Source organism: Meriones unguiculatus, chromosome 1 (assembly GCF_030254825.1).
Source record: "Meriones unguiculatus strain TT.TT164.6M chromosome 1, Bangor_MerUng_6.1, whole genome shotgun sequence".
NCBI lineage: Eukaryota > Metazoa > Chordata > Mammalia > Rodentia > Muridae > Meriones > Meriones unguiculatus.
The window spans coordinates 159,966,037-160,087,735 of record NC_083349.1 but is presented as its reverse complement, the minus strand read 5'-3'; the positions used below and the strand labels follow the sequence as shown (position 1 = coordinate 160,087,735).

Sequence of the window (121,699 nt, the reverse complement as noted above, 5' to 3'; positions counted from 1 at the left end):
GTGTGTGTGTATGTGTGTGTGTGTGCGCCCAGAGTTGATAGGTGTCCTCAGTTGCTATCCACCTAATTAAAAATGATCTTATTATTGTATTCTGTGCGTGCACACACGTGCGCCTGCAATGGTGGAGGTCGGCTGAGGTCACTTCGCTCCTAGTCGCTCTCAGGACCAGCCTGTCACACCTGGCGGTTCCCGATCTGGGCAACAGCAGACCCACCGTGAATAACCAACTCGTGGGCTTAGGGAGGGCCTCAGCCTCCCGAGGAGCCGGACTGCAGCCTGTAGCTCGTTGGGATCCTCTGGCTCCTCCCCTCTGGGCCGATGGCAGTCACCGGGAAGGAATCTCTGCTGAGCCGTCTTGTCTGGAGGGTCCCAGATCTGCAGGGCTCTGGCCAGCGGTTCCCGCCAGGCCAGTTTTCCCAGATCGTCACCTGCCTGCAACATCTCCAAGCCTCAGCCTGTCCCTGCTGTTGGGCAATGGCCTGAGGTCATGAGGAATTGAGGCAGGCTGTATCAGGAGATAGCCCCTGGCCATAAAGAGTGGCTTACCCCAGCCTGACCGGTCACCTACAGAGACAATAGATTATGCCCAGATACTGGAAACAAGCCATGCTGCTTCTAACCTAAGTAGCTGTAACTCCCTGATTCGTGTGTGGTGTGTGAGGTGTGTTCCACCCCATCCTGATGCGCTCACTGATTGGATAGAGCAGTCTCGGGCTGTTGGGATCGGGTCTGTGTGCCCTTCTGCCTCATTTTTCTTCACCTGCCACCTGTGGTGTCTCCTGAGCTGCCCCAGGCAGCAGAGTTTGCTCCTGAGAGGTTCTGCTTCTGTTTCTCATCCTTCCATTTGCTTTCCCATCACTAGCTTGAGAGAATTATTGAGCTCGCTCAGAAGAGTGTTTGGTGCCGCTGTCCACCCAGAAGCTACACCAGGAATGGATCTGGCAGCTAGTCTCTGATTTCTCTCTTTTTCCTTCCGCCCTCCTCCCCTTCCATCTCATCCCTCCTTCCTCCTCCCTGTTTCTCTCCTCTTCCACTTCCTGCCTTACTCCTCCTCCCTCCTTTTCAACTCTAGAAAACATCTTCCCCACACACACGGGAAGAAATGAACATAATTTGGATTTAAATTATTTGGTTTTAAATTAGTGTGTTTGGGGATGTGTGCGCTCAGGTCAGCCAGAATTCTACACCGAGTGCCTTCCTTGTCGTCTGTCCGCCTTATCTTTACAGCTGGCTGAAGCCAGCCGCTCCGACTGGATAAACTAACTGGCCCGCGGCTCTTAAGCCTGGGAATGCCCTGCTCTCTCAGCAGATGTGCACGCACACCTGACTTTTCTTCCTGGGGGCTGTGGGTCAGCTCCGGTCCTTGTGCTGCAACAGCAGACACTTTGCCAACCAAGCAAGCCGTCTTAAGTCATCTGAGAGGAGGGAACATTGAGAAAGGTCCCTAAGGCCCAGCTGTACGGCATTTTCTTAGTGACTGATGAGGGTCCAGCCCACTGTGGCGGGGGGCCATCCCTGGGCTGGTGCCCTCCCTGGGCTGGTGGTCCTGGGTTCTGTAAGGAAGCAGCTGAGCAAGCCCTTCAGCAGCTCCCCTCCACGGCTTTCGCATCATCCTGCCTGGGTTCCCAGCGAGCTTGAGTCCCTGCTTGGCTTCCGTCAGTGGCTTGAGGTTGGGTCTACGTGAGCCAGATAAACTCTTTCCTCCCGTTGTTTTTGTTCATGATGTTTCCTCACAGAAACAGTAATTCCAATTAAGACACATCTGGCTAGTCCCAGGATTTTGATTTTTTTGTTTTGTTTTGATTTTTGTTTTTTGTTTCCTTGTTTGTTGAAACAGAGTCTGTATGTAACCAGGCTAGCCTGTAACTCACAGAAATTCACCTGCTTCTGCCCCACCCCCACCCCCACCCCCACCCCCAGGTGCTGGGAATAAAGGCTTTCACCACCAGGATTTTGATTTAAAGGAAATTACAATTTACAATGTAACCTGGTCTAGCCTCAAACTGTGTATCTATCTAGCCTTAACCTGAGGCTCAGCCTTCACCTCCAGAGAGCTGGAGTTCCAGGCTTGCACCAACAACCCCAGTTTCTGCAGGGTTATGGATGGAACCCAGGGCTTCCGGCTAGACAAGCCTGTAGCCAGGGAGGCCCAGCCCTCTGCTCTTTCCTGTTTTGTTTTTGAATTTATTTTTATTTTACGCGCATTGTCGTTTTGCCTGCATGTATGTCTGTATGAAGGTGTCAGATACTGGAGTAACAGTTGTGAGCTGCCATGTGGGTGGGTGCTGGGAACTGAACTCTGGTCCTCTAGAAAAGCAGCGCTTAACCACCGAGCCATCTCTCCAGACCCCTCTGTTTTATTTTTGTCTCTTGTTTTTGAGACAAATTTTCCTCAGGCTGCAGAAAACGTGCCTTTGTGCCTGAGGTCACAGACATCACCAAGCCCCACTCTTCCTGGGCACGACCTACTTGAAAGAATTATCAATATTGAAACGGTATTTTTTTAGCTTTTCCTTGGGAAAAAAAGAGAGAGTACAGTAAGTACCCACATCTTGGGCGTCACCAACATAGACTTGGTTCACGTGATGGGGAAAGACTGTTCAGAATTTAACATAGTAACAAAAGGGCAGGCAAGGTGGGTCTCTGGGCAAACGTGCTTAAAGTTGACCCTGGGACCTCCATAATGGAAGGAGAGCACCAGCTCTTGAAGGCTGTCCTCTGAGCTCCACACACACTGTGGCAGGAACCCTACCCCTACCTTCTCAATTAAATAAATTAATTTTGAAAACGTGCAGAGGTAGGGATTGGTGGCGTACACATTTAATCCCAACGATTGGAAGGTAGAGGGAGGCAGATCTCTGAGTTTGAGGCCATCCAGGTCTACATAGAGAGTTCTAGACCAACCAGGGCTACCCAGAGAAACCCTGTCTCAAATAAAAAAGAAAAACAAAAATGCCAGGCTCGCTGGTGCATGCCTGTGATCCCAGCACTCGGGGAGGCAGAGGCAGGCAGATCTCTGTGAGTTCGAGGCCAGCCTGGTCTACAAAGCAAGTCCAGGACAGCCAAGGCTCCACTGAGAAACCCTGACTTGGAAACAAACAACCAACAAGAAGCTGGGCTGGAGAGGTGGCTCAGTGAGCACTGGCTGCTCTTCCAGAGGGATCCTGGGTCAGTTTCCGGCACCCACAGGGCAGCTCCCAACTGTCTGTAGCTCTAGTTCCCGGGGACCTGGTCTCCATGGGCACTGCTCAGACATACATGCTGGCCCTCCACACGTGAAACAAATCTAAAGTGGGTGAGAGCACCACATGCCTGTAATCCCAGTGCTCTGGAGGCAGAGGCTGAGGCAGGTGGATCTCTGCGAGTTTGAGGCCAGCCTGGCCTACAGAGTGAGTTCCAGGACAGCCAAGACTACACAGTGAAACCCTGTCTTGAAAACAAACACACAGACAAATAAATAAAATTTGAAAATAATAAATGAAATAAAATCAAATTGCAAGCCAGGCGCTGTGGTACATACACACCTGTAATCCTAGCACTCAGGGAAGCAGAGGCAGGTGGATTTCTCTGAGTTCAAGGCCAACCTGGCCTACAGAATCTTGAAAAACCATAATTGATATTTAGTCCCCTCCCTCTGACAGACAGTGTTAGGCCGCTGAGCTCCGGGAGGCTGCTGAGAGATGGCGTCTCCGACCAGAGGGGCAGCCACAAGTCGGGCTATCGGAGCCCGCCCGTGGAGTCAGGGGCCCTCCTGGGCTGGGGAACAGTGGAACAGCTGGGCCTCATGGGGCAGGCACTCCCTCGGCTGCTAGGAGCTCGCTCTTCCAAGTAGGGCTGCAGACAGCATGGTTTTTAAGGGTATCAGCCGGGGGCCACGCATGTGGACATCCTGTCCATCTGCCGGGGGCCACGGGAAGTCCTCGATGACCCATGTCTTCTCTGTGTTTCGCGTGGCGGCTTCTCTTGTGTGCACAAGGACGAGAACGCGCAGCCTGGAGAGCTGTGAGCCAGGACAGCATCCCACACTGGTGTTCAGGATGAAGGCTCCGGCTGAGGCAGGAGGGAGGCAAGGGCGGCTGCGCGACCTCAAAACTACCCCCCTGGGCGCTGTTCCTTCTGCACACGGTCTTCTCCTGGAGTGGTCTGACGCCGGAGGTGTGTCCCGGATGTCCCGGTTCAGCTCCGGGGCGCTGTACTTCCTGCGCTCCTGGAAGATGCCACCGGGTAGACCTCGAGCACAGCCACTTCCAGGGACTCGGGAGCACGTCGGCCGCCGCTTGGCCAGAGCTGAGGCCTTGGCACGTGAGCGCGGTCGTTCTTGGCCGTCCCGGGGAGGGCGTCTGCAGGGACCCACCGCCCGGGGCCCAGAAGGTGGAAAACGCAGCCCTGTCCCACCCCTGAGCCAAGATTTAGATTTTTGATGTTTTTTTTAAACATTATTATTTTTTTTATACATTTTCTTTTTTTGTTAACTTATTTATTATTTATTCAGTGTTCTGCCTGCATGCGTGCCTCAGGACAGCAGAGGGCACCAGATTTTACTACAGATGGTTGTGAGCCACCATGTGGGTGCTGGGTATTGAACTCAGGACCTCTGAAAAAGCAGACAGCGCTCTTAACAGCTGAGCCATCTCTCCAGCGCCCCCCCCCCCCGTCTTTTGTTTTTTCAGGTTTTGTTGTTTGTTTTCTGTATTTTGTATTTTGAGACAGAGGCAGATGGATCTGAGTTTGAGGTCAGCCTGGTCTACATAATGAGTTCCAGGACTAAAACAAAACTGTAAATAAAAATTAAAAGCTGGCTGGAGAGATGGCTCACAGGTTATGAGCACTGTTTGCTCTTCCAGAGGTCATGAGTTCAATTCCCACCAACCACTTGGTGGCTCACAGCCATCTATAATGAAATCTAGTGCCCTCTTCTGGTGTTCAGATGTACATGCAGGCAGAACATTGTATACATAATGAAATAAATAAATAAATAATCTTAAAAAAATTAAAAGCTAAGAGTAAATACAAATTTAAATTCAGATTAAAGGCATGCACCACCACACCCAGCTACAATTCTTTTTTTCTTTTTTTAAGAAAATGTATGAGGGCTAGAGAGATGGCTCAGCAGTTAAGAGCACTGGCTGCTCTTCCAGAGAACCCCAGGTCCAATTCCCAACATTCACACGGCAACTCACAACTCCAGTTCCAGAGAATCCAACACCTTCACACAGACACACATGCAGGCAAAACACCAATGCACATAAAATAAAATTTAAAAATGTTTTATGTGTGTAATTGTCTTGGCTGAATGTAGGCATGTGTGCCGCGGGTGCCTGGTTCCCTCAGAGGTCCGAAGAGGGCCTGGGGTCTTCTGGAAGTGGAGTTTGACTATTGTGAGCCACCGTGTGGGTGCCGAGAATGAGTCTGGGTCTCCAGGAAGAGCAGCCAGTGTTCTTCACTGTTGAGCCCACTCTGCAGCCCTTTTCGGTGGGCTTTTGCTCTGTAACCCAGCCTGGCTGGGTCTCCTAGGCTGAGGCAGCCTCCGGAGCAGCTGAACTAGTTGCACAGCACCATTCCTACCAATGATGAAAATATAGAGTTGTTGATGGTTATGATAGTCTGTGAGTAAACAGACACCATAGCTGTGTGTGTGTGTGTGTGTGTGTGGTGGTCAGGGGGCAACTTTTTACAGTTGGTTCTGTCCTTCTGCCTTGATGTGGATTCCAGGGATCAAACTCAGAGCCCGAGGCTTCTGCGGCTGCACCTCAAACCCCTGTGGAACCCACACACATGCAGCAGGCTGTGGGTTGATGAGGGCCTGGCCTCACAGAGCCGAGATCAAAGGGGATGAGTCAGAGTTGTGCAAGGCCTGAGAGCCCTGGCTTTCTTCTGCATTCCTGCCTCTGTGAAGATAAGGACATTTTTCCCTCTGGATATCGGGGAGGGGGGCCCACTAACTCCTCCTGTGACCCGTGAGGTCTGGGAGCTTTTGCTCAGCAGCACTGGAGGGAGAGCTAAGTGGACCCTTTCTGCCTGAATGCAGACAAAGGCCACCAAGGGGCGGAGGGCAGAGTTCATGCTGGTCACCACCGAGGGCATACAGGCCATCGTGGCAGGACACCATGACGGCGGGAGCATGAGGTAAATGCTTCTCAGCTGCCTTCTGCCTTCTCTTCAGTCTGGGATGCCAGCCTATGGAATGGCGCCACCACATTAGAGTGGCATGTCTTACCTCAGTGAAACTCATCCAGAAACTCTCTCATAGGCACGCCCAGAGATTTGTCTCTAGGGTGAAGTTTAGACAGGTTGTCTGCTTCAATGGAGAAGGCTGAAGGGAAAAAGACAAATCCTCCAGCTTCTCCCCTGTCCTAACATGCCATATCCAGAGTCCTTAAGCCCTAACACACACCTTGCTGGGATGAGGTGAACAAATGTCTATCCCCAAAGCACTGACATGGATCAAAAAAATGATACTGCCCTAGCCCATCCTAGTGACCCACAGGGTGGCTGTTGGCTTCAATCCTGGCTAAGGTGGGGAGCCATAGTTCCTGAGCAGAAGAGAAACCTGCTCTGCCTCAGGTACCTCCTGGGGTCTCTGGGGACACAGGAGTGGGAGTCTCAGAAAGGAGGGAGATGCGGGGGTAGGAGTCTGAATAGGGTAAGAAGAGGAAGGGGTAAGAACTCTCAGACACCAGCATGGGTAAACCAACTGAGGTCAGGTACTGTTTTACTGACTGTAAACATGGCCAATGAGTGCCCTGGGCCGGGAGGCTTCAATGCCTTGCAGATGGACATCCATCTGCCACAGGCTACCAGGAAAGGGCATGTTTGCCTGTGAGCCATGTTGGCTAGAGAGCCAGGAGGATGAGAGCTTGCATAGGTTTGTTGTTATTTTGTTTTTTGAGACAGTGTTTCTCTGTGTAGTCTTGGCTGTCATTTTGTAGACCAGATTGGCCTTGAACTCAGAGCTCTGCTTCCTGGAGTGCTGGAATCACAGGCGTGTGCCACTGCGCTCGGCTTGCCTATGCAGTTCTATACAGGGCTGTAATGGTCTCATGTAGCTACTGTGATTGAGAAGGTGGATTTATGGATATCTCCAAGGCACGTGGATACCCTCGGCGTTGCATTTCCCCTTCATCAACTATGAAGAACCTGGGGGCTCAGGATCAAAGGGGACACAGCCTGAGCCATCTGGTCAACCCTGCTAAGCCTGACAACAACAGGAAACCAAAGAGAATAAGCATCAGTTGCCAGCTTGGCAGGACATCGTCTCTCAATGTGCACAGAGAGCCTAGGTGGCCCAGACTGCCAAGGGCTCGGCCCCCAGTTCTCCTGGAGCTGTTGTGTGGAGTCACGAAGGGTTGGTGGTCACTGCTCTGCTCAGGGTGCCTGCTGCCACAGACCAACCGCTGCTCCTTTTTAAGAAAATATACTTTGGCATTTCTTTAATCTTCCCACCCTTCTCTGCTCACATCAGAGGACTTTTGGGAATCTGTTGTTTTTTTCACCTGTGGGTCCTGGAGATTGACCTCAGGTGGTCAAAGTTGGCGGCAAGCTCCTTCACCTGTCTGAGGCATCTTGCCAGCCCTATTTTTGTCTTTGTGACATGGTCTCAGTATGTAATCTAGCTGGCTTGGAAGTCATTCTGTATAGAAGATTGGCCTTTAACTCACAGGGACCTGCCTGCCTTTGCCTCCTGAGTGCTGGGACTAAAGGCGTGTTCTATCAGAGTCTAGAAAACAACTCAACTCTGCTTGAGAACATTGCTTTGAGCAGAGCTTTTGTTGGGAGCCTGTGATGGTGCCGGTGGATATCAGAGGACAAGTTTATGTGACACTGGAGCAGAGCCCAGGTCTTCGTGCTCCGCACACTAGGTGGCCCGGGCCTGCTGACCTGCCTTTAGCAGTCTGTGCCACTTCTGACCTCGGTGCTGAAACGTGCCTGGACTCAGGAAGGAGGAGAAACTGGAGACTTCACTGTGGTTTGGAGTGAGTTTCAGCGGAACACCTGGGGTGGGAAGTGACCTGCTAATGCCGTCTCTGCCCTAGCAACCGAGCTAGAGAAATCAATCAGCACCTGGTGGGCCTCCCTGTGTCAACAGGGTTTTCCGGATCTCTTCCCCAACCCAGAGGCAGCGCCAACTCCCGAGCACCCCTGAAACCCAGGCTTGGATCCCACAGTCTTGGAGAAGGGCCCCACCTGTACCACCCCTGAAATGAACAGAATCCCTTAGACTCTGGGATCCAATCCAGAAGGCTCAGGCACCAAGTGGGGCCAGCAGGGGAGGGGCCGGAAGGGGCTGTCACCAGCCTCAGTCAAAGGGCAGTTAGGGACTAGGCGGTCCTGCTGCCCTGTCATCACATGGCCCGTGTCCCCATGACAGTTGCCTGTGCATGTGAGCCGAATCGTGTATGTGTGCCTGGAGCCTGTGTTGGGTCATTTTACTTTCTTCTAAAACCAAGACTAGCTTCTCGCCTCTCACAAAATGGCCACTCAGTTGTGTAGTTGACAGCACAGAGGGGTAATGTGTGCAGGTCAGTGAAAGGGAAGGGACCCCGAATCACAGAGCAGCCGGGCCAACGGCAGCTATCTGGGGCCACTAAGTGCTGGATGTATGGGTGCTGTGCAGCGAAACAGACACGGGAGCTGGGTTCTGACACTGAAGCAATAGCTCCAGCCTTCTGAATTTTATTTTTTGGTTTTCTCTTTATGGCCTTGGCTGTCCTGGACTTGCTTTGTAGACCAGGCTGGCCTTGAACTCACAGAAGTTTGCCTGTCTCTGCCTCCTGAGTGCTGGGATTAAGGGCGTGTGCCACCAGTCCACCAGCTCCAGATTTCTGACCGGAGAGATGAAAGGTCACATAGAAGCTGTTGGGGTCATTTTGGACTTTGCTGTTTATAATGAACAATATTATTATAACTTCTCTTTGGTCTGTTTTACTTTCCCTAGAAAGGACTCACTTTTACATGTATGCATACATGTATGGATATATGTATTTAATGTGTGTAGGAGGCTCACATGTGAAGGTCAGAACTTGTGGGAGGGAGTTGGTATTCCCGTCACCATGTGGGCCCTGGAGGGGCCAAACTCTGGTTGTCAGGTGAGGCTGTGCCGTTACCCTTGACACCAGCTTGGTAGACCACAATTCAAAAACATTTATTCATTTTTATTTTATGTACATGAGTTAGCCTGCATGTGTACCATGTGCCTGCCTGGTGCCAGAGGCCAGAAGGTGTCAGCTCCCACAAAATTCAAAGTTATAGGTAGTTGTGAGCTGCCTGTCATGTGTGTGAGGGAAACTGACCCTGGGCCCTCCTCAGAACAGCAAAACAAAACAAACAAACAAAATTGTTATTTGCAGTGCAAGGGCACAACTTGAGGGCTGTTGGACCTCTCCTTCCACCACCGAGGCTCTTCAGATCAAACTCTGAATGTTAGGCTTGGAAGTAAGCACCTTCGAGTGCTAGGTCATCTCTCTGCTCCCCGGGAATTCTCTGTGTAGATCAGGCTGGCCTCGAACTCACAGACGTCTGCCTGCCTCTGACTCCCTGAATGCTGGGATTATAGGCCTGTGCCACCAAGCCTTGCTTAGGATATTTTACTTATTTTTGAGACAGGTTCTTATGAATCCCAGGCTCTCCTTGAATGCAAAGATATCTTCTTGTCTGCAGGGCTGGAAGCATGCACCACCAAGCCTGCACGTGTGTGTGTGTGTGTGTGTGTGTGTGTGTGTGTGTGTGTGTGCCATATGCATGCAGTACCTAGAGCCAGAAAAGGGCACTGGATCCCCTGGGACCGGAGTAACTGATGGCTGTGAGCCTTTATGTGGGTGCTGGAAACGGAACTTGGATTCTCTGGAAGAGCAGCAAGTCCTCCTAATTGCTGAGTCTTCTCTCCAGTCCTTAGAACTTTTTTTTCTTCCTTTCTTTTCCGGAGACAGGGTTTCTCTGTGTAGCCTGGCTATCCTGGAACTCAGTCTGTAGGTCAGGCTGGCCTCAGACCCAGAGTTTTATACCTGCCTGCCTCTGCCTCCCAAGTACTAGGATTAAAGCCTACAACAATTCAAACTGGCGCCTCATTCCAGAATACCAGGAAACTGAACTAGCCAGGTTTGATAATCTCAGCATTTGGGATCATCAGTTCAGAGCAAGATGGAGCTACATAGTGAGTTCAAGGCCAGCCTGGAGTACAGGGTATACCTTTAATCCAGAACTTGGGAGAAAGGGGCAGGTGTATCTCTGTGAGTCTGAGGTCAGCAGGGTCTACACAGAGTTCCAGGACAGCCAAGGCTATTACACAGAGAGACCCTGTCTCATAAAACAAAAACAAATAAGCCCAGCTGCCTTTGTCTCCTGAGTGCTGGGATTAAAGGTGTGTACTATGATGCCTGGCCCCAGAACAAAAAAAAAAAAAAAACAAAAAAAATCAGGGCCTATGACCTCTTGGCTATGCAGGCCCTGAAATCATAAAGATCTTCCTGCCTCTGTAGCCATCCCCTTCTTTTTCCCCTCCCAACAAATGTCTTGTGCCTTTGTGATATTCCTTGGCTCCCGAATGCCAGGATACCTTTCCCCCACTGGAGTAGAGCCGTAACACTGTGGGAAAGCCTTCCCCTCAGCACTGTAACACAGCCGTAGCTCCAGAGGAGCTACGGGTGGAACAGCAGAGGCTGGGCAGGAAAGGGGAAGTGGAGACAAAGGAATGGCTGCAGCCAGAACTGTGGCTTAACGGCCCAGGGCCAAGCCAAGGCCTAGTTTTTCCTTTCTTATTTTAAAATATTTGTTTTGTGGACTGCAGAAAGTTAGAGGTCAAGAGTTCCTACCACTGTTGCAAAGGACCAGGGTTGGGTTCCCAACACCCACATTATGTAACTGCAATTCCAGGAGACAATGCCCTCCTCCTCTGACCTCCACAGGCTCTAGAAATGTACATGGTACAGGTCCACATGCTTACATGCAGGCAAAACACATAAAGTATGTCTAATAATTTAAACAAATTTTGTATATGGTACGTACAGTTCGTAAGTGAAGATTTGTGTGTAGAGGTCAGAGAGCAGTGTGGGCTCCGGCTCATTTGAGGCAAGGTCTCGTTTGTCGATGCCCTGGCATGCTGGTCGGAGAGCCTGCAGCTCCTCTCTCCTCTACCTTAGCGCACAGGACGGCTGTGCTGTGCTGGAGTCTGCGCTGCAGACACCCCCAGCCCAAATCATGGACCTCCCCCTTGGGGATGTGTGTACAGCAGTGTGTGTATGCGTGTTCAGTTTGTACACATGCACGCGGAGGCCAGAGGGGGATGCTGGGCGTCATCTTGGACTGCTTTCCACCATATACTGAGATGGAGGCTTTCCCCTGACTCCACAGAGTGCTGATTTGGCTTGCCTGGCATGTGGCAGTGGTGGGGATGCAGACCCAACCTGTACTTCTCCCATGGCAGCACTTGGCCCACGGGCTAGGCCCAGCTCCTAAAGGTCTTTCTTCTCTTTGGCTCCAGATCCTACCGACAGCAAGGAGTACAGGGAGGCCAGCGGTGGTTTGTCCTTGGTTTAATTTATTACTGTCTGACTCCAGTGACACTGACATACCCGCGGGGCCTGTGAGCCTCTGGAGAGTCGGCCCTGTCCAGTAAGATACAGTACAAGGAGTGGACGGCACGCGCATGCATCCACGCTGAGCTACAGTGACTGGGGCCCGGGAGGTGGATGGTGCTCCCAAGAGGTCCCTTCGCTAGACAGTTAATGCTGGTAGAGACTCGAGCCGGGCCAGGCCAGGGCCCAGACAGGCCTATTTTTCTCTGCCTAAAAATGTGGAAGATTGCATGTGTACAGTTCTCCAGGTCCGAAACTACATTTGGTGCTACCCATCACGGCTAAGGGCTACTCCATCTCGGCTGGGACGCGCGCCTCGGGGTCAGAACTCAGGAATGTCTGGTTCAGTCTTCCTCGCTGCCACTTCCTGAGCGGTCCTAGAGGAACAGGGAGACAGGCTGTGAGTAGGCTGCTGCTTAGGCAGGGTCCTGAGTTCGTGGTGTTTCCAGTGTCGTGGAAGGGCCTATGGATCTTGGATCCGAAGGAATAAATTATCTTGATACAGAAAAAACAGCACCACAACTTGGACCCTGCCCTGCACCACGGCAGCCCTGCTACCCCTGTGCCTGTTGTATGGGAAAGGAACAGGGTTGAAGGACAAGTCACCACGGAACCCTCCAAGAGGCAGCTGGCTCATTATAGCCATTCTGAGTATGAACATGTGTTCTGTCTTCTGACTGCCATTTTGGTAGTTGTCTAATAAAGCCCAGACTGGCCTCAAACTTGCTTTGCAACCAAGGATGGTAATTAACTCCTGATCTTCCTGCTGCTACACCTCTAAGTCCTGGGATCACAGGTATGCACCACCATGCCTGCAGTCATTATTGAGATATATTTTTAGGGCAAAAGAAATGGCTCAGTGGTTAAGAGAACTGGCTGCTCTTACAGAAGACCTGAGTTCAGTTCCCAGAACCCAAATGGTAGCTCACAACGTCCTTTAACTCCTGTTCCAGAAGATCCAATGCTCTCTTCTAGCCTTCATGATCACCAGGTAAACATGTGCACACAAACATACATGGAGGCAAAATATCTATATCTAAAAACAACAGATAAATCTGAAATAAGCAAACAAGAAAATTTTGGGGGTTTTGTTTGTTTTTGTTTTTCTCCCATTAGGGTCTCTACATAGCCCTGGCCGGCCTGGAACTTGTTATACCATCAAGCTGGCCCAGAGTCAGACAGCTGCCTGCTCTTGATTACTGTCAATAAAGGCGCACAGCACCACACTTGGCTAATTTTGTTTTTCATTATCTAGTGGAGAGGTGTGTGTCTGTGTAGGCATACGTATGTATGCCCATGCAATGCCCCTGGAGGCAAGAGGCCTGAAATATGCTGCTGCTGGAGTTGTACGTAGTTGTGAGCCACCATTTTATTTTATTATTATTATTATTTTTTTTGAGACAGGGTTTCTCTGTGCAGTTCTGGACTCACTTTGTTGACCAGGCTAGCCTTGAACTCATAGCAATCCACCAGCCTCTGCCTCCTTGACTGCTGGGGTTAAAGATGTGTGTCACAGCAGCTGTCCTCTTCATTTTTAACTCACAGGTCTTATGCAGACACTGTCCCATATAAGCCAGAGAAGAAGCCCGAGGGCCCTGCCTGTGTCCCATGGCAACACATGTCCCGGTAATCACAGTGCTCTTTGTTGTCCTCTCCTGTCCTGCCGAGCTGCTTTGCGGGCTGCACCAGAAGCCCAAAGACCACTGCTCGGAAGCCTGGGTGCTACCAGAACTAGGCACACCACTGCGGCCTAGGTCACAGATTGGTCTGGACTGTGTGTGAACTGACTAGGGTGAGGTATGGCCTAGCTAAAGGCTACAATGACCTTACCTCTTCCTGTTCCTCCTCACTGTCATCATCACTCACGACTGGCTTGGCCCTGGATCCCCGGCTTGGCCGCCGCCGGCCCCCCTTGAGTCGGTCTTGGGCCTTCTCCTTGCGGCCCAGTTTGATCTTGACCTTGACAGAGCGGGCTGTGGGCAGTAAGAAAGGACACTGTTAGGTGAGGCAACAGCTGGCTGGGAGCTTCTTGCAGGGTCTCTGTCTCCCATCTGTACTCACACTCAGACTCAGAGCCTTCCTCCTCGCCCTCTTCCTCCTCCTCACTCTCCTCGCCTTCACTGTCGTCTTCTTTCTCAATTTTCTGCCGCACACTGGTGAAGACAGACTGCAGGACGATGGAGTCCTCATAGATCTGCAAGGACACAGGGCTCGTGTGGCTCTCTATCGGAGCCCTGCTGCTCAGCAAGGCCACCCACAACCCTTCCCTGGATGACGAGGGCTGGGAGGTTTGTGTGCTGGCCAGTTTCTCCCTCACTGAGCACTTTTCAAGGCCATGACGTTTACAAAGACGAATGGTGCTAGAAACACGCAATCCTGTTGGCATGGTGTTTCCTTGACCTAACAAAGGAAAATCCCTGTCCTGGAAGCCACCCCCTCAAGAGGTGAGAGGACTCTGCCAGAGGCAGGATGGGCTCTACTGCTGGGCATTTAGTCACAGAAAAGGACACCTGGTGTAGAAAGTCGTTTAAGAGTCTGTACAGAACTAAAGACAAACTTGGAAGAGAGCTGGCTCAGAGCTAAGAGCACTGCTGCTCTTGTAGAGGACCAGGCTCGGTTCCCAGCATCCGAACTGTGGTGCTCACAGTGACTTGTAATGCTCCAGGAGATCCGATTCCTTCTGCCTCTGCAGACACCCTTTCAGGCAAAGCAGCCATGCACATAAAAATCAAGTGCAAGACAGTCACCCTGGCTGGCAGGCAGTTGCGTGTGGGACCTTATACTACTAGGGAAGAGGACACTGCTCTCAGCAATAGCGCAGCAGCCCAAATTATCCAAGTCAAACAAACACAACACATTAGTTGCAGAGGGGTGAAGGGCAGGTGGCATGATGGGGGCACGTGGGTACTCACCAAGGAACCCTCAAGGTTGAATGTCTGTGCATTCTGGCACAGCAGCATCACATCCTTCTCCAGGTCATTGAGGCTGCGGTACTTGTGGTTGCGGATGCGTTCCTGTAAGGAGGGGGGAAGGGAGGTCTAACTCTGGGCACCCATGATCTCCTGCGTGCCCATGCTGTCACTGCTGGGCTCACGGGGCTGTCCTCCCACAGCCCCAGACTCTTGGCACCCACGCACCTTGATCTTCTTGAAGTCCACAGGTTTCCGGATGAGTTCATAGTACTCAGGAAGCTCCTTGCGCGAGGGAAGCTGGATGAACACCTCGCTGAGCTGACGTCCACTACTGCTGCAAGGCGACATGGTGTGTGTCACTCCCAGGGGTTAGTCCATCACCCCAGAGAGACATTGCACCGCCACACAAGAGCAGAGGATGACAATTTAAAGACCTGGTGGTTCTTTAATCTTTCTGCGACAAGTGTCTCACTGTGCAGACCAGGCCAGGCTCACACTGCATTGGCAGTGTGTGAAGTCTGGTGACATCTCTCAGCCTAGCCCTGGAAGGAGCGTCATGCCGCCACTCCTAGGGCACATACATCTATCTAGGCCACCCTCCTTCCCGTCAATAGTCTCACTCTGTAGAACAGGCTGGGCTCAAATTCAGAGATCTGCCTGCCTCTGCCTTCCAAGCACTGGGATTAAAGATGTGTGCCACCACACTGATCTCATCCTACTTTTTATAAAGAGCAAGACAGGTTCCTTCTTGAGGCCACAACACTTAGCACAAACCCCAGAATGACAAGGATGAGCACAGCTGTGTCCTAGGTTCTGCTTCCTCCAAGGATGGAATGTGGTGTGGGACCACCCTGGCAGCCATCTCGACTCCTGATCCTGAAGTGCTCACCTGAGTGGCCCCTGTGGCAAGTAGTGGAAGCAGGCTTTGCACCCAAGAGGAGCAGGTGGGGCCACAACCACCAGCAGAGGGAGGGAACCAGGATGCACCTGTCCCCTGGCCAACTACCTGACCCACAGTTTCTCAGCCCCTCAGGTTCCCAAATGGCAGGACAAGCCAATGAGTGGGGAGAGGAAGCCAGGCCAAGTGGAGCCAAGAAGCTGGAGGGGGTCCTTGTGACACTGAGCTCTGGTACCACTTCACCAGCACATTTGCATTCCTAACTACCTTTCTTCCTTCTCACACAGCTCAGGCTGGCTTCCAACTTGCTGTGTAGCCAAGAAGGACCTTCAACTTCACTCTTCTTAAAAAACCCTAACTCCAGCCAGGCACGGTGGCACATGCCTTTAATTCCAGCACTTGGGAGGCAGAGGCAGCTGGAATTCTGAGTTTGATGCCAGCCTGGTCTAGAGAGAGTTCCAGGGCAGCTTGGTTTACAGAGAGAAACCCTCAAAACCAACCAAACCAACCACATGCACACACACAAACGCAGACAGACAGACACACAAAACCAGAACAAATAACTCCCCAAACCCTAAATTCAAAATAGGCTGGGGTAGCTGGGCGTGGTGGTGCATACCTTTAATCCCAGCACTCGGGGAGGCAGAGACAGGTAGATCACTGTGAGTTCAAGGCCAGCCTGGCTTACAAAGGGAGTCCAGGACAGCCAACCTATCTTGAAAAACCAAAATGTCAAATAGGCTGGGGTGCTGGTATATACCTTTAATTCCAGTGCTTAAGAGACAAAGGCAGGAGGATTTCTATGAGTTTTGAGGCTAGCCTGGCCTACGTAGCGACTTTCAAGCCAGCCAATGCTATGCAGTGAGACCTTCTCTCAAAAAGCCAACAAACTGAATGCCATGTTCCAGTGGAGGTCTCATAAATATGAGTCCACGGTCAGCACAAATTGGTCTTGGTAGGTTATAAGAAAAAAAAAAAAAGTTAGGAGGTAGAGGTAGATAATGAGTTAGGGTGAAAAATAGGCAGTGAATATCATCAAAATACAGAAAAGCAAACATGTATTTTAAGGAGCATTCCAAAGGCTGGGCGTGGAACTCAGAGGTAGAGTTTGCTTAGCACGCACCAGACCAGAGCTCCATCCCAGCATCACATAAAGGAAAAGACACCTAAGTGACTAAGCAGGCCACTAATCAGGGCTCATCCTGGTATGGTGGACACAGCTGGTCCTCATTTCTGGAGATAGTGACACGGAAGTTTGAAGACCTGTCCTGGAGGCTGACTCCTGAAGCCCTTTCTCCCAGAGGCCCCTCCCCGGCCTGTGCTCGGCTCAGTGCATGAAGGTCACCACACCCTGATGTATGCACGAGTCCCTTGGACACAGATCCAGACAGGAGATGCTTTCTCCCTGCCTGGCACGCGCCCTGCAGAGCAGCTGCCACTGCACCACAGCATCTGCCTGTATGTTGCTCCTTTTACTCTGCTGAGAAAGCAAACATTCTTAAAAAGTTCCAGCCTTGTCCCCACTTGCTTCCTCCATCCAGTATGGGAACGTGGACATGCCTGACCTGTGTCTAGGAACTAAGTAGCCTTCATCTCCTTGAGGGCTACATATCCAGCACTAGCCCTGTGTTCGGGCCTCAAGGAGGCCATGGCACAGCTCCTTCAGCCAAGACAGACCTCCTTCTGCTCCTTCTGTCTCCAGGCAACCGATGTGGCTTAGCCTAGCTTCCTGTACTTGCAAATGCCTGCTGTGGGAACTTCTTTTTATTACTGAAGAGCACTGGCCAGGTCTCCCTAATCTAGGCACGCCCCAGTTCCCACTGTGGACTTTTCTAAGTAGAGTTCTCCTCCTGATTGCAGCAGTGATCCCTTCAACCCTGACCAAGAAGCGTTTCCCATTGATTGAAGACAGCTGGCACAGGCACGACTAAACTTCCCAAGTTGGTAGGGCCCAGGAGTTCAAGGATAGCCTGGACAGCTCAGCATGTCCCCAGTGTACAGGCTTGCTTGAGAGCTATCCCACCCCTTTTCAATTCAGGTAACTCAAATGCAGAAGGAAGAGTCTGGAGTGTTTTGAAATAGTTCCTTCCTCCTCAGCTCTGCTCAGTGCACTTTCTTGTCTCAAGTTTCCCATGGTGTTCAGGCAGTTTGGACACTGACGCATGGGCATGCCTGCCGGAGATTACCTTCATTGTGTTAACTCAGACAGATAGGCCCAGCCTAAAAGTGGGCAGCACTGTTCCCTGGGATGAGTCCTGAATTGACAGGAATGGAGAAGGCCAGCTGAGCAGAGGGCATGCATGCATTCATTTCTCTCTGCTGTTGACTGTGGATGTGATGGGGCTAGTTCCTATCCTGACTATCTTCCCTACAAAAACAGACTGTCCCTGAACTGTGAAGTAAGGGAAATCCTTTCTCCCTCAGCTGCTTCCTGTCAGGACATTTACTCACAGTAACAGAAATGAAAACTAGGTCAGGTGGTGACAAAAGCTGCTGTAGCCATTCTCCTGTGGTGCGGAGATTATTCCCAGGGAGTGGCTGTCCATCTAGACCAGTGGTTCTCCACCTTCCTAGTGATGCAACCCTTTAATACAGTTCCTTGTGTTGTGGCCATAAAATTATTTCATTGCTACTGTAATTTTTGCCACCGTTATGAACTGTATTGTAAATATGTGATCTGTGACCTTCACAAAGGGACTGCGACCCACAGGTTTTGAACCACTGACCTAGAGAAAACTGCCAGTCTCTTGGGTTGTTTAATATGCCCAGCCCCAGCCCGGCACCCGGCCACACCTTCTCTCATGGTTAAGTTGTGTTGTCCACCTGACATTTACTGTTCTTTGTCTCCAATCCTGAGGTGTCCTGGGCTATAAACAGGAGCAATGTTGTCTGAATTCTGGGTCCCTCCCTCTACATATCCCTGGCTGGCCTGCAACTCACTATGTAGCCCAGACTGGCCTCAAAGTCACAGAGCTCTGCCCATCATACCCACCTCTTCTAGAAGTCTTCAAAGCAGCAGTTACAGTTCTCAGCTCTGCAGTGCATTTCATGCCATTCTGGTCCGGGCTATAACACGGCACCTGGCACCAGAGCTCAGAGCCCTGTCATCCTGTGATGAGCAGTGAAGCTGCTGGATGACAGCTACATTTGAATAGAAAATTCTGCTTTGAGCAAGTGAGGCCACACAGCTCACCAGGCAAGCATCCATTTGCCTTTGTGCAGCAAGTCCACATGGTGATAACACCCCCTGGTGCTACCTGCCCCTCTGCACACAGGCAGGTAGTTCCTGCGGGGATCTTGGCCCTCCGTTATAATTCAGTTTGGAAGCTGATAGTTGTAATCAGACAGACCATGGATGGTATGAGAGTCTCTTCCAGGGAAAGGAAACAGGTGCATGTCCCGAGGGCCTGAGGAACAGCACCACTGAGGAATAAAGGCTTGTACACTGCCCTTCCCCTTTCACAAATGTGGGTGGGACCCTAGGACTGCACAGGCAAGGCACTCAGGCTGTAAGGACCTCTGGGCCAGTCAACAGCATCATACTTTGGGGGCTCAAACTTCACAACTGTGATGCACTATCATGTTGGCTCCCTCCCAATCTCCAAGTCCATTTGCCAAGTTTCCTAGCCAGTGAGAGGTGAATACATCATAGCTTGTCACACACTTAAAACAGCCTCCTAAGCTCTTCAGGACTGTCCACTGACATCAGCACTGAGTGCCACCTCCAAGAAAACCTACCACACACCTTACCTTGACGCAAATGTCGCAGCCCTGAGATTTCTGGCCTAGAGTACTCCTCCTAACTCCACCCACATTTTGCTTGTGATGCTGGTGTTGAACCAGCCTTGCAAACACTGACCAATGCTTAGCCACAGAGCAGAGGCCTATGATCCCGCCACCTCTGCATCCTGGAGTTGCTCTGGGTGATGGGATTGGCTGAGCTTGGTCTCAAGGGCTCTCAGGCCTGGCCACATCTGTTCTCCTTACACTGATGTAGGCCGAGTGTCACAGGTAGCACGTCTTGCTCCTGCTAACAGGTACTGGAGCTGTGTCTACCAGCACATATCTTTAATTCTACTAATCCTAGTGCTTGGGAAGATCTCTGTGAATTCTAGGCCAGCTTGGTCTACATCATAGTGAGACCCTGTCTTAGAAAGAAAGAGGAAGAAAAAAAGTTAGACAGTGGTGGTGCACATCTTTAATCCCAGCACTTGTGGAGCAGAGGCAGGCAAATCTCTGAGTTCTGAGTTCGAAGCTAGCCTGGTCTATAGAGAGAGTTCCAGGACAACCAGGGCCATGTAGAGAAACCCTGTCTCGAAAAATGAAAAAGAAAAGCCAACCAACCAAACAAACAAAAAAAGCTCCCTGGAACAACGTGTTGGCTGATTTTAATTGTCACCTTGGACAATGAGTCCCACATCAGCTGGCAAGAATCTAAGTGAGGAGCTATGTGGAGCGGGTGAGCTGGTGGGCATGACTATGGAGGATTGTTTTGATTCTGTTTACTGAGTGGCTGGGCCTTTCCACTGTGGTCAGTCCCCTGGTGTGGGTTCTAGACTGAGTAAGAGCGGAGAGGGTGAGCTGAGTAGAGAGCACGCGTGCATTCGGAGCTCTGCTTTTGACTGTGGATGTGATGTGAATAGCTGTTGGAAATTCTTGTCTCCTTGACTTCCCTGCTCTGATGAACTGGAATTGTGAGCTAAAAAGCCCTTTTCTCCCTAAAGTTGTATCTTACCACAGCCACAGAAATAAAGCCAGGACAGACACATTGGGAGAAGAAGCACTTGGTTACAGGAAACCCTGCCAGGCACCAAGCTGGCAGCAGGTGGATGGCCCCAGGCTGTGGCACCCACTACAGCTCTTTTCCTTTCTTGACCATCGTGCACTGAGGCTACAACCTGGCATCTCTGCTATGATCTGTGTTTCGGGATGCACAGGGAAGCTGAACAGCACCTTAAAGGCTGCTACCACCCTGCAGCCTTTTCCAGTCACTGTCAGAACCTGGCTTTGCTCATGCACCGGGAAGGGGGCTTGCTTGACACACTTGCTGCAAACAAACTTGTATGGTGTTGTGATTCCTTTCTTTCTCTTCATGATGTTCTGGGCTGAACAGATCTTAAGTCATTTACATGGCCTTACTGATCTGTTGAAGAAGCATCTACCTAGTGTCAATCACATTAGACAGAGACATGTGTACTTTGAATATGTCCCGACAACGCCTCAGATCACTAGATCCGAACTGGTCACCCTGACAAGATGCTCTCTGCAGTTGTTCTCAGTGTTCCCACCCTCCCTGCCTGCCTGCTATCTCCCCACCACAGTAAGCCCTGAGTCACCAACTATACACTACTGTTCACAACTTATTGGCATGAGAACAAAGCATGACGAGATGGGCACAAAGGAAGAAAGATGTGCAGAGGTGGCAGAGGAGCCCCGCTACAGAAACAGACACAATCTAGAGCCCAGGAGTCAGTTACTGAGGCCCTACCCGGGAGGACGATGATTTGGTTTATGGGCCTCTTGGGAGCCTGAAGCCTGGGTGGGGCTCTTGACAATGCGGTCACCATATAGACAGGGCCTTCCTCCACACCAGCTCAGCTATTCAAAAACAGCTACTGTCTAAGTCTTTTCTTTCCTTTTGGTTTTTCAAGGATAAGGTTTCTCTGTGTGGTCCTGGCTGTCTTGGAACTTGTTCTTGGAACTGTCTTGGCCCCAAACTCAGAGATCTAGCTACCTCTACCTCCTGAGTGTTGAGATTAAAGGCATGTACCACCACTGCCAACAAATTACCAAGTCTTTTTTTTTTTAAATATTTATCTTTATAAGTGTTCTTTATATCTTTATAAGTATGTAAGTGCTCTATCCGCATGTACACCTGCACAGCAGAAGAGTACAGTATAGATTCCAGTATAGATGGTTGTGAGGCACCATGTGGTTGCTGGAAATTGAACTCGGGACCTCTGGAGGAGCAGACAGTGCTCTTAACCAGTATGTCTTTTAAAGACAGAGTCTCACGTGTACCAGACTAGCCTTGAATTCACTTCTGATCCTTCTGACTCCACTTCTTGAATGCTAGGGTTTACGGGTATGCAACTCCTCAGTGCTGTGATGGAATCTTCCCAGGATCTTGTATACGTTAGGCAAACACTGTGACACCGGATGCACAGCCCTTCCTAGAAACAAAGTTCTTACTATGGTCTCTTGCTGGCCAACAGTGGAATCTGCAGGCTGGAGAGATGGCTCAGCGGTTAAGAGCACTGTCTGCTCTTCCAGAGGTCCTGAGTTCAATTCCCAGTAACCACGTGGTGGCTCACAACCATCTATACTGGAATCTGATGCCTTCTTCTGGTATGCAGGTGTACATGCGGATAGAGCACTTATCTACACATAAATAAATTAACAACAACAACAAAAAAAAAACCATTGAAATCTAAGCCTAAGGTTGAAGAAGCCTGGAAGACTTTCTGTGGAGCTCAGTGCTGTAAAGGACACAACCTTGAACTCCTTCATTTGGTAAAGAAATCCTGACTCTGGCTCTGGTGGAAGTCAGGCTGAGAATGGAACAGGTGACTCCAGGTCCACAATAATGCCAAGCAGTCACCTGGGGACTAGGAAGCAGATGCAAAGGGAAGCAAGGTGACTGAGGCTAGAGGCAAGATGAGCGAGGCCCAAAGTCTATCTGCAGTACTGAGGGGATGATGGCCCACACTGAATTTGTCAGCATTCCATTTGTAACTATGGTAGCAATCTCAGTGAAGAAGGACTCCTCAATCCTCTTTTTGAGGCATCAGGAACCTGGGAGCCTTGTCCTGATCTAGTACAACATGGGGAGTTTGTGGTAACTGGGCTTGGGGATTATGCCACAGAGGGGTGGCCTACATACCACATGCAGAGGTTTAGCAAGTGCGACCTGGGGACCTTCTGTTGAATGAAAGGTCTTCCCAGGGACACAGGCTACTGCTGACTCCAGGGAAACAGAGAGTAGGGGGGCAAAGGATCCAGCCACTCCAGAATCCATACAGCACCCCTATCAGTCCTGCCTGTTTGCCTGTGAGCTATAGACTAATCATTGGTCTCATCATCACTGCCTGCTTTCCCAGGCATGAAGCATAAGATGAAATCTGCCTTGTAACCAGAACAGGTGGAGCGTTTTCAAGTAGATTATAAGGTGAGCTCACAGGCCTTAGGCGGCCAGACAAGGAAGTAGACCAAGTCTTCCACAACTGAGTTGCAGAGTAAGCTGTGCCTGTGGCCTGGCCAAAGCCTGCTGCAGCTTCTAGGCCGGGTACTAAACACACGGTGCTGGCCTCAGACCTGGAACCAGCAGGTAGCATGCCCAGACGGAATGTGTCCAGACCTTCTGGCTATGGCAAGGCCAGATACCATTCAGAGGTCGAGAGGCTGGAAAACCCTGGGGCTAATTTGCCCCATCTGAAGATAGATTTAATTCAGAAGTACCTCAAGCAATGTCTGCCACAGCTGTTGTCAACCGCCCCCCCTTCTCCCAGCACGGCCTCTCTCTTCTGAAGAACATCTGCCCTCTGCCTCTGTGCACTGAGAATGGGCTGGGAGAAGACAGTACGGCCCACTAAGACGTCACAGGCTATGTCGATAATTCCTGGTTTATTTCTGGCCCTGAAACCTCACCCCACTCAGCTTCAGTTTCCCATAGGCCTGACCTCTCAGTCTTGTTTCTCCATATGGAAACTGAGGCATAGGGATAGAGTAGAATTCTAAGATCTGCATCTTTCAACCTTCCGGCATGAGAAGACAGGGCCAGATATGTTCATCCTGGCAGAGTTGGTATGTGCCCACCACCCCACCACCTTGGAGTGTCCAGTGAAGACAGCACCGCCCCTTTGTCCTATCACCAAAAGTGTACAACTTGTGAGACAAACATGTCACCATGACCTCAGCACCAGTGTTAGTGTGAATACAGTCTACACATCAGCAAGGGTCCTGGGAGGTCTGCAGCCTGGGGTCAGCTGAGGGGTCCAAGGTTTCCCTGGGCCAGTTGGCCAAGGTGGCACCCTCGAGTGCTCCGAAAGCTGCCCCTCTGCACTTCGAGGGATCTGCTCAATGCGGATCCCTTTTCATGGGCCAGGACAAGGCCCACTCCAACTCCTGAGTCCATTCTTAATTTTCACGCATGTTTTGATTTCAAAGTGAAAACCTCTATTTCCCACTTCATTTCTGCAGTATGCTGTGTGGAGTCAACATACTGTGCTGGAGAGGGTGCTCGGCCCTGCACGTGCCAAGGCACAGCCTTACTCTTCGAGGTCTGGCAGTGCTCTAACACGGACAGAGGACTGAGACTACAGGAGAGCAGCTCTCTACAGCAGCTGGTTAGCCCTGACCCTTATGGATCTATGTCCTGATATACTAGCACTTAGCAGGCAGAGGAAGGCGGACCTCTGAGTTCAAGGCCAGCCTGGGCTACAGATTGAGTTCCAGGACAGCTAGGGCTACACAGACAAACCCTGTCTTAGGAAAAAAATCAAAACAAAACAAAAAAAGAAAGAAAGAAAAGAAAGCGAGCAGCACTGCGGTAACTCCATGTGTACCTCAGCTTGCTGCACATATGAGCAGAGGCTTTTGGAAGCAATCTGAAAAGATCCCAGGTGTAACACAACACTTAGAAGGCTGAAGTTGACTGCCTTAAACTTGAGGCTAGCTTAGGCTACAAAGCAAGTGCTTGCCTCAAAACAAAAGGGGACTGGAAAGATGGCTTAGTGGTTAAGAGCACTGGCTTCTCCTGAGTTCAATTCCCAGCAACCATAGGATGGCTCACAACCATCTACACTGGGATCTGATAGCCTCTTTTGGCATGCAAGTGTACATGCAAATATAACACTCACAAAATACATAAGTAAATCTTTTTTTAAAAAAATAATAATAATAAACCCAAAAGGTTCAAATGTTTTCTTTCTTGAATGTTCTATTTGATGGTTCAGACTGCTGGCTGCTTTTTCAGAGGACTCAGGTTCAAAACTTCCAGCATCCACATGGTGACTCACAATCACCTATAAACTCCAGTTCTAGGGGTTTCCCATACACTCTTCTGGTCTGCCATCAGGCACAAACACGGTACACAGACATACATGCAGGCAAGCACTCCCATACATTAAAAGAAAAAAAATGTGTGATGCTTGCCAAGGCTCCACAGCGAGCTTCTGTCTAAAACGGAAAACAAAAACGAAGTCCAATGCTGCTTTCCCCATGGTCTCTCTAGCACAGCCTGTAATGAGGTAAGAGAGACTGAGCTTGACTTCTGAATACGGCCTGCCACGCTGTAAGCCAGTGCTGGCTCACAACCTTCTGGATGACAGCTATGTCATAAAAAACCTGTGGCTTCTGCCCTCGGGTGCTGCAAGGTGACCTCTGAGCCCTTGAAATGCCATTCTGGGCCGGGGGTAGGGCTTTGATTCAGGCTGGTAACTCCAGGTCAGGCCGACCAGCAGAGGTGATGGAGACAGAGGTCAGCCACGTGAGTAGTCAGTCATGAGTACATGAGCAAGTCCCAACAAAACTCCTGGGTGCCCAGGCGCCCCTGGCTGTCTCAACATTTGCAGTGAAACTGGCCATGCCTGTGATGCCATCAGAAGGGAGGGACAGTGGGGAGATGCCTCTTCAGAAACTGCCAAGTATGACTCTCCTCGAAGCTGCTGCTACTTAGGACAAGGTACAGTTGCTCCCTGACCTTCCATCAATTACCAGAATTGTGGGTGTCCTGTTAGCTACTTTCCTTGGCCGTTTTCACCTCTATCCTTCTACCATGATGAAGTCAGACTTTCTCTTAACTCACAATGTGCTTGCTATCTGTCTTACGGCTTTGCTTACCTTCTTAGTAGCAAATTTAGTTAAGTGTCTGCACAAAATGAATCAATGTTGTACCTAAACACCATTCTTTAAATTCTCTAACAAAGGAGGTAGGTATCTGACCAGAAAAATGAGACAAGGCTATTTTTCCCTAGGTAACATGTGACTGGCCATCAGCAACCCATGCTACAGTGAACAGACCTGCTTCCAAAGCAACCAGCACTTAGCACTACCCCCAGAGGCATCCTGTGTCCTCTTCACCTCTGGAGTCTGGGCTCCGTAATACTGTCCACTCTAGGTGTGAGGTCACCCAGAAACCAGGCATCAAGCCCCATGACATCTTGTCCCCCAGGATCAGGTGTAAGTATAGTCACTGTCTCATTAGGTGCGCAGCATCAGGTCACACTTTTACTACATACAAGGAAGGAGTCTGGACTCTCAAACAGAGCCATCTTGACAAAGCAACTCTGAGAGTCTCCACCTTACTAACCAGACTATAATCACATCTTCTGTGCCCTGGAAACTGTTCTGTTCTACTGCTGGATGAGTCATCTGTTATGTCATGGATAATAACATGAGGAAGGGAGCATTTTCAGTAGGGCACGGAATCCATGAATGGCAAACTGGTTCCTCTGAAAGTAACCAAGGCCTTGGCACTTGGCTTTACTTGGTAAAAGTAACAAGTCTTTCATACATGCTGCTCTAGATATACTAAAATCCAGGGAAGTATACACACCATCAATGACCTTACTATTGTCATATACACATCTAGAAATAAAGGCACAACATTCTTAGCTACCCAGAGTCCCTCTGGGGCAGCTCTCCAGTCAGGCCCCACTTGGATGGACCTGCTACTCACTGTCTAGCACCATGGATCAGGTTTGAACTGAAGCACACGGGGCTCTACAGGTAAAGGCCCTCCTGGTGGCAGCAGTACCTGCGTCCAGAGCTCTTAAGTTACAGCTGCCAAAGGTTCATTCTCTGTTGATGGGTTCCTGTCTAGAAGACTGAAGCCCTGCTGCTATGGGCACGGGTTGGGCTTTTGGGACAGAACAACTAGCACAGAGAGGAAAATGCAGCTGAGTTCAGCTGAAAGGATGGTGTTTAGTTGCTTCCTGACCTTGTCATCAACTGTCAAATTTTTGGATATCTTGGAGGGGGCTGTCTCTTAGTTTCAAAAATTTTAATTTAATTTTAGGATTTTTGTTTGCTTGTTTTTGTTTGTATTTCGGCCTCAAACTTGTAATCGCCGCCTAGCCCCACCCCAGGGCTAGGTACACAGAAGTCACTCTGGTTTTAGTGTGTACTTCCTGATGTTCTGAAATATGCAGGAATCTTGGCACTCCTTCCCACGGTGACTGGGTCACCAAGGAAGCGTTTCAGAGGCATGTTTTCACACCTCTTGTCCAAGTTTGTACCAGCTCATCTTCTCAGTCTGGCAAGAATCTGCATTAGTAATCCTATAACAGTAAGGGAACATTCTGTGGTGAACTGACTTTCTGAGCTCTAGTATCTCAGCTGTTAATGATGAATGGCTCCCATGTCCCACTGAAGGTATGGCCATCCAAGGATGGTGGTTTCTTCTAGAACACTGTTTTAGCTTTCAGTTTTACAACCATAATCTATTTCAAAGGACAAGATATTCATGATGTAAGAGGGGCCAAGGGGTGTCTTTTCAAGTGGCATCCAAAACCCCAGGAGCCTGTCTTGTTTTCCCATCGACCTTCAACAAGCTTCTCCACTCTAGTTTAAGTTTCCTCAAAAGAGCATTGCTAGAAACCGCAAGCATGTCAAAGCACAGTATCATACACACACAGAATTAAAAGGACAAATACTTAAACAAGTTATTCTCTCTACACAGTAGTCCTCCATTTACTTTCTGTGTGGAACCTACCTGAGAGATAAAGGCAGCACTGGAACTGATACTCATTCTTAAACCACCCCCACTGTCTTTTCAGACCTAGCTGGGGAATCTGTGCCAGGATGGGCATGTGGAGTCAAAGGACAGCATGTAGGAGTTGGTTCTCTCCTTCCACGAAGTGGGTCCTGGGCATCAAACTCAGGCCATCAGACTTGGTAGCAGGTAACTTTGCCCACTGAGCCATTTCACCATCCAATTTGCGCTCACTGATTTAGGTACCATAACCATCCCTAAACTTTTTCACTCGCTGACTCTTCCCAAATGGGGTGTGAAGATTCATAACTTGCTAACTTTTTTTCTGGATGACAAAATCCTTTCATAATTTGCTTCCTGGGTCACAGAGCACTGTCTGTGTTCCATTAAGGGGCAAGCAATGGCCAGTGTGTGTTGGAAACACAAATTAAGACACCAAGCAATGAAAAGGTGAGCAAATCCCAAGCGTCATGCTTCCCACCTCCTGCTAGTCAAGGGCTGCATGGGAAGCAACAGCACCACCCACAGAGGAACAGCACAGACTGATGTTGGCCTTGGCCATAGCAGAAAACATTCACTGCCTCATGTGTGGCCAAATCTCATCAGACACTCCACTCCAAGAGTGGAACCTAGCAAGAAACAAGACAAGGTCCACAAACTCTCAACATATAAATGACCCTTGACACAGGGAGAGGAAAAAATACCATGACGCCAGACAGACAGCAGGAAAAACAGAGGCTGTAGACATGGTCACCCAGACACCACCTGAGAACCCATCATCATACCAACAGTTGCATCTGCCGCTGCTACTGCTGGGCGTGCTCCTCCAGACCAGCCCTTTCTCAGACACAGCAACTATCATAACATGCTACTTTGCTGACCACAACATGCCTGCTTCTCTATCCTGCCACCTGTTCTCCTGTCATGGTGGGAGACACTTACATGCATCCCTGCTTCAGATCACAAACCCTCTGAGGGCAGGTACCAAAACATAGCCCTCAGTGTTGCTCTGCTCTCCATGCTTCACAGACATGGCCCAGGAACCCTCCACCACTGCCTCAGCTTACCTGTCCTTGTACTTGATCACTGCATCCACGATCTTCTTCATCTTCTTGGTGAGGTTGGGTGGGTTTGGGGACAGCTTCTCAGCAGGTGGTCTCCCACGCTTCTTCTGCTTCTTGCTCTCCTCGTCCTTGTCACGGCTGCGGGTGCTGGTGGTCGGGGTGGAGGAGCCGGCCTCGCTGTCTCGCTTGCGCTTACGTGAGGATTTCTTCTGCCGGACTTCCTCTTCGATCTCCTCCAGCGTGCCCTCCTCGATGGCCTTCAGGGTCAATAGTGGTAAAATAGGACAGCCAGCACCCAGGTCGACAAAGAGAGGCCGCGATGCACGCTCCTGGGGCCCGGCTAGGGAGGGAGGAGGCCCCCACACTGACATCCTTCCAGCATGGCTGGCTCAGGGCACAACATCTACTGGGAACCCCAACTTGTTTCCTGAAAGTAGGACAGGCCAGTGCTCCTCCACTTTGATGCTTCACCCAGCACCCATTCAAAAACAGACCACACAGGAACACAAGATCATACATGGGCCAGGCAATAGCCCAACCATATGGATACAGACACCTGGAAGACCTTGTGAGGCTCTGTCACCAGCTACTGACATTAAAAAAAAAGTCACTATTGGTTGATTGTGTGCATGTTGTATACACATGTGTATGGCAATGACAGCGGGGGTGGAGGTCAGAGGACAAGCTGTAGGAGTTGGTTCTCTCTTTCTATCATCTGGCCCCAGGGACTGAATTCACAGGTCATCAGGCATGGTGACAGTCGCCTTTACCTGCTGAGCGACCTCACTAGTGGCCCATTTACTTCCTGAAACAGTGGTAAGCTGTTTTAGTGTTGATTGGTACAGAGTACAGTGGCATCAAGTGCCCACAGTGCCTAGCAGCCATCACTCTCAGAACCCTTACTCAGGCCAATATGTGAGCCTCAGTGTAACTGCGGGGCTGCAGCTCGCACAGCTCAGGCCTACCTACACTGTTGTAGGCCTGTCTCCCGTCACCTTTACTACTAATACTACTGTTGCCTATTTACTTTAAGATTTATTTAATTGCTAGGTCCCCTTAATTACTCGTTTCAATGTAGCCAACGCAGGCCTTGAATAGCTAATCCCCCTGCCTCAAAATCCGCAGTTCTGAGTAAGGCATGTGCCATCATGTGCAGGTTTCCTGTCCATTTCTTCCTCTTCTCACTCTTACTCTTTGGTGCTGAGGATAGGGTTCTCAGGTATCAGCTAAGCAGGTCCTAATGTACAGTCTCCCTGTCTGCTCAATCTTTCGGTGCACTAGCTATACTCATTTAATTCCAATCAGTTCTTGGACAACTTAAAGTCTCCCTCTTTCTTCTTTTCTTAAGATTTATTTTATGAGTGCTGGAGAAATGGCTCAGTAGTTAAGAGAACTGGCTGCTCTTTGAGAGACCTGAAATCTCACACGGATGTACATGAAGGCAAAACACCAATGCAAATAAAATAAAATTAAATTAAAAAAAATAAAAAAACATAAAAAAAATATTTATTTTACTTTTTCTGTGTGTGTGTGTGTGTGAGAGAGAGAGAGAGATCCCATGAAGCCCAAAACAGGGAATCAGATTCCCTGGAGCTGGAAATTAATGGTAGTTGTGATTTGTGTGCTGGGAACAGTACTTGGATCCTCTGAAAGAGTCATAAGTGCCCTTGACACTGAGCAGCATCTCCAGCCTCACCCTGCTGTAGTGCTGTGGCTGAGACCCAAGACCTCACAGGCTTGCCAAGGCCCTGGCCCCTGAGCTCCGTGGGTCACACCTTTCCATTGCTACTTGATCCAGGGGAGACTGCCAGCAGACTCTCCTTAAATCAGCTTCCTCATGGTGAAGCTACTCAGATGAATGACACACTAAATAACAACAAGAATCTTTGTTAACTTTCAAAGAATCTTCTAGCAGAGCTTGGGATCAAGGGAGGAGCCTGGATCCAAAAGACCTAGCAGGTCACTGTTTCACACCTAAGGCTCTCAATCATATAACACAGTAGAGTCGGGCTAAATGTCACAAGAGAATGACAACTGCGCTTCAAGCAGAAGCAGGGTAGAAAGGCATCTAGACCAAGAAAGCAAAATTAAGGGCATGTAGCAGCAGGTGAGACATAATTGTGGGCTCTGCTGCACAAGCAGAAAGGAGTAACTGTTCCCAAGTTCATGTCTACCCAGAACTTCAGAAACCTTATATAGAAACGAGGTCCTTGCAATCAGCTAATGATTTTGTTTTGGCAGGATGCAGCAGTGACTGAGTCCTGGGCCTCAAGCATGCTAGCCTAGCAAGGAGAAGTAGCCCCAGTTCTCTTTCTATTACTTGTAAATACATGCATGCATGGGCATCAGCATTCCTGGAGCTGGAAATATAGGTGGCTGCTGGGAAGTAAACTTGGGTCCTCTGTAAGAGCAGTACTGTTATTAACCACTGAGCCATTTCTTACATACCCTCTGTCCTCTTGTGTGATTCGGGTGGTGTGGAGTGGTGTGTGTGCATGTGTGTTGGGGTAGGGGTAAGGGTAGAGACCAGAGAGAGGTGGCCACAAGCCAAGAGCTGGAGCCTCAGAAGCTGGGAGAGCCAAGGGTATTCCCCAGTGTCCCCGAGAGAACATGATCCTGCCAGCAATTTGCCTTTAGTGTCCTGGTTCTCCAACAGTGGGAGAATATTTCAGAATTACATTGAGTGGCACAATTATGGTATTTTATTTGAGCAGCTCTAGGAAGAGAATACAGAGGTCAAGCCTGGGTAGTGGCCAGATGAACTGGGAGATCTGGGCACACAGAGTGACTGGCCTGAACAGTGGCTGCCCATTAGCAGCATGGAGGAGAGCTGGTTTTAGAGGTTTCACTAATATAACCTAAATTTTGTGACACAGGGGCTTCAGTAATCCAGGGCAGCCTTGAATTTCTGATCTTCTTCTTTCTCAATCCCCCCAAGTGCTAGGGTGACAGGCATGTGCTACCATACCTGACTTTGTAACTGTAAATTTATTATAACATAAGATTTGTTCACTGTGAAAATTATTCTCTTCAGCAAATGCTGTTAGGACAGTTAGATATGCATACACAGTATTTAAATTGGATCTCAGTTTTTACACTATATAAAAACTCAAAATGAATCACAAAACTTAATGTATGAAATAAAAGTATGAGGGCTGGGAGATAGCTCAATGAAAAGTGTCTGTTGTGCAAACTGAGTTTAGATTCTTAGTACTCTACATAAAAGCCAGGAATGGTGGCATGCATCTTGAGCCCTGGTACCTGTGAGGTATGTGGAGACAGGCTGTCCCTGAGTTTAATGTCCAGCCAGTTTAGTGTCAATAGAAAACACTAAAAGGAGCCAGAAATGATGGCTCAGTGGTTGAGAAACACTTGCTGCTCTTCCAAAGGAAGAGGTACACAACCTTATCTAACTCTAGTTTCAAGAGATCTGATGCCCTCTTCTGGCCTCTGTAAGCATAGACATGCATGCAGCAAAACACCTATATACATAAAAGTCAATAAATCTCTGGGGAAGAAATACCCGAGACACTTAAATCCATGAAGTGTTCTTTTCTTTTTTTAAAGATGTATTTTTATTACTTTATGTGTATGAGTGTTTTGCCTACATACACATCTGTGCACCACATGTATGCCTGGTGCTGTGGTTGCGCCTCCATCTGGGTGCTAGGAATTGAACCCAGGTCCTTTGCAACAATAAATGCTCTTAACCAATGAGCCAACTCTCCAGCACCAGAAGTCTTCTATTTTTAAAAGAAGTGAAACTTCAAAACTCTCAAAACAAAAGGCAAAAGCCAAGCTTGGTGGTTCATACCTATAATCCCAGCACTTGGGAGACTGAGGCAAGAGGATCACCATGAGTTTGAAGACAGCTTAGAGTACCAGCTAGGGATGAAAAGCAGATTCTATCCCACAAAGCATAAGGAAAACCGAAACAAAATAGAAAACAGGAATTAATCTTTGTGACCTTAAATTTGGCAAGTTTTAAATATATATATATTAAAGCATAAACAATAAGGATAAATAGTACTGTCAAGATGGCTCACAAAAACTTGCCACTAAGCCCCAGATCACATAATGGAAGAGAACAGACTCCTGCAAGTCCTCTGACTTATACAAGTGCCATGGCATGTGTCTGTGCCTGCACTCACACAAAAATGTCATATACATATACAATAATAATAAATAACTTAAGAACACTCGTGATTCCAAGCATATCAAGGAGGTAAAAGGGGAGGGTCAGGAGAGATGGCTCAGGGGTTAAGAGCTCATACTTCAATTCCTAGCACCAATGTCAAGTGGCTCACAACCTCTACCTCATCCTGTGCAACACCATCTTCAGGGAACAGATGTCCTCTTATAGACTCAATGGCTTGTAAGTACACACAAATTAAAAACAAAATGAAAGAGATGAAAAAGAAACAGAGAAGAGGGATCTACTGCTAAGTGCACCTATGATAAGAAACTTAGAAAGATCTACTGGGCTGGAAGATGGCCCAGTGAGTAAAGGTGCTCGTTGCCAAGCCGAGGACCTGAGTTAGGTCCCCAGGATCCACATGGTAAACCGTCAGACTTGCCTCCCATCAAGCTGTCCTTTAAGCTCCACACATGCCATGGCTTGTCACCACTGCACATACAAATACAAATACATACAATTCAAATAAAAAGAACAATTTAAATTTTTTTTTTTTTTAAAAAGAGAAAGAGTAGGTACTGCTATGTCTATAATTTCAGCTACTCATGAAGCTGAGGCAGGAAGACTGTTTGAGCCCATAAGCTGGAAACCAGAATGGGCAACATAGTAAGAATATTTTCTCAAAGGGATAGGGGTGGGTGGAAAGGGACACGAACAAATAGATAAACTTCTCTAGAAGATACAGGATTGGGAAAGAAGCACACAAAACACACAGTCAAGGTAAGAGATGACAGGTGTTAGTGAGAACGCGGCAAGGCCAAGGAATGGCCCACAGAGCATGCAGGAGCTGATTCTACCGATGCCATTCCCAGGTACACACCAGCGGCTCCACGACGACACACCATGCCATCCAGAACAGCCCCTCAAAGGAAGCAACCCAAACATTCACCAACTGGTGTATGGATAACACGAGGGACACCAGCCAGCCTGCAGGTGCCAGCTCGTAACAGGCAAACAATTTAAAGGGCAACACGGTGCTTGCCTGTAATGAGAGCCTCTGGTAGGGTGGAGAGGACACAGGATAAGAATGCAAGGCCAACCTGGGCTACACATAATTCATCAATTAAGATTTTGCTCAGTAGTGCTCATTAGCAGCACATAAACTAAAACTGGAATAGAGAAGGTTAGCATGGCCCCCCGTCAAGGAAAACACACAAAGCTGTGAAGTGTTCCATGTTTAAAAACAAAACCCAACAAGTGCACTAGTGGCTGACAGGGTAAGGCAAGTGAAGGAGTTGAAAGAAGCAAGGAGAAGAGTGGGGCTTTTGGGGGATGATGCAGCTGCTCTAATGCTGCCAGGAATGCCCCGTGACTCTAGCGATGGACCTTCAAAAGATGCTACACGTGGCACGTAAATCCCACCTCAAAATCAATGCACAAAACGTAGCAGATGTGCTAACTTGAATTTAAAGTCTCCTACTGCTTTGCAAATGTAGAACGGATGACAGATCCTCTAGGAGTGACGGCATTACTACAGAAGGACCGTCTCCCTGGGAGCTCCTGCCCTAGTTCTGGAGTACTCTGAGGACTGGGTAAGCCTCCCAAGGTTTGTTGAGTATTCTGAGGACTGGGTAAGCCTTCCAAGGTTTGTTGAGTATTCTGAGGACTGGGTAAGCCTCCCAAGGTTTGTCCAACTCCTCTGGCAGCTTCTCTTTGCCAGGGTCTTGATATGTAACCCAGGCTGCACTTGAACTCTCGATAATCCTCTTGCCGCAAGCTCAGGATTAAAGGCCCGAGCTGCACTCTGCCTTCCCTGGCATGCTCTCTAGATGAGGCTCTTCTGAGCTCCCAGGAGGAATCACAGCTGTCTGGCCACCCAGCAGGGCAGCATGGGTCACCTCTAGACTACCACCTGCCTTCTCCTAATAGCTGCTTCTGGGCTGTGCTCATAACATGACTTCAGGGCTAGACTGCGAATCACTAACACAATGCTAGCCTTGAGGCCAGACACTTGGTACTACTCACCCATGCCCTCACTCACCACCTGCAGCTACTGCTGGCTGGACAGCTGCTATGGACTCAAATAAAGCTGTCCTCCCCTCTACGTGCCTAGGGGCATCAGCTCAGCAGGAGGCAGGGATTGAAACCTCAGTGTTCTCCAAAGCTAGACTGGGAGCCCAGCTCCTGGCCACCTCCAGGGGAACTTGCTGACCACTATTCGGGTCTCTCATCAGCCAGCCTCATAAAGAAGCAAGCACCCATACAGAGAGCCCACAGAGGCTGATAGCGTGCTAGGTGCTGCACAGTGACAGCAGGTCTTTTCCTTGCAGCACTTACAGAGGGAAGAACTAAAGGTCCCTAGGTCCTACTGGAAGCCATGCGTGGTCAATGCAGCCAACGATGTGGGAAGGTATCAGCTTGAGATGACCCAAGAAGGTCGGCCTTTGCTCCCAGCCCTGCCTGGCATGGTCTACTGCGCACAGCCCTCTCAGGCATGTACCTTGAGCCACTGTTTCTCTGTCAGTGAATCGCTGTAGTCCACCTCCTTGCGGTGGCGGGAACCACGGCCAAACATTTTCTCCTCTTCCTCTTCACATGTCAGCCGCTCCACCTCAGCATCGTCCTTGATGATCCAGGATGGGAGCTCATCCTCTTCCATCAGGCGTGGCTTCCGCTTGGGGTTTCGGGCCTCTTCACGCCGACGGTCCAAGTCCATGCGCTGTGATGCGGGATGGTGGGCAGAGAGTAGAGAGGAGTCAGTACAAGGAATAACACCCCCAGAAGTGGGCCTCGCAGGGGCCAGCCCACTACCTGCAGAAACATTAGGTGCTCAGAAGTTATGCAACAGTGCTTCATTTTGGGGCTGACCCGACCTGGCTCCTATAACAGACCTTGGTAAGAGGGTCGATCTTGGAGTACAGGTATGTGCACAGCACAGCCTTGGAGGAAGACACCAGGGCTACTGAATTCAGATGGCACTGAAAGAGCTTCATCTCAACTTCATACTAGCACCTAGCGGCACTTGGGGGATCTGTGGCATTCTGCAGACAGCATTCCGGCCTGCTGTGTCCACTCAACTCCTTTATAAAAAGCAGGGAGCCTTTGGACAAGCCGCCCACAAAGTCTAAGAGTCACATACAGATGGGGGTGTCCCTCCTGACTCCCAAAACACGAGGGCCAGCTCGAGGCGTAAGGAAGCTATATGAGGAGCAGCAGTAGTTCCAGCAGCTCCAGAGATAACACTATCACCACTGAGTCTGTGTGGCCCCAGTCCAGGTGCTCACCATAAAGAGGTCAAACTCTTCTTCGTGCCGGGCAATCATCTGGTTGACGGTCTCATCATCAGGCACCTCGTCTTCTTCCTACAAGATTGCAAAAGATTTAGTATGACTGTGGTGCGGCTATGCTGGGTGGTGGCCAGGCTCGGAGGCGAGCGGTGGCATCCGTCCGTCCGTAGAAGATGAGCTGATGAGCTGGAGGTCCCAGGCTGGCTGCGGTGGAGGATCCCACACGTCAGCAAGAGGCACACATACGCACACGCACGCTCCGTGGGGTCAGGCCCTTGCTGGCCAGTCTCAGCAAGAAGCCGAGAATTGAGTGGGCGTGGAGACTGAACTACCCCTCTCACCTTTAGAGGTGGCTCCTCCAAGTCGGGGTTGACGCCCGCTGGCGGAGGGGCAGTGTGGGCGAAGCTGGCACTGCCGCTGCCCGTGCTGCAGTGTCTGCTCTGTGGATAAATACAGGACTTCAGTCTCCAGAGCTGTCAATGCGGCGTCTGTCACCAGCAGTTTCGAAAAAACCCACTTCAAAGGGAAAGCAAGTGCGCATCCTCTTTCTGCTCAGCCCACACTCCCTTTACTCCAAAGGGACGCAAAAAATCAAAATAAAAACCAAAAAACCAAAAACAAAAAAACAAGAGTGCAAAAAAGGTACAAAACCGAAAACAAAAGCCTCATGCATCCACCACTCACGCTGGGCCAGGCTGGCATGGTGCTCACCTCATCCTGCTCCTCATGCTCCAGGATGGCCTGCAGGAAGGCACGCCGCTCATGGCTGGATGACTTCTGGTCGAACATGCCTGCCTGGATCACCTTCTGGTCCACATTGAGTTTGTATTTGGCAGCGGCCAGAATCTTCTCCTCCACGCTGTTGACGGTGCACAGGCGGAGCACACGCACCTCATTCTGCTGCCCAATTCGATGGGCACGGTCCTGTGCTTGCAGGTCCTTGGGAAAGTAGGCGGGTCAGTCTGCTGAATTCTAGACAACATGCTTAACCCTGGCCTGCAGCCTCAATAGCCAGGAACCCAAGAATGGGACCTGTGACTTGTCCCTAGGAGCCTGGAGGCGCCTTGTTGAGCCCATAACTACTACTTTCCTGGGACCCAACAAATACTGCTCCCCCCCCATCCAACATTCTATTTTAACTGTAAGTTTAAGAGTGTGTGAGCACAAAGGAGGGTGTCAGAGAACCTGGAGTTAGAGACGCTGTGAGTCACCCAACACAGGCACCGGGAACGAAACTCAGGTGCTCTGCAAGTGTATGTTTTAACTGCTGAGCCACCGCTCCAGGTCCTGGATACTTCTTTTTTTGAGGGTAACCATAAGCCCTTGTCACAGCTCCACAGCATAGCCATGGACTCCGACACTTCTGTGTAACATGGACCTAAACCAAACATTTAAGAGCCTCAAATCCTCTATGCTGATTTGATACAGAGGGGCTCTCTCATCTTCAGTATAGACTGAGCAGATGGGTATTGGGACTAGGGTAGTTAGCTCCATGGTGTGGCACTCAAAGCTGCCAATATTTTTTCTGTCATTCCTAACAAAGTGAGACTGAATTTCTCTTTGGGCCAGCTGTGTGGACAGGCTGAGTGTCAACAATGTTCCTCAATTTAAGACTCATACTTGTTCATAAAAACAGAAAGGACTTGTCTAACAGTTGGGCCCAAGTATATCAGTATGCTTGCTGGTAAGACTGACATTGATGACGTGCCCCTGGCTGGCCCTGCAGTGGCCTCTGCCTGGCTACCGTTATTACCTGACCATCTCTTAGGAAATGGCCCAGCAGTAGCAACTGAGCAGAAACTACATTGGCACTCATCACAGGAATGACAGAGTGGCTGCCTCGGCCATTTACCCATCAAATAGATAATTTCTACTAGGTCTGGGGCAAGGACATGCCAGAGATTATCAGTGTTGAGTGGCTAGCCGCACATAAGTGGCCAGCATGTGAGGACAACAATCTCACTACTGTGGCAATCACTTATTTTCAAGGCTGATCTGATTAGAGCACTGGTTCTCAACCTTCCTAATGCTGCGACTCTTTAACATAGTTCCTCATGTTGTGGTGACCCTAACCATAAAATTATTTCCGTTGCTACTCCGTAATTGTAATTTTTCTACTATTAAGAACTGTAATGTAGATATCTGCATTTCCAATGGTCTTAGGTGATCCCAAAGAAGTTGTGACCTAGAGGTTGAGAACCGCTGGACTATAGGGTCCTGTAAAAGTTTGCCAAGACAGATAAAGTTCCCTTGGGATACTAATGGCCACTGAATAAACAGAAAAAATAGACACCTGCCCATTTGGCTAGCAGGAAAATGTCCTGGAGCTGCCCGGTTCTGGGACACCTTGCAGCAGAGGCAGCAGTCAAACAGCTTTCTTTACATGTGTCCTCAGGAGAGGTGACAGGCAATGAATGATGGCTAAATGAAATGGGAAAAGACCAGCACATGTCAAATGCATTACCAGTGTGTGTACCTGGCAGATGCGGAATGATGATGGGAATGGGGGCACCAGTTCACCTTGTATACTGGCATGAGCATTGCAAACTAAACCAATATTGTATACCTGTATGAGGAGAGAGGACAAATTTGCTACTTGTCTTCCAACTGTTACATGTGCAAATACGCACACCCTGCACATTCCGGCAGGGGTCCTCAGGGCAAATGTGCTAAGGAGCAAAAAGAGGTAATGAACAGAGCACACTGCTTGCCCAGGTCTGGTTTCACTGAGTGGGACTGTGGGGGGATACAGGACAGGTCTGGAAGGCTTGCACGCTCACAAGTACTCATCATTACAGTAAACTAGCCTGCTCCCTACTTTTGTCTCAGCTACGTAATCCAAAAACTGAATGGTTGCTGTAATGTGAGGGATAGAGCCTGGAGCCATGTAGGCCAGACAAGGGCTCCATCCCTGAGCTGGCTCCTACCCATATGTACCTAGAAATAACTATATGATTGTTGGAAAGAGTGCCCTCCCCAAGTCAGGATGCAAAGTCACTTCCACTTTGGAAAGCAAGAAGGAAACCAACCCTGACCACAGTGGTCCAGCAAATGTATTTTCACAGCTCCCAGGCTAGGGAGGGCATCCAGAAGGCAGTGGACACTAAAGCAGGAGATATCCCTTCTCTGCCGGTGCCTTTACCTGGTGGGGATTCCAGTCACTGTCAAAGATGATCACAGTGTCAGCTGACTGCAAGTTGAGGCCCAAGCCCCCGGCACGGGTACTAAGCAGGAAAATGAAGTACTCAGAGCCAGGCTCATTAAAGGTTTTCAGCAGCATGCCCCGGTCTTCTGCTTTTGTGGTTCCTGATAGACACAGGAGAAGAGGGTCAGGAGGGTGACCTAGGGTGGGAGAGCCAAAGGAGCTTGTGCCCTGGCATCAGAGATAGTGTTGCAGGGTATGAGAGACACAGCTGTGGCCCTTCTACAGTGTGTAAGTGCCAATCAGACAGGAACTGAAGATGCAGCAAGTTGTTGTTGAATGCCACTATGCCTATCTCAGGAGATTAAAAAAAAAAGGGGGGCCCACAGACCAGCTGTGTTCTGTATGACACAAACCACTGAAGAGGAAGATGGTAGACTCCTGGGCTGCCATCTGCAGGTACAATGCCCCCTGATTCTTGTTCACTCTGTCCTGAATGAGGATGGATACCAAGTCGCTGACAAGGCCAATGCTGTACTATGCCAAGGTACAAAGTACCTCAGCATTAGTGGCCTAGTGTGGTAAGATAAGCCACTGGCCACAGGGCTGGCACTCACTGTCGACTTTCTTGCAGCAGGTTTGGCTGGCATAAAAGCTGCACCCACCGCTGGCAGCCTTCCTTTGGCTCTCAGTTCACAGAAGACTATTAACAGGCCTGCATCTCATACTTGCCCCTCAAGGCTGAAAGTAGCCCTACCTGTGATATTTTACCGTGTCCCTGACCTTCTCCTGCTCCTTGAATAGCTATGCTCCCACCAAACAAATAAAAGTCGTCAGGGACCCTTCTTCTGGGGACAAGACCTGCATAAAGACGGACCCATTGCTCACAAGGACAAGAGGTGGCAGCTGAAGAGGCCCAGCAATCTGGACATCAGCAGTGTTTGGCCAGGACTGACATGTGTGAACACACAGAACAGGATGCTGGTTTAGTAAAGGTGGTCCTGGAGCAAGCACTGTAAGAGCTGGAGCCAGAAGTGCGTCTGGAAGTTCTGGGCAGCATGGCATGGATGAAGCTCCACAGGAACAGACAAAAACATGAAGCAACCTAACCCAGGTTGGTAGTCCCTGAAACCACATCTCTATAAGAACAGTATAAAAGGTCCAGGAGATAGGTAGAGTGGGCATGAGAAGGCAGAGATCTAGAGTGAGGCAACCCAGCTCCTAAGCCCAATAAAGGCTCTGCAAAGCAAACAAAAAGCTGCTAAGCCTTGTTGGTCCTGAGCTCCCCAAGTCTATCTTCCAAGAATGACAGTGTAAGAAACTAACTACAAGGCCTCCCAGACTCCATGTTCTCTTAACAATGTGAGCCTCTTCCTCCCCAAAGTGTCTCAAGGAGGGAAGGAAAGGTGGAAAGACATATTGTGGCAGCTGGTACACAGAGCCTCCTGAGCAGTGCCTGACCTTGCCTGCAAGAAGGCCATGGTTCCACTACAACTAAGCCTCATTCAGCTCTGGGCCAGGCCTGTGAGAGGCCATGGCAAAACAGTTCAGGGGAAGGCAGCTGGCCCGCGGCTGGGCGAAAGCTGGTGTCTCTGATGCCAACACTGGGCAGCAGTACAGCCTATCTAAGGATGAGGGCGAGATGGAGAAGAGCATGCACCTGGGTAGAGCTCTCCGGGAGCCAGAGAACTCTCAAGGCTCCATTTCAGAAATGCTCTTATGTTCACACACGTGTGACAAAGGTCTGTGTAACTTCAGCTGAAATGGCACTGCCAAAACCCAGGGCACCAAACCCAGCACTGTAGTGAAGACTCCAGCAAACAGGAAATAAACACCTTCAGGTCCTCCTCCCTGTTCCAAGCAGCTAGGATGTTGCTGGATTCCATGTCTATACTAGACTTCAAGGCAGGAGTGAATCTCTCAAGCAAACCATCTTCCACTTACCATCAAGCCTGAGGTATTTGAAGCCACGGTATGCAAAGTAGTCTTCCATGATGGTCATGAGGGAGGTCATTTGACAGAAGAGTAGTACTTTGTGATTGGTTGCACGGAGTTTGGGTAGAATTCTATCAAGAAGTTCAAATTTCCCTGAGGCACGGTACAGGTCCAGTCTAGTGCATGGAGTTCAGAAGAGGGAGAATGTTCAGATGATTATTCACTCACGTGTGCCTTATGGAGATGTGTGCTACTGCTTCCAGGCCGCTTGGCAGACTCAAGGGGAAAAAAGTGGCTTTCCCAGCAGACACACCCACAGCTACAGCTAAACTCAGGTCACTCTTAGTCAAGGCACATTACCAGTAACCACACAGGTCCATATCATTTTACCATGTCAAAGGAGAATAAAATAAGTGCCATTACACATGGTGCCCAGTGGGCTGGGGAGTCAGCTCAGGGTAAAGCATTTGTCTGAACATCTGCTGACCTGAGTTCAGTCCCCAGAACCTATGTAAAGGTAGAAAGAGAGAAATGGCTCCCCAATAAAACAATGCCGAGAGGGTAGGTGTGAGCTGGAACTGTTCCTAGGATGGTCTACCACTATTTGGTTAGAACAGCTCACACTAGGGAGTGGACTCTAGACTTGAGAATCCCAGCACTGTCTTACGCCCTCTAGCTTTAAACATGCGGAAACAAGCTGAGCGGCAGGGAGAGCAGGACAGAGCAGGAATCCGAGATGGACTAAAAGCCACGTGACAAGTATATACAGGCCCACAGGACTTTCTGAAGCTAAGCTGGTGGTGCACACCTGTGATCCCAGCTGTAGCAGAACATGAGAGCAAACACAGTGTAGAGACCCTACCTCAAAATCAAGGGGCTGGGCATGCACGTGACAGTGAAGCACTTGCCTAATATGGTGACACCCTGGCCCGATCCCCAACACAGGAAAACAAACAAACAAACAAACAAACACCCCCCCCCCTCAGTGCCTTCTAATCACATAAAAGGCTGACAATGTGGTGCAACCTCATCTGCAAAAAGGCTTTTGTGATGTTCTGGAGCTGGCATGTAAACACCACGGACTACACAAGTGTGGACTTACAGGAGCATGCTTATCACACACCTATGGCTCTAGCACTTAGAAGGCCGAGGCAGAGGACTTCAACTCTTTCAGGAAGGAGATGATTAGCCATCCTGGGCTACACAGTTACACAAAAGCGTAGTCCACACTTTGAGACCATGTCCCAACAGTAACAACAACAAAAAAGCGGAGCCTGCGCTTGAAGCAGCAGGAAATGCTCTCACTTTACATGGCTGTACAGAATATCAAGTGTATTTCTGCAGAGTGGGTGAATGCAGGTTCAGGTATCACAGAAGCTGCCTCAGTTATACTGTGGGCAGCGAAGGCATGGTCTGAAGGCCAGTCTGCCTCAGTTACCAGCTGAATGCTAACCACACCGACAAAGCCACTGAACAAGACTAGAAACCCCTCCTGGCAGACTCCTGCCCACCCTCAGAGCTGGGAAGCTTCTCACCCTTGCACGATGCCGCCGGTGAACCCCAAGTGCTCAGAAAAGGACTCCTGCAATAGGACAAGAGATGGATTAGCGCCAAGGCAGGAGGGGGATGCCCAGTCAAGCCCACAGTGCAGACTGCTACAGAAGAGGGCCGAGTTCACACTGGTGGTCAGCTGTGACCTGCAGTGGCCTCAATGTACCAATGCCAACCCTGATGTTTTCCCTGTCAAGGACGAGAAAAGTATGGCACCAAAGTGAACACCTTAGACCACCCTGAAATTACACTCCAAGGCAGCAAGAAATCTAGAGTGTCTAGAATGACATTGAAACTATACCAGAATACAGACATAGGCATGCTTTTCAGGAGTAAGAGTCCAAATTCTCCAAAAGCACAGCTACTCATGATGACTATGGGCTGTGGCCATAGACTTGACTGATGTCCATGGCAGCTCTTCATAAATCCCCCTGAGGGGGGGGTTGGGGGGGAGCCCTGCCAGGGAACACAGTTCACGAGTGGAAACACTTCCCAAGGTAACAATCCCCAAACCCACAGAAAGCACCTAACAGTGAGTCTTAAACAATGAGCTTTATAGACTTTTATTTTCAGTTCCATGATAGGTTTGTTAAGCACCTATTGGACTGGGCACATCCAATGTCAGAGTATGTTCTTGCATGTCATGACCCTGAGTATACCTCCAATTAGCACAGATGCTCACACACACACACACACAAGCTAAGTACCAGCAAAAGAAAAATTCAACAGATACAGATGCACAGACAGTGGCTAGTGAGAATATATCTTATGCCTTTTTTGTTTGCTTGTCTGTCTCAAAACAGGGTTTCTCTGTCTAACTTCTGGTTGTCCTGAACTTGCTTTGTAGACTAGGCTGGCCTCAAACTCCCTGAGCACTGGGATTAAAGGTGTGCACTGCCACGCCCAGCTGAGACAGGGTTTCTGTGTAGCCTATTTCTGCACTGTAGACAAGGCTGGTCTTGAATTCAGAGATCATCTGCCTCTTGCCTCATGAGTGTACTATGGCCGGCTGCCTTTTCTATTGTTCTGAGACAAGGTCTCTCTACATAGCCCTGGCTGCCCTGGGAAAAAGGGTCCACCTTAGTCTGCCGTCTGAGTGCTGGGATGAAAGAAGTGCACTACAATACCCAGCTCCATAAGCTATCCTTAAGAACAGCCCAAGGACTGAGGAAACAGATGCCTTTGTCCCTAAAGGCCCTACTGTACAATCAGGAAGACCTGGCATCTAGACAGAAGCCAGGCTTGGTGGCTGATGTGAGCAACCCCAGAGCTATGGAGGTGGAGAAAACAGATCTATGGAGCTCATCAGCCATCCTGCTTAGCCAATTAATGACTCCAAGTTCAATGAAAGATACTATCTCAAAAACCTAAGCAGAGATTAGTAGAGAGAGACATTTGACATCACCTCTGGCCTCTACCTACATGCACACATAAGCCCATTGGCATCAGGGAGAAGCAGCCCAGTTTCAAGAGCCAGGTCACTGGGCTGTGGCCTTACCTCAATGTGCTGGAACATGTAGGGGTGGTTGCAGATCTTGCGAAGCTGCATGATAGTGTTCATCAGCGTCTTGGTACCACCTTTGCCCTGCAAATGTACATGAAATGGTCCAAAACGAAGTCCTGTCTTTGGGCCAATATGGAGGTGGGCAGGGAATTGGGCAGGGTGGTAGGAAAAAGGCCCAGAGCAAGATGATGGTTATCTTTGTGATAGGGCCACTGGGTAGGAGAAGGTAGTGTCGTGTGAGGTCCCTCTGAGAAGTCCTAACAGTCTACCTGGTACGAAAGATGAATGGAAGCAAATGTGGCCAACAACTACAATAAGAAGGGAGTGGTGACCTGTGCCAGAAAGGAAAACAAGGAGCACTATCCCTAAATCCACAGGTAAGAAAGGGACTGAAAAACAGCCTGAGAGAACAACAAAGACACACTTAAGGCTGTGGCTGGGCGCTGGGTTGGAAAGAGTGGTACTTCTCTAGGAGTCAAGCCCAGGCCTGCTTAGAAGAACGGAAGGAAGAGCGCTCCCAAGACAGGGTCGGCATGCCCTCAGTAATACCAAGAGGAAGGGCACAGAGGCCACGAAGGCTGAGGCAGCTCTTCACCTGCTGGCTATCCCAGCTCTGGGTCAGTTAGCCCTGTTTCCTGTTGTCCTGAGGAAGGTAGTATCTCAAACAAGGGGAGCGTCAGAAAGCAGCTCAGGAAACACACTCGAAAGACACCCAGCATCACAGCTGTGGCTGTGTGAATGCCTGAGGGATCAGGTGAGGCCTCCCGGGCACGGTGCTCAGTGCTCTGAGTCCCACAGTGTTCTTCACCCACCCTCCCCTCCTCAAGGCAATCAGGAGGGAACAGAGACTTGGAACAAACCTTCTTGTCCTTCTCCGAGCCGTCAGTCAACAGCACACCTTTGGCCTGCATGTGGCGGTAGAGCACACGCTGTAGGGCTGACATGTCGCATTTGATGACATATTCTACCTGTGGAGCAAAGAGTACTCTCAGGCCATACAATCTCAGAGTGAGGTGCTTGTGCCACCAATTGGAGCCTTGTGACCAGCACTGTGATTAGAACCTGGGGTATGAGGGAAGAACCCTGAAACTGGGGAGATCTGAAATAAGAGGAGATTCTGGGCCAAAATGGGCAAGTTGCTCATACTCTGGAAGCCGCCCCATAGCTTGCCAGAAAATAATGGGTGAGGCAAGCTAAGTATGGCCACATGGGGCAAAGAGCCCGTACCACTGGCAATGTTCTGTAGATCCAACCTGAGCCATGGCCTCTATCTGTAGATAAGGGTCTGGGCAGGGAAACTCAAGCATGAGTGTGACAGGGCTCAGTTCTGACACCTTGGCCCTGGTTTTGCTGCACAGTCCAAGCCCAGTGGAGCGGGGCCAGGGAAGGATCACCTGACTGCACTCACCCTGGGAACAGCCCTGCAAATGACACCTGTGGATTCTGCCAACACCTACCTTCTCAGGTAGCTGGGCTTCAACTTCTTTCTTGAGACGCCGCAGCAGGAAGGGTCGTAGTACCTTGTGTAGGCGACGGATAATGAGGATGGTCTCTTCTTCATTCAGGTCCACCTAGGAGCCAGACAGTAAATTAACACACTGCCTTCAAAAGAGGGAGGCAAGGCGTGGAAAGAGGCAGCTGTGCCATGGACAGCAGCTGGCACTTGGTACCTGTGTGTCCTTTGGGAGAAAAGGAACACCCTTTTCCTTGGGAAATCAAGAAATCTGCTACCTTCCATGTATTTTATGCAATGCCTAAGGGCTAGGTACCATCTCTCCTAACGCCTCCATGCCACAAGAACACATGGATGACAGCTGGCTGCTGGGTCTCCCTAAGGTGTTAGCAACTTGGTGTTTACAACCACAGCATCAGCCAGCCAACTTGGAGGGTGCTATAAGTGAGTCTGACACCAGGGATCACACCTTCCTCTCTCAGCCTGACAGACAGTACTGAGTAAGCAACACTGCTCCTCCAGACTGCCACTCTTCAACTAAGATGCTACATTGTTTAACATTTTTAATGTTTTTTATTTACTTATTTCTCACAATTGGTTCTGATTCCACTTTGTTGTCCTGGGACTCAAACTCAAATCATCAGGATTGGTGGTAAGTGCTTTTAGTTGCTGAGCTATCTTGTTAGCCAAGGCTCCATTTCTTTCTTTCATTTATTCACTCATTCACTTATTCATCCATCCATTCATTTATTTATGGTTTTTCCATTCAGGCTTTCTCTGTTTGTGTAACTCTGCTGTCCAGGAACTTGCTCTGTAGACTAGGCTACAACTTAGAGATCTGGCTGCTTCTATGCCAACAAGTCAGGCTCCTAGGGTTCCATTTTAAATGAAAACTGGGAAGGAGAGGCAACTAAGAAGGTATAGGCCTGAGCTTTTCTGTTGCTCTCTGGCCATCCCTTTAGAGCTTCAGCGCCGTGGCAGAGAAGCATGACTATTGCTTTTGGCCTTGGCTTTGGGAATGGGGCCTCAGAGAAGAGTTTCTTTCATTACACAGACTGAAGAAACCATCAAATTCCTTTCTCAAGGACTGCCGCCTCAGCATGCCTCCAGGGAGAATGGGGAACTTGTGGGTGAGAGCAACTTCTAAGACCTGAGGCGGGATGAAGAGGAACAATGGCAGCTGTCATCAGCCTCTGGTTCTGCCCAGGCTCTCTGGCTAGTTGTTTAACCCCTTCACAATGCATATGGCTTGTTTCAAAACCCATCAATACCAGTGTTGGGGGTTCAAGGCTCAGATAAAGATGGGGCTGTACCAGGAAGACCTCTCCTCCCACAATATGGAAACTGTGGTCTCTGGACTCAGTCACCCACAGCACCCCAAGTACAAGATGCTAACTGTTGTGTTCTTTGTAAACATTGTCAAAGCCTGGCCCCTGTCTTTCTTTTTCTTTTATATTTCATGTGCACTCATGTTTTGTCTGCATGCATGTCTGTGTGAGGGTGTTAGAGCCTCTGGAACTGGAGTAACAGAGAGTTGTGAGTTGCCATGTGGGTGCTGAGAATTGAAGCCGGGTCCCCTGGAAGAGCAGTCAGTGCTCTTAACCACAGCCATCTCTCCAGCCTCTGCCCAGAGATGTCTTAACTTTTTGAGCTCTCCACTTTCACAGCAAGACCTGATCCTTGTGGAGGGTCCGCAGTTCCCACTGGGACATCTGGTTTCTGCCGTGCTAGAGTCCTGGTAGCTGCTTGCTATCACAGCATGGACTCTGCTGCTATGTGGCCAGTGGGTCACTCAGCCGCCACCTCATATCCCAGGCAAGCTCACCTTCTCTCCGGTCATGGCAAAGGGTGCGTTGAACCACTGTTCAAAGGTGCTGCAGCTCTTGAAGATGGTGGGCAGCAGGAAGTTAAGCAGTGCCCAGAGCTCAGGTAACTTGTTCTGCAGTGGTGTGCCTGTGAGAAGCAGGCGACGAGGGGCCACATAGTGTGTGTTAAGGACCTGCGTCAGCTTGCAGTGGTGGTTCTTCATGCGGTGGCCTTCATCCACAATCATGTACTTCCAGCGGATCTGCAACGCGGAAAGGAGGTGGTGAGAGAAGGCAGCAGGGCTCCCAAGTGCGCAGCATGTCCAGCGGGAAAAAGCACGCAGAGACTCTCTAACACAAGGAATGGACACATGCATGAGAAGCTGAGCCTAGGCTGTGGGGACAGGTACAGAGGAAAAAGTACTCTCGCATTACAATGATAGGAAGTAGTGCTTAGTACCCCATCCCACAATGGGGAGGCGCCAGGAACATTGGCCACAAGCAGTCATGCCCCTGCAGCAGGCAGTATACAAGCCAATCTGAATGTGGCTTCCAGGTAGGGGCAGTGCCAGGGCCGGTCTACCCAAGTCTGCCAGTAACTCCACACCCCAAGCACAGAGCTAGACGAGGTGAGACTGCTTGTGAAGTGTCAATCTGAAAATTCCCAACTAGAGACCACTTCTATCTCTCACAACAGGCCTGCCTGAGGTTCAATGTGAAGATACAGAAGCTCAGCATTTATGTCACTGCCAGCAAGTAAGAGTGTTTTCAGGGCCTCCTGTGTGCCTTCGGGTGGACTTGCTCTTGTACTGCACTGAAGGTGGTGGCCTGTGGATGGCCTATATGTAAAGGCTGCACTGGGGCCAACTCCTGGGATCTTGGTATACTCACCTGTCACCCAGGGACCTGCAGTAAGTGCACACATTACTAGAAGTATGGAGGAAAGTGTGGCTATGGGGAGATGGGCCCATCCCCAAGTGAGCTCTTAAACTAATACTCTGCTGGAACAGCAGCCATGGGGGCCCAGTCCTGCCCCTAAGCTTATATCAAAGTTTACAGCAGGAAAACAAGCTTGGGCAGATAGACACTGGGTAACTCCATACCACTTACAGCTCTAATAATATCAGGCAAAGCCACAGCCTCCCTGGATAGGGGACCCATTCCAGCCCAGCACCCTAAGATACCTTCACCACAGTGCTCACCCTCAATCATTTCTCCAAGAGTCCATTAGAACCCATAGTCAATGTTATAGAAGGCCCAACCAAGAGGAGGCCTGCTAGGATCACGAGAATGGCCTGTCTTAACCTGACAGGTCACTCAAGAAGGTCAGGAGACACTGTGAAGAAGAGTCTTTCTGCACAAACGTCCTAAGGAGATAGGTGAAGGGCACTTGTACAGGTCCTGTGGGGGATCCTGGCCCGAACTAGGGCCCACTCAGGATGCTGAGAGAACCAGGCCATGGCCTCCCTACACAACTGCACAGCAGCTGTGTTTTGGTATACATGCAGATAGAGTACCAAGGGATCACTTGCAAGGAGCTGTGACATAGATATGACATTAGACATCAAGATCGTGACAGCCTGAGCCCTAGGCTTGCTTGTTCTGTATGAGGACACACTACCTTGGCCAGGATATGTTTGTCTTTGATGATATACTCATAGGTGGTCAGCAAGACATTGAACTTCCCACTGCGAAGTTGGGGGACGAAAGCTCGTCTTGCTGCTGGAGAGCCCTGTAGAGACAGAATACGAAGGTTTTACTCCTGATTAGTGTTCTTGAAGAAGCAAGCTGGTTTTTGCCAGAGGCATCCTGGGATGATGCTAGGCAAGGTTGCAGCCTGCTCTGACCCTGCCTCATAGAACACCACCTTCATGGAAGGAGTGGACAGAGGGCACTCTGGGAAACCATGCTGCCTCTACTACCATCAGCCACATTCCTACTGACTGATCAATTCCCCTCTTCAGTGGTCCCAAACTTAGGCCCCTCCTTTACCTGGCAATAGCCACCAGTCACTTCGGTCAGCCTCCTCCCCACTGCCCTTCCTAGTCCCCAGTCTCCTCCATGACTACCTTCTAGACACAGCAAGCTCTTGTACACAGCAACATCCTTACACCACAGCCTGAGGCAGAAGTAACTGCTGCTGGGTACTGGTGGTGCTCTTTCTATGTCAGCTCTGACACCCACTGAGGGCTGCAGGCTCCTCCCAGCGGGCTGAGCATTTATCAGTTTGACACGGCACTTGACACAAGCCTGGCTAGGTACCCAGGACACCCAGCACCGCGCCATGCCAAAGATCTGTGTTCATTCTATTCTCTATTCTATTCTCTGGAAATGGGTTTAAATCAGAGATCAGCTGAAGACAACTTCAGTGAACTCACCCATGTCTTTATGTATTCTAATGAATTGTTGAAACCATGTTCCACAAACGGAGCATTTGATTTTCACTTTAAGAAAAAGAAAAAAAGTATGGGGGGGGGGTGGAGATGGTTCAGATGTTAAAGAGCACTGTCTGCTCTTCCAGAGGTCCTGATTTCAATTCCCAGCAACCACTTGGTGGCTTACAAATCTACAATGAGAGCTGGTGCCCTTTTCTGGCATTCAGGTGTACATGCAAGCAGAATATAATCAATAAACAAACAAACAAATAAATGGTATGCCTCAAAATAAGACACTACCCATTCTGCATTACCACTGTGACCACATGTGTATCAAATGAGCACCAGGCCTGGGACCCTTGTGCCTCTGACACATACTAGCTCCTCTCTTTGTGCGCCTTCACCCTCCTTGCTCAAGCTCATGTCTCCTAACTAGTTGGAGGAAGCCTCTTCAGCCTCTGACGTACCTTGTAGGAAACCTTCACCACCGAGGGGGCCCACTTGTCAAATTCATATGCCCAGTTTGACAGCGTCCTGAAGGGAAAGGAAAGGACAGTCAAGTTCTACTATGCTAGGCAAGAGTGAAGCCAACTGGGCTGGTCTTTAAAACTGCCACAGTAAACTCCACGTGTCCTATGGAGCTTTGTGCACAGGAACAGGGGTGGGTAGTGGTGGCAGCAGCGAGAGGGGACATCCTAGTCCAGGACATGGCGCTGGTACAGCCAGCCCACAGCAGAGCCAGGAGCAGGTCTTAGGCAGTCAGCCTCAGTGGGGTCATGTCCCTTGGTGAATGAATATGTGAGATGCTGGAGAGCTGCTGCAGCTGCAGCGGCTGTGGCTGGCCTCCCAATGCCAGTAATGCTAGTTTAACACAAGGGAATACTAGAGACATGGTGTGACCACCTGAGACTGAAAACGGAGGCTACAGATGATCCTGTGGCAGAAGGGGAAAGCAGGGGCTAAGCACAGGGGAGGGAACAGAACCAAGCCTTTCCTCAGGACAGTCCTCAGAGCCTTCCCTCTTAAGAGAATCCTAGGAGGCTGAGCAGGGGAAAGTAGCAGCTGAGGAGTTTAAGACAGAGCCTGCTTCCCACATTTGATTTTCCTCCCAGAAACTCCACTGCTAGGCTTTCTGGCTACTGCTTAAGAGAGTCCCATCTAATGGCACTTCAAGCTGCTAGCATCACACTGGCAAAGCGTCTACTGAAATATGCTACTCAGGGCCCTTTGCCATTCTCCTAGCAGTCCAGGTGAGATGATACAAACAGTGTAGTCACTTTGCAGCCATCAGGCAAGTAGTCAACACAGCTGTCACCAAGTAAGAGTGAGTAAGAAGAACACGAAGAGGTGGTGCGGCATGTCTTTAATCCCAGCACTCAAGAGGCAGAGGCAGGTGGATCTCTGAGTTTGAGGCCAGCCTGGTCTACAGAGTGAGTTATAGAACAGCCAGGGCTACACAGAGGAAACCCTGTCTTGAAAAACCGAAAAAGAAAACACTTCGGGAGCCTGGATGCCTGGCAGCCCTGGGAGGCCCTGCGCATACCCTGTGCCCAGGCAGGAGGCTGTCTCTTAGGAAGGTCCAGCCAGAGGCCCCTGGCTGAGCTACTATGGTCTTATTGTTATTGCAGAGCACGCTGGAACAAGAGAGGCATAAAGAGAGGAAAGACTTGAGGGATAAGAAGACCTGCAATAAAGCATGTCATGGGCAAAGAGATCAGGGACAGACTCAAGAGTACAAGGCAGGCAAGGAACTCACATGGGGGCAGCAATGCAGCAGGTGGGACGGACAGCTGGATATTGAACACTAAGACACAGCAGGGCACAGGGAGTGCTTTCAGCCAGAAGGAGGTGGGATGGACAGCATGAACGTATGCCTGGACAGGAATCATGTGGAAAGGCTGCAGGTCAGTCCAGGTCGCAACCACTGAGGAGGCAGCAAGGAGCTTCTTCACCACAGAGAGGAGTGCTATGGTGATTTGAATGAGAATGGCTCCAAAGGCTCATATATATGAATATTTGGACTCAGTAGCTGGAACTGTTTGGGAAGGACTAGGAGGTGTGATCTATTGTAAGAGGTATATTCCTCTCACACACCTTACACACTCTTACACACCTAGAGATGTGAAGCTTTGAGGTTTCAAAAACCCACATTATTTCCAGTGTCTTTCTCTGTCTTGTGCTTGTGGGTTAGTATGTGAGTTCTCAAGTGTTCCTGCCACCATGCTGTTGCTCTACCACTGTGGACTCTAACTCTCTGAAATGGTAAGCCAAATTACATGCTTTCTTTTAAAAGTTGCCTTGGTCATAGTGTTTTGTCACAGCAACAGTAAAGTAACTAAGACAGGCTCTCACCACAAAGCTTATGTCTGTAAGCTTCAGACATAGCAGGCAGCCTGCAGCGCCGCCCTGAATCAGTTGCTTACTGGGACTGGCAGAGGCTGCTGCTGAGGACACCACCTGGAGACAAACAGCAAGACAGGAGGAGACCAGGAAAGTGCCCTGATCTCCTATACCTATAGGTATAGGCAGTTGTAGCTTTACTTAGGTGTTGGGAGAAAGATGGCAGAGCTGCAATGGATTAGCATGGAGAGGAGCACATGGCCAAAACGGCATGGATGGAGGAAAGCAGCCCATATGAGAAGAATAAGCAGTTATCAATGGAATTATGGATGGAAAGTAGCCCAGGTAGAAGTTATTAAAACAGATGGCATGGAATGGGAGCTGGTTGACAGAGGTGGCTTAGTGGGTACTATCTGCCCAGCACCAGGTAACATAAAGCTATTCTAAAATGGAACAGGTATCTCTGTCTTTACTGATTCAGTAGCAAGTTAGAAAATACTACCATAATAATTACAGGCTTTAATAATAAACATTACTAAGTTATATTTCTATAACAATCCTCATTTTTTGTGTTTCTTGAAACAGGGTCCCATTCTATATCCAGATAAGCTTGGAACATCTTACAGCCCAGGCTGGCCTCAAACTAGTAAAAATCCTCCTGCCTTAGCCTCATGAATACAAAGCACGGTTTCTAATAGGGGCTCCTTAGGGAAGGAGCTGATCCAGAATTGGGGCAGGAAATGGAAAAAGGAACCAGGGGAAATCAGCTGGTACAAAAAGCAATAAGTGATCTAACTTCAGGCAGGGCCTGCTACAGCAACAGGAATGGCAGTTAGAGAGGCTAAATCAGAACAGCTGGAAAAACAAAAGAAATGAACCAGTGTAAATGGATAGGCTAAGGCATAAACATACCTGTCCGCAGTGATAACTAATGGAACATGGAAGGAAGAACTCCAGGTGCTGCTTGCAGCATCTACCTAGAAAACAGCTCCATATCCATAGGCCTGAGCACCCGATAGAACAAAGCAGTAGGAAAAAAACACAAGCACCCAGCAATAATTCTGCCTGAGTGGCATGGTCAGGGTTGTTGTGGGCATGATGTGGGCAACATACAGAGAAAAAAGGTGGTATTTCACTTCCACAGCCACAGGCACAATCTCACCATAAGGAAATCCCAAGGAAGCCAAAGTGAGGATAGACAGAGCAGGAGCCTGGGAAACACATGTCCACACATGGCCTAGGGTATGGTGCCGAGGGAGACCACTTGACAAGCATCCTAAAATGTTGGCTCCATACCCACCACCTCGAACAAAAAGCAGTGCAGGAGCGCTCAGAAAGCTAGGGCAGAATCTTGAGCTCACGGGCAGCCTGGGATACATAGTGAGAGCATATATGACATAAATGACAATACAAATTTATCAATGTCAAAATTATGGAAATTTGGAGCACCATGACAGGCTAGAGGCCATAAAGGAGCCCTAACAACTAATGAGCCTGGAGAGAATAACGGACACAAGAATGAAACGAACAGAAGTGAGTGAGATGAGAATGCACTCTTGTAGCATCATGGCAGTGTTGGCCCCTCAACTGGGACTGGATCTTAAATTAATAACAAAAGTTATATCAAAGAAAAACTGACAGATAAGTGCACGGGCCTCTCACTGAGTCTATGGCTGTTGTCACCTACCAACAGAACAAAGATGAGAGCTCATGTAAGGAATTAAGCAAATGGGAAAAAGAGGCAGCTCTTTCTAGTGGTAGAACTATAATGAGCACATGAAGACAGAACCGTGGAGAAGCATGGTCATGTTCGGAACAGCCCTGGAATGATCACTGCAGGCAGGACTCCTACTGTGTGGTGGCTGTGATGTCTGTAGTACAGAAGAAATGGGGCATCAACTAGAATCTGGTTATCACTACTAAACATTCAACTAATAATAAAAAAAAATCAGAGAGTGGCCATTTCTTCCACCTTCCTTCTCTGCATTCTTCCCTAAGCTTCCAGTAGCACCATGATGGGCCAGAGAATACAGAGATTCACCACCTCCATGGTCTGCCGCAGCCACTATGAGGAGGGTCTGGGGAAGAACTTGCCATTTTTCCATGGAAAACAAGTGGAGGTTACTGGCGATGATGATTGTGTACTTTGAATGTGAATTTGCCGTTTCTTTCTTTATAGTAAGGCACCAGCTACTTAAAAAATAAGGATATTGGGGCTGGAGAGATGGCTCAGCAGTTACGAGCACTTTCTGTTCTTCCAGAGATCCTGAGTTCAGTTCCCAACAACCACGTGGTGGCTCATAACCATCTATATTGAAATCTGGTGCCCTCTTCTGGCCTGCAGGTGTAAATACATATAAAGTACTCATAAATAATACACTTTTTAGAAGGATATTTAATTTATCTTTTAACAGAATGAAGAATGTTTAAGAGATATAATCTGAAAATTGGATTAAACTCTTGAATTCTTATACTACATGCAATTGTAAATAAACTAATAAATATTTAATGTCTCTTCTCTGAAAAACAAACAAAACCCCAAAACAACTGAAATCCAAGCCAGGCATTACCGGGGCATTACCAGCATTTGGGAGGCAGAGGTATATGGATCTCTGTGAGTTTGAGGCCAGCCTGGTCTACAAAGTGAGTTCCAAGGCAGCCATGGTTACACAGAGAAACCATCCCCCACATCCCCCACCCCACAAAAAAGGGAAATCCTCAGTTCACAGATTTTTGTTGACACATAAAGTGGGTGGAACACAGCCCCCGAGACTTCAAACAAACCCTGACCCAGGGACAAACTTCCTGCCCCAAGCCTCAAATGTGACAAGTTTGTAAGGACTAAGATTTGAGACTAGTGGCCCTGAATGAACATATAGGGAGCTCAGGGAGCGCTCTAGGATGAAACCTAGTCATACACACACAGAGACAATAGGAATAGACCATCCCCTAGGCCAGGGACTGATTCAGGGCCAGAAGCGTAACCTAGGCTAGGTCAGAGGGAGCTGGTCCTAGGGAGGATGAGGCAGATGAACTATTTTTTGAAGCCAACAGATTTCCAGAACTGCTGAAACCAAGAAGTGGTGAGTCGGAGACTCTCTGGGATGGCTGATACATGCAAGCTTGGGCACCTGTGCTATGAATACCAAGCTGAGACACAATACAAAAGGACATTGGGCCCCATGAAGGGCACAATGCATACAAAACAGTACAGCAGTTTTTGCTTAACAGAGCCAAAGGTAGCACCTACCAATTCCCCCGAAAGGAGCAAGGGGACAGCCACTACAAAAATCGCTAGGAGCTGACCCATGGAATATGGGTGGGCTCCACACACCTGCCTCTCACAAACTAGAGGCAGTTAGCAACAGATTGATGTGTGTCTCCTAAACAAATGCATTGCAGTCCTCATACTCAGAAACTCAGACACTACTAAAGCAGTCTATCATCCTATTCTGTAGAGCCACGTAAAGAGAGGCAGAAGGTAGCCACAACTGTAAAGACTGTGGACACACAGATGGAAGGTGGCCACAGAGAAGCTCCAACCCTGTGCCATGCTCTTGGACACCCATTTCTGCCCTGCAGGAAAAAGAAACCCGTGCTGCAACCAGGCTAAATGGAGTCAGGCTCATACATACGAGAGAGGCACGATGATGAGGAAGGGCCCATTGATGCGCTTGTGCTCCATGAGGTATGTGATGAGTGCGATGGTTTGGATAGTCTTCCCCAGCCCCATCTCATCAGCCAGGATGCCATTCAGGTTGTTGTTATAAAGGGACACCAGCCACTCCAAGCCCTTGATCTGAAAGGGCAGAAATGCAAGGACCAAGTTCATACAACAAATATGCTGTCTGTGGCTACCCTACAAGGAACTCTGCCCTGTAAGAAATATTCATAACTAACTGTAGCAGAGTCCCAGGCTCTCCTGTCAACATGATACAATCCAGCTGTTTGCTTTCTTGCCTTTGTTGTACACTGAATCTCTTCTGCACCCTGTACTGGACTCATCCAAACCACTAACCCCACCCTCACTGCATCTCCAATTGCTCACAGAGCTTGCCTGAACTCCAGACCTCTTTTACAAGTATCTGCAGATGAGGCTGGTGGCCTCACTACAAAATTCTGGCCCTGACCAAAGGATAACAGAGTGGAAGTCACAGAGACCACACAAATGACATGCCACCGCAGAAATAAACCTATTTATGACTGAATATATTTTGTTTTCAATTTATTTGTTTAATAATTGTATGTGTATGAGTATTTCGCCTGCACGTATGTGAACATATGTGCTTGGTGCCTGTGGAGGACAGAAGAGGGCATTAGATCCCCTGAGACTGTACTTACATATTTGAGCCACCATATCGGTGCTGAAAAATCAAACGAAGGTCCTCTGTAAGAGCAACAACTGCTCTTAACCAAATGAGTCATCTCTCTACCTCTAAGATAAAGACGATCTCAGAAGACATGCTCAAGAGTGAGCAAGGGTCACTAAGGCTCAAGAGTGAGCAAGAGACCTCTAAGGCTCTCAAGAGTGGGCATGGGTCACCTACATGCAGGTCATGTATGCATGCATGTATGTATGTGGAGGCCAGATGTTGGTTAGCAGTGCTGCTTGATCACTACCAACATGCTCAATACCTACTGAGGCAGGCCTTCCCGCTGAACCCAGAACTCTATAATCTGGAAGTCTAGCCAGTTTGCCCTGCAGATGACATCTCTTCCTCTCTAGTGCTAAAATTACAGTGGCCACACTACTTGCCTGGCTTTCATGTCCGTTCCAGAGATCTGAATCCTGATCCTCATTTGAGACAGAGTTTCTCTGTGTAGCCCTGGCTGTCCAGGAACTCGCTATGAAGACCAGGCTGACTTTGAACTCAGAGATCCTCCTGCCTCTGCATCTTGAGTGCTGGGCTTAAAGGCATGCACCACCCCTGGCCAGCTCAAGATTTCTCTCCTCTCTCTCTCTTTTAAGATTTATTTACTTAGTATATACACGTACACTTGCTTTGCACACCAGAAGCATGAGATTCCATGGAGTATAGTTACAGACAGTAGTGAGCTGCCATGTGGGTGCTGGGAATTGAACTCAGGACCTCTGGAAGAACAGCCAGTGCTCTTAACCACTAAGCCATCTCTCCAGCCCCAGATTTCTTTTTTTTTTTTTTTTAATTGAAGATTTTCCAAAGCATTTGAGCTGAATATAGCACAAGAAGAGAAAGTTTGGACATTTTCTTTACATACTAAGTAGGAAGGGGCAACATGTAAGCTTATCATTACATGGCCTGTAGAAATTTCTAGTGAATGCTCATTTGCCTCTGGAATCTACATTGGCACATAATCTCACAGTTCTCCTAGGGAGAGTGGCAAGAACAGAGGCCACAACCAAATAAAAACAGGAATACATAATCTCTGGATTGAGTGAGGCTGGCTCCCTTTTGGAACCTTAGAGATGAGACAGGACTACCAGACACAGAAAAAAAAGAATTTCCTAGCGAGGCTGAAAACAGTTAAGAACCATGGTCTTTTCACCCCCATAGAAAACCCTCTCACAAGAAAGATCATTCCTCTGCTCCCAGAAAAAAGTCCTGTTCAAAGTTCCAGGTAACCTTGGGTCTGGGTCATGTGGCAGAACATCCCTGTGAGGCCCACACCTGCTCCCTGGGGGGTGCACACAATGCCCCCCTGCCTGGTACCTGGTAGCTCCCTGAAGTTTTAATGCCTTCTGGCAGCTAACCTACTTGACCATAGATGCTTTAGATAACTATCTGGCTGTAGTGTTATACACCATTATTAGACAGAGACAGGTGATCTCTGTTGAGTTTGAGGCCAGTTTGAGCTACATACTGAGTTCTAAGCCATTCTGGAATACACAGTGAGACCCTATCTCAGAGGAAACAAAACCAAACCAAAACCAGATGGGAAAATTATGGCTCTTCAGGAAAAGTGAGTGTTGCCTAAGCCCAAGCACCAATCACCCAGCCTCCCTGCTGCCTCTGGCCTTACCTGGTACTGTTTGAGGACACCGTTGACCATGAGGGCTGACTGCTTATCTACTCTCTCTGTGACTGCATGGGCCACTGCATAGTAGGACTGCAGGCCACGAGCAAGGGCCTGGGACACACCGTACTCATCGTCCACATCTTGCTTGGCGTTCCTGGAGGGAGTACATGCTGTGTGAGGACACGGGCTCGTCTGTGACAGTGTACTGCCACTAGCTTCAGCAGCTGCCTCTGCCTGTGACTTACGGACTAAACTGCAAGGTCCAGAGGTGGGAACCACAGTGTAGCTAGCAGCTGAGCCCACACCCAAGAAGGACAGGTGATCAACCCTGAGATGACACAGGTCCCAAGCCAATCAACAAGGGCTAGACTGGATCCTATCACTCCCCATGACAGAATGCACTTCTGTTAAATATGCAGCTACTCACCTAGCACACTGAGCTGCACACAAACCAGCACTGCCTGTAACAGGATGCTTCTGAGACCCAATCTAAGCTCAACTTTGCTGCTGCTATTTAAGATTATCTTTATCTTCTTGAGACATTGTCTCAATAATATATAGCCCTGGCTCTGGCTGGCCTTGAATTTACATTCTCCTGCCTCAGCCTCCTATTTCAGGACCTGGTTCAAGAACTTTTCCTTTGTTTTAATATTTTGAATTTAAAACAAACAAACAAACAAACAAAAAAAATCAACTTTTTTTTTTTTTTGGTCTGCATGCAGGAGTATGCATGTCCATCACAGATATGAGGAAGTCAAAATCATTCTCTCCTTGTTCCAAACTCAGGTTATCAGGCTTGGCATCATTACCAAGAGCCATCTCACTGATACTTCTCTCTCTCTTTCCTCGATCCCCTCTCCCCCCTTTTGACAGGCTCTCCCGATTCTAACCATGGCTGGGCTGAAATAGGCTATACAGACCATGCTGGCCTTTGAATCCTGCCTCTAATTCCCAAGTGTTGGCATTACAGGCATCCACTTCATTCCTTGCTTAATAATTCTTTTTCTTTTTTTTAAAGATTTAATTTTTAATTATATACATGTGGCAGAGGGGTACTGTATTCATGAGTAAAGGTACCCTTGAAGGCCAAAAAATGTGGTACTGGATCCACAGGAGCTTAAGTTACAGTTGTGAACTACTCAATGCTGATACTCAGAACAAAACTCGGGCCCTCTACAAGAAAGTATGTGCTCTTAATTGCCAATTGCCAAGTCATCTCCCTAGTCCCTCTTCCTTTTCCTTCCTTCTTTCTTTTTTTTTTGAAACAGGATTTCTCAGTGTAGCCCTGGCTGTCCTGAAACTCACTCTAGACCAGGCTATCCTTGAACTCAGAAAATCGCCTGTCTTGGGCTGGAGAGATGGCACAGCAGTTAAAAGGACTGGCTGCTCACCAATTCCTATAGCACCCACATGGTAGCTCACAACTGTCTGTAGCTCCAGTTTCAGAGGATCCAACACTCTCACTCAGACATACATGCAGGCAAAATACCAATACACATGAAATTTATAAAGAAAGAACATAAAAGAAAAAGAAGGAAGGAAGGAAGGAAGGAAGGAAGGAAGGAAGGAAGGAAGGAAGGAATCCACTTGCCTCTGCCTCCTGAAATTAAAGGCATGCACTTACTGCCCGGCAAAGGTCCTATTTTTCTAGCAATTACAAATTTAGTGGTGTATGAGAGGCATATGCATGTGTTACTGAACATGTGGGTTCTGAGAAATAGAACTCAGGTTGTTAACTCAGATTGGCAGTATTTTTACCTTGGACACTATTTCAATAGCCCTTCTTCATTTAAAAAGCATGTCACAGTTACATTCATGTATTTCAGGATTGAAATCAGCCTGGGCTATAGAATGAAATCCCATTATCTTAAAATTAAAAAGGTCAAGCATACTAGCACACACCTTTGATTCCAGCACTCAGGAGGCAGAGGCAGGTGGATCTCTGTGTGTTCCAGGCAAATCTAGTCTATATACTGAGTTCAAGGCTAAGCAGAGTTACACAGTGAAACTCAAGCTACAAAATCCAGGAAACAGTCCAGTAAGCTCTTTGTCTTTTTATAAAATGAGCTTTACAGCTGTGCTCCTATGTGCACATGTATTTACAAGTGTCTCCCAGTGGATAAGGAGGCCTGAGTCTTTCTCAATCATTCTCCACTCAATGAGGCAGTCCCTGGCTTGAGTCCAGAGTTCCCTAATAGGCCTAGTCCAGATAGCCAGTGTGCTCCGGAAATCCTGGCTTTCTGTTTCCATGAAGTGGAGTTCAAGGCAGACTACTGTATCCACCTGACATTTATGAAGGTACTGGGAACCCACAGTCTGGTCCTGGTGCTTGCTGCTTGTGAACAAGGACTCTCCCTACTACCATCCATGTCCCCAATCCTGTGGGGATGGTCTTTCATGTACTTCTCCTATAGCTTTTAAAGCAGAGGCTGAACACTTGTTTTCTTTCTTTCAAAATGTCTCATATATATCAGCGTACAGAAATGTTTGCATGGGTGCATACTGTGTGTGTGTCTAGTCCTCATGGCATCCACTGGAGCTGGAGTTACAGATGGCTGAAGTCACTGTGTGGGCGCTAGAAAATGAATCCAGAGCCTCTGCAAAAGCAGAAGTGCTCTTAACCAATGACCCATCACTCAAGACCACAAGGCTAAACATGTCCTTCCCCCTCACACCCCCCCTTGTTTTTGTTTTTGTTTTGAGACAGGATTTCTCTGTGTAGCTCTAGCTATCCTGGAACTTGTTCTGTAAACCAGGAAGGGCTTGGATTACTGGGATTAAAGGTATGGGCAGGGTTGGTAGAGTTCACCTTTAATCCCAGTATTGGGGAGGCAAAGGCAAGCAAATCTTTGTGAGTTCCAGGCAAACCTGGTCTACAGAGTAAGTTTCAGGATAGCCAGGCCATACAGAGAAACCCTGTCTCAAAAATCTAAAACAAACCAAAAGTATGGGCCACCACCTGGTTGAACATTTCTTTCTTTCTCTTTTTTTTTTCTTTCTTTTTTTTTGAGACAGAGTTTCTCTGTGTAGCTCTGGCTAGGATTAAATACACACATACACTACCATGATGCCCTGCTAGGTTGAACATTTCTTATCTGAAATTCTTATGTGTTTTGGAGTTTTTCAGTTGGGGGAGTATCTATAGAGATCTTAATAATTTCAAAATTCCCAATCAGAAAATAAAAAAGTGCTATAAAAACTGAAACATTTGGAATTTGGAGCATTTCAGGTTTTGGATTTTCAGACTGGAGTAACTCAGCCTTCATCCTGTTTCTCTATAATGGTCCCCCATCAACTTCTCACGACAAACAAAAAATCAAATCAACACATTAATTTTTAACTGTGCTTTCCAGAGCAAAATGTAAGAGAGAACCTACATGCCCAGGACCAAGGGCGAGCAGAGAACAGAGAGCAGAGCCTGTGGCCGTCACACTGCTGCACAGGATGGTAGCAGTTCTCTACATCCGCAGACAAGGGACAGCTTACAAGAGATGTATGGTAAGAAGCGACGCACACCACAGAACAACAGATGTATGTGTGCAAAAAAAAAAAAAAAAAAGAAAGAAAGAAAATAAAAATGCAGCTAATCTCTCTGGAGGCTGACCAGGAGGGCTGACACGGGCTTGTCTATCAGAGAAACCAGCAGGCGCCTGCTGGGAGCAAGGACAGGTGGGCAGGTCTGTGTTGTCACCCCACTGTACTTTACAAGCTTATGATGACCAAGGAATTCTTTTTTGTAGCAAATCACTACAGAGGCAAATAAAATTTGTAGAAAATAAATGTGGCCTTTTAGTGGCTACTGATAAGATTTGGGAATGCCACCCAGGGAGAGAGGGTAATCAAGTCTGAGGCCAGTCTGGGCTAGACAATGAAAAGAGGAAGGCTGGGATTCTGGCCACCTTATAGAGAGCTTACGAAGACACATGGGGATCTCTTACTCAATAATGTGTCGAGCGTCCACCTCGGAGACATCATCGCTGTCTGGGTCTGGAATCTTCTTCTTCTCCTCCACAGGCAGCGTGGGGGGCTGTGCAGGCTGAGGCTGTTCCTCTTCTTCCTCCTACCAAGAGAAGTGCCATGTCACCTTGGTTCCCTAGTGTGCTGCTGGGCTCCCAGAAGAAGAGATGCTCTTTCGTCTTGTTCCCTCCCAGTGCAGTGTTATCTGCCTCGTACTGCCCTTCCCTTTGACCTGCTGAGTAAATGCATTTAGTTTTCCTAGCAGATTGCAGGGTCTCTGCAGGGACATCTTGGGTCACCTCTACTGCTACCCAAAGCAGCTTCCACATCTTGCCACACCTTTATTCTCTACCAACTCAGGCAGCTTTCCAGCTTTACAAGCAACTTCCCTAAATATGCTTATGCTTTACCTCTAGTTTTTACTCATCTTGAGACAACATCTGAGCCTTTCCAGTACTTGTAAGCTGATTGAATGTTATTGCCTTAAAGGGCCTCCCTGCATTTATTAAGCAGGTGACACTGTAATTCTGCAGAGCATGTTCAACAAATACACAGTAACGCATTTCCCAGTATTGAGCCATTCTTTTTCTACTATGTGAACCATACAGGTCCATAGTAGATTCTTCTCAATTATCACAGAATTGCTAGAGAGGTTTTAAAACACTGTGTGTGCCTGCCACATGCCTCTAACCCCACCTCGTTAAAAATCTGAGGAATACAGATTATAATTTGAGTAATCTGAGCAGCGTCGTAGATCTTTTCTCCAACTACCAGCCAGGGCTGTAGCACATTGCTAAAGTACTCACTTGACTAATGTGTGGCAAGGCCCAACCCCAACGGAACAAAATGTATGTGTTTCTTCATAACTATCTGTTAAACAGTTACAATCAAACTCTGACAAAGTTTTCCCTGCACCATGAAACATAACTCCAGATCATTGGGAACAAGATGGTTTTCACTAACAAATGCAGAAAAGCAGCAGCTATCTAATGAGTTCCAGCATGGCTAGAATTAGACCAGGTGGGACAAACAGCCAATTAAGGAGGTCAGAAGATTCCCTTCCCAAAAAACATGAACAGAGTAAGACTGAAAAAATGACTATTCATGCTCTAAGAGCTAGGCAGGGCACAGCACATTCATCTTGGAAATGCTGCTAGCTTCTGGAAAAAACAGGGTAGAATACTGAAGCTTGTTTGTCTGGGGTACTTCAGTCTAGACCACCCACCCCCAGTACGAAGTCTGCTGTGCTAGGGAGCCATGGAGGCAGAGAAGGTTGACAGTATGGTATAAATATAAACAGTCCGATAGAAATAAACCACTTGTGTCGCTCAATCTATCAGACTACTGAAACAATAGACTCCAAAGAAACAGGAATTTCCCCAGGAATCTCATTCGGGAATTCAGAACCAGCACCAGTCACAAGAGCAGCTCAGCTCCCAGAAAGAGATCTGGAACAGTTCTAATAACTTGTCAGAGCACCTTACCGGTTAGGACTGAAAGCCAAGCAATGATGGGCCAGTGGTGGTGGGGCCGCAACACGACAGGTACTGACCGGATGTGTACAACTTTGGTCCTCTATTTAAACTCTGCTCTTACTTCAGGACCCTGAAGACGGATTTGAGGGGTTGCTGGTTCTCTTTTCCCTCTTGTAAATGTGGCCCCACTGAATCAGTATTTTCCTGCTCTCCACTTGATATTGGGGCACATGATGTGACCCCAAGTTTGAGTATTTCTACCACTTGGCCAAATGGTTGCAATCTTCTCCCTGGTGCTGGTACATGCTACTACTGGTGAAGATGTGCATGTAACTAGTGGAGATGAGCACAGGTGCAGAGGTGCAGAGACCAAAAGGGCCCTGGGAAGACACTGCTTTAGGCAGACATGCGAACAGCCTTTATGTGAAACTCACTCCCTTGTACAAAGAGCCAGGACAGGACACAAACAGCTCACTAACTCGGTTGTTTGCACACAATTCCTGCCAAGGTACTACAGAGTAGAAAAATAGGGCCTTTTCATAAGGAGCCAGAAATCTAATTAGAAAAATAAAGTCAGCCCAGCCAAAAGTGGCTGCACCCACCACGAAGAAAACAAGAGTTCCTAGAATGAACACAGACATCTGCCACTGTGCTGGCTAGCTTCTGCCAACATGACACCAACTAGAGTCATGTGGGAGAAGGGAACCTCAACGGAGGTGATATCAGATTGGCCTGTAGCCATGTCTGTGGGGTGCTTTTCCTGATTATTGACTGATGAGGGAGAGCTTAGCCACTGTGGGTTGTGCCACCTTGGGGACAGATGGCATGGAGGTAGCTCTGAACATGAGCCTGGAAGCAAGCCAGTAAACAGGGCTCTATTGTCCTGCTGCAGTCCTCTTGAGCTCCCACCCTGAATTCCTTCAGTGATGGGTTGTGGCCTGGGAATTGTAAGATCAAATAAACCCTTGCCTCCTCAACTTGCTTTGGGTCCTGGTGTTTGCTACAGCAACAAAGAAACCTAACTAAGACAGCTACCACAGTCTACAGGAGGAGGGAGTCATAATCCTTCAAAAGAGCTAACTGGGAAAACTGAGTTTGCGACCAGTCTGGTCTACATAGCCAGTTCTAAGCCAACCAAGGCTTCATAGTGAGACCCTACCTCAAAAAACAATAAGCCCCAACAAGACAAACAACAGAAAAAAAAAAAAGCATTCAGCTGTTCCTGCCTCTTCATAGATGCTGAAGGTGTTCCAAGCAGGAGTGTCAATAGCGTGTGTGTAAAGCTGTTGTTGGAGTTAGGCTTGTGTTCAAGTCAATGAACATGGAATCACAAAGGACAACCACTGCCCACAACAACAAAACCAAAATAATCCACAGACAAGCTGGACACACTGCAAAAAGGATAAATATCAAGACAGCTTCTATGGAGTCCGCTAAAAAGCCAGCCAGCCAGATAATCTACAAGGCAAAAGAGACAAGACTACCAGGTAACAAAGATGAGAACGAGGCAAGGGGTGGCTGAATCCTCATCTGAAACGAGGGCAACAAGGAGGCTGCAAAAAGGCCTGAGTAGTTAAGAGCAGGTACTACTGCCCCTGCAGAAGAACAAAGGTCAGTTCCCAGCGCCCATGGCAGGCAGCTCACAACTGCCTAGAGCTTCAGCTCCTGGGGATGCAGCTCTTTTGGCCTCTGCAGACACAGGCACTCATGACTGCATATAGACAAACAAGCATACAGAGCAACAAAAACAATAAAATAAGAGGCCAACTAAAAGTGGAATCACATGTTTAAACTGCTCAAAGAGAAAGGCAAAGAAGAGCTGTCAACCAAGACTGATACATTCAACTAAACTGTCCTTTCAACGTACAAAAACATCCAGAAAAAAAAAATTCAATAGTACCTGTTGCTGGCAGACAGGCCTTATTAAAAAGAACCAAACAAACAACTACTACCACACACATACAAAATCTTTAGACACAAAACCAAAAGAACACGCTAGCAGGTAACTTAAATCCATGGAGAGAAACAGCACCTGAAGAGATGACAGAGATGGCTCAAAGATTAAGAGTGGCTGCTGCACACTCATGAGGATTTGTCATGTAAACACCTGCAACTCCATGTCTAAGAAATCTGATACACTCTTTTGGCCTCTGCATGCACACAGACATATACTCACACAGACATACAAATGAAACAAAACCCAAGATAGCATCAGAAATGGTGAATACACAGATTAACATAAAAGACTATAAAAACACTTCAATTATTCCTTCTATACTAACATCTTCTTCCAAAGGGTTGCAAGTGGATAATGCATTAATTTCCAGAATACTGTGCTTAATCTCAGTATTCAGGAAGCTGAGGCAGGAGGATCATGGTTTCATAATCACCAGGACTGTCATATCCCCTGAAGCTAGACCATCAGGATCCTATCTCAAAAATCCAACGGAACCAGTAGTGATGGTGCAAACCTTTAATCCCAGCACTTGGGAGGCGGAGGATCTGAGGCCAGCCAGAGCTATACAGAGAATCCCTGTCTCGAAAAAAACCACCAAACAAAAAAACCGAAGAAAAAATAATGTAATGAAGTAAGATGCCTGTTGTAATTGTGTAACTACAAAGAAGTTACTAAATAAATGCAGAGCCCAAATAAACATTTACAGAAAAGGTATAACAACAACAACAACAAAATTATAATTAACAGAAAAAAGACAGTACATGGAAAAGAAAAAGGAAAAACAAAGAAAAAGAAAAGAAAGAAGGAAAAGTAAAGTCATGTTGGTTATGCACAGCTAACGCACAGCTGTGGCTCGAGGATGGCCAGGAGGCCTGGAACACAGAGCAAAACCGGCTCACAGGCTCACCTCCACACACATTAATACACAAAGAGGAGAAGGGGAAATCAGAAAGAAACCCAATCAATAGCCAACGGCACGGTGTTTTGTAAATGCTACTCCAAAAGCACACAACCCAGGCATTATTTCTGGAGCCTACGGTCTGAGAGACATGACTCCTGAAACTGTCCTTGGATCTCCACATGCACACAGGGCACGCGTCTACCTCACCCACACATATCATACACACGATAATAAATTTTAAAAGAAGTTTTAAAGAATATTTTAGATTAGATGACAACAAAAACAAAATGCTGGGAGTGTGTGTGAGTGTATGTGTGTGTGCGCGCACTTCTGCTTTCAACAAAACTTGCCTGAGTACCAAGAATATAGAACTCTAAAATACTGGCTGGAACTAGAGCTCGGGGGTATAGAGTAGGTCCCTAGATTATGTGAGGCCCTATTTCAACTCCAGGATCAAAACCAGACACTGGAGGAGGCAGAGGCAGGTGGATCTCTGAGTTCAAGATCAGTCAGGGCTACAAAGCAAGTTCCCAGACAAGTGAGAACTACACAATAAAGACATCTTGTCTCAAAAATACCAAAACAAAACAGAAAACAACAAACCAAACCCATTTCAGTTTGTGAGACACACAACAGTGCTTACTGGCATGTACAAAGCCTAGGTTTTGGAAATGGCGGAGAGTTAAAAAGTAACATTTATGAAACCAGGTGTCATGGCATGCAACTATAATTACCAATGCTTGGGAGGCTGAAGCAGGAAGATTTATAGTTTGAGGCCATCCTGGCCTAACAGTTCAAGGCAAGCCTGGGTTATACATAGTGAGAGAAAAGTCTCAAAACCAAAGTTTACTCGATGTAGCCCAAGGGTGAATAGTGGTAAATATATAGGTTTAGGGGGTGGAGAGATGGCTTATCCATTAGGGGCACATGTTGTTCTTCCAAAGGATCTGAGTACAAACCCATGTCAGAAGCTCATAACTGTCTGCAACACAGCTTCAGGGAATCCAAGGCCCTTTTCTGGCCCCTGCTAAATGCCAGCAGACAAGAAACACACACAAACACACACACACACACACACACACACACACACACACACATACACACACACAAATAAGTTTAAACCCAAAACCAAACCATACAGGTTTAAACACTATTTATAAACAAAGGCCTCACATCAGTAATTTAAGCTTAGATTACTCAACAAAGTGAAACAAATTACTGAAGAACCAAAATCAGGAATGCAGGAATCATCACCTCTGACCCTACAGAATGATAAAAGCAGTTTAAAAAACCAAAAACCATTAAAAACATAATGTTGGGGGCTGGTGGAAAGACAGCTAGTTGAGTAAGGGACCTGAGTCCAATCCCTAGAACCCACATAAAGTCAGGTGGAGCCCTGCATATCTGTAAATCCCAGTGCCCCCATGGGAGATGGGAGGCAGATACAGAAGAACCCCTGGAAACTTGGAGACCAGCCCACCAGGAGTGCACAGGAGTAAACAAGATCCCCAGTCTCATGGTCCAGGTGAAGATGGACATCTCAGGCTGTCCTCTGACTCCTACACACTCACTGTTAGTTGTGTGCCTACATTTACAGACACAAGTAAAACACACACACACAATATATATATGTATATATACATACTCATATACACATACACAGAAGACTGAGAAACCAAGCATACTGGGAGAAGATATTTGTGAATTATACACTGGGTCAGAGACTTGTCTAGAATAAGGACTGAGAGCTCATTAGGATGGCAGACCAATTAAGACCAGGCAAGACTTGAACAGACTTCCACTGAGGAAGACGTATTGATGGCACACATGTGCATATGAAGATGCTTAACATCACTACTTACCAGGGTAACGCAAATCAAAACCAAATGAGATGCCACCACACACCCACTAAAATGGCCATAAGCAAAAGAACAAACAATACCAAGTGTTGGTGAGGACATGAAGAAACTGGAACCCGTGAAATGGTACAGCCACTTTGAAGAACAGTTGGGCAGTCTCTTAGAAAGTAAACATAAACTTACCACGTGACCCAGCAATTCCACGCCTAGGCATCTACCCAAGAAAAATGAAAACATATGTCCACACAAAACATGTTTGCAAATGTTAACAACATTATTCATCATAGTGAAAATGGAAATACATGTGTCAACCAATGGGTAGATGGGTAAATAAAATGTGGTCTATTCATACACTGGAACACAAAGCAGCAATAAAAAGAACAAGTTCTTGGTACACACATCACATGGATGAACCTCAGTAACATGCTACATATTGGTGCTCCCACTCCATTTGCAGGGTGTCCACAAATGGCTAATCTAGAGAGATGGAAAGCAGAGTGATGAGCTGGAGGCTGGGGCACACTGCTGCAATCCCAGGACTTGGGAGACTCAAGTTAGAGGATAGTGAGTTCGAAGCTAGCCTGGGCTATGCAACAAGAAATAAAAAATTAAAAAAAAATGGCTTTCTGGGAGCAGGGGGGGTGCACAAACAGCCATAGACAGCTTAAAGGTTGCTTTATGGTAGACTAAGACAGTCTAATACTGGTGTGAGGGGCTGATCCACAGTGCCATACGTTAACTAAGGAACAACTACAGTTTCCAGTTTATGTCAATTAGACCACAACGAATCTGTTTAAATAAGAACAAGGTGTTCTCTGTAGGGCATGGTAGTGCACACCTACAACTAGCACTCAGAAAGGCATGTCTGAACTTCAAGCTAGAATGTGCAAAATATCAAGATCTTATCTAAAACAAACAAACAGGTTGTATACACATGCACCTAACACTGAGGGACTCTTAAGTGGACAGGTGGCCCTCAAGACTCCAGTGAACATCAACACCACAAGTCCTCTTTCTAACAACTCAACAGGGAAAAGCTGGAGTAGATGGCATACCATCGCCTAACGCTGTGGGGAGGAAGAAAACACAGCCCAGGGAGAGAGGGGCGAGAGCAGGAGCCATCAAGAGGCATGAGCAAGAGAACACTGGGTGGCTGCCATATATATGGGCACGCACACATGACTGTTAAATCACAGCACTGATGAAGAATGGGCAAAAGCAGCAGAGCGTTCAGAGGAGTGATGCTAAGTGCTTGAAATGTAGCCAGTGCAACTGAAGAAATGACTAAAGCTGGACTGTCCTGAATGCAAACAGTCCACAAAGCTCTGAAACACCACTTCCAGACAAGCCCAGGGCCTCAGGTGCCCCTGCCACACCATGCCTGGCCAGCACACAGGGAACAAGGGGCAGAGCCCCAGGGTGACAGAAACAAACAAGGTGGAAGGCCTATGGACAGCAAAGATAAAGTGGCCTCTTACCTCCTCCTCCTCTTCGGAGCCACTTTCTTCACTATCTGACCTGGGAGCTACTTCATACCTAGGAAAAACAGCAGTGTTTGGATACAGCTCCCCCTGCAAGCAGCAGCTTTACTGTAGGACTTGGCCTACCCCCATCGCCCAGCTGCCACGTCCCATGAAGGAGTCATCCAACTCACCCTGGGTTCATCTCAAGCCAGGCTTCCAGCTGCCCGGCTTTTGGAGCATCTGTGCCCGTAAGGATCTTGCCACTCTCCACATGGATCACTTTCACTGGGAGGTCGCTCATCTGGCTGGTCTCATCCAGAGGCTAAAAGAGAGGGACTGTCATGAACCAAACTTTCCAACTCTCACCCTGGACCCAAATGCAGATCACAAGATCAAGGCTGGTCTGAGTTATACAATGTCAGAAAACAAGGAGGGAAGAAGAGATGTAGTGATGTAGCATATTACTTTAGAAAGGTTAAAGGGCTGAGGTCTGACATTTTCAGTACCCTATATATTGAATCAAACTGCTCTGGGGTGACTCAGTTCTCTCTCTTCTCCCTCTCTCTCTCTTTAGCTAACACACATTTTTGTTTACTATGTATGTGCCTGGACCCCCCAGAGGCTCAAATTCCCTGGAATTTGAACTACAGATAATTGTGAGCAGCCATGTGGGTACTGGGAATTAAACCCAAGCCCAAGCTGCAACAACCAATCAAACTGCTAACCACCACAATTTTTTTAAGATTTTATTTATTTTATGTATGAGTGCTCTGTCTGCATGTATGCCTACATGTCAGACAAGAGCATCAAATTCCAGTATTGATGGTTGTGAGCCACCATGTGGTTGCTGGGAATTGAACGTAGGACCTATGGAAAGCTCTTAACTGCTGAGCCATCTCTCCAGCCCATCTCAATTTTTCATAGCCACACAACTGTGACTAAAAAACATATGAGGCTGGAAACAAGCACCAAATGGCATTGACATCATGAACCTAGAAGAGTAAATTCTATAGAGCTGACTCAGCATGATTCCCTAAAGCTTACTTTTCAAAGACAAGGTTGCTACCTTGAGGCCCCCACATGGCCTAGAAAAGTGGCTCTGTGCTTTAGGCACAATGGGTCACACTTTGTGTTCTGGAAGCTTAGGCAAGAGGCTGAAACAGGCAGGTTGCCAGCCCGAGCTAGACAGTAAGACTTTGTCTCAAACAATAAAAATAAAACAATACTATAAACCCCCACAGTAGCTTTGTGCTGTAATATGCCAACCCATATTCTTTTACAGTAATTCAAGAGAATGTCTGTTGGCTAGTGTTTTGTTCATACAATAGAACCTATAATCATCTGAGAAACTGCCTCCCTAAGAATGTCCTATGGGCAAGCCTGTGGAGCAATATCATCACTGATGACTAACATAGGAAGACCAGCCCACGCTGTGTGGTGCCACCCTTGAGCAGGTGGTCCTGGGTACGATAAGCAAGTAGGCTTCCTCCACAGTCTTTGTATCACTTGCTTTTACCCAAGTTCCTGCCCTGAGTTCCCTCAGTGATGTGCAACCTGAAATGAAAAAAAAAAACCTTTACCTCTCTAAGATGTTTCTGATTATGGTGTTTTATCACAGCAACTGAAACCCTAAGACAACATCCCAAATAAAATCTCCTGGAATGGCCATTTCCAGAAGAGCCACAGTAGTATGCTTCTTTGAGGCCAGCCTACAGAAACAAGAATGACACTGCAGTGGCCTTCCTGAAATGCTTGGGGAACCACCTGCCTCTGAGAATAGGACTAAGATAAGTCTCATGGGGCCATAATGAAAGCAAAAACTGATGATGTCTGTGGACTTAATTTAGCTTGGCTGTACAGCACATGCTTAAGAGTGTGCAAAGCCCCAGCTTCCATTCCTGGCAAAAAAAAAAAAAAAAAAAAAACAAAAAGCTAGGGAAAGGAGACAGCCACATTTTTTGTTTTCTTCCTTTCCCTGCCATGAGAACATAGACAGCCAGTGGGATGGCTCCAAAACTCAGGAAGAGAGTCCTCTCCTCTCTCAGGAACCCACCAAGCTGGCACCTTAATTTTACTGGTCCATCTCCAGAACTGTACAGAATGCTGCTCATGTCCCCAGTCAGTAGTACTTAGCTACTGCAGCCTGAGCTGAGCAAGACATCAAAACATACAGGGCACAATCTACTCATAACAAAGGACAAGGCGAAAGACAGCAAAAGGCCTGGAATATGAAGAGTTAAACACATTCAGTAGACTTGGGCATGAGGCATGTCTATTATCCTAGCACTCAGGAAGCTGAGGAAGGCAGGAGGTTTGAGAGTTCAGGGCCAGCTTTGGCTACACATATAGCCTAGGCTACATAACAAGAATCTATATTAATCCCAGCACTCGTGAGGCAGAGACAGAAGGATCTCTGTGAGTTTGAGGCCACCCTGGTCTACAGAGTGAGGTATAGGAGAGCCTAGGCTACACAGAAAACCCCACCTTAAAAAGCCAGTTAGGGACCAAAGAGATGGCTCCCCAGTTGAAAGTACTTGCTCTTGCAGAGGTTCAAGGTTCAGTTCCCAGCAACCACATAGCAACTCACAAGCATCCATAACTCCAGTTCTCAGGGGTATGACACCATTTCTGGACTCCGGGGAACCAGGCACACATACGGTACACAGATACAAACACAGACACTCATACACATGAAATAAAAATATTAAGAAAAATGTTAAATTAAATTTAAAAAGACAGGTCAGGGCACGGCGGCCCGCACCTTTAATCCCATGACTCAAGAGGCAGAAGCAGGCAGATTTCTGTTAGTCTGAGGCCAGCTGAGTCTATATAATGAGTCTCATCCACGCCAGCCATGGCTACTCAGTAAGACCTTGTCTCAAAAGGACTAATTAATTAATGAAAATTTTAAATTAAAATGGAAGGGCAATATAATAGCTCATCCACACCTGTACTGCCATAACCCTGGAGTGAAAGACAAGTTCAGGGAATTCAAGGTCCTCTCTGGTCAAACAGAGATTTCAAGATGAGCCGGCCTACATGACAGCAGCTTCAACAGACAGCTTGTCAGTATCGTCTCTGCCTCACAAGCCTAAGCACCTCAGTTTGAGCCCCAGAATGCACAGCAAAAGGCAGGCAGGGCAGCACACTTGCAATGCTATGACTAGGACGCTGACTCACAGGGCAGCAAGTCCAGCCAAACTGCTGAGCTCTAGGTCAATAGGAAAGCCTGTCTCAAAGGAACTGGGTAGGGTTTCTTAGGATGATACTCAAAGCTGCCTTTCAATCTGCACATGTACACACAGCTGCAAACACACAGGCACACGTGTAAAACAGAAAGCCAAAAGAATATAAAAATGAACACCATGCACAGGTGCTCAGTGAGGCAGCTAACAGCTTCTATAGACAAATGACCTACAACTAGCCCGACATCACCAATGTAAACATGAAAACACAGTGCAACAAAAGGTTCTTGTATCATATCTTCAGAGAGAGCTTGTGCAAACACCGAAGGATGGAAAGCATCCAAATGTGTCTGTGTAGGAGACACCAACGTCTTTGTGGTCACACACAAGCACTAGCGCAGCGGTTCTCATCCTGGGCTCAAACAACCCTTTTACAGAGGTCACCTAAGACCACCAGAAAACAGATATTTACATCACAATTCATAACAGGAGCAAAATTACAGTTACAAAGTACAACAAAAATAATTCTATGGTTGGAGGTCACTACAACACAAAAAACTTTATTAAAGAGTCAAGCTTTGGGAATGTTGTGAACCACTAAATGAACCTAGAATGTCCCACACAGGGTTGTCCCTTCAAGGGAAGAAATTTAAAAAAACTTCTTATTGGCCCCTAAGGCTGGAGCAAACACTCATAAGCTTGGTGACCTTTTGTGCTTTCGTGTGACTAAGGACTTTCCCAACATCGGGCCCTCCCCCAGACCCATATCGTAAATTTGTTTTTCTCAATCTATAGGACCCATTTTTATGGACTTCACAGTTTTGAAGCAGTCATGTCTGATTTATGCACACTTTGTTGTGCATATGAGACTGAGTTAATTATCACCAGAACAGCTTTCACCAAACTGTGCTGTGCTTAAATACGCCTAAAATAAACCACCCCGGTCAGACTCCTGAAGTTTGACCAACATCGGCTACTGAGCTGTACTGAACCAAACTCCCCTTCTTGCTTACTGTAGCCTCTAACTCTGCTGGCTGTGAAGGTCCCAGAAAGCCCTGCATGTCTGCATGGGCCCAGCAGCCTGCTTGCCTAGGGAAGATTTTTGAGTTTTTCCACCAAACCCGTGCCTTTCAAATAAGTAGAAAGGAGCAACTTCCCAAGGGGCCTCTGGACAGAACAAGAGGTATGTATGTGACCTGACTTGAAAAGATGCCAGGACAGGTGGAAACTAGCAGAGAGCCTGGGGCCTACAATAGTAAAAACCCAGGAGAGGCAACACCCCAGTTGTGAGGCAGGGCTTCTAACTGGGAAAGACTGAGAGGTTACCTTCACACAATTTTTTATACTTTCATAAAACAGAATACTGCTGTATAGCCCAAGTTAGTCTTGATCTTATGGTGACCTTTCACTTTTGACCTCACACATACTAGACTCACAGGCATGGGTAGTGTCACTACCTTCTGGGTTTTGTTGTTTCATTTCTCAGTGTATACTTTTTTTTCCTCCAAACAATTACACTGAGTGCTGGAATGTAGCTCACTCGTAGACAGGTTGCCTACTATGCACAATGCACTATGTTCGGGTATGCTTCATAGCCAGCCACCACCACCTCCCTAACATACACACACCAGAGGGGCAGTAAATGACACTACCTGTCCTGAGGAAGTGAAAAAAGTGAAGCCAGCATCCCCACTGCCTGCTTTTCAGAACTACACACTAAGCACATGAGCGAGCTGAGTGAAAAACAGAAATCAAGAGGAAGGCACAAGGGGAGAGCCAAGACAAAAAAAAAAAAAACACCTTCAAAGCATGCCCCCAACCAAAGATCTGAAGACAAAAGCTGTCATCTTCCTGAAACACTTCCTAACAGGAGTACTGGACAAGGACAATACTGGACAATGGATGTTCTGTGTGTTCTAGAACTAGACAAATCGTAAAGAGTTTTAAAAAACTAATGCCAACACACGCCTGCAGTCCAAGCTTCCTAGGAAATGCCTGATGCACATTTGTGAAGGTGTGTACACAAACACACAGAAGTAAAATAAAAAAAAAAATCTTTAAGTATTAAAAAAAAAAGTGGAGCCGGGTGTGGTCATACACACCTTTAATTCCAGCACTCAGGGAGGCAGAGGCAGGGGGATCACTGTGAGTTTGAGTCCAGGATAGCCAAGGCTACACAGAGAAATTCTGTCTCAAAAAAAAAAAAAAAAAAAAAGGCACAAGCCAGGCATAGTGCCTACAGCTGTAATCCCGGTATGGGAGGTGGGAGCAAGAAGTTCAAGGTCAGCCCTGGGCCAGCAAAAATGATTCAGTGGCTAAGGTGCTTGACTCGAACACCTGACTACGTTTGTGAATTCCATCTCAGGATCTCACAAGGAAGAAGAAGAAAGCCTACACCAGCTGTCCCCACTAAATAAAAATGTGACTTAAAATATTTTTAAAGAAACAAAATGAAAAGACAAATATCCCAGGGCTGGCTAGCATTTCTGTAAGAAAGTCCCACTTCTCACCTCACCATCTGGTCCAATGGCAGGTGTCTGACCTTCAGCATTTTCTGCCTTCTGCAAATAAAAAAGAGACAAGGTCAGCCTGACCCTACAATTCCAGGCCACCTTCAAGGGATGCCTGTGCCTAGTCAGGCCCAACATGTAGGCCTGCCACAGTGAAGAGAGCCGCTGGTCAGCAACAGCCACCCTGCTGCAGCAGCCACAGCTGTCACGGAGACAGCCTCTGTCAGCAAATCTGACCAACCCATTGCACCACACCAGCCCTAAGTACACTGCCCCCCTCAACCAAGAGCTATGTCCAGCCCGTGAGCAAAGGCCCACTGAAATCTCAAAGGGTGTGCTGCCAGCCCCTTCTTCCTACCCCGGAGCTGTGGAGACAGGAAAGCGTCTGTCTAGTCAGCACCGCAACAGGAGCTGCCCATGCTGACTATTCCTGCCTCAGCCTACTGCTATGGGAACAGACACCTTTCCTGCCTCAGAATGTCTACAGCAGCCATGGTGAGTGATCTATCATGACAACACCCTCTCCTGCTTCAGTCTACTGCCTTCACAATGGACTCTAAATATTGGACTCTTGGTAAACTTTACAACCCCTCAAGACAGAAAAGTGGCCTGAGAAAGTGCTCCAGCAGCCCAGCTCTTCCCCCATCTCCAGCCCATGAGTAGAACTCCTCCCAAATTATGCTAATCTGAGTTGAAAAGTCTGGACAAAAACCCTGAGAATTGAATAATCCCTGAGCTTCCCCAAGCTTAAGACTTGAAATCCCACCAATCCTCACTCTGGAAACCCCTTCCCTAGAAAGAAAGCACCTCATCCCCTAAGAAATACTATATAAAGGCTGTATATGCCCAGTTCCCAGGTGTCGCCTCCTGGGAACACAGGCAGCCGCCACTCCTGGATTCATCCCTCCTCTCCTACATTCGTCCATTTTGGTTTTTCAAGACAGGATTTCTCTGTGCAGTCCTGGCTGTCCTGGACTCAGTCTGTAGACCAGGCTGGCCTCCTCACAAAGAGCCACCTGCCTCCCAAGTGCTGGGATTTAAAGGCATCCACCTTTGCTAATCAATCTCTTCTAAGAAATTTACTAACAAGCTGGGCACAGTGGTGCACTCTGGGAGGCAGAGGCAGGTGGATCTCTGTGAGTTCAAGGCCAACATGGTCTACAAAGTGAGTCCAGGAAAGTCAAGGTTACACAGAGAAACCCTGTCTCAGAAAGAGAAAGAGAGAGGGAAAGAGAAAGAGAAGAAGAAAGAGAGAGAGAGAGAGAGAAAGAAAGAAAGAAAGGAAGGAAGGAAGGAAGGAAGGAAGGAAGGAAGGAAGGAAGGAAGGAAGAAAGAAAGAAAGAAAGAAAGAAAGAAAGAAAGAAAGAAAGAAGAAAGAAATAAAAAAGAAAGAAATTTACTGCTTGGTGCTGTGGCAATGAAGAAGAGAAAAAAAAGTGAAGAAGGAGCTAAGCTCAGGCTCCTAGGCTCCCCAGCTCCTCAGAGGTTGGAACAACCCTTCCCTGGAGATGCAACAACTGGGGAAGGAGCAGGACTGAGGCTCCTAAGCTCCTCAGCTGCTCAAGGATTGGGGTAACCCTCCCCTGGAAGATACAACATCTCTGTTAAAGAGGCCTCCTCTCAGAGCTGTGTGGTCCTGGGCTCCCTTGTCTCAGAATAGCCTTGGGACACTGTCCCACCTCAAAGCTGGAAAACCTTCCCAGGCCTTGGAGTTTCCTGGATACCTTCCCACCTGATCAGGAAGGCCAACAAACAAACAACACAGCGAACCTTCTTTTTCTTTTTTTTCTTCTTCTCCTTGGCAACCTGGGCAGCTTTGTGCTGCCGCACCAGCTCTGTGAGGTTGGCCACATACTCGTCTGTTTGCTGTAGTAGGTAGGCCAGGCGCTTGTCCTTCTTCTGGTCAATGAGCTTGCGGTAGCCCTCCTCATCTTCTGCCTGCAAAACCAAGGCAGGGTAAAACACAAGCCTGTGAGCGCTACCACAGCCCCCAGCCCCCAGCCCCATGCTGATCCTTGAGAAAACTGCCAAGGGACACAGGTCTTGCCATGAGCCACTCAGAGAGGGCATAAATGAGTTCTAGCTGGGCAGTGGTGGCACAAGCCTTTAATACCAGCACTCAGGAGGCAAAGGCAGGCTCTGTGAGTCTGAGGCAAGCCTGGTCTACAAAGTGAGTTCCAGAAAAAATCAAGGCTACACAGAACAACCATGTCTTGAAAAATCAATAAACAAACAAAAAAATAATAACTGTAAGTGAGTTAGACTCCCTCTCTAAAAAAAACATTACAAATCCCAACCTTCCTACCTGATCTGGGCCCTATCACCACAAATCTCAAACTCCCCATCCCCAACACCCTCCTTTCTACCTGATCTAGGCCCATCTCCAAGAATCTCAGCCTTTACCCCTATATCTTTATATGAACAAATAAGAGCTGGAGCTGCGCATTGTCACGTATGCCCGTAATCCCAGCATTAGGAGGCAGCAGCATGTGAACCTCAGTTCAAGCTCAGCATGGTATAGTTGGACTTGCTGCTTTCTGAGTTCTTTTTCCTACTCTTTATTATCCCCCACCCCTCTGTTTCAACCCTTTCACTACACAGGAGAGAAAGAAGGTAGAGGAGAGAGAGAATCACTGCTGAAGAGGAAGCGAGCCACTGACTGATGAAGCAGTGGCTGGGCCTATCTTTAGGCCAGTTTCAGGCGTCTGTCAGCATCCTCAGACATTAGCATGGCAACTTATCCAAAGGGCTTTAATACTGTGGTATCATTACTGGCTTTGGAATGTCCAGGTTTCCATTGGCATCTCGGACCAACAATTTCATTAAAGAGAGCTAATTGTAACAAAGTGGGAAACTCTCTTCCACATCCCAGATGAGATCCGGAGTCTTGAGCATGGGCCTCGCTCTGATGGCTCTAACAGATCCTGAGAGAAGTAGAACCTTTAATCCCAAAGTTCCTCTGTTCCCATGCAAAAGGGAAGCCAACAACCCAAGAGAAGATCCTGCACTTCCAGTGCGGCACCTGGCAGCAGACTGCAAAGTGACGACCCCCTTTCACCCCTACCAGTAGATAGGAGAAAGAGATCCCTGAATCTAATTTCTTCCTTCTTGTTTCTTCTTTGACTACTAAGAAGATGCAACCAACCCACCTAACGGTGCTCTAGCATTTATAAACCTTCCGCAAAGTTCCCAGAATTCCAAACATCACCCAGTCATAGAAACTATCTGCAGCTGGAAAAACCATGCTTCTGCTATAGCACAAGGCAGCCCCATATCCCCACAACAGGAATTAAAATGAAAACATAGTATTTCTGTTATTTTAAAGAAATCAAAATTCTAGAATTTTGACTACAACCTGGTTTATATAGAGATTAGCCAGGGTTATAATGAAACCCTGTCTCAAAAACAACAAAACACTACACAGCAAAAACTTTCCCTGAGCATTCCTTCAGTAATCTAGTTCTCTCTTTATGGCCAGCAAAGGCCCAAATGATCCAACTTTTCAAGTTTTTGGACCCAGTGTCCTGTTCCAGCAGCATGAGGATCTAGGACCCCAGAGGCTACTGGCTGTCCATTGTGTCTGATGTCCTGCTACCCTGCCCTTCTCCTCTCCTTCTTCCCCACAGTGCTCTGCACTGTGCACTGTTCCTACCCCTCAGCTTCTACTCCAAGTCCATCTCACAGCTGCGCAGCCCTAGCCCTGACTCACTGTTTCTACCCAACAATATGATGTCTTTTGTGCCTTCAAGAACAAACATGAGCCCCATGAAGATAGGAATTATTCTGCTCCCTCATGTGTCCCCAGTATACATGCAAGGGGCAAACCCAGAGCAGGTAACAGTATCTGTCCAATTAGCAGCTCCACCATGATGAAATGTCAGCTGGACTCATTTGGGTAGAGCCTTCATTGTACCTTCTGTGGCTTTCATAATACCCAGAGCAGGAGGCAGTCAGAGAACTCAAGAGCTAGCCTGTACTAACAGCCAGACGGAATGAAGGTGAAGGTCCAGACCTCTGCCTCACAAATCCATGTGGCTCTTCCTTCAGCTCTACTTCTAAGCCAACCCACAGAGCATCTAGGTATAATCCTGAGGTGAATAATCAATCCAGCACTTGCCATACCCAGGGCACAAAAGGGACCAAGAACAAGAAAACTGGTGTATACCATAAGCCTCCGCATTCGCTCCTTCTCAATGCGCTCGTTTTCTTTCTTCTGTTCCCGCTCGGTGTTGGCATGGTAGGTGGCCACAGCCTTGGTGAGTTTCTGGAGTTTGCCTGTGACGGATCTGTGATACTCCCTGAAGTCCTTGGCATGCTGCAGGATGCTGTTGAGGTACTCCTGCAGAGACATGGTGGAGGGCTTGTTTAAAGACAAAGGAGCATCTCAACTGGCTCAGTGGCAGCGCACTTCCCTAGCATATATGGAGCAAAACAAAAAAGGGGGGGGGGGCCACATAATAAGGCCACCATGTCAGCTCTACTTATGACAAAATTTGCTGCTGGCCCCTGTGCAAACACAGGGGACGTTGGACACAACATGTGGGTACACCAAGTGAAGCTCTCTTTTTGTGAGGGAGGAGTTGGAGACAGGGTCTCACAGCCCTGGCTGTCCTGGAGCTCACTATGTGGACCAGACTAGCCTCAGATTCACCTGCCTCTGCCTCCTGGTGCGGGGATCAAAGGTGTGCGCCACTGCACCCGGCTCAAGGAATCTCTTGCCAAAGGCAACTTGACCCTGTCAATCAAGTCCTAAACACGCTTCCTACCCTTTGCTCAGCTGTACCCCTTCAAGGAAGGGGCACCACAGTGACTCCAGGCCTACCCGGGCAATTTTTAATTCTGAAATGTGAAAAACTAGCCCCATGGCCAGGTGTAGTGTGGTACACACCTATAGTCCTAGCACTCAGGAGGTAGAGGCAGGCGGACCACTGAGTTCTAACCTATCCTGGACTAAGAGTAAAAACCTGCCTCAAGAAAGCAAAAAGAACTATGGTCTGTGCCTCAAATAGAGACAAAGTGACAAAATTTACAAGAAGCTGGGAAATATGCCACAGATGAAGCATAAATCAATGTATCTAAATTCTACTGAAATGGTAGGTAGCTATCATTCACCCACTGAGCCATCCCAATAGCTCAGGTATTTAACTTTACACACAAAAAGAAGATGGAAGGAAGGAAGGGCTGGAGGAAGGGAAGGAAGTAGGGAGAGATGGGGGGGAGCCCAGCGTGGTGGCGCATGCGCTTAGGAGGCAGAGGCAGGTGGAGTGCCTGGTGTACAGAGTGAGTCCAGGACAGCCAAGGCTGCACAGAGACACCCTGCCTCCTAAACAAACAAACAAACAGGATAAAATAATGAATACCAAAATGTTAACCATGATTAACATTGAGCATTGACTTCTTAAATTTTCTTGTGTGTGGTACTGGAAATTGAACTTATGGCTGTGTGGTGGGCAAGCACTCATATCAGTGAACTACCCTGGGCTCAGGCTGCCCTTGAAACTGCAATATTTCTACCTTAGTCTATGAATGTAAGATTACAAACCTATACCACATCCTGGAATAAACAGTCATTGTATAAAAATGTACAAACTATGAATCAGTAACCAAGCCCTTCTGCCTGACATGGCTCCTTCTTGAGCCCTACTCTTGTTTTCCCACCTCTTAACTGCCCAGTGTGATCATTGCTCATCTTCTCTTGGCCTGTGTACTGGCACAATGCCGTGCCCAAGTCACTGCCTGGCTGCGCTACACACAGAGCGACTGAGCAACAGAGTAACAGAGTATACCTTGCAAGGTGAACGCACCTGGTGCTTCTGGCGGCGCTTGCGCTCCTGTTCAATCTTCTGCTGCTTCTCCAGCTTCTCGGTGATGCGGGCCTCCCGCAGTGACTGTCGTTTGCTACGCTTATAGGCCTTGGCATTGAGGGCTGTCTCTAGGGCTGTGTCTCTGCGCATGCACACCACCACCTCCTGGCGCAGCTTTAGAGCGGAAAATGAGAACCGGCATTAGGCACGATGGGTTTGTGATGTCTGTGGAGAGGCTCACACGCTGGGCAGATGACACTGCGATAAACTGCCTAGAATGCACAGGACACTTGGGAGGCACCAGAGGTGGGCAAGCACAGAGCAGAGTGTGAAAGATCTGGACACGGCTACAGCCACACACACAGTTCCTGAGGAGACATGTCAGAGAACAGCACCCTCAGGAAGCTCAGCAGGACTCCTGCCTTTCAGCTGCCAACTGCTATTCGGGAGCCGGTACCTGTGTACGTGTAGGATATGTACATCCAGGTCATGGCACGGTGTGGACCAGGACACTGAACTAACTCTCCTAGGGTCTGGACTGCCCAACCATGCAGGGATCCAGATAGCATCCTCAAAGCACTCTGAGAATCCACTGGCAGCAAAGGCTGAGCCTTTAGGTAAGGCCACCAAACCCACCTGTCTCTGGAAGTTCAGCAACCTAAGGGCCTTGAGTTCGATGGTTGCTTTGGTTCGAAGGTCCCCAGCTAGGGACCCAGGGAGGTTTTCAAGTTCCTGAATTCGGTGTGCAATTCGAGCCTGAAGCCTGGGCAGAGACAAGAAAAGACAGATGTCTGCAAGAAGTCACCTGTACCTGCCTTTAAAGCTAGAGTTATAAAGAACCTGTCCCTCAAAAGAGACAGACCCAGCACAGCTGAGAGGGAACACTTCAGAGAAGGACTGTAATTACAACACAAAACAGAGGAAAGCAGCCTCAGAGTGCTCCTGAGAACAGGCCTGCAGGGACCACAGGAAGCCCACGACTTGATGTTTTCATCGTCAAGCTGACTCAACTTTGAGAGCCTGGAAGAGGGAACCTAAACTACAAAATTTTCTTCATCAGATGGCCATCCCCCTATGACAGCATGATCCGCACACTCTGCCATACAGGGTTTCTTTGTGTAGCCTCAGTTGTCCTGAAACTCACTCTGTAGACCAGGCTGGCCTTGAACTCACAGAGATTCGCCTGCCTCTGCCTCCTGAGAGCTGGAATCAAAGGCATGGGCCAGCACACCTTGCCCTAGGTCTCAACTATATAAGAAAGCTAGCTAAGCATGAGCTGGAGGACAAGACAGCAAGCAGTACTCCTCCACAGTCTCTGCTTCAGGCCCTGCTTGAGTTCCTGCCCTGATTTTCCTCAGTAATAGACTGTTACCTCGAAATCTAGGAGGAAATAAAACCTTTCCTCTCTAAGCCACTTTATTAGGTGTTTTAGCACAGCAAAGAAAAGAAAATGAGAACAGTGACTTGGCTAGGTGCTACCCCATGTGGGCAATGAGCGCTGGCCTGTGGCATCAGGCAGCGCAGCCTCAGCATGAGACACAGGACTGTGGAAATCTACATACGCCATGGGCATCAACATTTTGTCTACAGGTTAAGAAGATATCACCCCCTCTCAGTAACCCTATGTGGGAAAAGTTCTCCACTTTATCTTCTTATGCTTATTTATGGAGCACCTACTCTGTGCCAGGGTAGTTTCTTATATGGAGTCTTAGCAGTGAATAGGGGCCAAAAAAAGCTGCCTGGTCTCTTGTGTCTCACAGTCCCATTAGAAGAATGGGTGTAAAGGGATAAAGCAGTACACACTGGCAGCAATGCCAGAGCACCAAGTGCAAGTCAGAAAGGCTGCAGGACCAGGCACCTCAGCAGCGAGGCCCGGTGGAGAAGATGTGCGGCAGCCTGTGCTGCCCCTGCTCTGGAACGGGCCTAAGGAAGGTGGGAGAGCATTCCCCTGTACCTGGCAATCAACGCCGGCAGTGCAGCACTAGGGCGCTCACCTGTACTCCCGTTCCTGTAGGATCTCCACAGGGTCCAGACCCCGGGGCTTCTGGATGGGGGTGATGCGACTCTGCTTCTGGTGCAGTGGCACCAATGGAGCAGGCTGGGCTGGCTGCCCTGGGGATTGTGTTTGTGGTGGCATTACAGGTGAGGCAGCAGGTGGGACGGCAGGAGGTGCAGGTGAAGGGCGGCCTGTTGGTTGTGGGGGAATCAGCTTCTGTGGGGTGCTTGTGGGGGCAGCAGCATTGGCCATGGGTCCTGGGGAGGCAAGTGGAATATGCTGCTTGACCTTGGGGCCCACAGGACTGTCCTTCCATCCCTCCCACCTCTCCCCTAGGATAGAGCCCAGACACTTTCACCCTCCGGCTCAGCCTTAACACACACAGTTTGGTCATTCTGTGCCTGGCTTCACAGCGACAGCATGGCCCTGTCTTTACCTCTACAGCAGTTCACCCCTCCCCTTTAGCAGACTCATCTCTGCCATTTCAATTACCCTTGGTCAATGGCAGTCTAAAAATATTAATGGAAAATTCCAGGAACAAACGATTACTAAGTTTCAATTGTGTGCTGTTCTAAATAGCTACACCCAAGTTCTACTTCTGTGTCATCAACTGCTTCCTTACAGTAGCATCACAAGTGCAAGTTCAGTGTACACTGTCCTGAGCCATGTTCCTGCTTACTCTATCATCACTGATATTTTTCACCATAAGCTCTTGTTACTCTGATGTACAGAACTTCATCACAGGCAGTGTGTGAAGAAAACATGCAGTATGCAAGGGTTTTGCTTTTATCTGCATGTTAAGGATCCACTGAAGGATTGATGCTCTCTCAGATGAAGGGCCTGACTGTATTCCATATCCAAACAAAGCAGATTTCAATATACAATGATCCACCGCAGATCCCAAGAGGACAGGAAGGATCCACTGTCCCAACCCAAACGTAGACCTTGAAATATCCAACTAAACCTTCCAGTCACCTCTGAGAGGGCAGGGCCTTGGCTGAAGAGTCAGCAGACTTGACAGGATACTGAACTGTTTTGCCCCCTACTTGCCTTCACTGGGGTGGGGTGGGGCGAGTTCCTCCAAGCTGAGAAGCACCTTATGCTGAGCAAGCTTGTCTGTGGTCACTGCTATAGCCAGCCATCTCCTTGAGTCCCACAGTAAACAAATCCGCTGCCTTCCTCCATTGCTGATTAGTGTAAGGAGACTGTAGGATAATCCCTACCCACAGGACAAGGAGGATTCTGCAGACCCCAGCTGAATCCCAGAGAAGTCCACAGAAAAGCCCAAGGATTCTGGGGTGAAAAACTATAGCTCAGGCATACCTCAGGCTCATGATAAGAGTTGTGCATGCCACCAATAGAAAAGAAATTACCTTCAGGCCATGGCTTGGGACCCCCTCCAGGGGGCTGACCAGGCATCCCGGGGGGTACACCTGAGGGTCCTGGGGGAGGCATGTTGGGCCCTCCCATACCTACATTCAAGAAAACAAAGTACCATAAATGCCTCTGGGTTCAAACCTGCTAGCCTACACTAAAATCAGCTCAGGAAACAGAGCCACCCACCACAATAAGGCCAGAGAGCATTTATCTAGATACAGCCCTGCCCATCTCAGCAGTCATAAGTACCACTAGCTGGGAGCCAGGACTGCCTGACACTATCACCCACATTAAGCATCCTCCCCACTCCAGGGCCTTACCATGGGGCCTACTGTAATTTGGAGGGGCTGGTCCTGGACCTGGGCCAGGGCCAGGGCCAGGGCCAGGCCCAGGTCCTGTGGCAGACACTGAGGGTGGAGGTAGTGTTGGCATCTGCTGCTGCATTCCAGGCATTGGACGCTTGCCTTGCACGGCCATCTGCAGGTGGTCGGGCAATGGCTGGCCCCTGGCCAACATCTTGTAGGCCATTATCTGAGCTCTGAGTTGATGCAGCTGGTTCTGGTTAAATGGGGTTGGGCCTCGGTTTTGCTGCCCCAAGGCCTGGGGGTCAGAACCATCCAGTGGGGCTCCTCCTGGCCCAGAGGACATCTGGGGGCCTGAAGATGGGCCGCTGGCTGGGACAGGACTGGAGGCATGTTCAGAGCCACCCAGGGGTGAGGGGTAACCTGCAGGGAAAAACTAGTTCAGTAGTCACTCAGCAGCATCCATCTATCACTGCCAAATCATATCCACACCACCTGGCATCCCAGACAGGTAACGAGGCAACATCATTCTCCTAAGTTAAACAAGAAGCACCCAGAGGGAGGTGGCTGAGTCACAGCCTCAGCCCAAATGTGGCCATGAGCTTGGGTACAAGTTTCAGTATGGTGCAAAAGGTAAGACTTGCAAACTAGGCTCCATAAGGCCAGCTTCTCCACTGTCATTTCTGTGAAGACCCAGGACCTTGCTTACTGCCCATCATGACAAGGACGACTCCACAACTCATCTACTACGTCAATCATCCCCATGTAGAAAAATCAACTCGCCTAAAGCAGGGTCCTAGGGCACCACTGGAGTTGCTGGCCCTCAGGCCCCACCATGCGAGGCCCTGACCTTAAACACCATTCTGATCAACCATCTAGCTCTGTTCCACCTGTTCAGTCTTCGAGGGCTGCTCCAAGACAAGAGGCTGTACTGAGCACTAGCCACACCTTACCAGTGATGCCTCCCCATAGCTCAGCTGTCCTAGCTGCCCTTGAAATCCCCGCTGAGAAAAGCAGATTCTGGGCGCCAGGCATATGAACATGAGACAGAAAGTTACCCGGACTGTACCTTGGGAATGCTGATCCATGGGACTAGGCGGAGGTCCCATGCCTGTGTGGGCCCCTGACCGCATGCCCATACCTTTCATCTGGTTATATCGTGGGTCATCAGGCATGCCCTTCTCGTGCATGGACTCCATAGGCTGTGAGAGAGACAAGGTCATAGGTCAGCCAAGGACAGCAAGATGCAGCTGAGCAAAGTACCATGAGGAAGAAGACCACACAGAGGTCCACCCAAAACTAGTTCTGAGGCAGTCAACACAACTTCTGGGTGTCAAGACAGAGAGCCAAAATCAATCTACTAGAGAAGTGACTACTTAGGCAGGGGAGACATGGAGCTGTCTTGCAAGAGCCAGTGAGAACCCACAAGGAAAGGACCACAGATCCCAGCAGGGATTTTCTGGCCACTTGTGGCCTGTGCCAAAATGACTGGGCACAAACCTAGGGCTTAAGTCCTCATCCTTGGAGACTACAAATCAAATGGACATGCACAAAGGCCTGCATAGAGACAAGACAGTAAAAATATGGCTACTGTCCTCAGTGCCTCTGCAGAGCAGTCCCAGCACTGAGCCAGAGCAATGTTAGCAGGATGTGGAGAGGCTGACACGTGGCACCCTTGGGAATAGGTATGCAATGGCTAGAGTGGCTATTCAAAGAGGCATCTCCTAACCTGGCCTGGTTATCAAGAAGCCTGTTCTACAAAACAAAACAAAACACCCTCCCGGGCTAACATGTAATGAAGCAGAGAGACACCAAAGTCACAGCTCAATACAGCCTTAACAAAGGAAGCTGTGACAGGGACATGGGGGCAGCTTTCTGTATGGCTACAGGTATATGCAGGCTCCCCAAGAGTATTCATGCTGAGCAAGAGCTTGTCTCCAGCATAGAAGGAGCTCTGTGTAGGTGAGGTGCTATCAGCCAAACTCCAGTACCTAGCAGGTTTCTAGACACATGTAGGTATCCACAGGCACCTGTCAGAGGTGGTACAATGTGTAAGCAATGTTAGAAGGAAAACAGGTAGAGGGGATGTAGCTGCCATGCTCACTGGAGAAGTCTGTAAACCAGAAGGTGGTGGGTGCACACATGTAACCCACAGCTTCCTTCATAGGAGGAAAAGGGCAAGAAAAATGCTAAACTAAGATGACAGAACAGTTCAGGAACTAGGGAGCCAGAGAAGGGGCTGTCTCAGAAGCAGAACACAGTTGGTGCACAAGGACAAGCAGAGAGAGGGATGAGACAGGCATGTAAGGGCCTTCCTAATTTGTGGATGGGGAACACAACCCAAACTTGGAAACCTGCAGGGGTAGGAAGCAAACACAGGGATAACCCTGCAGGAAAGAGGAACAGCTGACGAGGCCACTATCCTGAAGCCTACTGCACTCCGTGTGCCCAGACAAATGCTGACACTACTCCCAGGCCAGCCCTAGGAGGAAGATCAAGGCCTCAGGATAGGAGAGCTATCTGGCAGCTTTGCTGGCAAAAGCAATGCTGACACATTCACCAAGTAGAAAGATGGCAGTGGTCCGGAGTACAAGTTCAGGAGCAGACTGAATACTCCCCGCTGTTTCAAGTATGCAGGCTCCCAGTGCAGCCAGAGGAGAAGCCTCTTTGGAGGAATTTAGGAATTCCTTTATTAACAAAAGAAAGCTTTGGCACACCATTCCCAAACAAGGAGTATGGGAAATATAGAGTGGGGTGGCTGCTCAGCCTCCTGGCTCAGGACAAATTGATCCTTTGTTCAAAGCAGTACATCTTAAGGAAGGAATCTGAACCAAGCCAAGTCACTTCCACAAAGACCTCTTTCCTCTAGCCTACAGGAGGCTTCTGCAGCCTTTTATGAGACACCAAGGTCCCAGGCTGAAGCAAGTCTCAGGAACACAGTACAGGAGTGAAAGCACAGAATGCCTACCTTGTGCATCTGGTGCATGTTGTCCTGAGGGTATCCTCCAGGCCCCTGGGTAGGCATGGGGTGTCCTGCCGAAGGAGGTCCCGGGCTGGGCCCCATCATGCTGTGAGCAGAACCTGGTGAGGGACCAGGGCTAGGGCCCAGCATTGCACCAGGTGAAGGACCAGGGCCTGGAGAAGGGCCAGGCCGAGGAGTCCCACCCAGGGGTGGGTCTGGAGTGGACATCTTCACAGCTCAGGCAGTGGTCTCCTGCTGGAAAGATATCCTGGTCACCCTGGATTCTGGAATATGCGTTCGGTTAGGTCAAGAACAGCAAAGGACCCAAAGGCCAGTCAGATGCACCCAGCCTACAATGCCTCATCCTTGCAGGCCCTATTTGAAACCCCTGCTCCAAACTTTTCTTCTGTTCTTTTTTGAAGAAAACCATCTTATCTCAGGAAGAAATCAGATCAGAAAGCAGGGCATAATCGTGTAAGCCCATCACTCAAGTAACAGGGAAGTAGAGGATCTTTTCATTTGAGTTCAGTCTGGTCTGTTCCAGGCCAGCCAGGGTTGCATAGTGAGACCTTGTCTCAAAAATAAAATTTAAAAAATTAAAAAAAAAAATTGTTTCTGGTATTGCCCCAGCTTTACCTAAATATCACATGGTAGTTAAAGTAACAAACTGGTAAACCTGACCTCCTGGGTGAGCTCAATAACCTAACCAGAAGGCTACAACTATGTGGTCAGAGGGATAATACCCTCCCCTGACCTCCATAATCAGCTAGATCCTGGAGGACTGTGGGGCATCTCTCAAATTGTCCTTTAACTATGAAAAGTCATCTGTTTTCTTGTTCATGAAGGTCCAGACAGACAGACACAGACACACACCCACACACAACAAACACAATCAGTGAACTCTAATCACCATCCAGTCCACAAAGAAGGTCAATATGGAGGAAACATTTCCTCCATATTTCCAAGCACAGCATAGTCAAAGCCTTTGACTTGTCCTCACACAGATGAACAATTGGTAAAAGGAAGGCTGGAGGAGCCAGAGGTTCTTCTCGGGACCCATGACCCTTGAAAACCAGATCCTTAACTGACCTTGTCAGTGAAAAAAAAAAAAAAAAAAAAAAAGAGTTCGGGCATGATGGCACACATTTTTAATCCCAGCAGTGGGAGGCAGAGACAGGTGGATCTCTGTGAGCTTGAGGTCAGCCTGGTCTACACAAAATTCCAGACCAGCTAGGGTGCTACAGTGACCCTGTATCAAATAACAAACAAAGAGAAGAACGAGAACAAAAAGAAGAAACAAAGAAAGGAAAGAAAAAGAAATGCTGTCCAGGTGTAAGACTTCAGACCTTGGCTCACAGAAGCACCTACCTACAGCACCAAGAGAGACAGGTCTATTTTTTTAACCTGAACATTAGATGATGGCTAAACTTCTTACCTTTCCCTCCCTAGAAGTCATTTGGGAGGAACATCACATGGTTCTAACCCCTCCACAGCCATCAAAGTGCCTGAAAGCCTATCTTGAGTTCATCACTCTAGAGATCACCTCAGGGACCACAGAAAAAAACAGGAGCAATGGTTGGTGAGGTTACTCTGAGCCCATCAAGAGATTCTAATAGGGAGCAGGAAAGAAGGCTCAGCAGTGTAGATCACTGCGTTCTCTTGCACCATCCCTAACCAAGTTGCAGGATCTGTCTGATAACCAATTCTGACTTCCTTGGGCACAGGCATGCTTCCTTGGGCACATACATGTAGACAGGCAAAACACTTATTTGCATAAATCTGTCTGGCTCCTGGATCCCTGTTTGGCCTGGTGACACTATCACTCTTGTTTTCCCTCCTCCCTTCTAACCTTCCTCAGGCATCAGTCAAGAACTTCCTTCCTCCCTACACCTGGCTGTTACACAAGTCAAACTCCCAAAGCACTTCTGAGGTCTTTGAGGCAGGCCCACTGTCGGGGTACCCTGACTCCACTGTTAGGGTCTGAATTAAGGTTATGTGAAAATCTACTGAGAAGGAACATAGGAAGGACTTTCCTCAACTTCTAGAGAATAGTTAGGATAAACAATACTCCCATACCCAAGATGTTTTTCTGAAAACAAATAGTGCTGTAGGTAGGTGCTGTTGTGCTTTATAGAACCTTGAATTTGCTGCCCTGTGAAGCAGGATTCTTGCTGAACTGGAAACTCTGTAACTTTGTGTCAAAGGAGCTACAAAAATACATTCAATTGAGCCTTGTTCTGCAAACTGCACTTAAGTCCTCAGCTGCCTTTGAGTCACCTGTTTCCTACTTCAGTTATCGTGGCTATAATCGGGATTTGACCAACCTCTCACAGCCACTCCCAACAACCCCATTCACCTGGAAGGCATTTCATAACAGCAGTTAGGATTATCTCTTTAGAAGGATATGATAAAAACAGGAGATAAAATTTGGCCAGGCAATTTAGGATAAATAGACCACAAATAAAGTATCAAGTTTCTCTCTAAAAGCCATAAATGTTCTGGGGCCAAGTCTCCTCCTTGACGTTCTAGAAATGCCCCAAGTATTTTAGGTGCCCTGATCTCTGACATGGCTCCTAAACGATTCTAGGGCTTCTTCTTAGAGTAGAGGGAGGCTAGAATAGTAGTGGAGGACTATTAAAAGAAACTCCTTCAAAAGACTGGTCAAAAGCCTGGAGAGATGGCTGAGCCATTACTAGTCCTGGCTGTTCTTCCCTGGGCTCAGTTCTTAGCACCTACATGAGGGCTCACACGCATCTGTTAACTCTACGTTCCAGAGATCCAACAACTCTCTTCCATCCTCTGCAGATACCATGCACATGATGCAAAGGATAAACAGTCATACACATAAAATAATAATTACAAATTCTTGTCTAGGGACTACTCCTAGAAGACTTCAGAAAGTCTTATCTCACAGAGTTAAAAAAAAATCCATAATAAAAAGGATATTCTGAGAAATTCTATCTTTTCTTACAAACAGATTTAATGACTGTGCCTGCTTTTCCTCATGTCCTGTCTCCCCAGTCCCTCTGCTCTTTTCCCACTAATCCAAGTAGACTAAGAGGTTAAACTCAGCCACAGAGGATCAGCCAAATAACCCCTGTGTTAGGGATAAATGACAAGAGGCCATCTTGGTCATGAGTGTTTGCTAGCTCAGTCTGAAGCCTGGCACATCTTTTCACAGGGAAGAAATTGCCTCCCTCGGTTATTTTCATCCTGGCCTACAGTATCTAAAAAACAAAAACAAGCCTGGTGTGGTTCATACCTTTAATCCTAGCACTAAGAAGGCAAACAGGCAGATTGAGTTCAAAGCCAGGCTAGTCTGCATAGAGAGTTTCAGAACAACCAGGGCTACATGGAGAACCCATCTCAGAACAAAAAAAAAAAAAAAAAAAAGGGAGAAAAAGAAAGCAAGAAGGAGCAAAAGCTCAATCAACTGGATCAGAGTACTCTCAGAGGGTGGGGACATGGAGGAGGCCTACACTGTTCCAAGCCATCTTTCTGATCACAATAGAAAAGGCTGAGGGGGTAGAGAATCTTACTCTGCCCTTCAAACCACGAGGAAGACCAAGTCTCAAACAACATGAAACTCTACTCCATAAATTCAACAGAAGCAAACTGTTAGCAAATGGCACAGCCTTTCCAGAGAAGGCCATACATGAAGATACCATTAAAATAAATTTAGGGCTCGGAGCAGCTCAATGAGTAAAGTATCTGTCATATAAACATAAGAACTCAAGTTTCCTGGCATGGACTCAGTTGCCTGATCCTTGATCGCTTCCCCCTGATGGGAGTGGCCTTGCCAGGCCAGACGAAGAGGATGCAGGCAGTCCTGATGAGACTTGATAGGCTGGGGTCAGTTGGTAGGGGAACAGGACTCCCTCTTTCTGAGGACTAGGGAAGGGGCGTGAAGAGAAAGGGAGGGTGAGACCAGGATGTGATAAAGGAAGGGGCTACGATCGGATGTACAGTGAATAAATATAAAAAAATTAATTAAATCAAAACAAACAAACAAAAACAAGTTTCAATCCTCAGCACTCATGTCAAAGTTGGACATAGCAGTACCCATCTGTAACCCTGACAATGAGAGCAGTATCTGAGGGGCTTGATGGCTGGTCAGTCTAGCTGGATCACAAGATTTTGTGAGACCCTATCTCAAAGAATAAAGTGAAGAAAAACCAAAGAAACACCATCCTCAGCCTCGACATGCACACCTATAGACACATACTACAGGAAGATATAAATATATTAATATTTAAAAGACAAAATTTAGGGCTAGACATGGTATTGCACACCTGAAATTCCACTACTCAAGATAGTGGGAACAGAGAGCTAGAGCAAGAGACCATCTCAAAAATGGGGGTTGGAGTGAGGGGACAGGAAAGATGGTTCAGTAGGTAAAGGCACTTGTTGCTGAGTCTAACCTGAGTTCAAATTACCCCCATGGTAAGAGAAGAAAAGTGAACTTTCATAAGCTGTCATGACAAGTGTGTATGCCCAGGCACTAGCACACAACTGAACACTGACACACACAAAGTACACAAATAAAATACACCCACAAAAATAAAAATAGAATAACAAGGCTGAAGAAATGGCTCAGTGGGCCAGGTTGTAGTGGTGCACACCTTTAATCCTGGCACTCAGGAGACAGAGACAGAGACAGGAGGATCTCTGAGTTTGAGGACAGCCTGGTCCTTAAAGTGAGTTCCAGGACAGCCAATGCTACAGAGAAGAACCCTGTCTGGAAAAAGAACAACAACAAAAATACGTCAACGGCCTTTTAGCTGGGCACAGTGGTGCACTCAAGAAGGCAGAGGCAGGCAGATCTCTGTGAGATCAAGGCCAGTCTGGTCTACAAAAGGGAGTCCAGGACAACCAAGGCCTCCGAGAGAAACCCTGTCTCGGGGGTGGGGAAAGGAGGGTTCAGTGGTTAAGAGTGCTTGCTAATCAAGTGGATGTCTTAGCTCACACCTTTAATCCCAGCACTCAGGAGACACAGGCAGGTGGATCAGCTTGGTCTACACAGCCGATTCCAGAATAGCCAGAGCTACAAAACAGAGACCCTGTCTCAAAAAACAAGCAAAACAAAAAGTGTTTGCTTGCTGCTCTTCTCTAAGACCTGAGTTCAGCTCCCAGCACCCACACTGCATGGCTGACAGCCCCATGTAACTCCAGCTACAAAGAATCTGATATCTTCTTCTGGCTTCCACAGGCATTCAACAAGTGCATAGAGACATACAATAAAAAACAAAAACAAATACACATTTATTTATATATATGTAAATAAACCTGTGTATGAGTAAGAGAGAGAGAGTGTGTGTATGTGTAGGTATGTACTGGGCGGCAGGGCCTGGGCCTCCTGAAGTACTCTTCAAAACAGCATTTCTCAGCACATAATTGGCCAGCTTTTCTACAGGTTATTTCCCTATGGCTGATTTTATCAATTAAGTCTTCAAACAGAAAGGTGAAGGCACTTCTAGGCCAGTCAAGGTTACATGGTGAGACTCTTGTCTCAAAAACAAACAAACAAACAAACAAACAAACAAAAAAACCCTGGCTATAAAAGCAGAGGAGGACCTGATTTTAAATCCTCAGTATAAAAAGCTGGGTATGGATGGCTGTGTATGCCTGTCACTGGGAGATGAAGACAAGTCCATCAGCGAAAACAAGCTTCAGGTTCAGTGAGAGATCCTGCCAGCAAAGATGAGGAGTTATTTAGGTTTCACAGGCAATTTGATATCAGCCTGAAAAACTGTCTTCAAAAAACAAACAAAAAAGTATTAAGACTTTTAATCTAAAAGGAGGAGGTAGCTTTCTAGATAGATTAAAAGTCCAAACTGCTTCTGGGGCTGGAGAGATGGTTCAGTGGCTAAGAGCACTAGCTGCCCTTCCAAAAGAACAAGGTTCAATTCCCAGCACCCACATGGCAGCTCACAACTGTCTGTAACTCCAGTTGCAGGAGATCCAATATACCTTCCGGCCTCCAGATGACCAGTCACGAAAGTGGTGCACAGATAAAACAAGCAAGTATAGTACTTATAAACAGTGTTTACATATAAACATTTTTAATAAATTATTTAAATTTATTTTATGTGCATCAGTGTGAAGGTGTCAGATCCCTTGGAACTGGAGTTACAGACAGTTGTGAGCTGCCATGTGGATGCTAGGAATTGAACCCGGGTCCTTTGAAGAGCATATACAGTGCTGTTAACCACTAAGCCATCTCTCCAGCCCCACATATAAACATTTTCAAAAAGTCATTTAAATGTGTATTACTTATAAACAATGTTTACTTATAATTTTTGTTAAAGTCTGAACTTCAATTCAGTTTTCCAGCTAACCAGAAAGAAAAAAAAAAAAAAAACAGGACAGGTGGGGCAATGATGGCACATGCCTTCAATCCCAGGAAGAAGAATCAGGCAGAACTCTGATTTCAAAGCTAGCATAGTAAGTTCCAGGACAGTCAGGGCTACGTAGAGAAACTCTGTCTCGAAAAAACAAAGAAGAAGAGTAAGGTATCCTCCAGCTGGTTGTAGAAAGAACAGATGTTGACAGCCCAAACCCATTGCCCCAACTACTGTGGAAGCTAAAGCTGGAGGATCAAGAGTTTAAGGCATCCTGAGAAAAACAAAAAACAGAGGCAGCAGCTGCCCTCTCCTGCCCAACAAGCCCCTTCGCCTGCCAGCTCTCCTCTTCCCTCAGCCAACTCATGCTTCCAATGACTAAAGACTTGACCACTCAAAGTCCAGCTCTCCAAAATGCTACCACCTTATGCTTGAAGGTAGATTAAACGTCATTCTCACCATTAGGCTACCTATGCATAGAAAGGAAGTTGGCAGCGTCATTGCTAAGAAAGGAAAATTTATTAAGATTTGTGAGGAGAGTGGTGCACCTATCAATGTCTCAGAAGAAAATTGTCCTAAGAGAATTATCACTTTGGCTGGATCTACTAATGCCAGTCGAAGCCTTTGCTATGATCATTGATTGACTAACTAGAAAAGGACATTAGCAGCTCTACAACCAGTAGCACAGCTGCCAGTAGACATCCGTTTCCTTACAGCTTAGGGTCCCTAATAGTTACTATGGCTCTTTCATTAGAAAAGGTTGTTGGAGGGCTGGAGAGATGCCTCAGAGGTTAGAGCACCACTGTTCTTCCAAAGGCCCTATGATCGATAATGAGACCTGGTGCCCTCTTCTGCCCTTCAGGCACACATGCAGGCAGAATACTATATACATAATAAATAAATCTAAGAAAGGAAGAAAGGGAGGGAGGGAGCCAGGCGTGGTGGCACACAGCTTTAGTCCCAGTACTTGGAAAGCAGAGGCAGGCGGATCTCTGTGAGTTCGAGGTCAGCTTGTCCAGTACAGCCAAGGCTACATGGCTACACAGGAAATGAAACCCTGTTTCAAACCCTCCCCCAACAAAGAAAAGAAAGGAAAGGAAAGGGGAAAGAGGAAAAAAAGAGGGGAGAGGGGAGAGGAAGGGAAGGGAAGGAGCTCCGTGGTCATATTGAAGATTTCCAGTCCCCTCTATCCTTCAACAAGGGATACCAGCCCAAGCACTTGAGTCACCAGTCATTTTTGCAGGCCTCTCAAAAGACAGTATGCTATTCCACAGCCAGATTTGGCCAAGATGTACCATTTGGCAATGCAAAGGTCTCACTCTTCCATGACCTGTAGCAATACAGGATTCACTGCAGGTTTGGGAGCACCTGCTCAAACTACTTCTCATGAACTTACCATTCCAAAAGGTTTGATTGGCTGCATAATTGAGTGTTGAGGCACCAAAATCAATGAGATCTATAAGATCATTTTTTAACTTAGTGGAAGGATCTACTGACAGGCATGTTACCATCATTGGATCCGGGGCCAGCATTAGCCTGGCTCAGAATCTAATCAATATCAAGCTTCCCTCAGGGACAGGTGGCATGGGGAGCAGCAGAGAGAACAATGCAGACTCATCCATAATCCTGTTGTGCTGTTCACCACCTCCCATGATCCATCTGTGTGGTTTCTGAACAGTCAGAGATTCCAGGGTTTAAATATTTGTAAATTTTTAGTTTCTACACACTCATCCACTCATCATTGTTTGTTTGTTTGTTTGTTTGTTTGTTTGTGTTAGGGTCTCTCTATGTAGTCCTGGAACTCACTATATAGGCCAGGTTGGCCTTGAACTCACAGAGCTCTGCCTGCCTCTGACTCCATCACTGAGTGCCATCACTGGCCAACTCAGTTTTTAATTAAAGCATTTTAACTCATTTCCCTGTTCAGCTGTTAACACTGATATATACAATTAGTTTTAGAAATTTCTCTCCTTGGGGTGGGGAAGGATTATGAATTTTTGTTTGTCAAAAAAAGGTGAGAGTGGAGTATTTCAGTTCATTTCTGAAATATTCATTTATAAACTGAAATAAGCATTTCAGTTTATTTCTGTAATGTAAAGAATTTTTCAAAAGAAATGAAAAGATAGATTGGAGCTTTAAACACAAAACAAAGCTGGATGGTGGTGACGCATGCCTTTAATACTAGCACTTGGGAGGGAGAGGCAAGTGGATCTCTGTGAGTTAAGGCCAGCCTAGGCCACACAAAGAAACCCTGTCTCAAAGAAAACAAAGTCCTGACAACTAGGAACCTAAGACCAACCTACGACCAACCAACAAAACTACAGGTGCTGTTTCAGGAAAGCACTCCTCCTATGGGTGCCCTCCTTTCCTGGGCAGCCAGAGGAACAAGGTAAAGCTGAGGCAAGCCTGCAAGCAGCACCAGAACACTCTAGTTCACCACCTCCTTCCACCCTAAATCCAGTGCAAACTTGCTGGGGTACACTGTGTGGGGCTCAATTGTTGAGTAGATAGATGGTAGACCCTGAGAGAGACAGACAGAGACAGAGACTCTGGGAGAAGATTCACTAGCGGGTCAGAGAGGTGAATGAACGGACGTGAACAAAGCAGAGAGGTAGTGCTAGCCTAGCCACGTGTCAGGACATAGTGCCAAGATTAGCCAGGTTAAGCTAGACAGGTAGCTGGGAATCTGCCCAGCTAAAAGGCCTAAGCTTTAAAAATTAAAAATTATGGAAGATGCCCATTGTTAACCCTGGGCCAATACACACACACGCAAGTGCACACATACACAGGCAAAGAAATAAATAGAAAGCCAGGTAACAGTTACCTGAATCTAAACCCAGCACTGGGGGGTGACCTTGGGACTCACTGGCCAGTCTAAATGAATGAGCATACTCCAGGTTCAATGAAACAGGGTCTTATGTCAAAACATTAGGGGCTGGAGAGGCTAGCTCAATGATTAAGAATATTTGCTATAAATATATAAAAGAAAAAAATTATATTGTTAATCAAAGTGTCCAGACCCAAAAGATAAAACAGGAATAAAAATTTTATTGGGCAAGGGGCAAAAACAAAATAAACAAACAAACAAAAAAAAATCAAGAAACAAAAAAGGACACTTGCTGCTCTTACAGAGGACCTGAGTTAGATGCCCAGCACCCATGGGACCACCTGTAACTTCAGCTTCGTGGGATCCAATATCCTCTTCTGGCCTCTAGCGCACTTGCATTCACATGCAAAAATTCCAACACAGAAAACTCAAATAAATCAATCATAAAAAAAAAATTTGACTTATTAGGCCAGGCATGGTAGAGCACACCTTTGGCACTTGGAAGGCAGAGGCAGGCAGATCTCTGAGTTTGAGGCTAGCCTACAGAGCTAATCTAGGATAGCCAGAGCTATACAAAGAAATCCTGTCTCAAGGGGACAAAAAAAAAAAAAAAAAAAAAAAGGAAATCGTGCATGGTATCTGGGATCTTGCATCCTTTCTATTTCAATTCACTTGAAAGCCACTTAAGATCTCAGCACCTCGGGGCCTGAGCCAGGCTGGTCCCCTCCTCAGGGAGTTCTCTAAATGCAGCAGTGACAGGGAGGCTACCAGGACAGAGCAAACACTTAGTATCCCCACCCTGAGACGGGCTTTTCACCCCTGGAGGCTGCGTCCCCATATCTGCAGTAACGCCAGCAGGTTACACAAATCAGTCCTGTCCAATTCCTTTCTCTTGTTTAAAGTTGGTTCCACCCCATCATGGACACAGAAGACTGAAGACTGAATGAGAAGCAGGGAGCAACAGGACAATACCTACAGTCACTGACTGGGAAGTAAACAGCAGTGGCTGCCATCAGCATCACGTATGTCCATCTGGATACCAGATTCAATTCCAAGGGCACAGCGACACAACCCTCAGTGCAAATCTCCTGAGACTTTTAGGACACACAAGAAGTACATCACATGTCCCTGATCCACACCTCCCACTGTCACAGGTGATGCAGCAACTGTCATGCAGCCACCTGCTTCCTGAGCCAGTGAGGCATACCCAGTTAGCAAAACAACTTACAACTGACAAGAACCACCACTGTTAAAAACGGACACGTTTTTCTGTTGGCAGATTTAAGGATTTTGGTTTTTGTTGTTGCTGTTTGTTTTTGTTTTGTTTTTGGAGATAGTCTCATTATGTAGCCGTAGCTGGTCTGGAAAGATCAGGATGGCCTCAAGCTCATCTACCTCTGCCTACCTTTACCTCTGAGGACTGGAATTAAAGGCACACACCACCACACCCAAGTCAACCTTGCACTTTTGACCCTTCTGCCTCCACCTCCCAAGTGCTCAGGTCAAAAGCATGCATCCCCTTGCTGGTGTATGCAGTGCTTGGAATGGAACCCAGGATTTCATATATGCCAGGTAAGCACTCTACAAACCAAGTTACACTCCCAACTATTTCACTGCATTGACTGGTGAACACATCAATAAAGACAAACTTAGCTGAGCCCAGTGGCACACACCTACAACCCTAGCACATGGTTGGGTGCGACAGAAGGCCCCAAACATCAAGGCTAACAGGAGCGTCATTTGAGTACCAGGCCAACTAGAATACATAATAGACCCAAACAGTCCCCAACCCCCAAAAAAGTCAAGCATTGCATCCCACACGTGTCATCCCAGCACCTGGGAGATGAAGGCTGGTGTCCAGGGTCATTCTCGGGCACATAATGAGTTTAAGGCCAGGTTGGGGTGCTAAGGACAGGAAGAGGTTAGGGCTGGCCTCTATCTGCTAACATCCACTTGTTTATTTCTGCATACAGCACCTTCCTGGCAGGAAACAAAGGGAAGCCAATGACAAACCACTCCTTTCATGCAGCTGTGGGAAAGTCAATCCCCAAAGCCACAACTTGGCCCTCCCCTAACTCACGTGCCTCCTAACTCCACATACAGAAAATTTCACAGCAGCAGCTGCAGTTACACAGGAAACATCAAAATCACTAGTTCCCTTAATGAGCTTAGCACTTCCTCTAAGAGATGAAGTCAGTAAGTTCTCTTGGCCTTGACACACTGCCACTTTCATCCAGAGCTTTTAAACATCCCTTCTGGTTTAAGGGTGGAGCGCGACTGACTGAACCCAGAACCAAACATGCTAAGCAAATGCTCCACCACTGAGCCACATTACCAATCCATGTTTTTTAATTGATTTTTTTGGGGTCTGAAGTGATGGTTCAGCACTTATTGCTCTCACAGAGGAGAGGAGCTCAACCTCCAGCACCCATGCAGGACAGTTCACATCACCTGTAACTCCAGATCCAGAGGCTCTAACTCATGCCCTCTTCTGGCCTCCACAGGCACCTGCACTCACATGCATACGCACATAAAGAAAGAGGATTTTTAAAAGGTTGTCATTTTTAACTATGTGTGTCTGTGTGTCTATGTAGTGGGTATGTGCACATGAGCACAAGTGTCCAAGTAAGTCAAAGATACCAGATCCTCCTGAAGCTGGAGTTATAGGTGGTTATGGCCACCCAATATGGGTGCTGGGATCCTTTGATCCTATGAAAGAACAGTAGAGACTCTCCAGCAGAGCCATCTCTCTAGCACATTTTTTAAAATTCATTTAATTATTTATGCTTGTTTATGAGAATGACTACGGGACATTCTGAAAGTAATGTTAAAAAAAAAAATCAAAGAACAGTTTCATACCAGATGGTGGTAGTACATGCCTTTAATCCCAGCACTGAGGAGGAAGCAGGCAGATCTCTCTGAGTTCAAGGCCAGCCTCGTCTACAGAGTGAGTTCCAAGACAACCAGGACTACATAGAGAAACCCCATCACAAAAAAAAAAAAAGGAAAAAAGAAAAAGAAAAAAGAAAAATAAGGAGCAAGCAAGATGGCTCAGGAAGTTAAAGGCATATGCTGGCTAGTCTTATGCCAACTTGACACAAAAACTTCAGTTTTTATCTGAGAGAAGAGAACCTCTGCTGAAAAAATGCCTCCATACGATCTGACTGGAAGGTATTTTCTTAATTACTGATTGGTGGGAAGAATACAGCCTACTGTTGGTGGTGCTATCACTAGCCAGTGGTCATAGGTCATAAGAAAGCAGGCTGAGCAAGCCATGGAGGACAAGCCAGTAAGCAGCACCTCTTCATGGCCTCTGCTCTTGCTCCCAGGTTCCTGCCCTGTTTGAGTTCCTGTTTGATGATGAATAACAATACGAAACTGTAAGCCAATAAACCCTTTCCCCCTCAACTTGCTTTTGATCATGGTGTTTCAATGGAGCAATAAAAAACTAATAAAGTCAGGGCACTTGCCATTTAGCCCAATGATCTGAGTTTGAGCCCTGTAACACACACCACCACCATCACAACATCAACAAACAGCAACCTTGGGTGCTGGGTGTGGTAGAGCACTCAGGAGGCAGAGGCAGGTAGAGCCTTCTGAGTTCGGACTGATCAAGTACTGAGTTCCAAGTCAGACACAGCTATATAACGAGACCCATGTCTAAAAAAAAATCAATATGCCAACCATTTTTGCCTATTCTCTATGCTGGGGCATCCCTTTCTGCAAAAAACAGTGTATTACAAAACGTCTCACTTCCAGCAATTGTTTGACTTTGACAGAGTGAGGGTCTTATTTCTTACAGTGGAAAGGTAGACAGTGACGCCCTTCTCTCTTGTACACACACAAAATAAACTTGCAAAAACTGAAAATGCCTTAGAAAACACTGACAATCAATAAATGAGTTAGTGAAATAAAAACAAAATTCTTACTAGAACTACAAATGGACTGTAAGTATTTTTAAAGTGCTCAACATGAGGGCTGGGAAGACAGTTCAGGTTAAGAGCACTTCTCTTGCTGAGGAAAAACTCAGTTCACGTCCCAGCACTCATTTCTGTGGCTCACAGCCTCCAGACACTCTAGATCCTGGGGAACTGGGGAGCCTGCAGGGCTCTGTTGGATAAGGCTGAAGTCGGTTATCTCCAGATAGCCAATTTGGACCGCTAATTATAGACTTTCTTTTTTTGGGGGGGGGGAGAATTTAAAAGTCTCCCCTGATCTGACCCCAGGTCTTGTAAGGAGCTAAAAATCCCTTAGGGCAGATTACAGGCCAGACCCTTCCTAGATAAGGAAACTGCTCTAGCAAGCATTTAGGAATTCCTAGAAATCCTGCTAAGGATCTCAGCCTGCAGTGACCTTCAATTGTACTTGGAGATTTCCCCTCCCCCCATAATTAAGTACTGTATTTTCCTCTTGTGATAGGACCATTAAGTATCCCTGACCCCAGCGAATCAAACACACTCACCCTCGAAATCCTTCCCTCTGCCTAGGGTTCATATTGCCCTTGATTTCACATGAACAAAGGTGCACATTCTCACTTCAGGACCAACTCAGCAGGCCTCACCAGGCCTCACCTTGTCTTGACTTGCAAGCGGACCAGGCATGGGCCCTGCATCTCTTCTGTGCTCAGCACAGCAGCTTGACCAAGAGCTGGAACACTCTGGTATCACCATAGGCTCTAGAATGTCCGCACTTCCATTGCCACCAGGGACCTCATGCTGAAAGAGCTAAACTGTAACACTGTGGAAAACCTTTTCCACACCCCAGCTTAACACACTCAGCCCCATCCTAAGGTGCTCTAGCTTCGAGAGAAATGGAACCCCTGTTCTCCATCTGGAAGACAAGATGCAGGACCCCAGCTGAGATCCAGACGGATGAGCCTCCCCAACCGAGCAGAGAACAGATGCCTTCTGACCTCTAAGTGCTCTTGCTCTCAAAGACAGATACATAAATGTAAAACCTCTTAAAAATATTAATACGCAACCTACCCACCAGAGTGGTAGGGCAGATTGTATAAATGATACTAGACACAGAATTATTATTATTATTATTATTATTATTTTTGCCTTGTTCCACTGTTTCTTTGTGGTACTGAAACTGGGAAGGGAGCCAGAGTCAGCAGGTCCCAGCCTGTACCCTACCGTTTAGTCTGTAAAAATTCCAGTTGGGCATCACTACTGCCCCCTTTGCATGTAAGAAGCTGGGTGTTCACTGAGAAGCAGAGCCCCTGCCTACCCCCACTAAGCTTAGCTCCCTGAAGAGCCTGCTGTGGACACTCAATGCAGATCTGTTCACTAGAATTCCTTTCCCCCCTTGTATCCTGATACAAGGATAACCCCAAGCTCTCAGCAATCCTGTCTCTGAAGTGGCAGATGAAGGCACAGGCCACCACTGGTAGGATGGTGAATGAGGAATGGGTGACTGGTTACTTCTTGTGCTACTCCAATGGGCATCATTCATGATAGGCTGGGGGGGGGTTGCTTTTTGCTGTTTTCGTTTGTTTGCTTGCTTTATTTTGAGATGCAATCTCTAGTCCTGGAACTTAATTCACAAGAGAGCCACCTACCTCTGCCTCCCCAGTGCTGGAATTAAAAGTGTGCAACATCACACCCAGCTCATTATGGGTTGTTAAGGACACACTCTATGCCATGCTAGGCCCAATGACTGGGACCAAAAAATGACTGACACACCTAAGGGCTTACTATATTCCAGGTAATACCATCCTCATCTCTCTTGTCAAAACCAAAAGCCGCTCAGGCACTGTCATGAGAGCCCTGGGTAAGACTAGCCCTTTGGACTTTGGTGTCTTCACTGAAGATGACCTCAGCACATACAAAGCATGCATAGACGCATGCACAATGCCTACTCAGCGTCTTCCCACATCCAACAAAATCTAAAACATGAACTGATCTGGGGTTGCCTCTCCATGTTTTGAGGGGCCGTAAACTGTGGTGAAAGTATGCAAATAATCTACACATCTGCATACTTAGTGTATTGGCTGGGTGCTGCTCAAACACAAGAAAAGCTTAGTGGCCACAGCACCACTTCCACCACAGCTCCAATAATGGCACACTCCCAACACCTCTGCATTCAAAGACTGCAAAACAACAGTTCCTGCAGCCCTGGGCTACACACCAAATAATGTTAGGACATGATAAACAATATTTATTATTTATATTAAATTACTTTTTTTTCTTTTCTTTTTCTTTCATTTTTAAGACGTGGTCTCACCATGTATCCTTGGCTGGCTGGCTTTGAACTCAGAAATCAGCCTGCCTCTACCTATCAAGTATTGGTCAAGTGCTAGTATTAAAGGTGTCTATCATCACTCCTGGCTCCATTTGCCTTGATTTTTAAAGAGAATATAGAAGGTATATCCAATATAGCAAACAAACAGTTTCTAGAATACTGGATTATTCTAAATTTTTTACAGGTTGTTTAAGGCTAGGGGATAGTTTAGTGATAGCATGAGAAAGTCCTTCCTCAGAGCTACACATAGAATTAGAATTAACCAGGCATGGTAGTACATGTGCCTTTAACCCCAGCACTCTGAAGGCATAGGCCAGCCAGGTCTACAAAGTAAGCTCCAGGACAGCCAGGGCTGCTACACAGAGAAACCCTGTCCCACAAAAAATAAATAATTAAATAGGTAATTGTCACCTTAGCCCCCATAGGCTGAAGGACATAAAAAATTTGAACCCATGGAGTTAATAAAATGTTAACTAATAATAAAAAAAAATTAAATTAAAAAAAATTTTGAACCCATGAGCCAGGCATTATGGCAGTGTGGGGAGGCAGAAGCAGGCAGATCTCCATTAATTCCAGGTCAGCCAGGGCTGTGCAAGGAGACCCTGTCTCAAAAAAAAGGAGGCAGGAGGGTGAGACAGATAGATCAGCACTTGCTCTTGCAGAAGACCCAAGTTTGGTTCCCAGCATCCACATGGCTTATTTTTTACTTTTTTATTTTTATTTTTATTTTTGGGTTTTCAAGACAAGTTTTTTTCTGTATAGACCTGGCTGCCCTAGAACTCGCTCTTAAGACCAGACTAACCTCAAACTCAGTGATAAGCCTGCCTCCACCTCCTTCACCAAGTCTAACCAGCCACATAGCATTTTACAACTGTCTATAAACCAGGCATAGGAGTGCACAGCTTTAATCCTACCAGGCAGAGGCAGGCCTGAGTTCAAGGCCAGCCAGGTCTACAGAGCGAATTCCAGGACAGCCAGGGCTACACAGAGAAACACTGTCTTTGTAAAACCAAATAAATAAATAAATAGATGGATGGATGGATGGATGTATAAATAAGATGGATAGATGGATGGATGGATGGATAGATATATGATAGAGCTAGCTAGCTAGCTAGCTAGATACTGTAATTCTAGTTCCAGGCCCTTTTCTGCCCTCAGGTATATAAGTAAAAGCAAACTACTCACACACATAAAATACAAATAAACTGTCTCTTAAAAAAAAAAAAAGGCTGGGCCAGTAGATGGCTTAGCTTAGCAAGAAAAGGTACTTGCTGCCAACTCTGATGACCTGAATTTAACTCACAGGATGAACATGACAGAAGAAAAAGAACACACCAAATGAATTAATGAAAGAAATTTATTTTAAAGAGTTTATGGACCAGCCATGGTCCTTTAATACCAGCACTTGAGAAGCACAAGCAGGCAGCTTTCCATGAGTTCCAGGCCAGCCAGAGCTACATTAAGAAACTGTCTCAAAAAAAAAAAAAAGTTCATGACACAGAAGTGGTGTTTGTGGCATAAGTACCACATAAATGCGGAAGGAGAGAACCAACTCCACAGAATTGCCCTCTGACCTCCACAAGCCACTATGGCACACATTCACCTGTCTCCACACACACCTTCCATGAAGCATTTTGAAGTCTGAGGCAAGTCTGTGTGACAAAGGGAGACCTACCACGAATAAGAACAGATGACAGTGGAAGGAGAGCTGAGTGGCAGACACTGGCCTATGCCTTTGGTACTCTCCTGTTCCTGTGCAGGCACCATGATCAAGGCAACTGAAAGCTTTTATTTGAGCTCCTGCTTATGGTCTCAAGGGTGAGTCTGTATCCATCATGGCAGGGAGCATGGCAACAGTCAGACATGGCCCTAGAGTAGTAGCTTAGAACTTACATTGGACACACAAGCAAGCAGCAGAGTGAGACTGGCTGGAGGGGCTTTGACCCTCACAGCCCAGGACCACTGAAAATCTTCTAACAGGGCCACATTTCTTAATCCTTCCCTCCAGGCTTTCAAATACATGAACCTATGGGGGCTATTCTCATTCAAACCACCACACCTATTATGTATAGACTCTGGGTTGTCCCCAGCACCACAAAAAAGAATTAAATATTAACTTTAACAAATAGTGGGGGCTGGAGAAATGGCACAGTGGTTAAGAGCGCTGTCTGCTCTTCCAAATGGACCTGGGTTCAATTCCCAGCACCTACATGGCAGCTCACAACTGTCTGTAATGCCAATTCCAAGGGATCTGACACCTTCACAGTAATGCACATAAAATAAAAATTAAAAAAAAAAAAAAGTGTCCATGCCAGGCAGTAATTACTCACACCTTTAATCCCAGGACTCAGGAGGCAGGCAGAGGCCAACCTGGGCTACACAGAGAAACCCTGTCTTGAAAAACAAAAAAGTAACAACGAAAAGACAAATAGTGCCCACTACAGTTTAGTTAGCAGATTCCCCTATCATTTCCTTCAAGCCTATCATCCGATACAGTGGCATCCCAGTCATACCTGTTTCACAGTGCCAGGGCACTCTGCCTATGAATTAGAGAGCTCTGAAGTAGCACCCTTGGCAGCAAGAAGGCTCAGCACGTAAATATCACTTGCTGCCAATATAATGACCTGGAATTAAATCCCCTGGACCCACATGGCAGAGAAAAAACACTCCTGAAAGCTGTCCCGTCCTCCACACATATCACATCAAATTAAACAAAAACTTTTTTAAGTTCAAAAAGGAACTAACACCTTTCACACACACACCCCCAACAAACTACCAGATTACTTCTGAAGCAGTGACATCTAGGGCTAGGACAGCAAAGCTAAACGACAGCAACAAATGTTTATTGCTTTCGATCTTATACCAATCACCACACCAAAGTGCATCCCTCCTCTCTCGTCCCACTACTGTCTGCCTCCATCTGCAATGCTGCACACAGAGAGCAGCAGTTCTGATGGCACTGCTCCATTCCCAGCATATGAGGGTGGGGAAGCATGTCCTCCCGGAATCCAGAAGGAAGGCTCCTCCTCCACACAGCCTCCCAGACTTATGCCCACCTCTATTCCCTTGTGTAGCCACTCTGTCCCTCTGTAGGATAGGTTGTGAGGACAAAATGGCAGACCAAAGGGTTGGTGATATATATATATATATCATGTCCAACATGCACAAGGCCCTGGGTTCCAGGCCCACCAACACCCAAAATGAACTACAAAAAAAAAAAAAAAAAAAAAAAAAAAAAAAAAAACCAAACCAAACTAAAACAAACAAACAAAAACACATTAATTAAAAAAAATAAAATAATGTTTGGTGGTTAAGTGGCTCAGTGGTAGAACACTTGCCTAGTATGTACTGGGTCAACCTTAATCAAGGCCACAAATATTAAACACACTTAACCAGACATGCCTTTGATCCCAGCACTCAGGAGATAGAGGCAGGCAGATCTCCCGAGTTTGAGGCCAGCCTGGTCTACCAAGGGAATTCCAAAACAACACAGAGAAGCCCTGTCTTGAAAAACAAAACAAATACAAACCCGCTTTAACTAAAGAAAAAGTCAAGAGGTGGACCAACAGAGCATGGTGATGCATGATTTGATCCCAGCACTCAGGAGACAGAGGCAGGCAGATCTGCGTGAGTTGGAGACTAGCTTGATACAAAGTAGTTGCAGGACAGCCAGAATGAATTTACATAACTTATATACATGCAGGCCAACGAGGAATGTCCTCATATTCACAACCCATTCCCCTACCAGACATGTGACACACAGTCGAGATTCAATTATCTGTTAGATCAGCCTGTAACAGTGCAGGAAGTCTGGCAAACACCTGTTATCCCAGTACTCGGGAGATGGACACAGGAAGATAAGGAATCTAAGGCCAGCCTGGGCTACATAAGGAATTGGAGGTCAGTCTTGGCTATATGAGATCCTCTCTCCCAAATCAGAATGATGATGACGATGGAGGAATTATTTGCGCAGTTTTTCCCAATCCTATCTGTGAAAGTAAGTCCCCTGTACAAAGGAGGAAACCAAGGGGTTCCGAGAGATAGACTTTGCCGAAGGCCACACAGCTAGCTGACAGCTGGCCCTGGGCATCCAATTCAAAGCCAGTCTATCAACTCAAACTAAAAACTTGTTTCTATTCCTGAGAAGCACCTCGTGCTAGAAAGAAGCCACAAGAGGTTAAGGAGATCAGGCCGATGCCTTCCCACCCGGTGCGGGTCGGAAAACCTCGCCTTCAAAGGTTTTAAATAAAAAGCCCTATCTGGAACTGGGAAGGGGCAATGGACCTCAAAAGAAAAACTGTGCCGCTGTGGACAGCCCTTCCCAGCCACCTCTCACTTTTTAAAGTCACTACCTGCAAAGAAAGATAGGAATCCTTTACTTTTCCTTCAAAATCTGCAATAATAAAATTTATCAAAAAAAAAAAAAAAAAAAAAAAGTGAGGGGGTCTTGGGACCGAAGGCGGTTCATAACTGCGTTCAAGCTACACTAGACACCAATATCTGAGGTCAAATGTTGCTCCCAACGCCCGACTACAGGGCATGAGAACAGCACCCATCACAAACCAGGCCAGAAAAGCCCACGACACCTAGCCATTGTTGAAAGTTGGGGTCAGGGAAATTAAAGTGGGGCATCTGGACCTCGGAAACGCCAAAGGAGGGGGAGCTTTGTCCCAAGATCCCACGAGAACGCGCGCGCGGCCTCCACGCGACTCGGGGCCACCCGCTTCGGCGGCCACGGAGCCTGGAGGCGGCCGCGGTCTCGCTGCACTGCGGCCTGAGCCGCGCGCAAGGCTTCTTGACCCTCGGGCGCCGCCGTACCCCGACCCCGCTCTGGTGGCCCAGCTGCCCCCTCCCCCTCCCGGCGCCTCGGCTTCATTCAAACCGTCCTCCCCAAGCCCCGGGCGCCTGGTTCCGCCCGGGAGTCTCCGTTCCTTACCCGGAGGTACCGGCGCCGTCGCCTTCCTAGCGCCGCTCCCAACCCTCCACGAGGGGTCGGGGACAGAGTGGGCGTCTCGCTTCTCCTCACGAAACAAAGAAGCCGTCGCCGCCGCTGCCAAGCGAGTGGGGAAGCCTCGCGCGCGTGCCCGCTCGCCTTCGGCAGGCCGCCCCCCCAACACACACGCAGCCGCGCGCCCGCTACGCGCGCCCCCGCCTCCCTTTCCACCTAGTCTACCTCCCCGCTTCCGCTGCCCGCCCGGCCTCGTGCGCGCGCCTGCCCACCCTTCCGCTCCTTGCGCGCATGCGTTAGGCGCACGCGCACCGGGACTTTGAGGTAACGGGAAGGTGGGCGGGTCCAGAGGCTGCACAAGATCTTGGCGCACCGCCCCTTTGGGGCTCTGGGCGGCTCTGCGCAAGCGCACACCTGTGTCCGAGGCAAGAAACTGGGCCTCAGGCCGAGGAGCATGCGCAGAGGGGCGCCACTGCGGCGGCACTTAAAGATTGGGGGAGGGGACTGGGTGGTTCTGAGGGAAGATAGTAATGAAGGAAGTGAGGCCTTTAGGCTCGGAAATGAGCACCCAGGGTGAAAAGTGAAGCTGAGAGACGGTCAGATTGTCCAAGGACAGGGGAAAGCCCACACAAGGCCAAGGGCGGGCCTGGGAAACTCTTTGATCCTGGCACTGGCGCTGCCCTGCCTGCTCTGCAAGGCTCTGCCCTGGCCACATTTCCTGCAGAACCTGCTAAGGCCCATTAATTAGCTTTCCAAATGTTTATTAAGCGGCCATCAGCCCCTAGCCGCCCTCTGGTTCACAATTTATCTGTGTGTAGCAGGATAAGGACGTGAAACGCACAGGGTATAAGAGACAGCCAGGCTCCCAATTTTCCCTAGGATTTCAAAGCCATTAGCTAGGAAGGAATGAAGGTATAACTGATACAAGTGTGTTGATTCCAGGCCTCCGGTTGTATTTCTAAAGTACTTGGTTGTGGCCAGACCCGGTAGCCCATGCGTTTAATCCCAGCGTTCAGGAGGCAGAGACTTGTAGATCTCTGGGAGTTTGTTGCCAACTTGTTTCTTTTTGTTGTTGTTGTTGTTGCATTGTTGTTTTGTTTTGTTTTGTTTGGCTTTTTGTTTTGAAACAGGGTTTCTCTATGTATTCCTGACACTTGCTCTATAGACTAAGCTGGCCTCAACTTAGAAGTCCTCCTTCCTTGATAAAGTACAACAAAATAAAGTATTTCAGGTCATAAAAATCACTGGCAGTGATCCCCTTCTAAATGCTAGGGTTACAGACCAAGACAGGCAGGCTCATGGTATTTTCTTTGGTTGGTTTGGTTTTGGTTTTTCGAAGACAGGGTTTCTCTGTGTAGCTCTAGCTGACCTGGAACTCTATCTTTTTTGTTTGTCCTGAAAGACCAAAGAATTAAAAATTAGTGTTGGGGGGGGTTACTGAATTAAAATTTAAAGCACAAGCCTGAACAAAGGCCAGCCAGGTAGAGACATGTCCAGCCACCTGTGGGGAAGAACCAGCCTTACTCCATTCTTTTCCTGCCCACTAGAGATACAGTTGCTAGGAAACCAGCCCCTCTCCCCTAGCACAGCCAAACAAGGAAAGCAAGACTATTATGGTTTTGGGGCCTTCCTATAGCCAATCAATTCAAAATGCAACATCCCCTTTTGTGTTTCAACCAAGAGAGGCTTGCCAGGCTGGAATTACCCTGCTTTGGGGGTGCTGGAAGGGACCGGACTCTAAATCAACCACCTACCCTGAGCTCGAGGCTCTCTGTTCTCTATGGTGGTGAGAGTGTATAAACCCAAGCTTTAGCTTGTAACAAAAAGATTCTCATGTTTTGCAATGGACTCAACTCCTGTTGTTCTTTTGGGGTCTCTTGAGTCTAGCACAACAGTCCAAACTGGGTTTCTCTGTAGCCTTGGCTGTTCTGGACTCTTCGTAGACCACGCTAGCCTCTAACTCAGATCTGCCTGCCTCTGCCACTACCACCGGACTCATTTTGTTTTTAATTTGTTTTGATTTATTTTCAGATGGGGTTTGGTGGCATTTGTCCTTAATCTCAGCAAGATGATCAATGTGAGTTTGTGACCAACTTTGTCCACATAGCGAGTTCCAGGTCAGCAAGGTTACATGAGATTTTTCTAAAAAAAAAAGTGTGTGTGTGTGTGTGTGTGTATGGCTGTGAGATGGCTCTGCAGTCAAGAGTATTTGCTCTTCCAGAGGATACAAATGTTTCCATCACCTCAAGGGATCTACCTATGCAGCCAGAATTAGCCTTCAACTCAGGATCTTCAACCTCCTTTTGAGTACTAAGATTACAGACAACACCATATCTAATTTACATAATAGAATTTTTCTGTTTTATTTTTTGTTGTTGATTTTGGTTTTTGGAGACAGGGTTTCTCTGTGTAGCCTTGGCTGTCCTGGACTTACTTTGTAGGACAGACTGGCCTCACACTCACAGAGATCATCCCGCTGGGATTACAGGTGTGCCCCACCATGCCCATTTGTTGTTGTTTTGTTTAATTGAGACAGGGTCTCTCTGTGTAGCCTTGGATAGCCTGACTTGTAATGCAGACCCCGTCTGTCCACCCACCTTTGTCTCCACAGCACTGGGACACCCCGGCTCCCTGGCTAGATTTCTTTTAAAAGAGTCGTGTATGGGCTGGGAGTGTAATTCTTGCTGGCAGTGCTTGCCTAGCATGCGTGAAACTCTGGGCACCTTCACCAACACTGAGTAAACCAGGCGTGGTGATAGTGGGGTTCAGGAAAAGCCGCACAAACCTCTCATACACTGAGCTCTCAGAAATGGATGTTGTGTTGAGCGCACACAGCTGGACTCAGGAACAAAGACGGCCCTGACCTGGGCCTTTGTCAGGTCTGTTTTTTATTGGGGGGGGGGACACAAACAGGTGCATTTGCAATATTTAGGCCATCTGGCAAAGAACTGCTCTCTGACCTTTAAGCTAATTGGCTAGGTCTACTGTCATAGGAGTCTAGGGAGTTTCCAAGATACCAGCACCTCATGATGGGAGGGGGGCTTCCAGACTAGAAAAACAAGATGTCACGGTCAGGGCAAGGAACATAGGTCAAATTAAGGTTACAGGCTAAGGCTAAAGTAGAATTACTAGCACAACATCCCCCCCTTGAGTCCTCCCAGTGTCCCAAGCAGTATAAGGAGGTAACAGGTCCCATCTCTGTAAGGTGATGGTGACCGGGTTACAACTGCAGGCCCCTTACAGCTAAGATTTCTTTTGAATTTTATATCTAAGTACTCATCATCTTAGGTTTCCAACCCTTGGCCCAAGTAGCACAAAGCCAATGGGGACAATAAAACTCTTCTTGGTCCTGACAGTAGACAATTTCAGCTCCTTCAGCCAGCACCACCTAGGCTGCCACCAAAACCTTTGCCAAGTCTTTAGTTTGTCCTCCAAACTTTCCTGGTTGTTGAAAGTCTTTTGAGCCATATCCGTAAATTCAGACACGTTCTTACGTTCTTCAAAGGCTTCGGTCTTCTGGACCTTCTTGTGAATGTCTGGAGCAGACTGACTTACGAAGGTCACACTGCTGGCCCATTGGTCCTCTGGGGCTTCAGGGTCCATCTGATAGGGGTATAGGTCTGCTAAGCATCCAGGGGGGGCTTCAGGAATGCAGCTGGGGCCTCAATGGGTCCCTGGACCCCCTGGCTTACTTTAGATGGTTTGTGGGGTGCCTAGTGGCAGCTCAGAAACCCTCATTTGAATCTGGCACAATCCTTTAAGCGCCTCCCTACCTGCCGCAGCGTTCTGATCTCGGTCATCTGCGCTGGTCAGGGGAAAGGCCTGTCAGTGGTAACAGGGTCCTCAGTGTACCCGCCATTGACTCCTGGAACCAATTTGCCAGCTTATCGCTGGTGGTCTGCTCTTCTGTAGTGAAAAGTGTCTGGGGGAGTTGTTCAATATCCCCCCCAAGTGGCTGGTGGGTAAGGAAAACAGTCTCAAGAAGACACTGTGGCCCGAGAATGCCCCACCCCCACAATGGCTGGAGTGTCCTGCCCTGTCCCCACCGTGCCCTGCTTCCGGCTCTGTCTCCTCTTTCCTCAGAAATGAATTCATTGACCTTTTACACGCCTATTTCTGAGCCTGTTGCTTGTTGATGCCGGACATCTGGAATCCAGAGGTCACCCCAGCTTCCCTGCTTCCCCACCTGAATCTTCCAGGAAACTTGTGGCTCCCCAAACCTTTGCTGCTGTTGAGCATCTTTGCCTTCGCCAATCTGGGATCTCACCTAGCAACACACACACCCTCCCAGAGTCAAAAACAGCATTGTATGCTGCGGTGTGTGAGGACCAGGGGAGCCCTCCTGCTTAGACTCCCTCCCTCCGCCTAAAAGCTGAACGCCTGGTGCTCGCCCGCTGACGGGAGACAGCTCCGGGTGTGTTTTCATGTGGGTGCCTCTTCAGAGACTACAGGACAGTCTGTGGCAGTGTGCACGAGAGGGGCCCTAGGGCAGTCAGGTTGTCGGCTCTCCAGATGGTGGGGGTCTATCTTCTGCATCCTCTTTCCTGTCTTTCACTCCAGGGCAGAACCACAAGCACCAGGTCGGTGCTCAAGTCAGAACTTGTGCCCAATTCCCCCTGCATAGCACTTAGAGCAGCAACCAAGGCCCACTCACCTTCCCAGGGATCAGCTGAGTTCCTGGCACCCAACAAGCCCCGAGCCCGAAAGCTACAACAGGCGCATATCACTAGCAAAGTTAATGCCTGTACCTAGGCTCTGGGCCAGGTTGAGAAGCACCTAGCTCTTCCCCAGCAATCTGTTCACCCCTCGTAGACCCAGGCCAGCCCGGAACTTTATCCAGCAGGAGCTGTAAAAGCCTATTGAAGACTTTCCGAAACTCTGGGAGGTGGACTCGATTTTGTTGCCCTGGCAGTCCTGGAACTTTGCTCTGTAGACCAGGCTGAACTCACAGAGAGCCACCTGGCTCTGCCTCCCAAGTGCTGGGATTAAAGGCATCTGCCCTGCTAAAATGGGTTTTAAAAATAATCTATATTAAAGGCACACACCTTTTATGCCAGCATTCTAGAGGCAGAGGCACGCAGATATATGTGAGTTTGAGACCAGACTGGCCTATATAATAAGTAAACTTATTGTTTTTTTTATTTTATTTTATTTTATGTGCATTAGTGTGAAGGTGTCAGATCCCTTGAAACTGAGGTTACAGACAGCTGTGAGCTGCCATGTGGGTGCTGGGAATTGAACCCGGGTCCTTTGGAAGAGCAGACAGTACTCTTAGCCACTGAGCCATCTCTCCAGCCCCTTATTGTTCTTTTTAAGCAAGATGTGTGTGTAGGTATGTGCACATGTATGCAGGCACCCACAGAGGCTAGAGAAATTGGATCCTACTGCAGATAGGATTATAGGCAATTGTCAGCTACCTACTGTGGGTGATGGTAACTGGACCCTGGTCCTCTGCAAGAGCAACAAGGGTTGTTGTTGTTTGAGGCAGGGTTTCTCTGCATAGCCCTGGCTGTCCTGAACCTTGCTGTATAGACCAGGCTGACCTAGAACTCAGAGATCTGACTGAGTCTGCCTTCCTAGTACTGGGACTAAAGGTGTGCACCACCAAATGGACCAGGTGGTTTTTGAGAGAGTTGTGGCAGGCCTAGAACTCTTCATGTAAACCATGCTGGCCTCAAACTCAGAGATCAGCCTGCCTCGAGCTCCCAAGTGCTAAGCGGTGTGTGCCACTACTGCAAGCTCACTCCGGCAATTTTAAAAAATTTGTTTATTTTATGTATCTGAGTGCTCTACCTACATGTACACCTGCATTCCAGAAGAGGGCATGAGATCACATTAGAGATGGTTGTGAGCTACCATGTAGTTGCTAGGAATTGAACTCAGGACCTGTAGAAGAGGAGACAGTACTCTTAACCTTTGAGCCATCTCTCTAGGCCCCTCACCTTGGAGGTTGATAAAACATACTTTGTTAGCTGTACAAGATGATACATACCTGTAATCTGAGCACTCAGGAGGCAGAAGCAGGCAGATCTCTGTGAGGCCAGCCTGGTCTACACAGAGAAACCCTGTCCTGAAAACCAAAAACCATACTTTATTATGTATGTACTTTAGTGTGTGTGTGTGTGTGTGTGTATGAATGAGAAGCTATGGTGCTCAGAGGAAAACTTGCAGAAACCAGTTCTCTACCACGCTGTCATGCTTGGCAGTAAGTGCCTTTATCTGCTGAGCGTCTTTCTGTGCATTTCTACTGAATTCTTAAGTAGCTAAGGATGGCCTTGAACTCCTGATCCTCTTTCTTCTGGTTCTGAAGTATAGGATGACAGTGTAAGCCACCAATCCTTAAGTTACTTTCTGAGCACCCCATTACTCCACCTGTTCATGGGGTGGCTATAACTATAATGATCTGTCAGCAGCATAAGGATTGTGTTCCCATTGATTTTAGAGACAGCTTCTCACCGTGTCCAGGCTGACCTCAAACTCCTGACCCTCCTTCAGCCTCTTGAATGCTGGAATCACACCAGATGGAAGCTTTTATGGACACCCACCCTCGTGGTAAGCAGACCCTGGAGTAAGGCATGGGTGTGACGGAACCTGCCATCAGTACTACCCACCCTCATTCTCTCTCAGCCTCTCCCGCCTCTCCTCGCACATCTTCCTTCCCTCCTGCCTTCCTTCCCTCCTACCTCCTTATAGCCTCATTCTGGTTTGGGGAGGGAAATGCATGTTCGGTGCACACGCGGATATCGGGGGACAATTTGAGGGAGCCCACTTTTCTTCCTTCCGCTGTATTCCACCATCTGGGAATCCAAATCAGGTCATCAGGTTTGGTGGCAAGCGCCTTTATCCTCTGGGCTCTTGCCCCACACCCATTCTTTGTTTGTTTGAGATGGAGTCTTGTATTGCCCGGAAAGTCGTTGACCAACTAGCCAAGAATGACCTTGAACTTCTGACCCTCTTCAGTGCTGAAATATAGGTGCACAGCACCATACCTGGTTTATTCAGTCTGGGGATTAAACCTGCAGCTTCCTGCACTCTAGGTCACTGAGCCACAGCCTCTGACCAGGGTGAAGCTCCCAGTGTGAAGCCTAGTTAAACAGGTTATGCAAGCCTAAACTAGCACAACCAGAAACCATGGCTCACTAAAGCCACTGACAGGGCTGGGGAGATGTCTCAGTGGTTAAGACACTGGCTGTTCTTCCACAGGTCCTGAAATTCAATTCCCAGGAACCGCGTGTGTTGGAGTGATGTCCTTGAGGAATGTGTATTCCAATGCTGATTTCTGTGCTAACAGATCTGATTACAGGCTGGACTCTGGTATCATAATTATTATGAAGCATCTTTTGCTTCAGTATTTTGTAAAAATTGTTCTCTATCACCTTCTGATTGGTTAAATAAAGAGCCTACCAGCCAATAGCTGGGCAGAAGAGGAAGGTAGGACTTCGAAGCCCAGTGAGAGGATATCAGACAGGGGTGATCAGAGAGAGAGGAATGAACCTTAGGAGATGGATAAAGAACAGGTGCCAGGACAAAACTAAGATGGCAGGTACTAGCCACAGGGCAGGACATGGGCCAGGCCAGCATTGCTGGGTTAGAAGAGCTGAGTGTCTGCCCAGCTCTAAGAACCTTTGACGCTTTTAATAAATTATAAAAGTCTCCTTGTCATTCAGAGCAAGAGCAGGCAGAGAAGAGTCACACGGTTACACACACAGAAGCTCACAACCATCTATAACTGTAGTCCTATAGGATCTGGTACCTTCTGGCGTGCAGATGAACATGCAGACAAAATACCCGTACACAAAAAGCACATAAAGAATTACATTTTTAACCTGGCTGTGGTGACACACCGTCTTTAATCCCAGCACTTGGGAGGCAAAGGCAGACAGATCTCTGAGTTCAAAGCCAGCCTAGTCTGCAGAGAGTTCCAGGAAAGCCAGGGCTACACAAAGAAACTCTGTCTTAAAAAAATCAACCAACCAACCAAAACACAAAAGAAATAAATCTTAAAAAAAAAAAAAAAAAAAAAAAAAAAAAAGAAAGGAAAGAAAAGAAAAGTCAGAGGCTGGAAGATCACCAGCTTGAAGTCAGCCTGTAGACTCTGCGAGTTCCAGGCCAGCCAGGGCTATGTGGTTAAACTTTATCTCAAAAACTAGAAAACAACAACAGAAGAGAAACCAAAACCACTGAGTACATCATTGGTAGATCTGTCCTCTCAGAACCATTACCAAAGCCAGGCTGGGCTTCCATGCATCTGTGACTTTTCCTTCCTTCTCCTAGCTTTCTCTCATGCTTCCTGTCTGCTTCCTCCCTGCTTCTTTGCCTTTATTCCCCTTCTTTCTTTTACTCATTCTTTCTATTTGTTTGTTTTGTTTTTAGAGGAAAGTGTTTTGATTTGTTGGTTTTGGTTGTTTGGTCTGGTTTTCTATTTGTTTGTTTTCAAGACAGGGTTTCTCTGTATAGCCTTGGATGTCCTGGAAGCTCTGTAGACCAGGCTAGTGTCAAACTCAGAGATCCACCTGCCTCTGACTCCTGAGTGCTGGAATTAAAGTCGTGTGCCAATACCACCCTGCAAGGGGAGTATTTTGGAACAGAGATTTGTATAATTTGTAAACCAGACTAGACTCTCAGTAGCCCTCTGCCTTTGTATCTCATGGGTGTGAGGTACTGTGTCAAGCTCTGACAAATTAATAAACAAAATCTTGTTATAATGGAGCAGGATTCATCCTTCCTTGAAAAAGGAAGAAAGTGGGGCTGGAGAGATGGCTCAGAGGTTAAGAGCACTGCTTGCTCTTCCAGAGGTCCTGAGTTGCCACACAGGAGCATGTAAGTTCACCCTTCTTGGGGGCAGCTCACAAGAGATTTTCTGGGATTTATTGGCTGCCAGCCTAGACTCAGGCTCAGAGAGACCCTGTTTTAAAAATCAAAATGGAAAAAAAAAAAATCAAAATGGAGAGTGACGGGGCATAAAAACTGATGTCCTCCTCTGATGTCTACCAGTGTATATACACCACACACACACACACACACACACACACCACTCCAGGCTCAGACTCTGGCCCTTTCTATACTTCCATAGCAACACACACTTGCTACAGTGGAGAGCTCAGGCCTTACAGAGTACGCTGCTTGGTGCTCCTGGATCCCACACCACAGAGGGTGCCAATCTTTCTATCTACTGGCTTCTAGCACATCCTGCTAGCTTTCTCTACTCCTGTTGTATGTTTTATTTTTATTATTTTATCATCATTATCTTGATACTATGTCTATATAGACCTGGCTGGCCTAGAACTCACTATTTTGATCACACTGGCCCCAAACTCGCAGTGATCTCCCTGCCTCTGCTCCCTGAGTGCTGGGATTAAAGGTGTACATCGCCACATCCAGCCTTTTTCTAGGTGAGCTATAAAGACAGGCCTGGTCTTTCCCAGGACAGAACACCAATGACAGATCAAAATGTAGTTCATCAGAAGTCCCAATTGAGAAATCAAGTTCACTGGACTGCGAAGGTGTGGGTGAGGTGTTACTTACAGGACTGTGAGTGATGTCACAAGATCCCCATCATGCATGACAACCACTTCCTAGCTGCACAGACAGCCTCTCTTCAGCTAATCTCCCACAGTCTGTATCTCCCAGCACCTCTCAATACCATGAGCCCACATGCAGCTGGACAAGATAACACACTGCTGGCTGGGAGGTGCAAGAGAGAAAGGCTGGACTTCCAGGGACGGAGCTCCTGAGCGTCTCCTGTGGAGCCTGCAGGTAGTCACAGCTGCTGCCTCCTCCTCCTGCTGCTGCTGCTGCTGCTGCCGCCGTCTCCTCCTGCTGCTGCCTCACTCCTGCTGCTGGTTAGGCTTCCTCCATCTCCTTTCTTTTTTTCTCCCTTCTCCTCTTCTTCCTCCTCCTTGGAGACAGGGTCTCTCTACATAGCCCTGGCTGTCCTGGAACTCACTCTCTAGAACAGGCTAGCCTCAAACTCAAAGAGATCCACCTGCTTCTGCCTCCTGAGTGCTGGAATTAGAGGCATGTACCACAGCTGCTTCTTTAAAAAATATATTTAAAAAATTATTTTCAAAGCCAGACTGCTATGGAGCATGCCTTTGATCTCAGCACTGTGGAAGGAGAGGCAGGTGGATCTCTGTAAGTCTGAGAACAGCCTGGTTTACAGAGTGAGTTCCAGGACAGCCAGGGCTGTCACACAAAGACACCCGGTCTCAAAACAAATTCTTGTTTCTTACTTGTTTACTCGAAGGAGAAGGTGCAGGTGATTAGTACAGCTTCCTCATGTGGAGGTCGGAGAACAACTGGCAGAAATCAGTCCTTTCCTTCCACCATATGGGTCCCAGGTCTCAGTCTCTGGTCCTCGGGCTTAGAGGCAAGAGCCTTTACTAGCGGAACCATTTCACTGGCCTCCTTATTGTTCTGTCTTTTTGTTTTCCAACAACTTCTTCTGATGAACTTGCCAATGGCCTCTATAGTGGTCCACAATGCCACACCAAAGGAGACAGTCAATTCTCCTGTGTCTAACTGTGCACCTGCCATGTCTGCTTCAAGGACGGTATAAGCAGGCAGAGCAGGGTGAACCTGTGAGAACTTTATTTGCATGGGAATAACGGCTCAGAACAGAGAGAAAGTCATTGCACAGCCATAACAGCCCAGACAAGAAAACAGAAGAGCAGAATTCCCTGATCACATCAAGATAGCACCCCAGGGTGGGCACCAGGTGCTGTAGCTAGGCACTCAAGTAAGCCTTCAGTGGAAACCTTCAGGTCTTTCCTGCAGCTGTCTGTTAGAGGTCAAGTGTCACAGGGCAGGAAGGAGCAGCAGGACTGAATCCCCATCTGTAGCCAGGCTCAGAGATCAGATCTGAAGATCTGACAGCACCAGCCTCTGTGCCTTCCAATGTAGACCAAGTGGGTCCTGGTTGGTTACATGTGTGCATGGAAATGAGGCTAGAACAAAGACTAATCAGGAAAGACCTGTCAGATGTGGAGTCAGAGGCAGGCCCGAGCCCTCCCGGAGCCTATGGCAGCCTATACTCAGCCCAGAAGATGGCACTGGGCTGCGGCTGGGACTTCTAGTCAGTTTCTGTGACCCAGGTAGCAAACCCAGGGCTACAGCTGTGACCCCTGCCTGGAGCTATGCTTCTTCTGTCTCAGCTGGATGGCTACCAGAGTCCATTGTCAGGGCTAGTGACTTGCTGCCAAGGCAGATGACCTGAGTTTGGCCTCTAGGATACACAGAGTACAATAAGAACCAACTCCTCCACTGAAAAAGTAACTTTGATTTGTCTGGTCAATGGTCTCAGAGGATTACTGCCACCATCATCTAACCCTAGGCCTAGTCCTGGAGGCTTCTAGCCTGTTGTTGTAGTAAATAAAGTAAGCATCAGGCTATATAATGTTTATTATTTGCCCTAAGATTATTGTGGTAGTATTATTTAACTTGATATCACAAGTAATGAGACACAGACACCTGTTAGAATTTAAAATTGCCTTATTTACCTTGGCCATGCAGATATTTAACTCAGGCTGTCTGAATAATCTCAGCATCCATCTCCCAAGCCCCATCCAATGCCATCCACCTTACTCATTTCTATCTGGACTACCTTCCATCCATAATCCTATGGTACTTGCTTGTATTTTCATCTAGGCCTTTTCATGTCATTATTTGAGTCCTTTTTACTTGCCCCATAGCTTCTTCTCCAAGCTAACCCATTGTGGCAAACTCCTTCCTCCTCTTCTTGTCCGTCTGTCTCTCCATGATTCTCCTGGGATTCTTTCCTCAAAATCCCGAGAACCTTAGCCACACCTAGCCTTCTGCCCTGCCTAGGTAAAGGCCAGTTAATGAGCAAATCAGGTATAATGTTTTAGACAGGCTTACACAGGCACGGTTACTCCAGCGGGCAGAAACCAAATCTTGAGGGCCAGTAATTAGCATTAGACCAACATGCAACAGCCCCCATACCACCTAACGTAGGCCTAGGATGTTGTCAGCCTCTGAGGATTACTACTAAATAAGCTCACCCTTACTTGCTTTTACTGAACTCTGGGCTTGGGGCTGGCTGATTCAGTTCAGCTGTTCTGGCTCAAACTCCTCTCCCAGCTACTTATTCAGTCCAGCTTTTCTCTAGGCCTCAGAATTGCTCTGCTTGGCCTCCAACTAAATCCAACACTCTGTTCTAATCTCCTGGCTCCTCATTCTCTAGCTCACTCAGTTTTCACCTGAGTTCTCATTCAGCAACCCATCTCTCTATCACTGTCCTGGTAAATCTGCCTCCTCTCCTCTATGCATTGCCCCTTAAGTAGCTTCCTTTTCCTCAATCTCCTGAGAGTTGTGCATAGCCTATTCTGCCAAGTCTTTCTCTGATTTGTCACTTTTTCTGCCACTCAATTAGACATCACTTTCAAACATGGGTGCTTCCTTCTACAAACTATCTTTGCCTTCATTGTTTGGGATTAAAAGCATGTACCACCACACCTGGACCTAAGCTTTTCTTTACCTGAAACTTGCTCTATACCAGGCTGTACTTGAACTCAGATCTGCTGCCTCTGTCTCCTGGCTTAAAGGTCTGTTTGTATTTCAGCTGGCTTATACAGACCTAGAAGGTTTTTGGATGTGATCTCTTGCCAGAGTAGCCATGCTTTGAATTAAAATTCCTCTACAAATCCCTGCTTTCTGTCTAAGCCAAAATTGTACACAGGTTAACTTTTATAAAAAAAAATATTAATCCCACAAACTTGACAGTTTCAATGTCCTTTTGAAGATCTACTCAGCCACTGATGCAATGATCCTCCATAATTCATGGTCAACTCAGAACAGGATTATCCCCCAAGACTGCAAAGATTTGACAACAGCAATATTGGAAGCTGGTCCTCAGTTACAATGGCAATGATGGTGAAAAGAGGAAGCGAAGATGAAATCAGGCCAGAGGTACTGATATCTTTCAGATCCGTTGATAGGTAAAAACCAATATGCTGACTTACAAAGGCAATCTGAACTGGATGACCATACTTTGGCACTATGCCGTCTAGCAGCTTTAAATGCTTGGGAGAAGGTTGAAGAATCAGGAAAGAGATCTGAGTTATTTACTGAAATTATATTTGGCCCAAGATAATCCTTTACTGATTTTTGCAAAGACTGACTTCAGCTATAAATAGATTCAGAAGTCAGAAAAGTACTAATTGAAATTTGGCTTTTGAAAATACTAATTCAGAATAGAGTAATTATACCTTTAAAAGCAAGATCAGGACCAGAAAGAGAAATGGGTTAGAGATACAGCTGATATTGGATCTCATGTTTATGATGCTAATCTGAGAGAAGTAATTTCTAAAAGACTTAGAAAAAAAATCAAAATTTGAAAAGGGACTGTAGGAAAGGCTTTCCTAGAAAAAGTGGCTTTTCTAGAGATGATCCTGAAAGAAAGCCAGGCTTCTGGAGTATGCAGAAAGTGCGGCAAAGGCAGGCGCTTGAGTAAGGAGTGCAGATCAACAAGGGAAAGGCAAGGTAACCCTGTGCCTTCAGAAAATGCCTGAAGGGGCCTCCTGTAGTCCCCAACATCAAATTCGATTTAATTGTGTCCTGTCTGCATAGGAGAAACTCATCCATAGAGCAATTAAAAGATTTAGTGCCTGTTGTTAAAAACAACCCTGCTCTGGATGTGATCAAGGACAGAACACCTTCAGTCACTAATACAAAAGATTCAAGAAAGACCGCAAAACAAATATGTTGGCAAATTGCTATAAATTATCAGGGATTTACACTAAAAATAAAAATAAATGGTATTGATATTGAAGGTTCAGTAGACACAAAAGCAGATGCAACAATAATTTTACCAAAATTTCGGCATCCAGATTGGCTTCTTCAGGAAGTTTATATTCAACTTCTTTAGCTCAGAACTTTATCTCAGTTAAA

General features: G+C 47.6%; 1 protein-coding gene and 2 pseudogenes across 8 annotated transcripts; 2 read left to right on the top strand and 1 right to left on the bottom strand.

The window, feature by feature from the left end:
* Positions 1-11,513: 11,513 nt before the first annotated feature.
* Smarca4 (SWI/SNF related, matrix associated, actin dependent regulator of chromatin, subfamily a, member 4) lies at positions 11,514-108,036 on the bottom strand. Of its 8 annotated transcripts, none has more exons than XM_060370603.1 (35): positions 107,780-108,036; positions 87,436-87,684; positions 85,537-85,669; positions 84,486-84,890; positions 84,162-84,260; positions 82,787-83,045; positions 81,429-81,555; positions 80,793-80,966; positions 79,154-79,327; positions 76,759-76,926; positions 74,989-75,039; positions 69,485-69,615; positions 69,309-69,366; positions 61,620-61,741; positions 57,685-57,835; positions 55,320-55,483; positions 49,812-49,878; positions 48,591-48,701; positions 46,990-47,232; positions 45,169-45,282; positions 44,572-44,679; positions 43,706-43,792; positions 42,192-42,238; positions 40,666-40,832; positions 38,722-38,885; positions 36,291-36,518; positions 35,921-36,019; positions 35,577-35,654; positions 34,794-35,011; positions 28,161-28,424; positions 14,708-14,813; positions 14,483-14,584; positions 13,632-13,764; positions 13,401-13,543; positions 11,514-11,947 (listed from the first exon to the last, which is right to left on the bottom strand). In XM_060370603.1, exons 2-35 carry the CDS (start codon positions 87,655-87,657, stop codon positions 11,915-11,917), a joined length of 4,950 nt encoding a protein of 1,649 aa, XP_060226586.1. In that variant the 5' UTR covers positions 87,658-87,684; positions 107,780-108,036; the 3' UTR covers positions 11,514-11,914. The 8 variants fall into 8 exon arrangements, with proteins under 8 accessions (XP_060226586.1, XP_060226577.1, XP_060226580.1 ...); XM_060370594.1 differs by having other exon boundaries at positions 14,708-14,816; positions 107,780-108,035; XM_060370597.1 differs by having other exon boundaries at positions 14,708-14,816; positions 87,436-87,681; positions 107,780-108,035.
* Positions 33,434-33,533, top strand: LOC132651258 (U6 spliceosomal RNA; annotated as a pseudogene).
* Positions 53,697-53,889, top strand: LOC110552456 (cytochrome c oxidase subunit 7C, mitochondrial-like; annotated as a pseudogene).
* Positions 108,037-121,699: the final 13,663 nt, after the last annotated feature.

What these genes read in the sequence shown, in the direction of transcription:
- Smarca4 (XM_060370594.1), bottom strand. Translation starts at nt 87,657, where the DNA reads ATGTCCACTCCAGACCCACCCCTGGGTGGGACTCCTCGGCCTGGCCCT. An exon ending in ACATGCACCAGATGCACAAG is followed by an intron (nt 85,670 to 87,435) that starts GTAGGCATTCTG and finishes TCTCTCTCACAG; the next exon opens with CCTATGGAGTCCATGCACGA. An exon ending in TGGCTTGAGATGAACCCAGG is followed by an intron (nt 69,367 to 69,484) that starts GTGAGTTGGATG and finishes TGTTTTTCCTAG; the next exon opens with GTATGAAGTAGCTCCCAGGT.